The sequence below is a fragment of the Bos mutus genome, chromosome 23 (genome assembly GCF_027580195.1).
Source record: "Bos mutus isolate GX-2022 chromosome 23, NWIPB_WYAK_1.1, whole genome shotgun sequence".
NCBI lineage: Eukaryota > Metazoa > Chordata > Mammalia > Artiodactyla > Bovidae > Bos > Bos mutus.
Window position 1 is genome coordinate 9,536,865 of NC_091639.1, and position 144,179 is coordinate 9,681,043.

Consider the following 144,179-nt stretch of genomic DNA (forward strand, 5'->3'; position numbering starts at 1 on the left):
GATCTAGTTGAAAAAAGATTATTTTTCACTTTGAAAATGACACCACGAATGCCAAAGCATTTGATTTTCATACTTATCTGGAGCTCAGACTCTTTAAGTTACACAAATATTCTCAAACAAGGCAATGACTTACAAAGTTTAGAAATGGCATCCAAAGGACAGAGGACAACATTGTACCACTGTGGATGAAGAGTAATGATGGGTACTTTATTCTACCAGTGTGATCCAGAAGTCTCTATGTGGTTTTTCCACGGGACCAGGTATGCATAGATACGCACACGCACGTGTGAGAAAGACAGGAAGGAGACATCTGATGTCATCATTTCTTGAATGCTTATTCTCTTTACGGGCAGGTCATTCAAGTAAGACGGGAATGTGCATTTCCAAGCCCCTCCCAGTTGTATCTAGTAATCTGTTTTAAATGCAGAGGTAAGGTCACTATGAGAATGTCTTTAACAACCAAAGAAATCAACCCATATTAGGCTGATACCTGGCAGGACAGTTCTCTAATTTTCAAAGCCTATGACCTGAGCTTGTAATGGGCAAAGGCATCTTCATTAAAGATATTTCTGAGCAGTACCTACACTAGCTAACTATCTTAGTATTGCTACAGACATTGTGCCTTGTGCTTCCCTTGTATCGTGTACAAAGCTGAAGAAGGCCATTAGGGTGACGATCACACACGCTGAAGTTGACTTCCATGCTGAGAGTGAGCACGTTTTCTAGGGAGACAGTGTCATCCCTGGAGCATTATGATAGCTCTTAAATCAAGAGGGAGAGGAAGAGGGACCGAGTAAGGGGGAAGAAGGCAGAAGAAGTCTACACACCAGGAGGCTGGGACAGTCTCCATCCTAATCATAATACTTCATTAGGCAATAAGATTTTCCAGCTGGAAGGCGCATAAACAATAAGCAGAATAATAACGAAGATAATGGAAACCAAAAGGAAAAAAATCTCTCTCTGGTGTCAAGTACAGTGTAGCATGAGGCTACCAACTGACTGGACTTGAAACACAACCTCTAACACAGGGACCGGCTGATGTCAGGGTCTGGGTCAGCAGGTGAAGAAGATTCGATGCTCTTGGTTTGGTTACCGTGATTCTTCAGCACTTAGTAAAGCTCCTGGGCCTCTACATGGAGACCCAAATCCTTGATGAGACAGAAGATTTAAAATTGCAGAGTTATACACATATTTACTATTGCTATGTCCTGCAAGTTAGACTGAGTTCACTGGTCCAGGGGAGTGGAGTCCTCCTTGCTTTGTCCACCATTCAGAGTTATAAAGTTAACTAAATAGAAGAGATGAAAGAAACAGTTGTGAAATTTCTTACTTCTTTGCCTTGGTTATATGTCCATCATTTGCATAAAATAAATAATATGCATTAAATTAAAAAATCAGCATTATAATTAGAAATGAGAAAAAAAAAGTACAGCAAGATTCTGGTGTTCTTAAGGCAGAACAATAGAATGCTCTTTAAATAGACACTTTATTATATCCACAGGCGATAAAATCCCAGAGCTACTGTTAGGCACGTAAATACAGATCCTGGAAGAAAAAGAACAATTGTGCACAGTATTAGTTCTATTAAAAGTTACTTGCAGGAACATCATTTTACTAAACAAAAACAAAAACAAAAAACACAACAGTCATTTATCCTCCAAGAAAGTAAAACCAAACCCAAGAAACCTGGCTTGTTCACTGATGTGCCACACGCCATGAAACACCTTCCTATTAAAAAACCCCACATCTAATATCGTCATCTCCAAAGGACAAATGCGTTCAATATCCAAGGAAACGTCTCAATAAATGTATAGAAGCCCAAGAATTCTGTGGTCACAAAGTAAATGCACTGGAGAAGGAAATGGCAACCCACTCCAGCGTTCTTGCCTGGAGAGTCCCAGGGATGGGGGAGCCTGGTGGGCTGCCGTCTATGGGGTCACAGAGTCGGACACGACTGAAACGACTTAGCAGCAGCAAAGTAAATGCACATGTACCACAGAGGGACGCACCCTTTAACCCTGTGAGCAAAATTCTGCTTTTAAATACTATTCTACTTCAAAATATGGATCTAGAATGTTAAATTTGGTTAAAATAATGGTTAAGTAATTTTTTTTTTTGGTACGTGAATCTTTTCCCCTCTTTTGGCTCAAAAATTTCAACAGCAAAATAACTCCTTATAAGAAGTGTCACCCACTGAAAGATCACGACTCAACTATGTGTAAAACATTCCACCTTGAATGTCACTAAAAGTAATTACCAATAACTACAGTTTGATGATAGCATCTCATCAAATTTAAGATGCCATGAGTAGTAGTAAATAAAGTCAGGTACTTCACAAAGAAAGAAAAGAAATGACATTAATAGTATGATACTTTATCTATTGGAAACTGTAAGATGCCTTCTAATTTCAGAGATGTTAAAGCATGAAAAAAATGTTCTAGAATCAATGAAATGCAATATCTGTCTGTGACTCAATTTATACATTTATCTTGGGAGTTCCCTAGTGGTCCAGTGGTCAGGACTCTGCACTTCCATCACAGGGCACATGGGTTTAATCCCTGGTCGGGGAACTAAGATCGTGTGTGGCTCGGCCAAAAAACTTTAAAATTTTATTTATTTTCAGTTCATTTTAACTATCTAAATGTAAGATGGCTTACCTGCTAAATATTTAATATTATCAAGCTTGTGCGACTCAAGCATGGTTTTTAGGCCAGCAACCTCGGTGTCTATCTTTCTGTCTGTCTGTGTGACGGCCCGATCCTGCTGGGCGTGCTTTTAAAACAAAGAGATTCACAGCATTAAAGCACACTGGATTTGTCCCTGAGTCCCTTCCCGACAGGGTGCAGTCAAGGTACACCCACGGTCAGATTAAGGAGACCTGGGCTTTAGCCTTGAGTTCTAGCTTCATGCTATATTCTGCTAGTCAGGGCCTTAGCTATCTCTAGGCCTGTTTCCTTCAGTTTGAAACAAAGATAAAAAGTAACATTGGCCCTGTCTTCACAAAGGCTGTTTAGAGAATCAAGTGCAATTACTAATAGAAGAAAGCTTTTATAAATTATAGGCAGCTTTACAAGTAAGATTAAGATTAGGAAGCTCGTCTGTTCTCAATGGCAATGAATATACCTCCTCCTTCTGAATTCCTCTCAGTAAAAGGTATACAAAACATGCTTTAAGGAACCCTCTTACACTGTTGGTGGGAAAGCAAACTAGTACAGCCACTATGGAGAACAGTGTGGAGATTCCTTAAAAACTGGAAATGGAACTGCCATATGACCCAGCAATCCCACTCCTGGGCATACACACCGAGGAAACCAGAATTGAAAGAGACACGTGTACCCCAATGTTCATCATAGCACTGTTTATAATAGCCAGGACATGGAAGCAACCTAGATGTCCATCAGCAGATGAATGGATAAGAAAGCTGTGGTACATATACACAATGGAGTATTACTCAGCCATTAAAAAGAATACATTTGAATCAGTTCTAATGAGGTGGATGAAACTGGAGCCTATTATACAGAGTGAAGTAAGCCAGAAAGAAAAACACCAATATAGTATACTAATGCATATATATGGAATTTAGAAAAATGGTAACAATAACCCTGTATGTGAGACAGCAAAAGAGACACAGATGTATAGAACAGTCTTTTGGACTCTGTGGGAGAGGGCGAGGGTGGGATGATTTGGGAGAATGGCATGCAAACATGTATAGTATCATATGTGAAATGAATCGCCAGTCCAGGTTTGATGCACCATACAGGATGCTTGGGGCTGGTGCACTGGGATGACCCAGGGGGAGGGGATGGGGAGGGAGGGGGGAGGGGGTTCAGGATGGGGAACACGTGTACACCTGTGGCGGATTCATGTTGATGTATGGCAAATCCAATATAATACTGTAAAGTAATTAGCCTCCAATTAAAATAAATAAATTTATATTAAAAAAACAGGCTTTAAAAAATGAATGGAATCTTAGGTAATCTAAAAGCAACAGTGCTTGCTGACACTATTTCTATTCACATTTTTTAAAAGTTTTCTTTTTTTATAATTCAAATACCAAGTGTTTTATTATGAGGCTTGGCTATACTAAGGGCCTTTATGAGTTCTTTCCCAAATATAAATAGTTAAACCAGATACATAGTTAACACCCAAAGGGTAGTGAGTTTGGTTGATGTTATAAAGGGTTTGTAACAATTCATTAATGTGAATGCGTAAAAGCATGGGAAATACTTCATTAAAAATCCCAGGGCAAGTAAGTAGTCCTCTGTGGTGAACAGTTCAGGTAATGAATAAGGAAATAAATGCGTGGAGGAGTTAAATATTCCAGAGGATGAGTTTAGTATTCTCTCATGGAAGTCTCTTCCAGGTTTCAGAGGTCCCGGGTAATAAGGATGGAAAAGAAGTTACACATGCCATAAATTAAAAATATAGTAAAAAAAAAACAAAACTCCATTCCTTATTTATTCAATTAAAATAACTAAGTACTTTGTTAAGCACCAAAAAATTCCCATGATACTCCACTTCTGGGTATGTATACCCAAAAGAATTAAAAACAGGGACTCCAACAGATATCCACAAGTCCACAATCAGAGCACTATTCACAATGACTGTAATAATAATCAAAATGTAGTATGTCATAAGGGAGTATTATTTAGCTTTAAGAAGGAAGGGGAGTCTGACATATGCTACAACAGGGATGGACCCTGAGGACGGAAAGCCAAGGAAGATAAGCCAGTTACGAAAGGACAAATACTGTATGATCCCACTTACACAAGGGACCGAGAGTGGTCAAATTCAGAGGCAGAGAACAGAATGACGGTAGCCAGCGGGAGGAAGGAGGAGCTAGTGCGTTTAATGGGCAGAATTTCAGTTCTGCAAGGTGAGAACTGAGTCTTTTCTTACCAGTGACACCATTTCTGTTTTTATTTCCAGCAGCTTCCTTTCGTTTAACGAATACTGAAACAAACATGTAACACAGGTTAGATTCTGATTTAGTCCTTTATTTATTCCTCTCCTCCTTCCCTGGTACCTTAAATATTCTGCTCTCAGCACTTCCAAGATATGTACCATGAGCAGTCACCCCTAGGATGAAGCAGCCTACCTGCTTTCTCCTTTTGATCTTTTTTAAATCTTATTTATATTCACTCATTGCTTCAACATCTAGATTCCCCTTTGTCATCTTCTACCTCTCTCTCGGTTGGGTTTCTTTTCCTGTCTTTGCTGTGATGTCTCTAAGCCCCTCCCACTACTATGATAGCATCACCTGGGACCAATTTAGATGGATACTGAGTCACAGGCTTTTCAGCTTTGGGAGGGGTGAAAAAAGTAGGGTAACAATTCAATTTCGGAGCTATCCCATCTTAACTACAAACAAAATTGGCACTATTTGAAGCCTAGACAAAAGAGAAAAGACATAAAGTTGGGAAAAAAATAATTTCAAGGATTATTATTCTGTGACATAGATGCTGCCTTCTGAATATAAAACACTATGTAAATTCACAGATTCAAGAAATACACTAAACCATCACATGTTGGTTTTAATTGAAAAAAACAAAAAACAAAAAACAAACCCATGTGAGCATTGTCACAATCCAATGTTATTAAGGGAATTGACTAGTTCTACTCAGAATTAAAATGATATCTTGCCTTTTTTGCTATTAATGACTGTGTGATTCTGTCAATACTGAGAACAAAATCAGGCGTATTTCCTTAGTGGCAGGCATCAGGATTTGCTTAAGCAAAGAAAAATTTGTAACTTAAGTGAAGAATTTAAAAAATCCTCAATAAATTAACACTTGTTATGGGGGGAAATTAATGCTTTTTAAGTCTCTAGAAACTTTCTAGCTATAAATGTCCCCCTATGACTACCAGGGGGATAGAGTATAAAAACAGCATTGCTTAGGAGTTTAAAAAAACAACAACCCAAACCCCAAACCAAGAACTACTTGCAGGACCAAAGAATGCTCATCTCCAGGGTTTCAGAGAGAGCTATGCACCAGATTACCACCAGGGGGCAGGGTGGAATGGGATTTTCTGCATCCCTTAAAATTCCAGCCTTCACTAATACTGACTCAGCCACAAGAGAAAAGACTAAATCTCGACACTGCCATGATTATAAAAGTAGCATCTATCTGGACCCATCTCCCTCTACCCCAAAGCAGTCTATAGGCTACACTGCATTTGAAACTGGCTGTAAATATCACCACAGTCAATGCTGCTAGAACAGTATTCTAAGTGTATTAAACAAAAGAATGAGAAGGTTGGATAGCTCATCTTCCTCAGTGCATGTTAAACTCATGCTAGTTGCAGACTAGTATACTGCTGTCCCGCACTTCAGAGTAATCTGAATTTAGGATTTCCAAAAAGGACTTCTCACCTAGGTTAATAAGTCACACAAATTCACTGACTTTAATCCATGCTCACAGCCCCTATCTCCCAATCTCTGAGATCTAGTTCTTCCTGACTTTGTTGCTAGAGGCATCTTCCTACATCAAGTGGATTCGGAATTCCCGCTAAGCCTATATATAACCCTTAAGGGCAAAGGTAACCAAAGGACTTTAAGTCATATGCTAGTGATCATTATATATTTCAGCAATACTAAGTGATTTCCTCTTCATGGTTAAAAGTGTTTCAAAACTAGAAAGGCAGGTAACACTGGCATAATAATTATTTTGTATATCATATGGGGGCTTCCCTGGTAGCTCAGTGGTAAAGAACCTGCCAGCCAATGCAGGAGACACAGGTTTGATCCCTGTGTTGGGAAGATCCCCTAGAGAAGAAAATGGCAACCCACTTGCCTGGGAAATCCCATGGACAGAGGAGCCTGGTGGGCTACAGTCCATGGGGTTGCAAGATAGTCAAACATGACTTAGCAAGTAAACAACAAATATATGTCATATAATATATATATATATCCCTTCTGCTTATATACAACCCATATTTTGTGGTATCTTTTTGGTAATGAAAGTTTTACTTTTCAGTTATTTTTCCTAACTGAAAATTTCAGTTTAGCATAACTTAAAGAATCATTTAGAATTTGCATTTCAAAACAATGCAAAAAAACTCATTAAGATTTCTCTATTAAAAAAACTACATGAAAATAGTTTTCAAACCCTCAATTTTTAATGTAGAATTTAACATTATTTAATATTTATAATTTAATATGATTCAAGTCAGATAATCAACTTAACTTCTGCAAAATCAGGACCAGTAGAGATTTAAGTTAATATCAAAGAGATCAAGATAAAACAATTTATTCATGTCTAAGTGACAAATAGTTTAGTATCTCTGAAACAAACAAGATTCAAACTTGACTTGACGAAGATTTTAATTTTAATGTTACTTTTTAAAGTCCTAATCCAAAATATAGTTGAAATAAAGAAACACCATGTGTAACAATCATATGTAGGTAAATATTTAACAGTACTTATGAACTGTAAATAACCTTAGACTTGACCAAATGTTCCATCTTGCAAAGAAATTAATTCATGTTCTATTTTTAAATAAAGAAACATACCAGTTCTTTCACTCTGCTCTTTTCTAGATTGAAGTCCAATTTGGTATCTGTTCGGACTTTGATCACTTCATCCTAGTGGGAGGGCAAACATCAAAGACAGAAAGAAATCCAAAGTAAGAGATCCAAAGCCTGTGTGGACATGAGCCTGGGTCCACTGTCTCCACTGCTCCACCGGAGGGGTCAAGGGTAGGGGCCGGGGGTGTGTAGAGCGATGGAGCTAGAAACGAGGCAGGTCAAGAGACTGGTTAAGCCATGTCTGCGGGGACTTCCTGGTTATTTATACAGATAATCCCCTTTTATGTTGAAGTCAGATCACAGTGGGTTACTGTTGCTTTTAACATCAAGATTCCCAATAAAATCGCCTTGTGGAATTTATGAATCAAGCTGTTCTCTGGACAACTTTGGAAAGCAGAGATGGACTCAAGTCAAATATTAGATTCTGGTTCAAATAAAGCTTTCTGACACTCATCAAAACCTTTTTCTTATTTAACACCAATGTCCTTTCCACTCAAAAAAATCAAGTAGCTGGCATTAGTCAGCATTTTAAAATCACATGTAATTCTTTTAAAGACAGTCTCTCCTAAGAGAATGTAAGGATTCCATGTGGCTGTTTTAGAAAAATTTTATTTAAAAATGACTTCATTCCTTCTGGATCACAATTTTCTTAATGGATTTGGTTACAGACATCAGTTAACTTATTCTTTGGCTATGTTCTCAGTTAAATCTTCCAATATGTACTTTTGAGACATATCACACAAATATTTAACACAGAAGCAAGTTTTTAAGAACACATAAATATTTTGGATACTATATTTATTACTGAACTTATGTAATTATAAATGAGCAAGCAAACAGGAATGAGGATCTTACCATTACTTGTTGTTTTAACCGATGGAGTTCAAGTTTTATTTTCTAAAAAAACATTAAAAAAGAAGTCAGTCAAGGGTATGTTTGGAAGGTTAGAAGAAAAACCTAAAACTTGGTAATAAATATTACAACCTGCGTTTATGAGCAAGTTCTTCAAGTTCTTTCCTCAAGTCAACATGAATTTAGCCACGTTTAGCACACAACCATAACTGAACAGTTTCAGAGGCAGAAATGATCACTGGTCATGCCAGGAGGGCACTACAGTCATGGCGTGTCCTGAGGGCTTTCAATTCATGTTGAAGGCCACATACAATCAGTAACGCAACTGTCTTCAATAGTTTCATCTCCCTCCAGCGATGCTTTAGTACCTCTTTCAAGTTTCCTTTTAACTAATTCTGCCCTCAAATAAATGACTTCAAGACAGTTTCAAACTTTTATCTTTTTTTCTAGCAAAAGAAGGAATCGTTTGCTAGGTGGGTTCTTATAAGATCAAAACTAACAGGTGATCAATGAACTTCCTTCATGGGACTCTAAATACGACTAAAAACAAAAGGAAGATGTGGAGACAGTACCTATTTCAACACTGATCTCATACGCCCACACTTTAAGTAAGACATGAAGAGATATTTTACAGCACCACTTATTCATAATAACCCCAAACTGGAAACAACTCTAATATGCATCACAGTAGAATAATGTGGTGTGTTCCAATCATACTATGAACGATGAAAGAGAGTTATCTATTGCTGCAAGACACATTGGTGATTCCATTGATAAAGTCAAAACCAGTTAATGGCCATGTAAGCTGGGATGGTGATTTTTGCTGTGGGAGGAGTGACCAGAAGGGGATGACAGCAGGTCTTGGGGTGCCAGTCAAGGACCGCTTCTTCATCTGACTGACAGTCCATACTGAAAATTCACTGTGTACACTTCTTTGTACACTTTTGTGTATTCACATTATATCTCCATATCCTAATAGAAAAGCACTTGAGAAATATGAGTGGCTCTTTGGTTTTACCTCATTTTCTGATCTGAGGGCTGAAAATTCACTCTTCTCCAAAATAATCATATCTTTTTTCACATTGGCGATCTGAGACATTATTTGCTGAAGAGTGATCTCCTGGGAAAAGAAAAACTAAACATATAACCTTGTCTGGCCTAGGAAGTCCACCTCCTACCATCCCAACCTGGGATCATCTTAATGAGAAACCAGGACGTGGGCACATAGAAAGAGGTTCAGTAAGGTACTCCTCCGTCTCGAAACGAGAAAAGAGGAAGAACTCCAGGCCAGTATCAGCACCAGATGAATCACAGTTAACAGAGTGGCAGTCAGAGGACCGCCAGCTACAATTCGGGCCACATCTCCATTTATTAAAGCATTTTGTTGTTCAGTCGCTCAGTTGTGTCTGATTCTCTGTGACCCCATGGACTGCAGCGTGCCAGGCTTCCCATCTCCTGGAGTTTGCTCAAACTCATGTCCACTGCATAGATGACTAGAAGAGTTAGTTTTCAAACTTAATGGTTCTATAGAAGTTGAAAAAATAGCTCTGAATAAATATATTTTATGCCACTCTAGCCATTTGCCTCTCGTCTATACTAAAATTGCTACATGCTGGGACTTCCCTGGTGGCTCACTAGCTCAATCTGCTCCAGAGCCCAGCAAGCTACCTGCTGCATCTTGGTGACCATATCTTTGTAGATGATATCCATGTTGGCCTCCATGATCTTGATCAAGGCAGATACGACGACTTCTGCTTGTTGAGTAGTAAACCCTAGGCAAACACACAAAGACAATTACTCAGGAGACCGTAATTGTCAGAATTTAAAAAAAGAAAAACATCCTTCATTGAAAGGGAGAAAATGCAAAGTTACACCTGCAGGTGAATGTCTGAATTCAGAAGCAGCTGGAAAGTTTAGCATGGCAAGAGGGTGGAGTCTAGTCACAGGCTGTGGTGTGTCTGTCACTCAGGACAAGCTGGGACACATGAGCATTTACACGACTGTTTCCTTACGTACAATGAGGGGTGGGGCTGACTGAGCTCTGATGTCCCTTCTAGGGGTCAAAAACCATGTTTTCAGAGAATGTCTAATGACAGGAGATAACTGCTCTGCAAGGTCAAGTGAAAAGATGCAAGACTCAAAAATACAGATATTATACAAGTTATTGCTTTCGTAATTTATGAGAGAGTCTAGGTAGCTATTATTTTCTTCTGTGTTGTCTTATTTCTACAATGGATATGACTTCCTTAATTTTAAAGTGTATATATTAGTAAAAAATAATTACATTAAGTAGAGAAAGTTTGTTTATTTCCAGCACAAATCGGTCAAGTCAATGGCTATATAATAATAATTCAGCTGTTAATTTATTTAATGTTAAAAGACAAAATCAGTTCTTACATTTTTCCCTCCACAATCTTCCTCAATCACTAGTGAGGAAAGCCCAAATTGGAAAGAATATATTCTTTTATATTCAATAAATGACGCTGAACTGAATTACATAAAGACTCAACTTAGCAGTGCTACTATTTTTAATAACTATAGGTACTAACATATTTCACATTTAAAATTCTAATTAAAATGCTTAATTTTAAATACTTAAGATGAATAAGTACCTGGTATATAATTCTTTGTTAAATACTTTCATTTATAAGAACTTCAGAAGAATGTACTGATACTTATAATTAGTTCATGGCATATTTGTCTGGATAAAGTTATACCTGATTCAATCTGGATGAGATTAAGCATGGGACTATACTGAAAAAGAACAAAGAAACAAATTCAAAGAAGACAAAAAGACCTCCAAAAACCTATTCTTTTCACTTTATTCAAAATCCTTTTAGTTTCAATGTGTGGGTCATGAACAGCTAGCAAAAAACATCACTCAAATGTTAACAGTTTAGCTCTAGCACTGGGATTCACAGTAGTTTTTCTTGGTTCTTTTCTGTTTTCCTAATTTTAAAAAAGTCAACAAGTCTTTTGCAATTTTTAAAATTTATTAATAAGAGTTCATAATTAAACATAATTAGGCTTGGGAATTATAAAGAAAAGAAAAAGAGAAACCAAAGTGGACTTACACTGATAAGAAAAGAGATAAACTTTACAGCCTTATAATTTAGAACCACCTACAGGAGGAGAAAGGATAAGAATAGGGAGAAGTTAAGCCTGAAAACTTCTGGGATACCCAGATGCAAATGAATTCTTTGTTTTAATAGGAAAGAGAGGTGGGACAAAATCAGGGCCAGTGAGATTATGGACAGAGGACATTCTGTGAATCAGGAGACATAACTCCAGGGGAGGAAAAAAAGGATAAAGGACAGAGCATTCCCCAAGGGGTCCTTCCTGGTCTTACCCTAACCCAGCCACCATCCAGGTAAGCACTTTCACATCCTACACCCAGTGGGGTCCTTACATCACTGGTTTTGAAATAGGCAAATACTCACGGGCCAGGGTTTCAAATCAAGAAAAGTAGGAAGTACATATGTTGAAACATTCAACATCTATACATGGATTCTGAAAGGCAGGAGGAGAAACAAACCCCACCTTTCATGAGAGAAAGGCTTTGGGACCACTGCTGCTACCTGGCCACAGTCACGCTTAGCAAAATGAATGACGTTCTCTTAGCATCATCAGACATCCAGTCCATGTAGAGACACTCCTATTATCTCTGGAATGTCTTTTTTACAATTGGTTACTTCGAATACAAAAGGTCCATGAAAAAAGAAAAAAGGAAAGAAAAAGAAAAGTGGAAAGACTTCTGCTTATCAAGATAATTTTAGATGGCCCTCTTACTTCTACTTTTCTTTTTAAAATTCTGAGCAGAAAGACGTTGTGGTGGAAAAGGCTGACTGTTTCAAGTTTGAGAAGAAAAAGCTGTAAAAATTATCACAGAGCATGTGACAGTTTTCCCAACGTGCATTCAGGACATTACTTAACACTCACAAGGGCTCTCTGGAATTCTCTGGGAACTGAGAGGGGAGAAAGACTGTGAGGCCACGCAGCTGGAAGCTTGCAGAACCTGAACCCAGAGCTGCTAACTAACCCACGTATGCACACCACTGTGGGGTGGTGTCTGGGCAGACAAAGCACATCAACACAGGGCAGCTTTTCAGATATGAACACGCATAACCGGATGGATGACTGTACTATAGCACAGACTGGTTTATTTCAAAGGCATAAGCTATGGTATCTGAGATTCTGATTGTGAGAGGATATGTGTTCACGGTTTAAAGAATTATCAATATAATATGTATTAAACTTACACTGTGCATTTGTCTAGACAAGATTAAATATGAGACTGCTACCTACATACTAAGTGTACTTTGAATAGCTGCCATACATATCGGAGTAATCTTTTACATCAGTTGGTTCAACAGCAGTAAGAGAAAATGTCAGTCTGAATATTTTTTTAAAACCACAGTAAGCTGAAATGATCAATAACTGCTGCTCCGCAACATTTTAATTTCACGAAAAATTTTAGAGCACACGAGATGCACAGGAATAAAACTGTCCCTTCTGGCCTTAGACAGCTGTCCTAGGAGCCATTCCTGAGTTTTGCTGGCTTGTGTCTAATTTTTAACCTGTAACACTATACTTCCAGAGTGATGTTATACACACACACTTCACTTGGACAAAGGGAAAATGTAGGAGAAAAGTCTCAATTGTGCTGATGAAGCAAAAATGCCCTTAAACAGAGAAAAAACAAGGACTTAAAAAAATGGAGACTGATCAAAAGGCGACCTGTGGACTTCAAAGTCAAAGGGAAATACGGGAAATTAGGTAAGACCATCAGGAAGCCGTGAGGTACAGGGTTTCTCGATGGCACCGAGTGGCGACTGGCAGAGGATTACCATTCTCCTCGAGCACACACACTAAGGCATGGGTGTCAAAGTAGAGCTTCCTGTTCCCAGAAGAGGTGAACTCTCTTCTTTTGTTGTCCAGCTGCAGGTTCCCAGCACTGAAGCTAAGCTCTAGAAAGGAAAGGACACTATGGTTCATAACAGGACCTGATGGTAAAAAAAAAAGCAACTCAGCATCAGGAAAAAAAAAAAAAACAAGGCATACCTCAAAGGCCTTTAATTAACAACGGCTTTATTGAGACACACCTCACATGCATATGACTCACCCATTTGCAATGCATACTTCAGTTGTTTTCAGTATATTTACAGAGCTGTGCAGCTGACCCACAACTAACTCTAGAATACTTTCATCAATCCCAAAGAAATCCTAGACCCTCTAGCTACCCTCTCTCATTTCCCTACTCTGTGCCCCCCAACCTCGACAATCCCTTAATCTATTTTCCATCTCTATGAATTTGCCTACTCTGGACATTTCATTTGAATAGAATCATTAGCTATATGACGGAGAAGGCAATGGCACCCCCATCCAGTACTTTTGCCTGGAAAATCCCATGGATGGAGGAATCTGGAGGGCTGCAGTCCATGGGGTTTCTGGGAGTCGGACACGACTGAGCGACTTCCCTTTCACTTTTCACTTTCATGCATTGGAGAAGGAAATGGCAGCCCACTCCAGTGTTCTTGCCTGGAGAATCCCAGGGATGGCAGAGCCTGGTGGGCTGCCGTCTCTGGGGTCGCACAGAGTCGGACACGACTGAAGTGACTTCGCAGCATTAGGTATATGATATCTTGTGACTGGTTTCTTTCCCACAGAGTGGTATTTTCGAGGTTCACCCCACCGTGTTCTATGTCAGTATCTTATTTCCTTTTATTGCCGAATAATATTTCATTGTACAGATATACCAGTTGTTTTTTTTTTAATGTAGTCACCAGTTAAAGGACTAACTGTATGAAGGTTCTAATTTCTCCACATCCTCAACACTGTTATTATCTGTCTTTTTTTTTAATTATAATTATCCTACTGGGTGTCAAGTGGTATCTCTCTGTAGTTTTGATTTGCATTTCCCTGACAGTTAATGATGCTGAATATCTTTTCATGTGTTTACTGGCCATCTGTACATCTTTGGAGAAATATACTTTCAGACCCTTTGCCCACTTTTTAAAAATTGGGCTATCTTTTTATTACTGAGAGTTTTTTTCTTAAATATATCTTAAGTCCAATTTATCTTTTCCTTTTGGTCCTTTTGCTTTTGGTGTCACAACTAAGAAGCCACTGGCAGATGTGAGCACAGAGATTCACATCTGTTTTCTAAGGGGTTTGCAGTTTTAATGTTCACATGTAGGTCTTTAACCCATTTGAGAGTTTTTGTATATGGTGTGAGATGGGGGTTCAACTTCATCCTTTGACATGTGGTTATCCAGTTCTCTCAACACTATTTTCTCCCTTAAATTGTCTTGTGACTCTCGTCAAAGATTCAACCGATTTTAAGTGGGTGGGTTTATCTGTGGATTCTCCAGTCTATTCCATTGATCTATATGTCTGTCCATCTGCTAGTGCCCCATTTTCTTGATTACTTGCAGCTCTGTAATAAGTTTTGACACCAGGAAGTGAGTTCTTTTTGTTCTTTTACAGGATTGTCTCGGCTATTTTGAGTCCATTGCATTTCCATACAAATTTTAGGATTATATAGTATCAATTTCTGCAAAGAAGCTACTTAGAACTGTGATAGAGATTGCATTAAATCTGTAGGTCAATTTGGGGAAGCAGTGCCATCTTAAAAATATTAAAGTCTTCCAACCATGAACATGGAATGTCTATTTATTTAGGTCTTTAATTCCTTTAATAATGTTATATATAGATTTCAGAATATAACTTTAGTGCTTTTGTTGTTGTTGTTAAATTTAAGGATTTTGTTCTTTTTGATGCTATTGTTACTGGAATTGTTCTTTAGATTTTTCAGACTGTTTATTGCTAGTATATAAAAATACAACTGAGTTTTGTTTTTGTACAGTTTGTATGTTGATCTTGTATCCTGCAATCTTGCTAAATTTGTGTATTAGCTGTGAAAGTATTTTAATGAATTTCTTAGAGTTTTTCATGTACAAGGTCATGTCATCTGTGAATAGTGATAACTTACTTCTTCTTTCACAATCTGGATGCCTTTTCATTTTCTTGCCTAACTGTACTGGCTAGAACTTCTGGCACAGTGTTCAACTGAATAGCGAGAGCAGACATCCTTGTCCCTGACCTTGGGGGGAGAATAATCTTGTCTTTCACCATTAAGTACAAAGTTCACTATGGATGTTTCAGATGTCCTTAATCAGATGAGGCAGGTTCCTCCTGATTCAGATTTGTCATGAATGGATTACGGAATTTCATCAAGTTCTTCGTTTTTTCCCATGATCGTGTGGTTTCCCTCCTTTGCACGGTGAGTGTGGTGTGCTACACACATTGATTTTTTCATAAGTGAACCTGCTGTTCCTGAGGCGGAAGCCCACGTGGTCCTGGTGTTGACTCCCTCTCACATATCGCTGGATCTGGTTTGCTAGTATTTTCGTAACAGATATTTGTCTGTAGTTTTCTTTCCTTGACTTTGCAAAAGTCTACCTTTGGGGAGGGACTTCCCTGGTGGTTCAGACGGTAAAGCGTCTGTCTACAGTGTGGGAGACCCGGGTTCGATCCCTGGGTTGGGAAGATCCCCTGGAGAAGGAAATGGCAATCCACTCCAGTACTATTGCCTGGAAAATCCCATGGACAGAGGAGCCTGGTAGGCTACAGTCCATGTGGTTGCAAAGAGTCGGACACGACTGAGCGACTTCACTTTCACTTTCACCTTTGGGGAGACATGTTCTAACAATTCATATATTACCTGTTGTACAAATTTCTGTGTGTTTAACCACAGATCCAACCTGTTTTGCAAATTTGTTTCAAGATGCTCATTTGATTTTTAAAATTTTTTTGGCTGCTCCTCATGATATGTGGGATCCTAGTTCCTGACCAGGGATTGAACCTGCAGCCGCTCTACATGAAGGGTGGAGTCCTAAGCACTGAACAGCCCAGGAAGTCCCTCCCGGTGCTCATTTGAAAGAGGCAGCATAGTAATGGTTTCCTGGGTTTTGTATTCCACAAACCATAAAAGTAGTTTTAAAAAGACAGGGAACAACTGCAAAATGAACTTGTAATTTTTATCAAGAAAGGCCATTTAAACATTATAGTTTCTTATTCTTACAAGCATACTAAAATTGACAGCAAAAGAAAAAGAGAGATGGACAATATAAAATAAAAATCTTTCAATTAAATGTAATAAACATAGCTATATAAAAACCAGTCCATCCTAAAGTAAATCAGTCCTGAATATTCACGGGAAGGACTGATGCTGAAGCTGAAACTCCAATACTTTGGCCACCTGATGCGAAGAACTGACTCACTGGAAAAGACCCTGATGCTGGGAATGACTGAAGGCGGGAGAAGAAGGGGACGACAGAGGATGAGATGGTTGGATGGCATCACCGACTCGATGGACACGAGTTTGAGTAAGCTCCACCAGTTGGTGATGGACAGGGAGGCCTGGTGTGCTGCAGTCCATGAGGTCACAAAGAGTCAGACACGACTGAGCGACTGCACAGAACTGAATATAAAAACCTACTACATTTTTGTTCTTACTTGTCTAAGATGCCAGGTGTAGAAGAGTGAGAGAAGACAGAATAGTCATCTATTAATTCAGAGTTCAAAGGTTTTCTCAGGAGCTCTCCTAAACATCCTTCAGCTGATCAACTCTTATTCTCATCCCCTAAACATTCAAAGGAAATTCCAAGTAAGCAAAAATGTGACATGGACAGAACCCTACAGATCTGATGCTTTTCTGTAAGACGACAGCAGTGATTCCCAAGTTACTGGAAAGAGTGGGGTGGCTGCAGTCACAGTCTGTACCAAGATAAGGACTAGAAAACCAATAATCACTTTGTACCAAGCACCGTTTGCAGACCAACAAAACATCAAATGCAGCAACTACTGTATGTATGTGTGTGGCAAACAGTAAAAACAGAACAGAAAAACTTGAGAGTTGCTTAGATTCAAAGAAGCACTCGCCTACAGCATAAGGCCCTTGACAAGGCACACAAAGCTCATCCCAATTTAGCCCACTCACCCCTTTAGCTTTTGTTCTGGCCACCTAAGCTATTCTGTTTCCCGCACTGTCAGACTCTGTACTCCATCCTTAAGCTTGGCTTGCTCCCCTTTCTCAACTGGTAAATTTTAAGCATCTCTTTTACCCCTCTTCATCTGATCTAACAGTGTGCTAAGCACCCATTATGCTCTGGGCAGGGCATTATGCTACCCTGTAAGGTTCTCTCTGCTAACTCCTCCCAGGTAAGGGAGCAGCCTGTATTCCTTCCTTATCTGTGTTCTCAGCCCAGGACAGACAACCCCATCATAGCACTTACTACATTTATTTCCATGTCTGTGTATCATTCCAAACTCCCCAAGAGTGTTCAGTCAGTTATTTTTGTATCACTAGCATTTAGCAGAGGTCCTGGTACATTGCAGGCCAGAAATAACTTAACAAAATATCCAACTGTATGAATTCTTAGATCCAGATCTATAAACCGTCTACAAAGAAAGTTTGAGATGAACTAATTTCTCCTCTTCACCTACGGTTTTCCCTTTTCACATAAGTGAGGTCACTTAAATCTGGCACCTCTTTCTTCATCCTTTATCTCCAGCTCTGGGCAAAAACTGGCCTTTATGAGAAGAGACCCCGACACAGAACAGCCCTAGCTGGATGGCAGGTGAATGAATGAATGCACCTCTTACAGGGCTCTTTACAGGCCACCCCACCCATTTCAGAACCGTGCTGGACTGTTCCATGGGTTAGACAGCTTAAATATATTTGTATCCAGAACTGGCTTGATGCGATTATTCTAGTACAAAATTCCTTTCTTCTAATAACAACAATCATTCACGTAATTTAAAACAATACTGCAAGCTTATTTTAAATAAATATTATCGGCTGAAAAATGGAGACGGCCTAGTCATGTGTCGCTTGACCCTCCAACCCCGGCTGATGGAAGGTGAAGTCCATCTTGCCTCCATCACAGGGCAGGGCCTAGGGACACCAGAAGCAGCTCTGGTCCACTTTTCTTTCTTTATTGTGATAACAAATTGAGGTCCAAGAACTATGAATTCCCAGAATTAATCACCAGGAAACAAGGAAACTGAGCTATGGTATGTAATTCTCCTTTGGGGACCTTCTGAGTGACTTCACATGCATTGGAGAAGGAAATGGCAACCCACTCCAGTGTTCTTGCCTGGAGAATCCCAGGGACCGGGGAGCCTGATGGGCTGCTGTCTATGGGGTCGCACAGATTCGGACATGACTGAAGCGACTTAGCAGCAGCAGCAGCAGCACATCAAAAGCATACACAAAAGAAGCCCAAAGTTAGCCCTGGACAGACGAAGAAACTCAGCACAAAGTTCCTATTCATAAATCATCCTTAGGTCTGAGTAGCTCTACGGAGAATTCTGGACACCAAACAGACCACTAGGCTGAAGACCAAGAAACAAAATTCTCATTAGCTGATGGGATCATGAGAGGAAAAGAAATTACTAGTTACTAGCTTGTCAAAAAAAGAGGAACAAAAGGCAAAGGACAGAAATAAAGACTCACAATTACTGCAGCGCACTGCCAGCTGACCACTCACTTCCCAGTCTCCTACACAACTCTCCTCACGCTTTGCAAGAAACTAACCAGTTTCTTGCCCAGCCAAAGATATTCTTAAATTTCAGAAGCAACCAACATTTACCGAGCATTTCTGTTGAGGAAAACATTTTTTAAATAGCCATCAGTGTGGTTAGGGAGAGCCACTGATGTATATGTATAGATTCCCCAAAGTTAGACTTTTGCTAATAAGTAACGATTACCCCAAATGATTTTTTTTTTTAATCAACAGTTTTCAATCTAGTACACTGAGTCTGCTTAGACTTTCCTCATCTCATACAAGGGAGTGATTGATCTCACGTTCTCAAAGAATTTAATCAAATGCCAACTTCTCAATGAAGCTTATTACGAGGACTCCATTTAAATGAATAACTGGAGGACCACTCCACTTTCCAACATTTACCCCCTCTATTTTTTCCGACACCATTGATCAGATGTTATTATATACACATATATAGTTGTATATAATATATATGATATTTATATATTATAACATGTTATTATATTATATATATATAATCTCCTTTGCTAGAATTAAGCTCCAAGAAGGAAAAGAGTTTGCTGACCGATACACCCTGAGTACTTAGAAAAATGCCAGGCAGAGCAACGAACCAAAAGAGGGTCTGAAATTAAACTGTGAAACAATCCCTTCGTCTCCTATAGCTTCGCACCTCCCATCGCAAGCCTACTACACGCCGTGTGTGCACCCGACCCGGGGGATCTGCAGAAGTACGCACCCCCTTCCCGCAGCCATCAGTCACAACCTGCGCCGGACACCGGGCGCCCGCCTCCCGGAAGGGTCGGACCCTCCCGTGTGGGGAAGCCCAGGTTAGCGCGTGGCCCAGGCGTCTGACCGGACAGTCCCCCGCCCGGGAGGAGACCGGCGACCTCGGCCGGCCTGCCCAGCTCCCGCCGCCCCGGCCCGGCCCTCACCTCTCCTGGAGGACGCCAGGGCGGCCACCCGGCCGAGGCACCGGGGGAGCGCGCCCGCCGCACCCGCGAGGCCCGGGGCCAGGCCCGGCTGGCTTCTCCACACGCCGCCGCGCCCGGCCGGGGGGCCCGGAGGGGCCGGGGGGCCGGCGCGCGGGCGCTCCCAGTCCGCGGGCGGCCGGCGCGAGGCCGCGGCCGCCCGGCGCGGGCAGGGCACCAGCAGGAGGAGGAGCAACGGGGAGGCGCGTGCCGCGCCGCCGCGGGCCGCCTGGGCGCCGGGGCGCAGCGCCCCCGGACCGCCGGGTAGCGCGGGCAGGAGGCGGCGCGCGGGGTTGCCGCGGCCGCCCGGACCTCCAGCGCGGCCGGCGGCCAGGAGGGGCAGGAGCCGCCGGCGGCTGGGCGGGCACTTCGGCCTCTCGGCCGCGATAGAGCCGCAGTCCATCCCCGACGCAGTCACTGGCCCGGGAGCGCGCTCATGCCAGTTACGCGCGGCCCCCGCTCGACACCTACGGCAAAAGCGAGCACGGGCGGCGGCGCCGAGCCCGCCCTTTCCTGCCCGCCAGGCGAGGCTCGGGGCCCGCGCCGGGGGCGGGGCTGTGCGGGTAGGCGGGGCTCCAGGCCTGCGCCGGGGGCGGGGCAGGGCCGAGGGGCGGGGCTCCGGGCGCGCGCTGGGGGCGGGGCCGGGCTCGTCTACCGGAGCCAGCACCCTAAGAGAGGCGAGTCTTTAGTTTAGTTTAGTCGCTCAGTCATGTCCGACTCTTTGCGACCCTATGCACTGCAGCACGCCAGGCCACCCTGTCCATCACCAACTCCCGGAGTTTACTCAAACTCATGCCCATTGAATCGGTGATGCCATCCAACCATCTCATCCTCTGTCGTCCCCTTCTCCTCCTGCCTTCTGTCATTCCCAGCATCAGGGTCTTTACCAATGAGTCGGTTCTTCGCATCAGGTGGCCAGAGTATTGGAGTTTCAGCTTCAACACCAGTCCTTCCAATGAATATTCAGGACTGATTTCCTTTAAGATGGACTGGTTGGATCTCCTTGCTGTCCAACGGACTCTCAAGAGTTTTCTCCAACAACACAGTTCAGAGTCAGGTACACATCAAACCCTCATACTGCTTCGTGACGGCGACCAGGGAGACCAGGAGGTGGTCGTGGGACTTCACAGAGCTGGAATGAGCTTGGAACTGCCACGATTTGCGTATTTATTACACTAATGTCCTTATAAAGACATTAATTATCCTGGGCCCCTTTAGAATCCCGTGGAAAGTCCGCCGAACTGCCCTGGGTTTTCCTGATTTTCCTGGTCCGAAGTCCCTCAGAGTGTTGGCGCCGAAGTGCATTTTAATAATTATTAACAGGGTCGAGGGTGTAGCACTTAACGTAGTCAACGCATTTAAATCTAAACTTGAAGAGCTTTTGTTTCCGGATTAGTGGATCAAGTGAGAAATTCTCAATCTGGGAATTTAAAACGTGGGGGTTTGAGTGTTAAATGAAACCTTCTGGTCTAAAAGGATATCTGATACTAGCAGTGTTTAGTTCAGTGAGCTTTTTGAATGCCCGCTGCACCTGTCTCAGTTACTGGTCCATTGTGTGGACTCAGAGGTGTTCCTTGGACGAAGGAATGAAATGTCTAAGGCACCAGCCTAGGAAATACAAAAAAAAAAAGATTGAAAACAACATTTTTATTTACATAAATCAATAAACTGTTTTTGTTTAAACTTGATAGAGTAAGGTTTCTGTCTCTTACCCTAACACAGAAATCTTAATAAACAGACAGACTAGATACAGGGATTAAAAGGCCAAATGAAAAAGAAGTATCTACAAATTAAGGCTTCAGGCAGGGACCAAACAACCCACAGGCTCATAACTTTCTGACAAAGTTGGATTGGAGAATATGTTTGGACATGGGGCCCTCCTGCTGTCTCCCCACAACTGGACCTGGGGACTTCCATGAGCCAATTTGGGTTCGCAGAGCAAATGCTCTGAGACCCACCAGCTGTGAGATCTCTAGGCAGGCCTCACACACTCAGAGGTCACCAAGGAGAAGAGAGTGAAGGATGGCAGGGCTGTCCCTGGAGGCCCTGGGCCTGGCCAGGGTGTAGTTACCATGTGGTGACCTGAGGGTGACGTCTCTATAATGTAACTACAAAGTAAAGGGGCAGGGATAAAGAGATCTTTGTGGTGGTGAGTTTTCTACATTGCACTTGAAGTGCTAAAATACTGAGTCTAAATAGATTTAGAAAAGTTAAAAAAAATATGTACACCATAATCCCTAATCTATAAACATATTATCTGAAGAGATATAGTCCAAACACATAATAGGTAAAATGTAATAATAAAAAATATTCAAATAACCCCAAAAAGAGACAGCAAAGGGAAAATAGATAAAAAACCAGAGGAAACAAGCCAAAAGCAAATAGTAAAATGGTAGACCCGAATTCAAATGTAGTAATAATCATATGAAATGTAAATTGTCTATACCAGAGAAAATCAAGCTAATATACTGTTAAATAAAATATGGTTTATCCCTCTTCCCTCTGAAAGGTAGCAAAATATGCCACCCCAAAATACACACTTTGGCATGAAGGTTATATTGAACTGAAGGCTGTTGAAAAAAAGCTGATAGAAGAGAATCTCTCTACTCTCATTTTGGCCTAAAAGCAGGACATAAGTTTGTAAAGGGTGTCCCTCTCCCCTCTCTACTGTGAAGGGCAGAAGGTAGTCACCAAAGAGAACTCTTAGCAGCCCAGAGACAGCATGTGAGGAATCTATATGATCAACTCACTCAGACTAGCCCTTATCCATTACTTTCCATATATTGACCTTGCCACAATTTGCTGCCTTACATGCTCAAAGTCCTTTTCCTCTGTCTTGCCACTTCTCTGCAAAATTATGGTTCTTTGCTAAGACACTATGTAAGTCCAAGTTCTGACCACTCCTTTGTGTTACTCCTCTCTGAGTACTCCCATGTGTATGTTCTTCATACGTGTTAATAAGCTTGTCTGTTTTTCTCCTGTAAATCTATCTTTTTAATCAGCCTAATATACAGGGCCCTAGCCTATGATTCTAAGATGGAAAAACAATTTTTCTTCCTTACACTTGACAGATATACTTTCAGACTGGAAAAATAGAAAATGTGTAAAACTTGATTTTTCATGGTTTTGCAGAGTTTTTACATAATTGAAACTTGGCAAAATATTAAAGAGGATGAATGTAATTATCATTGGGCACATTGAGTTCCTGAACCAGTGATGTTTAGATGAGTACTGAAACACTTTCCTATCCTATGAATTTTTACCTACTCTATGAAATTAATTTTTCTTTCCTTCATTTTAACAAAATCAAATTATCTTGGTATAGTGGAGACTTTCACATAGTTCATTTTCTAGGATAGGAAAGATCTAAAGAATTGAAAAGCGAAATGTACTCAAATTGAACAAAAGTTGAATGATCTACATCAAAAACATAAGGTAAATGCAAAAACTATAAAAGTAGATTGCTTTGATAATTTATACATTTTCTTAAAAAATACTGGAGTTGCTCTTTTAAAAGAAAAATAATTATAATTAAAAATCAAAATTTTATTTCAAAATTAAAGTTGACAGCTTATTTAATTGTATACATTGGAATACAACCACATAAATCTTTTTGTATTGGAAAATGATTTGCAGTTTTAGTTTTTAATGTCCACATAGTTACCAGTGTAAAGAATTAGAATCATGCCTCACACATGCTGTATCTTGTATGTATGTGTGTATACACTTAACAATAATGTGTGACTTGTTTACTATTGCAAAATAGTAAATTCCTTAGACACCGTGTGCCAACAGTTGTGAGTATTGTCAATCAAAAATTTAAAAAAACCAGAAAGCCTGCATCTACATCTGACACCATGTAACGTCAACCAAAAAATCTGAGAAAGTCTGGAAATGAAAGTTTTTGTTGTTGTTGTTGTCTTCAAAATTGCAATTTGGGAGACACTTTGTAGGGTAAAACCAAATGAGTGTTCCAAGGAAGAGAGTCAGAGGCTTATAAAGGCAAGAGCCACAAGGCTGTACGCTAATATGAGAAAGAAAATATTTGCCTGAAGTTATTTTAAGGTTGGGCTTCCCTGGTGGTTCAGATGGTAAAGAATCCGCCTGTAGTGCAGGAGACCAGGATTCCACCTCTGGGCTGGAAAGATCCCCTGGAGAAGGAAATGGCAACCCCCTCCAGTATTCTTTTCTGAAGAATCCCATGGACAGAGGAGCCTGGTGGGCTACAGTCCATGGGGCCGCAAAGAGTTGGACATGACTGAAGCGACTTAGCATTCACACACACATACTTAATGTAGGCAGCCCTAACCAGACCTTCAGTTTGCTTGGATGGTCTCGTCTTACATCTTTATTGATTTTCCTGTGAGACCTTTTTGTCTCGAGGTCTGTACTTCAGCTTGAGAGTGTAGTTCTTGGGCTCTATATACTTGGCCATAGCCTGAAGCTATAACACTCATGGGAGAGAGCTCAGCTGCTATTGCCTCCAGCCTTTCTTAGAGAGATTGTACTCTCAAATCGTTCTTCGATCTTATTAAGTATCTTGCAATAGACTTTGCGTCACCATAATGGGCTAGATATGAGAAAGAGGTAACAGAGGAGTAATTCTATTTCCATTAGAAGGAAAAATTTCACTGAGTGTATGTTTCTGTTAGAATGAGTCAGTCACACCTGGCTATGCAAGCTCTCATTTTACCTGCCTTCCCTCAATAGCTGGAAAATAGCATTTTTGGAAGATTAGTTTTGCATCAGTAGTCAAGATGGATTGAAATGGAGAACACTGGACTCAGGGAGATTAAAGAGGCAACTCTTATGGTAATGTTGGGGAGAAACGAATTAGGTTGAAGTGCTGAGTGTATATAAAGAGTAATATATATATATGTTATTCTAGAAGCACATGTATTAAAATATTTAACAGTGATTATTTCTGAAAGGGGGTTAATAGATGCATTTATTTTTCTTTGTATTTTGTTTTTCAAATTTTCTACAAATGAACATGTATTGCTTTTATAATAGAGAAGAAGCTGCAAATAGGAATAGTATATAGTACTATCTTTTATGCAAATTTCCATGAAAAATTATTTAAAAGTTTCATTTTAAATCTTGACCAGAGAAACTTCAGTGATTTGTGCATTTCACATTTGGCTGGTCCAAACTTAGAAGAGCTGTAAGTGTAAAATATAAAATGAATTTCAAAGACTTACTGCAAAAAAAAGAAAAAAAAAAACAGAATACAAAATACCTCTTGTATTTTCAGACATTGGTTACTTGTTGAAATGATAATTTTGAATATATTAGGTTAAATGAAATATATTATTAAAGTTAACTTCATGTATTTCTATTTTTTTAAAACATGCCTACTAAAAAAAACCGTTTAAATTACATGTGTGGTTTTCATTTGTGACTATGTTTTATGGGACATAAAAGCTGGTCTGTATTTTATCCAATTTTTAATAAACCAGTGAAAACCAATTGACTTAAGGTGCTACTTTTCCAGTGTCACCCATTCAATAAATGGCCTTATCCTCTCTGAGCCATTTTTACTCACATTTCTGACATCACAGGGGTGGGGATATTTTTCGCAACAGCCACTTTCTCCAACTCTCCAGATACCAATTGGATGTCTTAGAATTCAGTTCAACAACTCTGGGAAGTTGGTGTCAGACAACATGCATTTCAGGCCTCAGTTTCTGAAGCCAATTTCACGTCTCAGGTTGTTACTTGTTTGTACTACTCCATTGTATACAAGGGACTCGAGCATCCATGGATCTGGGTATCCACAGAGGTTTCAGAACCAGTTCCCCGTGGATACCAAGGGACGATTGTACTTCTGACTAAATAAGTGGCTATGTTCACCAACCCAGATGCTGTCAGAATTCTGTCACTTAAGGGTATTTATGGAGTTTTTGGAGAAGGCAATGGCACCCCACTCCAGTACTCTTGCCTGGAAAATCCCATGGATGGAAGAGCCTAGTAGGCTGCAGTCCATGGGGTCTCGAAGAGTTGGACACGACTGAACGACTTCAGTTTCACTTTTCACTTTCATGCATTGGAGAAGGAAATGGCAACCCGCTCCAGTGTTCTTGCCTGGAGAATCCCAGGGATGGGAGAGCCTGGTGGGCTGCCATCTATGGGGTCTCAGAGTCGGACACGACTGAAGCGACTTAGCAGCAGCAGCATGGAGCTTTCATTACTTAGGCATGATTGATTAATTCATTGGCCACCAGTGATTTTTCTCAGCCTCTAGCCCTGCTCCCTTCTCTGGAGGTCAGGGGGTGGGGCTGCAAGTTCTATGCCTTGGTCTTTCTGGAAACCAGCCCCTGTCCTGAAGCTATCCAGGGGCCCCCAGCCTCCAGTCAGTTCAGTGCACAAAAGACACTCATCACTTTGGAGATTCCAAGGGCTTTAGGTGCCAAGAATTGGGGACAAAGAACAAATCTACTTATTTCTTATTATATCACACCCTCTGTTCTACCTGCTGATAGCATCTAGTTCTTCTCTCTGCCCCTTCCAAGGGTCTCCTGGATTTGGGACACACACAGAATTATTCCACAGCTCAGGTGGGTTTCCTGCTGAAACTTGTCATCTCATCATTGCTGGGAACAGTATTCATTTTGCTATTGGGTCACTTCTACCCACCCTTCCATTGCTTCTCCAAAACCGTGCTAATACAAGGCTGTTTTGATTAACAAATGTTTATGAAGTTTGAGGATAACTATAGCAGAATCAAGATTGCCGGGAGAAATATCAATAACCTCAGATATGCAGATGACACTACCCTTATGGCAGAAAGACCCAGAAGGATGGTATGGGGAGGGAGGAGTGAGGAGGGTTCAGGATGGGGAACACATGTATACCTGTGATGGATTCATTATGATATTTGGCAAAACTAATACAATTATGTAAAGTTTAAAAATAAAATAAAATTTAAAAAAAATAAATAAATAAAAATGGAAAAAAAAAAAAGCCTCTTGATGAAAGTGAAAGAGGAGAGTGAAAAAGTTGGCTTAAAGCTCAACATTCAGAAAACGAAGATCATGGCATGCGGTCCCATCACTTCATGGGAAATAGATGGGGAAACAGTGGAAACAGTGTCAGACTTTATTTTTCTGGGCTCCAAAATCACTGCAGATGGTGACTGCAGCCATGAAATTAAAAGACGCTTACTCCTTGGAAGGATAGTTATGACCAACCTAGATAGCATATTCAAAAGCAGAGACATTACTTTGCCAACAAAGGTCTGTCTAGTCAAGGCTATGGTTTTTCCTGTGGTCATGTATGGCTGTAAGAGTTGGACTGTGAAGAAGGCTGAGTGCCGAAGAATTGATGCTTTTGAACTGTGGTGTTGGAGAAGACTCTTGAGAGTCCCTTGGACTGCAAGGAGATCCAACCAGTCCATTCTGAAGGAGATCAGCCCTGGGATTTCTTTGGAAGGAATGATGCTAAAGCTGAAACTCCAGTGCTTTGGCCACCTCATGCGAAGAGTTGACTCATTTGAAAAGACTCTGATGCTGGGAGGGATTGGGGGCAGGAGGAGAAGGGGACGACAGAGGATGAGATGGCTGAATGGCATCACTGACTCGATGGACGTGAGACTGAGTGAACTCTGGGAGTTGGTGATGGACAGGGAGGCCTGGCATGCTGCAATTCATGGGGTCACAAAGAGTCGGACACGACTGAGCGACTGAACTGAACTGAACTGAACTGATAGCAAATGTTGAAAAGGACTTCAAATGATGTCCCTCTCTGTAAGTTTTCCCATCACTCTCAGCAGTGATGAGCAGGCTCTGTCCACATGTGCATACCCCCACTGGCCATCCCCCACTCTCTTTCTTCTGGAGTCCGTTTCCCTTTTGTAGCACTGGCTGACAACTCCAAACTTTCTTCATACTTTATTGTGTACAGTGAGCTTCTCAGGTGGAGCTAATGGTAAAGAATCCTCCTGCCAATGCAGGAGATGAGTGCTTGATCCCCAAATTGGGAAGATCCCCTAGAACCCACTCCAGTATCCTTGCCTGAGAAATCCAATGGGCAAGGGAGCCTGGTGGGCTACAGTCTGTGGGGTCACAAATAGTCAGACACAGCTGAGTGTCTGAGCACAATTGTGTATCTTGTCTAAAAGTTTTCCGCATAGACTCTGCTTGGCCAGTTTTGCATTTCAAAACCAGATGGGCCCCTTTGGGGTTTTCCCAAGGATTAAACTGTTCAAATTTTCATGAGCTCTTTACAGTAACCCCATTTTATTTTGTTATGTAGTTTTGTTTGTGGAGAGACAGGTGGTGTAACTCTCAGTATGAGCCAAGCTCTGTTATATTAACATTTCTCAGGTAACAGACAGACTTTTGTCCTGGAATGTTGTCTGCCTTCCAAAAATTGAGATCTAGTCACTTAAATTTTGTATTCCAAAAATTAAGAGCTATTTGCAAAATAGCACAGTGTTAAGATTGTGGGTGCCCACACTGACATTTACTAACTATATGACCTTAGGTGATTTCTTTCTTGTTCTCACACTGAATTATACCATTCTTAAAAAGAATTCTGTCATAATAATACCATCTACCTCTTAGGTAAGGATTAAAATGAAAGGTCAAAACATACAATCGTGCCTGGTCTGTAGTATGTGATTAATGAACAATACTTATTTTGTTTATTAATATTAAAGCAAGCTAGCATTGCGTTTAATTGCTCTGCAAGCACGCAGGAGGAATGGTACCACCAGGAGCCCCGGGGGGCAGCAGCTGTGGTACCACCTGCAGGGCTACAGAAAGTTTGCTGAAGTACTGCTTGTAGACCCACCCTGCAGGCACCAGAGGGAAGGGTCCTGGTGGTTAAGGAAAGGGGCACATTGATCGAAACCCCGGGAGACTCCTGGCTAGATGCCTGAGGACATCCTGTGAGCTCTGATCCAACCCTGCCAAGTGAGTCACTCAGGGAGGCAGCTGGGGTGTGAGTTCAGAGGTGAAAAGGAGGAGATATCCGGAAGATCAGAAAATAGGCTTTCCTTTCTTCTTTTTGTTTTCATTTTCCCTTGCATTATTCCCCTGAATGTAAAGCTCCTAGGAAATGGAAATCTCATGTGCAGACTTTGTGCAGACCAAAGCGGAAATGTCTTATCCCAGAAAAAGTTGACCTGGGCAAGACATACTTTTAAACGTGTGGGGATTTGTCCCAGGGACGTCAGGACTTGATATAGGCATCCTTGGCATGTATACTCACTCAAGATGACTGAGCCAGTAAGTGGTTCCTACTTGTGGAGAAGGAAATGACAACCCACTCCAGTATTCTTGCCTGGAGAATCCCATGGACAAAGGAGCCTGGTGGGCTACAGTCCATAGGGTCGCAAAGAGTCGGACACGACTGAGCAACTAACACACACACACACACACACAGACACTTGCAGGAAACAATTCTTGGAGCTGCATGGCAGAACTTTCTGGTATAGCAAGGGCCTGAAATGACAGGGCATTCAATATCCAGGGAGAATTGAATGGAGGCTTGTGATTGGTTTAAAATTGATAAGAACACTGGGGCTACTTCTGCCACTTTCCCTTATGCGTCTCAATCCTAGATGTGTCGGGTTGTTCAACCAAACTCGGGATTCACGGACTTAGAGCTAGGCTTAATCATGGTCCTTTGAAGGCGAGCAATGTTGTATGCGTTGGGGTATCTGACGCCTTTCACATACGGCCTTACATCCTCTCAGCCCCAACTCTGATCTCAGTAATGGCTAGAACAAATAGTTGCCTCTGGGCTGGGGCTCATTTCTTGCTGAGAGCATCTCACCTTGAACACGAATTGTGTGTCTTTTATTTTCTGCCTAGGGCTTTTCCCATGCAATGGTCCAGGGTGACCATGGGTCTTTGCTCTGCATGCCTGCTTGGGAAACCCACCAGACGGAAAGAGCAGGCTTCCTGAGTTACTATGTGGAGGGCTGCCTGCTTAAATGCATGGTTCATCTATGGTATGAGTAGGAAGCAACACCTCTAATATGATAAGCCTGTGGGATTCTGGGGATCCTGGGATATGTGTTAGCACACCCTGACTAATACACCCACTGTACAGCTCCTGGACTTTCCCCAGATCCATATTTCCAGCCAAAAAGGGGGTGGGGGACTGTGAGGTCCCAGGCGAAAATGAGCTCACAGACAACAAATTAAGCAAGCTGCCCTTGTCAAGGAGATAATTGGTGCTCACCAAAAGTCCATGTGCTCATTTGTCGTGTTCTGGCTTTCCTGGCAGTTGGCTTGGGGCCACGTGACTAGTTCTGGCTAATGGAGTGTGAGTTCTCCGTGGTACTTGGGCTACTGTTTTTATGACTTACAGTGAAGACCTCCAAGATGGTGGGGTTGCAGTGTGGAAGCAGCCTGGGTCACAGTCTGAGAAAATCAACTAAAGTTGCCTGTGAGTGAGAAATACAGCTTTGTGCGTATTAGTTGCTGAAATGTCCAGTATCACTCGTTACTGCAGCACATTCCACACTATCTTCTCTTTCTCTCTAGTCGCTAAGTCATGTCCGACTTTTGCGACTGCACGGACTGTAACCTGCCAGGTTCCTCTGTCCATGGGATTCTCCAGGCAAGAATACTGGAGTGGGTTGCCATTTCCTTCTCCAGGGGATCTTTCCGACTCAGGGATCGAACTCGGGTCTCCTGCACTGGAGGCAGATTCTTTACTGACTGAGCTACAAGGAAAGCCCATAGGAATTGAAAAAAATTGATCAAAAACTTAAAATAGAGAATATTTGGTAAATGACATAGGAATGAAAGATTATAAAGGAGAATCTACTGGATATAATGATTATATTTTGAAAATGGTTAAAGCATCCAATTTGAGGGCAGGATACACAATAGAAAATATATAGCCAAAGGACAAATTAGTGAACTGCCATAACAGATCCAGAAACAGCCCCAGAGGGCAAATTAAATTATAGTGAAGATAGGAAGTAAAAGGGAAAAATAAAATAAAACAAGGGGGGTAGGCAATACCGATAACTGATTATCAGATCAGATCAGAGCAGTTGCTCAGTCGTGTCCGACTCTTTGCGACCCCATGAATTGCAGCACGCCAGGCCTCCCTGTCCATCACTAACTGATTATACAACTATAAATGGAGGACTATAAGTAACTTGAATCTGCAACTGTTTTGTTTTTTTTTTTAAAGTAAAGTAAATGTAGGACAGGCATCAGGAAATTTGGATTCTGGCCCCAACTCTAACTTGCTATGTACCCTGGATAAATCATTCAGTCTTCTGAAGCCTCAGTTCCCTAATCTACAAAATCTTAAAGAGAAAGAGTCAGATGGCCTGGAACTGAATCTTAGCTTAGTTGCTACCTTGGTCGACTTTCTTACCTTCTTTATATATTCATTTCTTTACGCATCAAATAAAGGTAACGATATCTAATATTATCCTTGAATCCAAAAGGTACTTCCTATTCCTTCCATTTTAGAAAAAGGCTGCATTTAAAATTCAGATTCTAGTTCAACACAATTATTTCACAAGTGAAAAAGTTGAAACATGGAGCCATTAGAAAACAGACAGGGAGAATACTCACTAAGTGTCCGAACTGTAACTGGAGCTCAGTTGTCCTGACACGGGCCTGTCAATCTCTCTAGCAGTCACTGGTTGCTCATGCGTGACGCTAAGTTTAATCATTAGAAGAAATGACCTACTTTTGTGGGAATTTCATCTTTCATAAACTATTCAGTTTCTCATTGAGCCTGATGGCATGGTCTAATCTCACAGTTAAGGAGCAAAGAGGCTGGGAAGGGTTTGCACCAGAGCACAGGGGAAGCCAGGGCCAACCATAGGGTGAGAACTCATTTTTCCTTCGAATGAACCTGACAGTTGAGTAAAAGAAAAAATGTGAATTTCTCTACCAAGCCAGTAATAAGAATGCTGCTGTGTCTTTAATTTCCTATCAACAGCACTGATGGCATTATTTTCCATGATGCAGGCAGTAAGAGGTAATTGAAAAATTGGAAACTATGAAAATGTGCAAGGAAAAAAAATAAACTCGAGCACCGCCATCAAAACAACATTATTCTCAGCTCTGGTAAATTTCTTTCTAGTTCATTTTCCATTGAGACATCTGATTGCACACATTTGAATATATAATTTTATATCTTGCATTTACCCTTCATATTATAATGTAAGGATTTCATGGTATTTCATAGTCTTCTAACACTTCTTATTAAAAGGTTGCATAATATTTTGAGAATGGCATTTTATTTCACTGTTTTTTTCTGGTAACCGCTTGGGTTGTTTGCAGCTTTCTGCTAATACAACAGAACTGTAATAGACATCTGTATAGATGAAGGTTTTCTGTATTAAAGATTACTGGACCAAAGAGCATGAACAATGCTTGTGGCACATGGTAACTCTCTAGAAGGATCATGCTCTGCTGACGTATAAACTGTCGTTGAAAACTTCCAGTTTATTAATTTTAAATTTATTATACCTATTTATATTTAAAATGAGACAGAAGCATTAAAAAATTACATAAGCGATAGGTAATGCTTATAAAAGTTTATAAGATACAGAGATGAATAAGGTCGAAAGTGAAATTACCCCATAATGTCATTTCCTAGAGTCATTACTCTCTATAATTCGTTGCCTATTCTTCCAGATTTTGTGATATGCACATACTGACCTTTATTGCTGTTATCATTACTATTAGAGACATGCATAGTGTCTTGCATTTCACTTTTTTCATTTATCGGTAGATGTTAAATATTGTCACCTTGGCACATGTAGATCAACTTCATCCTTTTTAATAGCTTCATGGTTGGAACATAACACAATCTCTTTATCTCATTTCCTTTGATAGACTTGTGGGTTAGCTTCAAGTTTTCTCCTCTGGCAAACAAAGCTGCCATGAGAGTTCTTGTCTTTATGGTTTATTTTTAAAGAGCATTTACTGCTGTGCTAATGTGACTTTGAAAACAATGGTTGGCAAGATAATTCTCGCTGTGTGTGGAACATGCCATATGTAAACGTCATTTAAATTTTAAAACTAGAATTGAGTCATTTCTGTTAAAACCGGGTTAAAATCACAGTGATCTCTTTCTCTTGTGTACGAATGAATCCTCTTGCTCCAGATGGGACATGAAACTCCTTAAATTGAAATTCTGTGCACAGGGGCTCTGATGGCCCTTGACAGATGGAAGGACAATCTCATCTGGATGGTTATATAACTCAGTGACTCTCATGAAAGCCTTCGGAGAGCCTCAGACAGAAGGTGGACTGAGCTAGGCGTGGGGCAGAGGCAGGTAAAGAGGCTGGAGTCACTAGTTTCTTTGTGTGTATTTATTTGCTAGTGTCGATAAGACTGGGGTCTGAGATCTGAGCAGTATAACACAGTCTGGTCTAATGACTAATGTTGGGACCTCAGAAATCTCCCATTTGGATACGATTTGAGTTGGAACTCAAAGTTTCCTGTTAAATGACCTTGGGATGATCATTCCATCTCTCTGAAGCCCTCATTCTCACTAATATGCAGATAATGCTTCCAGTAGGAGAGTATCATATTAATATTAGTCATAGGTATTTATGAAGAATTGATGCTTTTGAACTGTGGTGTTGGAGAAGACTCTTCAGAGTCCCTTGGATTGCAAGGAGATCCAACCAGTCCATCCTAAAGGAAATCAGTCCTGAATATTCATTGGAAGGACTGATGCTGAAGCTGAAACTCCAATACTTTGGCCACCTGATGTGAAAAACTGACTCATTGGAAAAGACCCTGATGCTAGGAAAGATTGAAGGCGGGAGGAGAAGCAGATGACAGAGGATGAGATGGTTGGATGGCATCACCGACTCGATGGACATGAGTTTGAGTAAGTTCCGGGAGCTGGTGATGGACAGGGAAGCCTGGTGTCCTGCAGTCCATGGGGTCGCAAAGAGTCGGACATGACTGAGCGACTGAACTGAACTGACAGGTATTTATTCAGCTGTATCTCTTGTAAGAGCTAGAGATACAGTTGTAAACAAGAGATAATCTATTTTTTTTTTCCCCTAAAGGGGAGGTTGTTGCCTTCCTCACCCGGAAGTAATCAGCTAATCTGCTTGAATTTTGTCAATATACCGCACTGAAGTTTAGCCTTCATGTATCACCTCTTCTTGGTATTGTAGGCTGATGGGGAAAGTGTTAGTTGCTCAGTTGTGTGCAACTCTTTGCAATCCGATGGACTGTAACCCTCCAGGCTCCTCTGTCCGTCCATGGGATTCTCCAGGCAAGAATACTGGAGTGGGTAGCCATTCCCTTTTCCTGGGGATCTTCCTGACCCGGGGATCAAACCCAAGTCTCCTGCAGTGCAGGCAGATTCTTCACCATCTGAGCCAGTGGGGAAGCCACAGGGCAGGCTAAACTGTGCCAAACTTATTAGCCAAATCAATTGAACTTATCTGGACTTATCCGTTCAACAAGATACTATTCCTCCTGCCTTGTATCAGGCCTGCATTGCTGAAGTCAGGACTCTTCCTTTTTAAAAAAAGCAGGTTTATTTATTTATGGCTGCGACCGGTCTTTCTTGCTGCACACGGGCTTTCTCTAGGTGCAGTGAGTGAGGGTCGCTCTCTAGCCATGGTGCGTGGGCCTCTCTTGCTGTGGAACATGGGCTCTGGGCATGCGGGCTTCAGCAGTCATGGTGCACAGGCCTAGTTGTGCCCTCAGGCCTAGCTGTGCCCACAGTTCGAAAGCATCAATTCTTCGGCGCTCAGCCTTCTTATGGTCCAACTCTCACATCCATACATGACTACTGGAAAAACCATAGCTTTGACTATGCGGACCTTTATTGCAAAGTGATATCTCTGCTTTTAAATACACTGTCTAGGTTTGTCATAGCGTTTCTTCCAAGAGCAAGTCTCTTTTAGTTTCATGGCTGCAGTCACCATCCACAGTGATTTTGGAGCTCAAGAAAATAAAATCTGTCACTGTTTACGCTTTCCCCCCTTCTATTTGCCATGAAGTGATGGGACTGGATCCATGATCTTAGTTTTTTGAATGTTTAGTTTCAAGCCAGCCTTTATACTCTCCTCTTTCACCCTCATCAAGAAGCTCTTTAATTCTGCCATTAGAATGGTATCTGCCTATCTGAGGTTGTTGCTATTTCTCCTGGCAATCTTGATTCCAGCTTGTGATTCATCTGGACCAGCATTTTGCATGATGTACTTTTCATATGTACCCTGTTAAATAAGCAGGGTGACAATATACAGCCTTGATGTACTCCTTTCCCAGTTTTGAACCAGTCCCTTGTTCCATGTTTGGTTCTAAATGTTGTTTCTTGACCTACATACAGGTTTCTCAGGAGACAGATAAGGTAGTCTGGTATTCCTATCTCTTTGAGTATTTCCCACAATTTATTGTGACCCACACAGGCAAAGACTTTTGTGTAGTCAATGAAGCAGGTGTTTTCTGGAATTCCCTTGCTTTTTCTATGATCCAGCAGATGTTGGCAGTTTGATCTGTCCTTCCTCAGCCTTTTCTAAATCAAGCTTGTGTCTCTGGTACATAGTAGGTGGGAAATAAATTTTGGGAGGCTAGATATCTAAAAATATTTATTGTCTAAACTTTAGGCATTCAGAATACCTTTGGTGGATATAAGTATAAAATACTACTTCTGCTTTCAAATATCTTATATCTACTTAGGAGACAGGCATATTAACCAGAAATATGGATGCTTTAAGAATTGTGTGCACAGCATCTTCTTTCTCTATCACCCCAATTAAAGTCACCATTTCCCGATTTCTTGTTCTATTCATCTACCCTATACTTTTAAATTTGCCTAAAATTGCAGACCAGATAAGCCAAAACATATTTTTGTTTCTGTTTTTGGTGAATCAGAGGTTACATTTCCCATCTTTTTCAAGGATATCTTTGGAGGCAGAACTCTTAAATGTTTTATACTTATTTGAAAAGCTGGTATAAATATTTCAGGACACAGTTGAGCTTTTCTCATTATTGCCCATTCTTCCCTTTCTGTATGCAGAAGTTTCGAGCTGTGGAGTGGAAGTACTATTTTCAAATAATTGTGAAGAGCCTAATTCCATGGTAACCATGACAAACAGACTTTTGCTATAATAGGTTTTGATGAGCTTATTTTAAATCAGAACAATGACAATTTTTTAACCTAATTTGATGTGTGTTTTTCAACTTGCTCTCAGTTAAAGGCTGTGGTGGGCTAGACAAGTCAGAATCAATCTATTTTTCAAACCAATAGCATAATCTGTGAATCACTGTTCTCAGGAAGATTTGGTGATATTTGTTGTAGAGTTGGTAGCTATCTTTAATCTTTTTTCTTTTGTTTCTGCATAATATAAAAATCAACAAATAAGCGAAAAATCTTCCTTGGTACTTTCTGTAGAATTACATTTAAATGCACGTAAGGGATGAGAGAAATTTCCATTTCCCCTTGGGTCACTTTTAATGTCCTACCCATAGGTGGCAGCAAGTGACTACTCTGCTAGACACTGGGCCTTTGCTGTTCAGAAGCTAAACTGTGTCCGACTCTTTGCAACCCCATGGACTGCAGTACACTGAGCTCCTCTGTCCTTCGCTATCTCCCGTAGTTTGCTCAAACGCGTGTCAGTTGAGTTGGTGATGATGCTATCTAACTATCTCATCCTCTGCTGCCCCCTTTTCCTTTTGCCTTCAGTCTTTTCCAGCATCAGAGTCTTTTCTAATGAGGCAGCTCTTTGCATAGGGTGCCCAAGGTATTGAAGCTTCAGCTTCACCATTAGTCCTTTCAATGACTTTTCCGGGTTGATCTCCTTTAGGATGGACTGGTTGGCTCTCCTTGCAGTCCAAGGGACTCTCAAGAGTCTTCTCCAACACCACAGTTCAAAAGCATCAATTCTTTGGCTCTCAGCCTTCTTTGTGGTCCAACTCTCACATCCATACATGACTACTGGAAAAACCATAGCTTTGACTATGCGGACCTTTGTTGGCAAAGTAATGTCTGTGCTTTTAAATATGCTGCCTAGGTTTGTCATAGCTTTCCATCCAAGGAGAAAGCATCTTTTAATTTCATGGCTGCAGTCACCATCTGCAGGGCCTTCGAGTCTCTTTCTATCAGCCCCTTGTTGTAAAACCCTGGTAAAACAAAGAACATGGAAGATGACAGATTGCATCTCTGACGGATGCTTCATTTTGTTTTCTGAGATGTAGCCCTCGTCTTTAGAGCTGGAGAATTCCGTTCTGTTTTGATTCTTCTTCTGTGGCTTTGGAGAACCCCAGCAGCACTGAAGTAGCCATCAAGGTCAAATAGGGAGGGTCAGGCTGGATGGGAAGGCCAAGGTCATCCAGGGAGTGCATATGGCTGAGGCCTTCCTTGAATTGCCCAGGGCCTCTGCCTCCTGCCTTGACTCATTCAGGTCAAGCCTTAAGAATTGGAAGTGCCTCTGACAATTCAGCATTGTCCCTTGGCCCCTGTGGGTCTGGAGTCTCTCTCTCTTTTTTCTCAACCTCTCAGCAAATTGTATTCTTGGGCAGCCCCTGACTTGAGTCCTCATGTGTATCACTGGTCCCTGGAGACTAGAGAGCCAGCATGCACATGATTTTAGACAGAATAATTTAAAGTTGGCATAAATGGATTTGTAGGTATATTCCTTTTATTCTGTGCTTATTATTTGACTAGCACTGTGCCAAATACTATATATACAACTTCTTACTATCCACAAGAGCTCCATAAATTAGAAATTATGAATCTCATTTGACCAGTGTGGAAATGGAAGTGAATTAACTTGTTGAAGTTTGTAAATCTGGTTTAAACTGCTTTGGCTGGTTTAAGGAGGCCCTTTCTTGAGACGTGGGAAGACTTTGACCTTCTCGTTCAGTATGTTCAGACTGCTTCCATGTGCATTGTGAAAGATGTAAATGTTCCATATCTTTGAAGACTTTACAGTGGGACGGCTTACACACATCAAAAAGACATCAAGGCAGCAGAATTTGAGAAAACCCAAATTACGGTAAGTGTAATCTTGGGGAGATACTGGAATAAAAGAGTTTTCATAGAAACAGAAGAGGCCTGGGTAGAAATGTAAGCTAAATAGGAGACGTATTGAACATAAGATGAACTTGTTCTGTTCTTTCAGTTTCTTTTGATTGGTATGTTTAAAAACATGGCTAGTATTCCCACCTGGCAAGGGCTGAGTTGTAGGAGTAATCTGGATCATTTCAAAATCTCAAGAGAACGTAGGAGCTAGATCTGCTCTCAGAATCTCTCTTGTGATGTAAGTTTCCTGAAGCATCAACAAGAGGTATTTTGTAAGAGCTCATAGCTTACCAGTGGCCAATAAGCACATGCAAAAATGCTTTACATCCTTAGTTATTCAGTTCAGTTCAGTCACTCAGTCTTGTCCGACGCTTTGTGACCCCATGGAGTGCAGCACACAAGGCCTCCCTGTCCATCACCAACTCCCAGAGTTTACTCAAACTCATGCCCATTGAGTCGGTGATGCCATCCAACCATCTGGAAATGCAAATCAAAGAGATACTATTTCCCACCCATTAAGGATGGCTAGAAACCACAAGTCAGAAAACAGCAAATGTTGGTAGCGATGTGGAGAAACCGGAATGCTTATGCATTACAAATGGGAATGAAGAATTGTGCCGCCACTTTGGAGCACAGTCTGGCGGTTTGATTAAATTTAGAGCTACAAAATGAACTAACAATTCCACTCCTGGGTTTATACCCAAAGGGAATGAAAACGTACATCCACACAAAAACTCGCACATGCCTATTTATACCAGCATTTTTTCATAATAGTGAAAATGTGGAAACAACACAAATGTCCATTAATTGATAAATGAAGATATCCATAAAAAGGGATATTATTTAGCAATGACAAGGAACGAGGCACTGACATGTGTTACAACATAGATGAACCTTGAAAACACTACGCTGCAACTGAAAGAGGCCAGTCGTAAAAGACCACGTGGTGTGTGGTTCCATTTATACGAGATGTGCAGAGCAGGTAGAGCTACACAGGCAGATGCAGATTAGTGATTGCCCTGGGCTGGGGGTGGGATGTGAGGGGACAGGGTGATCGCTAGAGAGCATGGTGTTTCTGGGTGATAAAAATGTTCTAAAATTGAGTGTCATGATAGTTGCACAACTCCGTAAATACACTGATTCATACAATGGGTGAACTGGGTGAATGGTGAATATGTGAATTACACCTTAATAAAGCTGTTAAAGAGAGGAAAAAAACCAAAAAGAATCCATAGTCCCCTATGGCTACCTATGTAAAACTTTGAAGGCTTTTCATATGTTAATTTTTGTGATCTTCTCAAAAATCTCATGAGGTGGAAACTTTTAATCTTCCTTATTTTACAGGTGTGTGTTAGTCACTCAGTCATGTCCGACTCTTTTTGAATCCGTGGACTGTAGCCCCCCAGGCTCCTCTGTTCATGGGATTCTCCAGGCAAGAATACTGGAGTGGGTTGCCATGCCCTCCTCCAGGGGATCTCCCCCAACCCAGGGATTGAACCCAGGTCTCCCGCATTGCAGGGGGATTCTTTACCATCTGACCCACGAGGGAAGCCCATGAATACCGGAGTGGGTAGCCTATCCCTTCCCCAGGGGATCTTCCTGACCCAGGAATTGAACCCGGGTCTCCTGCATTACAGGTGGATTCTTTACCAGCTGAGCTAATATACAGGAAAAGAAGGCACACTTAGGGTGCAGCTGCCACATATGCCCGAGCTGGGGCTCTCCAATGAATCCCGTCACTCAGATACAGAAGGCCTAGCAAGGACAAAGTCTGAGCCATCTGCATACACAGAAAGACAGTCTTTTCTTAAACTCCATATTTATTACTTTTGAATCTAGGGGGAGAGGTAGGTCAGACTGCATAGATGGCGTTGCAGGAGTATTAAATAGAAGAAAATGATGGAGCAGGCAATAAAATTGGTTGGGGATTTGGGAATTTATGAGAGAGAAACTGAAATAATATGCAAGCATGTCCACGAAATAGTGCCTGTCTCATTCTTCATTATGTATTATCAGAGGATTTCAAGGCAACTAAATTTGCAGAGAGATCTTGCTTGAAGTTAGAGGGATTCTTTTTTATAGGAGAAACTCAGGTATTCCACATGCCATTTCTGCTTCACTGTTAAATCTAGTTAGGAAGAGTGTGGGTAGCAGCAGGCTATGGAGAAAGATGGGAGAGCAGGGATAAACCTTAATATCCTATTAAGTGACTTAAAGGCGTGTGTGCATGTTCAGTTGTTTCAGTTATGTTCGACTCTTTGCAACCCCGTGGACTGTAGCCCACCAGGCTCCTCTGTCCATGGGATTCTTCAGGCAAGAATACTGGAGTGGGTTGCCATGCCCTTCTCCAGGGGATCTTCCAGATCCAGGGGTCGAACCCACGTCTCTTACATCTCCTCCATTGGCAGATGGATTCTTTACCACTAGCACCACCTGGGAAGCCTGATTTAAAGACAGGGGACCAATAAAAGCCTTCAGAATTAGCGTATGATCAAATTCGCCATCACCATTCCCCTGCCGTTCTCTTATTCACTAAACCAGCCTCCTAGAACAGACCTCCGACAGCTCTGAGGTTCCCCTGTCTCTTTACAATAAGGGCAGTCATCTGGTCCAAGGTCTTCTGAGTTTCTGCTGAGCCTGAACTATCTTTCTGTTCCCTGGCATTTTCGTCCTCCTTGAATTGTTCAACTGCTCTGTCTGTTCCATCACTGTTTCTTGAAAGGTTCAAAGTGGAGCACAGCTTCAAAGAAGACTCTGATATTTGCAGTCTTACACTGGAATTGTAACCTTGACGGCTTCCCTTGGGGGAATGTCTGTGTCTGTGGGCAACGTCAGATTGCAATGTGTTCAGAAGAACGTGGCAGTGAATGCAGGACACAGAGGAAGAGCCACCCACGCAAAAATAAAGGAAATAAATTTGAGGTGAGACAGAACCACTGAGGAAGAAAGGCTAGCAGGAAGTGTCCTGGGAAGCAGTGGTAAAAGGTAAATGACAGCTGTGGCTGGACTAGCAGGAAGGGTCAAAGGTTGGGTGACTCAGTTTGAATGAAAACTCACAGTGACATACAGATGGAGAGGAATTTTCCCACAGGTTGGGATAAGCCTCCAGGCCCAGTAATTATACATAAGCCACTATTTAATTTAGCAATTGATGTGAAAAGAATAAATAGTGATAGTATTTCAGCTTAATTCAAGTAAACATAAGATAAATGTTTTCAGTAACCCTGTATAAAAATACCCAGGACAATAAAACAAACTATAGCTTAAAGCGGGAAGACAGTCTTGGTCTTTTAGATTCTGTTCTTTATCATCATCCTGTTTGATGATGCCGATAATAATAACAACAATAAAAATAACAGTGGGCTATTATTAATATTTGATTTGGAGTAATGAGAAATCCTTTCACTCTTATTAGTACTGATTGATTATCCACAAAAAATACGTTCTTGATTTTGAACAAGATGAAGAGCCGTGTACAGCACTTGGCAGGTAAAGTGGGCTGCCTACTCGATAACCATGCCCTGTTTTTCTTGCTCTCAGAACCCATTTCTTTTTTTATCTGACAAGCTGCCCAGCTCCTGCAAATGATGTCATTGGCCTACACCAATCAGGACTTCAGGATTTCCCTTTAACAGTGATTGGTCCAGGGATGAACATGTGACCCAGTTCAGTACACCAAGACAAGCTACTGAAGAATTCTGGGAAAAAGTTCCTCTCTGATGAAAAGGAGCAGCAGGATGAGAAAGGCCGTTTGTCACACCCCATTTCTTCCTGTTTGGATGTGGTTGTGTGAAGACGTGATACTTGCAGTCATGCCAGTCATTTGGGGACCCTGCTAATTACTGGGAGAGGAGAGCAAGGAGACAGCAAGAGTCCTATCCTTTGCTGATGTTAGAACTACCTTCCTATAGATGTACCTTCCTTTAGATGTCTTGTTTGATGAAATAAACACAATTATTTGGACTACTTTTATTAAAACTTTTTTTTTTTTTGACCATGCCCCCATGGCATGTGGGATCTTGGCTCCCCGACCAGGGATCTAACCTGTGCCCCTTGCACTGGAAGCGCAGGGTCTTAGCCGCTGGACCGCCAGAGTAGTCCTAGGACGACTTTTAATCATTATTTCCTTCCTGTTAGTTGAAGGTGTCTTACCTGCTCTAAGTTGCTGTGGTCTGAATGCTTGTGCACCAGCTCCCTCACCATCGCCCGCCAAATTCTTACATTGAAACCTTCTGCCCCCATCTGATGGTATTAGGAGGTGGAGCCTTTGGGAGATGCTGAGGTCATGAGGGTGAAACCTTCATGAATGGGATTGGTGCTCTTATAAAAGAGACCCCAGAGATAGCTCTTCTCCTTCTGCCATGTGAGGTTAGAGCAAACAGATGGTTATCTATAAACTGGGGAGTGGGCCCTTGCCAAGAGGAATCTGCTGGCACTTTGATCTTGAACTTTTCAGCTTCCAGAACTACAAGAAACAAATGTCTGTTGTTGAAGCCACTCAGTATATGGTATTTTTGTTATAGCAGCCTGAAAGGACGTAGATACAGGTACTGTAACCACTGCACGTTTTGCCGCTGCAAACGTGCAAACAGTCCAGATGAACATCTGGGGTGTATGCCGCTAGTTTGTCTCGGCGCCCCCTGAGACTGAGCTGTCTTTCTGCTCCCTGGCATTTCAAGCACTTTAATCATCCGATTTTGCACACACGCGTTTCAGTTCTTACAAATAAAGTCCCTGAAGAGAAAACAAAACCAAATTAAAAGTTTGCCTAAGCAAATTGATCCTATAAAATCCTTTCGGAGTAAAAGCTGACAAAACAAATGTGTTGCTAGCACTAGGGTGTTCTGGGCTGTTAAGCAGGGCAAAGGTCCAAGATGGAAAAAACCCCCAACAAAGGAGCCCACGTGAGTAATTAGGGACGCAGGAAAGGAAGCGCAGATTGCAGAGCCAAAGCTGGGCTTCTGTGCCAGAAAGAGCCCCTTCAGGGCAGGGGTTTAGTTGATTTCCAGGCCACGTTTTACAAATGGGCACCTCTTCAGTCTGCTTTTGCCCCAAACCCCCAACAGCCAACCACCTCCTCCCGCACAAAACAGAAAAATGAAACAAATCCTCGGTGGGCACTCTTGTCTGACAACTAAACACAATGCCACATGAAGTTACACCTGGGCTGGGAGTTCTATGTGGGAGCAAATACTTAACGTCATTAAATCAACAGACAGACTGCCAGCGAGGGCGAGACACTAGGCTAGGGAGAGACAGGCCATGCTAGGGGCTATGAGGGATTCAAAAGAAGACACGCACTTTGTGGTTTGGGAGTTTTTATTCTTGACATATGAAAATACCGGGCTTCCCTTGTGCCTTAGTGGTACAGAATCCTCCTGCCAATGCAGGAGATGTGGGTTCGATCCCTGGGTTGGGAAGATCCCCTGAAGAAGGAAACGGCAACCCACTCCAGTATTCTTGCCTGGGAAATCCCATGGACAGAGGAGCCTGGTGGGCTAGAGTCTATGGAGTTGCAAACGAGTAGGACATGACTTAGCGACTGAGCTTGCTCACCCACCATACACACAGGCGTGCATGCAAATACCACTCTGGCACAAAATGCCAGGGGATTAGCTCTATAAGAGAGATGTGAGGTCACGGGCTATGGGAGCTACTAGGCGAGTCCATCCCCACCAAAGGATGAGAGATTGCTTCAGTGAAGTGTGGGCATCTGAAGTCAGCATTGAAGGGTGGGGAAAGTTGGAGAAAAGGGCACTTTAAGCTGAATAAACCTGTCACTACAGAAGGACAGTATGTTTTAGTTCAGCTGCAATATGAAGACGAAGTAGTAGGCGTTACAGTGGGAGAGGTGAGTTAGCGCCAGAGCACAGAGAGTGAGAGTTGGGCAAGGATGTCTCTCTGTAGACAGCGGGGAGTTACAGAGAGCTCAGGGGCAGAGCATGGCATGTTCAAAGCACTGCTTTAGGAAGATGGAGCCAGAAACAATGAGTCCAATGATGAGTGATGCTAAGGGGAGACCGACAATCACGTGACCAGTTAAAACGCTATTATGATATTTCAGATAAAAATATACTAAAGTCCTTACTACAATTATGCGAATGAAAGTGAAGCAGGAGGGTGGGTTTGAAATTTAAATAAAAAGATGGAATTGACAGAAAGTGGCAAATTGCCAGAAAGCAGAGGAAAAAGTTTACCCCGGGTTTCCTCCCTAATGTTTCTGAGAGGACAGAGTACCTCCCAGGCAACAGGTTTTGTTTTCATGAAAATCAAACTGTTCTAATGAATGTCTTTCCTGTTAAATTCGTGAATTGAAGCCCCTTGTGATGCTGTGATCCCCGGCAGCCTACACAACAGGCAGCTTTTGGAGGATTCCTGGCTCGCCGCCTTCCTCTGGCAAGCTGTCATTGAGGAGGCTGACAATGGCGCTGGTCTTGGCGACACTGGATATCCATCCATGGGAACCTGGACTGGGACCAGCCGGCCTCTTAACTTCCAATGCACTTCATTAATAATCACACGCGGCTTTAATATTTGCTCAGCTCTTTTGAAGGCAGTCTCATGGAGAATGTCAAATAGCATTCAAGAAAGGATGTGTATGTGTGTATGTGTGTGTGGTCAGCTAGAAAATAAAGTCCCAGCTCTCCAGCTTGGAAGAACAAGGGTCCCCCTGAGGCTTGTTAGTATTGAGAGTTGCCAGGAGGTGGGAAAAATCCAGAAGGGAGCAGAGGCTCTGTGAGTTCCTGTTCACCAGGCAAGACTTTTTTTCCAGGACTAGATTTTATTGTCTTGGGTTTTATTTACTAAAGAAAATGATTTTTCCTTACAAAAGTCCATCCAGTCTGGTCTTTGCTACTGTCTCAGTATCATTTCTGTCACTGGCTCTTGAACACCCTGAATTCTGGCCACACTGAATCAAGGGCTCAGAACTTGATACCCTGGCTCAGCATCTTTAGCGCCTCACATCTGCTGCTTCCTCTACCTGCAATGACCTCCTTCCTTCATTATCTCAAGATAATGGGAAACGTACCTCCTTGGCGGAGAAGGCAATGGCACCCCACTCCAGTACTCTTGCCTGGAAAATCCCATGGACGGAGGAGCCTGATAGGCTGCAGTCCATGGGGTTGCTAGGAGTTGGACATTACTGAGCGACTTCACTTTCACTTTTCACTTTCATGCATTGGAGAAGGATATGGCAACCCACTCCAGTGATCTTGCCTGGAGAATCCCAGGGGCAGGAGAGCCTGGTGGACTGCCGTCTATGGGGTCTCACAGAGTCGGACACGACTGAAGTGACTTAGCAGCAGCAGTACCTCCTTGGTGGCTGTCAGTACCTGAAGCCTGATCTGCAGACTGCTACAGAAGGCTCACCACCTGAGCTACGGGTTTGCTCAGTCGTGTTTGACTCTTTGGGACCCCATGCACTGCAGCCTGCCAGACTCCTCTGTCCATGGGATTTTCCCAGGTAAGGAGACTGGAGTGGGCTGCTATGGTGGGTAGCTATTTCCTACTCCAGGGGATCTTCCCGACCCAGGGATGGAAACCAACCGAGTCTCTTGTGTCTCCTGCATTGGCAGGCAGGTTCTTTACCACTAGCGCCACCTGGGAATCTCCCATGCTACCATTACCGAGACTCTTATCTGCCCTGTGCACGCTGCCTTCCCTCACAGCTGGGCTGCCCCTTCTTCATCTCTGGATCCCTGGCCTTGCTCAGAGATTGCACATGGAAGGAATAAAACCTTTGAATTAGCTAATATTCGTCAGCAGTAAGACAGGCTAGTGTCTTAGTGGAGTATTCTTCCCTTGATGTATCTGTCCTAATTTTTTTTCAAAAAAAGCTGTGGCTTTTCTTTTTATTAGAGGTTGATCTTTTTGGCACCTTTCCTGGTCTTTGTCCAGCCCTCTACTGACTTAGATTTCTATGTGTATTCTGGTACAGCCCTTTTGTTGGTAAGGTCAAGAAGTCACTCAAATAAGATCAAGGAAAAGAAAAGATTCTTATGAGGATGTGGCGATTTTACAGCAGCCAAGGGTAGAAAGCAGTTTATGGCTGGATCTCTGTGAGCTAGAACCCGGCACTGGGAAGCCGGCCAGATCAGAACCGACTCACCAGGTGTTCGATGAGTGTCCGGCCATGCCGGTGTTGTTCTAGAGGTGGAAGGTGGTCAGTCTGAAAGGGCCACGCAAGTCCCTGTGGTCTGGAAGCTTGCATTCTAGAGGCAGAGGTGGTGGGAGACACACATACGAATGAACAACAGTTTTAGAAGGTGGCGTTTTGAAAATATTAAAAGAGGATGCTGATATGATGATGAGAAACTGGGTGTTCTTGCAGATTGGTCGGGAAAGCCATCTTTGAGTGGGTGACGCTTTAGTGGGTGGCCGAAAGACACGAGGGAAGGAGATCTGGGCAGGGGACTCAGACAGGAATAGACTTGATGTATTCAGACAGCAGAAAGCAAGCCCGTGAGGCTTTAGTCTCTTAGCAGGTCACACAATGATGTCTGTTTCTCTGTTTGCAGTAGCTTGTCCTTCTCTGGCCCTGGGATGAACATGGCGGTCTGCATTGGCTGTGCATCATATATCCCAGCTTTGTCCACTTCCACCCACTCGTCCCCCACTCTTCTTTCAAGAGAGAGAATCTAATTGGCTCAGGTGACCTCCCTCAGCACAGAACCTTTCATGGCCAGAAACCTAGAAGGCATTCTTGGCACAGTCCTCTCCTCCATGACCTGGAAGAAACCTTCTGAAGAGGTTTCTGTTCTTCTTCTAAAATGCCTCTTTAATCTTTTTACTTTTCGCCATTTCATCTGTCACCACCCACCCAGTCCAACTCAAAATCATCTGCCACTTGCTCTAGTAAACTGATACACATGTGAGTTTCCCTGTTTTCATCTTGCTCACCACAAATCCATTCTCCATCAACCAGAGGGATGTGCAAAAAGCTGCTAATTGGGGAGATAGCCTCGTTTACGATTAGAAGCTGAAGGGTGGCTTTTTTAAGCCTCTATCTCCTGTTGGGAAATTTGGTACACCTCCGGGTTCTCTGGACTGTCGGGTTCTGGGAATGGTATGGAGGCAGAAACATGGAGAAGCACACTTGCCACCCACTATTTTGGAACTCACAGTCAGCTCACTCTTGTTAGTGTAGCCTCGATCTTGTTCCCTGTTCTAATAACTGTTCTTCCTCCCCGTGAGCGCCCTCACATTGGCCCTCACTTCCTTCGAGGACGACTCGTGGGCACCGCCATTAGTAGCACTGACCATCGCGTCACTGAGAGATCTTGCTTTGCCACTAGAATAGATTCTTTCCCAGAGCTGCTCCTGTACCTGATGTTGCCTGATTTAGCAAATACAGATAGAGGACACCCAGTTAGATTTGAACTTAGGATAAACACATAAAAATGTTTTCGTATCGGTTCAGTTCAGTTCAGTCACTCAGTCGTGTCTAACTCTTTGCGACCCCATGGACTGCAGCACGCCAGGCCTCCCTGTCCATCACCAACTCTCAGAGTTCATACAAATGCAAGTCCATCAAGTCGGTGATGCCATCCAACCATCTCATCCTCTGTTGTCCCCTTTTCCTCTTGCCTTTAATCTTTCCCAGCATCAGGGTCTTTTCCAATGAGTCAGCTCTTCGCATCAGGTGGCCAAAGTATTGGAGCTTCAGCTTCAGCATCAGTCCTTCCAATGAATATTCAGGGTTGATTTCCTTTAGGATGGACTGGTTGGATCTCCTTGCTGTCCAAGGGACTCTCAAGAGTCTTCTCCAACAGCACTGTTCAAAGGCATCAGTTTTTGGCACTCAGCTTTCTTTACAGTCCAACTCTCATGTCCGTGACTCCTGGAAAAACCATAGCCTTGACTAGACGGACGTTTGTTGGCAAAGTAGTCTCTGCTTTTTAATATGCTCTCTAGGCTGGTCATAGCTTTCCTTCCAAGGAGTAAAGTACTGGCATGTCCCCCAGATTTCGTGTCCTGTATTTTACCTGGTCACTCTATCCTGCCCTTTGTCTGGAGTTCTGCCATCCTACTGAGCAGAGTTTGTCTCTCTCCCCTCTGCTTGAACTACCCTGTCTGGTCACAGTAAACAAGCCTACAAGTGGGTACTTCCGGTCATCTATGCCTGTCTAGCAGAGCAAGGTAAGCTCTCAGAGTGAGGGTGAGGTTTCAGTGGAAGGGTCCCGAGCCATCTTTCCTTCCCTGTGTTGTGTGCCTCATCCACGGAGAGCCTGTCTGGTCACAATATCCATGGCTTTGATGGCACAGAGTTCTTCGTTTATAATGTTCAAAAGAGCTAGTCACAAAGAAGGCCTTTCACATCATTTTACTATTCTAATGATGTGTACAGCACAGGGTTTCCTTTTGACACCAATTCTAGTCTTTCACTTCAAAAGTGTTACAGCATTAGAGTTGCACAGAACCTTTGATCAATGAGCTTTACTGAACGATCTAATTTAGACTTAGGAAATCCTTTGCCGCTAACAAGAGCAGCCTTCAGTACCCTCAATTTATAGGCGAGGAAACGAGAAACAAATCATTTCCAGTCTGCTGAGAGCTATGTCAGGGATCAATAAGTAAATGACCTATGAATTTAAAACATCATGTTGAACTGGTTAATATTCTGACACACTTTTTGCCACTGGAATGAGATAAGCTATGAGTGTGGGTAAAGTCTGACACCAGGGAACCCTGAAAAGAGGTGTGAGGCTCTATTAATGACTCAAAAAAAGGAAGCAACATCTTTAAACTGTGACATTTTTAAACACAGCTCCAAATTAATTGATTTAAAACAAAACTTATTTAAACCAGATTAAAGCACATCAAAAGTTAACTTTAATGGGATCTGGTCGATATCAAATTATACTTTTGGCTGAGACATCATGTGGAATCTCTCCATAGGGAGCTCTTGGCAAAGAACTATGATGTATTTGTTTAACTCTCTGTTTCCCTGCCATTTTTCCCACTGGCACAGAATATGTATATATTTTTAATTGGGCTGCACAATACACACCAGAGCTAAGAAATGATAAAATGGACAGTACTTCTCAATCCTATCTACTTTTGCCTGTATCCTCCAGGATTTTTACAGGATACATTTCTTTAATCAGCAGCCAGTTTCTCACACTGAGGTTGATATGTCAGATAGCTCAGTAAATACATTGCTACTTTCAAGTACTGAATTTCAAAATTCATTTTATCTTTGTGGAATGGATTGCAATGAAAAATTAGTCCTCCTGTAAGCAGTTATGGGTCTGTTTGACATTTGATGGGCTTCCCTGGTGGCTCAGATGATAAAGAATCCGCCTGCAGTGTGGGACACCCAAGTTCAATCCCTGGGTTAGGAAGATCCCCTGGAGAATGGAATGGCTACCCACTCCAGTATTCTTGCCTGGAGAATTCCATGGACAGAGGAGCCTGGCAAGCTACAGTTCACTGAGTCATAAAGAGTTGGATATGCCTAAGTGACTAACACTTTCACTTTGGCATTGGTAGGAAACCTGACTAGAGCCATTTGGGGATGCATAGCCTTTCGTCAACCAACACTTTACACAAAATGCTCCTTTCAAGCTGGGTGACATTCCTGTTGCTTGTTGGATTTTTTTTATGTCTCCAAGAAATTCCCAGTGATGAAGGAATTGATGCACAGAGCTCATTTCAAGTTAGGTGACATTCTTGTCATCTGGTTGGATCTTTCTTTCTCCAAGAGATTCACTCTGATAAAGGAATTGAGAATGTTAATTGAGCATCTTTTGGAGACTCTGAAACATACGACTGATGATGTAACTGAACATTTTTGTTTATTTTTAAATGGATTAAAATATCTCCTTGATTTTGATAGTAATTTTATAACCAGTTCAGGGGTGAGGAGGGTTAAATTTCATGTCTCAGTCACAGTGCCAATCAGCTTACTTAAAGGAAGATGAAAAGATTTGTTATGACTAACCAGACAAATTTAGACTAACCAGAATTGAAGATTAATAGAATAGTGACAGATCTGACAAAGTATAATAAAAAAAATAGTTAAAATTTATTCAGCATTGTATATGATCAGACATCATAATTAGAGTTTTCCACACATTCACTTATCTCGTTCTCAAAATAACTCAGTGAGGTAAGTACTATTATGGGACCCATTTAACAAATGTGGAAACTGAGGACCAGATGTATTAAACTGCTTGCCTGGGTCATATAGCTGATACGTAGGAGAGCTGGGATTCAGGCCCAGGTAATTGAACTTTAGTGCTTGTGGTAAAGTCTTTCTAAAATATAAACAAATGAGCTAGTTTTATCTCTAACATTTGTCTATGTTTAACATTTTCAATAAGTAAAAAATATTTAACATAAATTGCTATGACACATGTATGAAAACATTAATGTGAAAATTATATCTTGTTTTAACTAAAAGTTAACTTTGGATTTCCTGCTGATTTTTAGCATAAACACTAGCTCTAAAACAGAGCAGTCCAATATGCCACTTACATAATTTAAAATTTTTTAGTAAGCATGTTAAAGTGAAAAGAAACTGTACTAATTTTAATTAATATGTTTTATTTGACCCCATATATTAAAAATGTTATTTCACCATGTGATCAATATAAGGATTATTAATGAGATATTATACTTTTGGGCGGAGAAGGCAATGGCACCCCACTCCAGTACCCTTGCCTGGAAAATCCCATGGATGGAGGACCCTGGTAGGCTGCAGTCCATGGGGTCACTAAGAGTCAGATATGACTGAGCGATTTCACTTTAACTTTTCACTTTCATGCAGTGGAGAAGGAAGTGGCAACCCACTCCAGTCTTCTTGCCTGGAGAATCCCAGGGATGGGGGAGCCTGGTGGGCTGCCGTCTGTGGGGTGGCACAGAGTCAGACACGACTGAAGCGACTTAGCAGTAGCAATACTTTTGGGGGGTTATTGTTCCAAGTGTTTGGAATCTGGTGAGCATTTTGCACTTACTGAACAAGTCACTTTGGACTACATGGTATGAGTGTGCCAAACTTATTTACCTGATGGACAAACAAGTTGTTTCAATTTTTTGCTAATAAATAATTGCTGGAATGCACATCCTTGTAAATCTATCATTGTACACTTGTTTATTTCCGCATGACAAATTTCTGAGAATTGAGCTAGCCAGGAGAAAGGGATGTACATTTAAAATTTTGACAAATACTGTCAGACTGCTTAAGAGCCTGTGAGAAGTCCTTGTCTCTGGGCTTCGTCTGGAATCACCAATGTTCCCAGTACAGGAAAGAGGCCAGTTGTTCTGAGGAACAGGCTGTTTCTATTCACCCTAAAATGAATCTTCTATTTTCATTAATTAAAATGTGTGGCTTCCATTGGTAATAACCTTGTTTTCCTTTATGGCTTCTCAGATAGGGAGCAAATCCAGAAAACATCAGCTACCCTGGGGTTTTATTATGTTATTGACATTCCTTTGGTGATTCACAAGTGCCAGAAAATAAATGCCGCGTTCCCCGGGGTCTAAACGAAGACACTGTAGGTCCTAGGTTTAATCACTGATATTTCAGGAAAACATAGGATGGGGTGATGACTCACCCCGGTGGTAGCTGTCCTCCAGCTCTGTCCTTCAGAGGAAGTATTACTGTGACCGTGCTAGTACTTTTCCCTCCCTCTCCAAGAATTTCCATAGGAGAGGATGCCTACCAGGTGCCAAGGTTAGCCTCACCCTTTCATCTTCCCCGGAGCACCACGACCTGCAGTGCACGGCTCGGGGGCTTGGCACAGAGAGAGCGAGCGAGCCCGCGCTCAAGGTAGGCGCTTAAGCGGTCACGGCCAGTAGCCGAACAGTAGCAGCAGCAGAGATTCACAAGGACAGCCTCCAAGTTGTTTTAGGGTGAGGTTACAAGTGTATCCAGTGTTTAAATTAAAAAAAACAAAAACAAAAACACACACCAAAAAACACGAAGCCCCCTTCTCTCTTCTCTTACTGGAGCCCCCCACGAAACATACGGATTTGGGTGGAGCGAGCCCAGACCCGTCGAGGCGCAGCTCGGTCAGGGCGGGAGGCGGCGGGGCGCCGGAGCCTCTTGGCAGCGCCGGGCTTCTGCGGCAGCTCGCAACAGATGCACCGGGACCAGTTGCTCCACACTTAATCTGTTTGCACCGTTCTCTCCTCTCTTCAGTGAATTTCCATGTTGAGGGCACAGCGCCAGAGAGGAGAAAGGTGGGGTGGTGGTGGTGGTGTGGTTGGTGGTGGTGGGCTTTGGGAATGTCCAGTGTGTGAAGCCAAAGAGGGTGCCTACGGGGGATGCCAATAGGCATCGGGCCCGGGGTGGGCTCCTCTCGCCCCCTCTTCCCCTCTTGCTGGGGCCAGACGAACGCTTTGGGCCCTTGAGAGAGGGGCGTGTGCGGTGGTGGCGGCTACTTGTTGGGTGGTGGGGGGTTGGGGGTGGGGGTGGTCCTTGTCCCCTCGGAGCAGCCAGACTGGGAAGAGGAAGGGCGGGGGTCCCGGACCCGGGATGCCCAGGGGTCCTCGCAGGGCCCGGGATGGGGGCCCGCCCCCCCGGCGGTTGCCATGGTGACGCAGGGTCGGTGGCTCCGCGCCGTGGAAACAAAGCCGCCCGCCCGCTCCTCGCCCGAGCTCCTCCTCCGCCGGCGCCTCCCTCCCCTCCCGGGCGCCGCCGCCGCCGCCGCCGCCGCCGGAGCTGCCTCCCGGCCCGCGCCGCCCGCCGCCGCCGCCGCCGCCGCCGCTCACACACCCGCTGCCGCGGCCGCCCGCGGGTCAGGTGAGGCGAGCGCGCCGGCCGCCCGGGGGTTGGCGGGGGCGGAGGCTCGGGCCGGGCGCCGGGGGGTGGGGACGGGGGGCGTCCACCCGCCGCGGGGAGCGGGTCTCCGCGGAGGGGTGCGCCCCCGCCGGACAAGGTCTCTCCGCCGGGCCGCCCCGCAATCCCGGACGGCGCCCCGGGGCGCGGCGGCGGGCGGCAAACTTCGCGGCGGGCGCGCCCGACGGGCCCGGCCCGTCCCGGTTCCGCTCGACCGAGTGCGGGGCGCTGGGGTGCCCGGAGCCAGCGGGGTGCGCGGGGTGAGGCCGTGCGGAGAGGCGGGGGTGGTACCTGTCTACGTTATCCGTCCTTCTCTGTCTCTTTTGGAGTGTTAGCGAGGCTTTTTTGGCGGGGGGTGGGGGGGTGGGGTAGGGGGGGAGACAAAAAGATACGAAAATATTTCCCTCTGGGACTTTGATGTTGCCGAGTTGATCCTCTTTGAGGGCGGGATGATGCTATAGGTCGCCAAGGGAACAAATGAGACTTTATTATTATTATTATTTTAAAACAACCTCTGAAAAGTGAGCCCAGGTTTCGATGCCTGGGACGGGAGCATTTTGAGGCGCTTTTAAAGTTCCCTGGGCTTTTGAACATCAGCACCTTTATCTTTGGAATGGGTGCTGGCACCTGTAACTAAATGGGAGAGGTAGCCTGGGATTCCTTCTGGCAATACGAGAGTTAACAGGACCAGTACTTGTAGATTAGATGCTTGGCACCCGTGTCAGCGCTGTTGTTTCTGGAAGGCAATGTGTTCTTGCTTTAAGGAACTGGAAATGCCTTTTTTTTGGTTTCTCTATGTGAGGAAGCAAACCAAAGCACCTCTGAGGGCAGGTGTCTGGGCGGTGTTTGCGTCTGTTTATGAGTGTGGTGAGAGGGTTACGATCGGTTGTCAAGGGCATAGGGTTACTGGATGGAGACCTGCTCAAGTTATGGGTAGTCTCCTCCTTTCTCAACGGGCCCCAACCTTGCCATCATTTCGTGATATTTAGTTTGTAGCAGACCTAGAGTAGATTAAAAATAGAATTGTGAAGACTTAGATATCATCTTTAGGTGTACTTATGTGGAAGAAGACAGTTTTCATTTTTAAGAAGCTGATCAGTGCAGAAGGAAATAAGGTATTTGTTAATTTTTTTGAAATAGGGGATAATAGGAAGATATTGAATTGTATACCCAACTTAGCAAAATAATCTTTAAGTTGGAAGAGGTCAGAGAAAATTTTATGGAAAGCAAGAAATTGTATTTTTGCTTAAAGGTAGTCAATGAGAAGAAACCATTGGCACTGATCATTTTGAATTGCAGTTAAGTTGATTAGAATTATGGATATTAAAGCTACTTGAGGTGTCAGACATAAAGTGATTATCTGATACTTCTCTCTTTTGGGATTTCAACACCTGTTAGCTGGCTGATTACTAGGTTTCTGAGTCTGTTCATATTTGCTAGTAATTTTAAGTAATGTCACTTCATTAGAAGATTGTATTGGAAACTATTAAGAATTGAGTTGCAGCAACAATTTGCAGATTATTTCACAATTGGTTTTGTTATTAAACTGAGTCTTAACCTGTAGAGTGATTCACAGACACTCTGCAATGATGGTAGTGAAATGGTACATTGATTAAAATGAAGTTGATCTGTTTTCAGAAGATAACCAGGAGAGGAAAAATAAGCCTTTTTTCACTTGAGCATGAAAGACAACTAGGATGAATATTGAGGCCTTGTCCTGTTCTATAGACAGAATATCGTTTCATGTTTTGTGCTAAAAATAATTAGTTTTGTGTTCTTTCTGAGGCAGCAACAGTACAGCGTTATTCATATCTTTGTTAGCAAATCCAACATTCAAATGCAAGGATTCTGGACCTGCTTTTCAGCTACATGGGCCCCTCACTATGAGTTCTAGTCTGTGGTTCTTGGTTTGGATTCTGAAGATTGGTGATAGCCAGTGTTAATTCAGCACAGTGATAACTCGTGTTTTGCCTTTGCTACTAGCTCACCCAAGGCACAGGATTCAATATAGTTTGGCATCTTTAAAGCTGGATCACTTTCTGCCAAGAAAATAAAGTCAGTAAACATCAGAAATAAACAGGCATATATTGCAAGCACAACTTTGTCCTAGTGGTTTATTTACACAAGCTCTGAAGCAAGAAATGAAGCTTTTGTCAGTGAAGTGAAAAACAATAATTTGGCATATTTATATATGTTACTAGCATCACGAGGTATGTGCATGACCAAATCAGTTCAGTTGCTCAATCGTGTCCGACTCTTTGCGACCCCATGAATCGCAGCACGCCAGGCCTCCCTGTCCATCACCAACTCCCGGAGTTCACTCAGACTCACATCCATCAAGTCAGTGATGCCATCCAGCCATCTCATCCTCTGTCATCCCCTTCTCCTCCTGCCCCTAATCCCTCCCAGTATCAGAATCTTTTCCATTGAGTCAGCTCTTCGCATGAGGTGGCCAAAGTACTGGAGTTTTAGTTTTAACATCATTCCTTCCAAAGAAATCCCAGGGCTGATCTCCTTCAGAAAGGACTGGTTGGATCTCCTTGAATGAAAGCCAAAAAAAAAAAAAAAAAATGCTGTGATATCTATAGAAGCCCCTTAGGAAATGCAGATGGGAGTGTGCAGTAGGTCCCTGGTTGAGATCGGCCACCTGGTGGAAGTAGGGAACAGCACAGAGCATCCTTAGGTGTAATATGCCAGTTGTCACCGGCTCATTCATAGTAGTAGAAATCTTTTGCATTTCTAAGCTTCAGAGCCTTAAAATTAGAAAAGTCTCAATTTTGTAAAATTATTTTATAATTTTGTAACATCATAATTTTATAGTCTTAATTTAATAATTAAAATAAAACCCTGGTCCTAATTTTTGGTATACGTTGTAAAATTTGGTCTGATAATTATAAACACAGCCTGAAGAATTCTGTAACTTGACTTAGCGAGCATGTCCAAAGAGATAAAAGGAGTCAAGAAATGTTCTCATTTAAGTCAGATTAACATTGTTCTTGTGCCACTGAAAGTCATATTTTTAACCATATGAGCCTGCACGGGCAGCATTAGGCCGTTGGAGGCTTTGTTGGCTGTTTCTGGGTCAGTGTTCTCCAGCAATTTCTAGCTCTGTGATAACGTGATGACTGGTTGGTAATTTAGCGTCTCGTACAACGTGTTGTAGCATTTGTAAAAGTGTATTTGTGAAAAAGATGATAGTTTTTTAAAACATAATTTCTTCACTGCCAAAACACTTGGATTTGGATTTGTGGCTGGGGAGAATAATGTTAGCCCTGGGACTTCAAGGAAAAAATGCTGTAAATGTAAGGTATTGTCAGCTGACCTGCTGTGTGTGGTGAGTATTGATTGTAACCACAGTGCTGAGAAAAGGCATGGGAATCCATGCTTGTGGTGATAGGAAGGGGTGTTTGTGCTACGGACAGTTAGTAGAGATTGACGGAGGCTGAGAAACTTCTGTGGGCGTGTGTTTCATTTTTTTCCTGCTCTCAGTTAAAATGAGGGTAAGATCTCTTAAGCCATTTTGTAAACCACTTTACAAAATGGGAAATGCATATATTTATTCAGTCTGACACAGAATTGGAGTGTTATAAACATAGTTCGAGATCAACGCTTGATTTCCATATGTGCCAGTTCTTTGTAGCAATTATATAGAATAGTTTTGGACATCAGTCAGCAAATGTTTATCAGCTGATTCCTTTTCTTTATTCCATATTGCTTGATAAAGTCACCTGAGATTTTATAGTTGAGGAATTACTTGTTTTCCAACTATTACGATTATTCTTATTATATGTGTAACTCATTGTTTATGATACCTAATACCCAAATATTCTATGTTAGCCTTCCTTTTCTTATGGGGAAAAGTTACCAGTTAATTCTTTAATGCTTTGTAAGTAATTTTATATCCTCCAGGGCTTTTAGAAAATATAAGTTGGTTAATTTGTTTTTCAACCAGAATATTAGAAAACTTACTTTATAATGGTGTGTATTAAAAAACTCATAATTCATGTTATAATCTTTTTTTTTTCTTTTTAAGCTTTCTTTATTTTACATTGGAGTATAGCTGATTAACAGTGTTGTAAGAATTTCAGGTGGATAGCAAAGGGACTCAGCCATACATATACATGTATCCATTCTCTCCCAAACTCCCCTCCAATCCAGGCCATGTTATAATCCTTAATTTCACATTCTGGACATGTACAAAGGTCGTGTGGTGGATAGGAAAATCTGGAATCCTGTTAGGTGATGAAGTGCTGTTTTCCCTAACTGCCTAGATCTAGATCTCTGCTTCTTTACCTCATAACCAATTGAAGTGAAAGCCAAAGAATCTCAAGATGGAGAGTTCGGTGAGTTAAAAAGTATTGTTCAGTCACTAAGTCGTGTCTGACTCTCTGCAACCTCATGGACTGCTGCACACCAGGCTTCCCTGTCTGGCACTATCTCCTGGAGTTTGCTTAAACTCATGTGCAATCCAACCATCTCATCCTCTGTCACCCCCTTCTTCTCCTGCCCTCTATCTTTCCCAGCATCAGGGTCTTTCCCAATGAGTCACATCAGGTGGCCAAAGTATTGGAGCTTCAGCTTCAGCATCAATCCTTCCAATGAATATTTAGGACTGAATTCCTTTAGGATTGAGTTGTTTGATCTCCTTGTTGTCCAAGGGATTTGAGATTAATATATACTGAGACCTTTCAGGACCGGGTGAAGGGGAGGAAAAAGATGGATGACACAGATCATCTCTTCAGCACCTTGTGGTCCAGAATCCTAAAGCAACTCCCCAGCGAGTGTTTACATGGTTTCCAGAGACTGATCACTCCTACAGCAGAGAGGCTGTTCTGTTCACTTACCCCCACTTTTCCTTACAACCGAGTAAAAAGTGACTCCCCTGAACTGGGATGTGGGTGCACTTTTAATATTATAAACCACAAGTTAGGACATAAGAATAAAGATTTCCACATGATTATAGTGTATAATTGGTCAGGAAAAGTGAAGTCACTCAGTCATGTCCGATTCTTTGCGACCCCATGGACTGTAGCCTGCCAGGCTCTTCCGTCCATGGAATTTTCCAGGCAAGAGTACTGGAGTGGATTGCCATTTCCTTCTCCAGAGGATCTTCCTGACCCAGGGATCAAACCCGGGTCTCCCGCATTGCAGGCAGACGCTTTACCATCTGAGCCACTGGGGAAGCCCATAATTGGTCAGGGAGACCAGTTAAATAGCCAAGACAGTAATGGAGCTTGAAAAGAAAACTATGGGTTTGTCCCATGTATTTGGGGGTGTTTAAATGAGAAATTGTTTCTCTGAGTATCAGTCTATTGTGAACCATCTTCCCTCTGTTACAGTCGTAGCTGTTCAAGGAAGACATGGCATTTTACACAATTTTATTACTACGTGATGTGTCAGGCAGAGTTGAATTGAAGGACAGATGATTACTCAAACTCCTGAATTGTAAATCTCTAATGAAAGGTTTCTGTGTGGTCTCATCTGGCATTTTGTCTTGTTTCATATGGCTTCCTTAGACCCTGGTTAGCATGATTGCAGTTCCATCTCTTTTCTATCAGTCAAACCCTTGCAAGTGCTTCTTAATGGCCAGGCGCTTTTCTGAATACTTCACAAATATCAATCTATTTAATCTTCTTAAGAACTCTGTGAAGTAGGTACTACTGTGATCCTCATTTTAAGAAGGAGGAAACTGATGTGATCTTTCTGTTATATTATTCTAAAAGTACAGAGGCTTCCCAGGTGGCTCAGCGGTACAGAATCCACCTGCCAATGCAGGAGACACAGGAGACACAGGTTCGACTCCTGGGTTGGGAAGATCCCCTGGAGGAGGAAATGGCAACTTACTCCAGTATTCTTGCCTAGAGAATTCCATGGACAGAGGAGCCTGGTGGGCTACAGTCTATGGGGTCATAAGATTAGAACATGACTGAGCACACACAAGCACGCAGGCAAAATATGTAGCAGAATCCTGGCTTCTTTATGTCAAGGAATGCAGCAAACTTTGCTTTTTAATTAACTGATATCAAGTGTAGAAATAAAGGCGTCAATTGTAATGGTACTTCGTTTTTTTCCCCCTTATTTTAATAAAAAGGAACAAAACCTAAAGCCAGAATGATTTCTTCAAGAATAAAGCAAGAATTATTTCTTCATAGCATATTGTGACCTATGTCAGTATTTTCTTTACTTAAAAACTAGAACAGACTAATTTATGGAAAAGATACTTTTGAAGATAGTTGTTCTTTCACTTATTATTTGTATTCATATATTAAAAGAATGTATATTTTCGGTGGTGTTAGCTTTGCTATATACATGTGAAGGTATCTTTTACATTTGTCTATTTGGGATTGCCTTATGTGGTGTATCATCAGTCTAGGCACACCTTTTTAAAAAGAATGAAATGTAGTTGATTTGCAGTATTGTATTAGTTTTCAGGTGGACAGCACAGTGAGTCAGTATTTTTGCAGGTTATAATCATGGTATGGAGAAGGAAATGGCAATCCACTCCAGTATTCTTGCTTAGAGAATCCTGTAGACAGAGGAGCCTGGTGGGCTGCTGTCCATGGGATCGCACAGAGTCAGACATGACTGAAGTGACTTAGCATGCACGCATGCATTGGAGAAGGAAATGGCAACCCACTCCAGTATTCTTGCCTGGAGAATCCCAGGGACAGAGGAGCCAGGTAGGGTGTCATCTATGGGGTCCCCAGAGTGAAGCGACTTAGCAGCAGTAGGAGCAGCAGCATAATCGTTGTAAGCTACTACAAGATAATGGCTATCATTCCCTGAGCTGTAGGCTTGTCTGGTCTTTTCTCAGTAGCTCTCTCATGTCCTGAGGACCAGGTAATATTCCCTTCTCACTCATTCTCTTCCAAGAGAACTCTGTCTATACCTATTTAAAAAACAAACCAAAACCGAAAAACAACTTAGCATGTTGTTTGAAAACACATATATCTTTTTTGTGTGTGTGTGAAGTGAAAGTGAATGTTGCTCAGTCCTGTCCAACTTTTTGCAACCCCGTGGACTATATAGTCCATGGAATTCTCCAGGCCAGAATACTGGAGTGGGCTGCCTTTCCCTTCTCCAGGGGATCTTCCCAAACCAGGGATTGAACCCAGGTCTCCTGCATTGCAGGCAGATTCTTGATCAGCTGAGCCACAAGGGAAGTCAAGGAATACTGAAGTGGGTAGCCTATCCCTTCTCCAGCGGATCTTCCCAACCCAGGAATCGAACCAGGGTCTCCTGTATTGCAGGTGGATTCTTTACCAAATGTGTGCCAGACTGTAAACAAGAACTATGCCTTATTCATTTCCAAAGATAAGATAAATACAAATGTGCTTTCCTTAAATGAATGCCTAAAAGATTTTTTATGTGATATAAAAAGATTATTTTAAAGTCTAGTTCCAAAGTCAGTATTGAGGACCTTACAAGTGTCAATGTTAGGGTCTTAGGAAAGTGACTCAGGTTTCCTGCACGCGTGCATCCTAAGTCATGTTCGAGTCTGTGCGACCCTATGGACTGTAGCCCACTAGGCTCCTCTGTCCATGGGGATTCTCCAGGCAAGAATAGTGGAGTGGGTTGCGGTGACCTCCTCCAGGGATCTTCCCCACCCAGGGGTGGAACTCGCCTCTTTTGTCTCCTGCATTGGCAGAGAGACCACAGCACCATGGGGGAAACAGAGCAGCATTACTTCAGTTATCCAAGCTCCAGTGTGTCATCAGGGCGCTGCAAAATCACTGTAGCTTTTAGTTATTTGAAATACAACATAAGAAATCAAAGATCATCGTTTCATTTTCAATTTATTTGGATTCCTGATGGTCATATCTTAAAAGGTTATGTATGTGTGTGTGTGGCTCACCCTGGTGGCTCAGAGGTTAAAGCGTCTGCCTGGAATGCAGGAGACCCAGGTTTGATCCCTGGATCGGGAAGATCCCCTGGAGAAGGAAATGGCAACCCACTCCAGTCCTCTTGCCTAGAGAATCCCATGGAGGGAGGAGCCTGGTAGGGAACAGTCCATGGGGTCGCAAAGAGTCGGACGCGACTAAGCGACTTCACCTCACCTGTGTGTGTGTGTGTGTGTGTGTGTGTGTGTATACGCGACTGAGCGACTTCACCTCACCTATGTGTGTGTGTGTGTGTGTGTGTATGTGTGTGTGTGTATATATATATATATATCACAAAAAACTCTAGCTAGCTTAATTTTGAAGCACAAGCGGTAATCAAGATTGCCGGGAAAAATATCAATAATCTCAGATATGCAGATGACACCACCCTTATGGCCGAAAGTGAAGAAGAACTAAAGAGACTCTTGATGAAAGAGGAGAGTGAAAAAGCTGGCTTAAAACTCCACATTCAGAAAATGAAGATCATGGTATCCGGTCCCATCACTTCATGGCAAATAGATGGGGAAACAATGGAAACAGAGACTTTATTTTTTTGGGCTCCAAAGTCACTGCAGATGGTGACTGCAGCCATGAAATTAAAAGACTCTTGCTTCTTGGAAGAAAAGCTATGACCAACCCAGACAGCATATTGAAAAGCAGAGACATTACTTTGCTGACAAAGGTCCATCTATTCAAAGCTATGGTTTTTCCAGTAGTCATGTATGGATATGAGAGTTGGACTAGAAAGAAAGCTGAGCGCCGAAGAATTGATGCTTTTGAACTGTGGTGTTGGAAAAGACTCTTGAGAGAGTCCCTTGGACTGCAAGGACATCCAACCAGTCCATCCTAAAGGAAATCAATCCTGAATATTCATTGGAAGGACTGATGCTGAAGCTGAAACTCCAGTACTTTGGCCACCTGATGTAAAGAACTAACTCATTAGAAAAGACCCTGATGCTGGGAAAGATCGAAGGCGAGAGGAAAAGAGGACGACAGAGGATGAAATTGTTGGATGGCATCACCGATTGGATGGACATGAGTTTGAGCAAGTTCCAGGAATTGGTTATGGACAGGGAAGCCTTTCTGCAGTCCATGGGGTTGCAAAGAGTTGGACACGGCTGAGTGACTAAACTGAACTGAGCTGAAGTTTATACTCGAAGTTATGCATAAGCTTTTGATTATTCAAGTCAAAGAGAGCAAAAAATGGATCTTTAAAAATCATCTACATTTGTCTTTACATTGCTTTTACTATTTTATCTTCTATCTACCCCACCCCATTATAAACTCATGTTCTCACTGTCTCCATAGAAGAGTGATCAAGTGTTTTACTTTCAGGGGGCTTTTCTTATTTAAGCTATATGAAAAGCAAAATTAAATAAGAGACAGGTGTCCATAAAAGCAAGTAAGAAAACACAGTTCTGTAGGTTCTTTTAATAATAAATATTGTGATAGCTATAATTTATTGATCACTTACCTGGCACCCCAGTAGTCCATTTAGTATGTTATACAAACTATCTCTTGATCTTCACAATCACTCTTCTTTCCTCATCTATAAAATGCTAATAAATAGCTTATCCAAGATCACACAAGGTTGGTAAATTTAAAACCGTCATCTGTGTGATAAGTCACAATCTGAAATTGACTATGCTTGCTTTGTTAATCGGAGAAGGCAATGGCACCCCACTCCAGTACTCTTGCCTGGAAAATCCCATGGACGGAGGAGCCTGGTGGGCTGCAGTCCATGGGATTGCTGGGAGTCAGACACGACTGAGCAACTTCACTTTCACTTTTCACTTTCATGCATTGGAGAAGGAAATGGCAACCCACTCCAGTGTTCTTGCCTGGAGAATCCCAGGGACGGGGGAGCCTGATGGGCTGCCGTCTATGGGGTCGCACAGAGTTGGACACGACTGAAGCGACTTAGCAGCAGCAGCAGCAGCAGCTTTGTTAATTGCCAGTCAACAAAGAATGCTTTCCTGCTGCAGTGAACATGCATTTTAATTACCTTTGCTTTGGAAAGAGTGGCTGCCTGGTGGGGAAGATTCAGGATGGTAGGTATGGTCAGTGTTGAAGGGGGAGATGGTTCTCAGGAGGTAATCAAAACCATAGTCCTTGTTTATGCTCATTGCCTCAGACCCCCAGATAGGGTTTTGGTGTAGAAGGAGGGGGCAAAGTCTCCCCCTCCCCCAATCTATTTTTAGAATTAAAAACAAAATTAAAAGGAATTATCTTCTCTTTCCTGAGTTTATTTTGTTTTATTTTGTACTGTGCCCTGGATTCAGAATTAACGCCCCCCGCCCCCGGCAACACACACCCAAAAAGAGGCCAGATGAGATGTTGTAGGATGAAAAGAAATGCCATGAAAAGTAACTCAGTACGTGTCATTTCCCTCAGGCTGGACTTCTTTGAGGGTCAGAGCAACATGTTCTCTGTCGCTGCGGGAGAGTTCCTTGTCTTAGAACGCCAGCAGCCTGGAGTCGCAAGGTCAGGATGAAGTTAGAAGCCTTGGAAACTGCTCTCATTTGGGTCCCTCCCTTGTGCATCACGGGTTTTTCCTGGAATTCCTAGCGCAAACCTTTCTTGATAGTTACTGGGAAAAAAAGAGAAACGAGATTTTTCGTTAACATCTTAACAGCGTGTAAAAGCTCACCTTTTTGAGCAACTAGTTATTTTTGTCAGGATGAGCTCTTTCTTTCATGTTCAAGGGCAGTCTGAGAGTCAGCAAAGCACAGTGGTTGAGAGCGTGAATTTTGATGCCAGACAGCTTGTATTTGAACTCTGGCCGTGCTACCATCTATCTCTATGACCTTAGGGTGGTGGCTTAATAATGCTGTGCCTTCATTTCTTGACTTATAAAATGGGGAGAATATTACTTACTTGGTTGGGTTGTGAGGGTTAAGTGAATTAATATTTGTAAAGTCTTATTAGCTGTTAAGAATCAATTTTGTCTGCAGAAAGGACAATTTCGGTAATATTTTAAGTTTTTACACGTAAAAATAAATATCGAGTTGCCTTTAAGCGTTTAAGTTACATATCTTCTTATTCTGCTTATAAATCTGCTAAATGTGAGCAATCACAATCCCTTTTTCTTTGATGAAACTTTAGTTCAAATTGAACAGATTGAGTTCCTTAAACTATCAGTCCCGTTTGTAAACTTAGTTAAATTTAAACCCTAAAATATTTTCAATTGTATATATTTATTTAATATATTTGATTTTCTTTTTAAACAAATCAGATGCTCAGTGGGCAAATGTATGATTCAAATGAGTGAAGCCTTTCCAAGTACTTAGCTCAATTTCCTTTGACTATTCCATCACTTACAAAATTAATATTTTATAGACATAGCCAAATCCTCTTAAACACTTCAATCTAAATAAATCATATGTCTAAATATAGCTCACATTTTAAGGAGAATCACATGTCAGTTTATGTCAGATTCTTTTAAACATTAAAAACGTAATAATTATGCACAAACTGTTCCAGTTAATATAAAACATATTTCTAAAATATTCTAAAAAATATTAACGTGAGTCTCATTTTCCTTGTGGTCTCTATGCTACTGTGCACGCCCAGTCTCGTCTGACTCTTTTCAATCCCGTGGACCGGAGCCCACCACGCTCCTCTGTCCGTGGAATTTTCCAGGCAAGAATACTAGAGTGGGTTGCCATTTCCTACTTCAAGGGTTCTTCCTGACCCAGGATCCAACTTGAGTCTCTTGAATCTCCTGCATTGGCAGGGGGGTTCTTTACTCCTGTGCCATCTGAGAGTCTCTGTTTGATTCTAAACTTTCTCTAGATTGGAGAGGCACTTACCCGTTAGAAAGAAGTGTATTATTTCGGGTAAGCTGGAGGTACCATTTTAGGTGAACTTTTGTTATCATCCCATTCCACATTGATTTCAAATTACTGTTTGACTCTTTTTCATTAAAATACGGCTCCTTATGGATCACAGATTTAAGGCTTAGATACTGCACGTGGGCTGCGTACATCCTGAGTAATATTCCCGTGACCTTCGTTCACAGGCTTCACCCATTTTTTGTAGTCACCATGACAACCAGTGATTCCAAACTATGCTCTTTAGATATAGTATTGGCATTTTAATCTTTAGACCGATGCTGTCCAATATGTAATTTTACATTTCAGGTAGGCATATTTTTACTTTTGATGGTGTCAACCCTATATTTAGCCCATGAATTTTTTGGTTTTATAAGAGAATATATTCATTTACATAGGTAAAATAAATGATATATATACTGTTTAATAGTTTAGCATATTAAAATGTCAGACATACTAACTACAGCATCAATGATATTTCCGTGAATAGAATTGGAGTTTCTTATTAAACTGATTCTACAAATACATTTTCATCAATTGATGTGTTTTATAAGACATATTTCATGTAGCAGCTATTTTTTTTAGATGGAGCCATCTTTTGAAATCAGGATAGGAAAATAAAATTAAAATAACTGTGGTTAAATTGTGGGATTTAGGTTAAATATATTGTGGTAGTGCCTTTTTTAAAAGTTTTACTGAAGATTCCTTAAAAAAAAAGTAAGATAGAGCTACCATATGACCCAGCAGTCCTACTCCTGGGTGTGCATCTAGAGAAAACTCTCAAGATTGAAAAGATACATGCATCCCAATGTTCATAGAAGCACTGTTTACATAGCCAAGACATGGAAGCAACCTAAATATCCATTGACAGATGAATGGATAAAGATGTGGTGTATGTATATATGTACATATATATATGTGCATATAGACAATGGGAAACGTCAGTTAAGTTCAGTTCAGTCGCTCAGTCGTGTCTGACTCTTTGTGACCCCTTGAACCACAGCACGCCAGGCCTCCCTGTCCATCACCAACTCCCGGAGTCCACCCAAACCTATGTCCATTGAGTCAGTGATGCCATCCAACCATCTCATCCTCTGTCGTCCCCTTCTCCTCCTGCCCTCAATCTTTCCCAGCATCAGGGTCTTTTCAAATGAGTCAGCTCTTAGCATCAGGTGGCCAAAGTAGAGTTTCAGCTTCAACATCAGTCCTTCCAGTGAACACCCAGGACTACTCAGTCCTAAAAAAGATTGAAATAATGCCATTTGCAGCAACATGGACGGACTGAAGGTTTATACTAAGCGAAGTAAGTCAGGCAAAGGGAAATATCACATGATATCACACGTGGACTCTGAAATACGATACAAATACACTTTTTTACAAAACAGAAACAGACTCACAAACAGAAAACAAACTGGCCAGGTTGGTGAGAGTAGGCAAGAGGTAAAAGGAGGGAACTTTGCATATTGAAATCCTAGAATCTATTCTAGGGAGAATATGGCTTCTAGAACAGGTAGAGTTGGGGAGGGGATGGAGTGAAGTGGGGAGGGGATGAGGGAGTGGCTGGTGAGGAAGCAGAAGTCAGATTAGGAAGACATTAAAATGTTTTCAAGCTGGAATCAAGATTTCAGGGAGAAAGATCAACAACCTCAGATATGCAGATGATAGCACTCTAATGGCAGAAAGTGAAGAGGAACTAAAGAGCATCTTGATGAGGGTGAAAGAGGAGAGTGAAAAAAGCTGACTTGAAATTCAACATTCAAAAAAACGATGATCATGGCATCCAGTCCCATCTCTTCATGGCAAATAGAAGGGAAAAAGGGGAAGCAGTGACAGATTTTATTTTCTTGGGCTTCAAAAGTTCTGTAGATGGTTCCTGCAGCCGTGAAATTAAAAGACACTTGCTCCTGGGAAGGAAAGCTATGACAAGTTTAGACAGTGAATTAAAAAGCAGAGATGGCACTTCGCTGACAAAGGTCTATATGGTCAAAGCTATGGTTTTTCCAGTAGTCATGTATGGATGTGAGTGCATGTGTGTGTACTCAGCCATGTCCGAGTCTTTGTGACCCCGTGGACTGTAGCCCACAAGGCTCCTCTGTCCATGAAATTTTCCAAGCAAGAATACTGGAGTGAGTTGCCATTGCCTTCTCCAGAGGATCTTCCCAACCCAGGGATCAAACCCATATCTCCTGCACTGACAGGCAGATTCTTTACAGATGTGAAAGTTGGACCATAAACAAGGCTGAGCACCAAAGAATTGATGATTTCGAGTTGTAGTGCAGGAGAAAACTCTTGAGAGTCCCTTGGACTGCAAAGACATCAAACCAGCCAGTCCTAAAGGAAATCAACCCTGAACATTCACTGGAAGGACTGAAGCTGAAGCTTAATACTTTGGCCACCTGATTTGAAAAGCTGACCCTTTGGAAAAGACCCTCATGTTGCGAAAGAGTGAAGTCAACAGGAGAAGGAGGTGGCAGAAGATGAGATGGTTAGTCATGTCCACTGTCTCAGTGGACATGAATTTGAGCAAACTCTGGGAGACAGTGGAAGACAGAGGAGCCTAGTGTGCTACAGTCCCTGGAGTTGCAAAGAGTTGGACAAGACTTAGTGACTAAACAACAGCACGGTATTTTCAGCCGGGGCATAAGTGATTGCTTTTGAGTTCTAGAAAATCTCTCTGGTTGCTGAGTGTAGACTTTTCAGAATCACTTTCTTTTATCTGTTTTGTGTTTTGTGTATCACGTAGAGACTTAAGGAAGCATTGTTTTTCTTTTTAAGTAAACTTGTGTCATTAATAGTTAGCATGCAGCCAGAAAGGTATACAAGGCAGAACGTGACATACAGCTCTATGCATTTTCACTAAGTCACTAGTTATCACCTGTGTAATCATCTGTTTTACCTTTTGCATTTAGATCTATAATCCTCTTGGAATTGAGTTTTGTATATGGTGTGAGGTAGGGGTGAAGGTTATTTATATCTATGTAAATATCCTGTTGACTCAGCATTATCTGTTATAAAGATCATCCTTTCTCCCCTAAATTGCAGTGGCCCTTCTTTCATCAATCAAATAATCATGTAATGTTTGTGAATTGGTTTCTGGACTCTCTGTATTCTGTTCTACTGGGCTATTTCTTTAATAAAATGCCTTAAATTATTGTCGTTCTGATGTCAGGTTGAGTAAGTCTTTCATTTTTATTTTTCTCCTTTTTTTGCCTTTTTCTTAGTGTTTAGCATTTACATAAAAATCCTAGAATCATTCTATCAATTTCCACACACACAAAACCTGGCCGAGGCTTGGGTTGGGATTGCATTGAATTTGTAGATCAGTTTGGGAGAGTTTACTGTCTTTACGATATTGACTCTTCTAATCAATGAATGCTACAGGTTGTCTTTAATATTTTCAAGTTCTGTTGGTAGCATTCGTGTATATCTTTCATCAACTTATATTCTTTTTGTTGTTATTGCAAATGACATCTTTTACCATTTCATCTTCTAATTTTTGTTGCCTGTACAAATCTGTTGCAATGTGATAGATTTTCTTGTATTGACCTCGTTTCCAAGGATTTTGCTCCATTCACTTCTTAGTCTTAATAGTTTACCCATAGATTCATTTGGATTTTCTTTGTGCATGATCATTTTATGTAGGGAAGAGTTTTATTTTTTACTGTCCAGTTCTTATACTTTCCATTTATTTATTTTTTATTGCCTTGTTGCACTAGGGCCTCAGTTATAATTTTGAATAGTAGTGATGATAACATGTATTTCTGGTTCCCAAAATCAGGAAGGAGAGCTTTCAGTATTTAAAGTAGGGCGTTTACTTAGGAGTCTGGTTGAAAACTTTTTTGTTAAAGAAAACTCTCTAATTTCTAATTTGATAGGCAGTTAACTATGAACATGTGTTGACTTTTATCAAATGCTTTTTCTGCAGCTACTGGATTGTCATAGAATTTGTTTCTCCTTTATTTTGTCAACATGGTAATCATATTAAAAACCATTAAAACAGTCTCATGTTCGTCGTAAACCCAGCAGATGTGCTATCATTTTTGTGTTTGATTGGATTCAATTTGCTAATATTTTAAGAATTTTGCTTCTGTGTTTGGGAAGGGAGGTTAGCTTGTGGTTTTCCTTTTGTGTAATGAACTTGCCTTGTTTTGGCATCAAGGATATGCCGGTCTTATAAAATCAATGGGGAAGTGTTTCCCTCTTTTGTTCAGTTCTCTGGAAGAGATTGGTATTACTTCTGTCTTCAGTGTTTGATAGAAAATTTATTAGTGAAGGCATCTGAGACTGGAGTTTTCTTTGTAGCAAAGTTTTATATTATGGATGTAATTATATTAAGTACAGGCCTAGACATATTTCTATATACCATTTCTTGTGTCCAGTTTAACTTTTTTTGGACTAAAATTAGATGTTGTCTACCTTTTTTGAGAAAGATACTTAGATTATTGATTTTCAGTCTGCATTTCTAATGTATGCATTCACAACTCTACATTTTCCTTTAAACTGTGGTTTTAATAGCATCCTAGAAGTTTTGATGTTGTATTTTAATTTTTCTGCTCAAGATGTTTTAAAATGGTCATGGTACTTTTTTCCTTTGACCTTTAGGTAACTTAGACACTTGCTATGAAGTCTGTCTCCCCATGATGAGTCTACACACTGATGTCTCTGCTGAGTTTTTTTCCCTCGTCTTTTATTTTTAAAGCTTGGCTTCCTGGGGATCTTTTCTGTGTGTGCATAGCTGTACGTTCAGCCAGAGACAGAGGTTGTGCGCAATTTTCTCAAGCCAGGAAGACTTCCCCTCTCTATGGAGAGAGCTGCATGTGGCCTGGGAAGTCCATTCAAGTTCAGGGCATTTTCAAGTCTGCTCTCGTTTTTACTTCCACGGGCACTCATGTCTTCTCTATGCAGGTATTCAGACTCTGCTGTGAATGTGTTCATGTGTTACACATTAGTCTCTGAGATGTATGTGCTCAGCCTCTGGTTAACCCCAGGCTATGTGGAAAAGTTTTCAAGCCTGTCTTTGCCATCTTAACTTCCGGAACATCCTGCCTATGGCTTGTCTCAAATTGTTTTCTTAGGCTAGCAGAAATGCTGTCTCTATTAGCTTGTAACCGAGATCACCACCTTGAACAACACTGTTTCGTATCAAGTGAGCTTCCGTGACAGTGGCAATGGAGCTGCTGTTTCTCGCAATTGGTCGTGCCCTGGGTGAAGTAGCATGCTGCTGGGCGGGGGCGGGGGGTGATGGGAGGGCCCCAGGCAAGAGCTCTCAATACTTAGGTTAAGCTCTCCAGAGTTCTCCTTCTGTTTGTTGTTTGCTGGAATTTTCAGAATGCCGAAATGATTGTATTTGACAGTTCTGACTGGCTTTATAGTTGCTTTGTGGGGAGATGATTTATCAACCTCTTCATCATGCCAAAGTGAATCTGTTCTAGCTATTGTATTTTTGAGATTTACAATCTTTATTTGATTTTTACCTTTCCTTTTTCTCTTTAAAACAGGTCCCAGTTCTCTGGTGTAATTCTTCACTTGTCATTTTTTTTTTTTTGGACATATTAATCATATTTCTTTTAATGTCCATGTTGGATAACTTCCAGTATTTGGATCACCAGTGGGGTCACTTTATCTCATGTCTCCCCACCCCACACCTCTGCCCTGATTTTAGACATTTCATCTTATCCCCTCACACGATATTTTTGCTAGAGTGTCAGAGCGTGTATTTGTAAAAATTGTAAGAAGCTCTGAATGATGCAATCTTTCTTCAGAGTGCAGTAAGTTTTCTTCTGGAAGACAGTTAGGGGGCTGCTTGTTTTGATTCGGTCAAGAATCGAGACGATGTGATTCTGAGTTTCGTTTGTTTTTCTGGCTGCGCTGAGTCTTCACTGCTTTTGTGCGGGCTTTCTCTAGTTGTGACACATGGAGGCTCTCCTTCCTTGTGGTGCTCGGGCTCTCCTTGCGGTGGCTTTTCCTGTTGGGGAGCCCGGGCTCTAGTGTGCTGGCTTCAGTAGTTGTAGCGCTCGGGCTTATCTGCCCCGAGGCATGTGGAATCTTCCCCCACCAGGGATCGAACCCGTGTCCCCTGCATTGGTGGGTGGATTCTGGTCCACCGTGGCAGAGTTTTATTCTTCTTGAGGAATATCTTACTTTGATATTCTTTTATTCCTGGGGCACAAGCTTTTAGAGATCCCAATTGAAACCTAAGGTGTTTGCTGGGGGCTTCCTCCTTGGTGAGCCTGAGCCCCACTTTCTTTTCTTCAGTCCTACAAATCTACCAAAATCTCTGCTGAGTATTTTAACCTCACATGTGCCACTGTTTTCTGGCTTCTCAGAGTGTGCAGCTTAGGAATCTTGAAGGGAAATGTTTTGTGGAATGTTAGTCTTGCTCTCTGCACCTATCTTTTCTTTGGTGTCTTGGCTCATCCAGTCCTACTCACTTTGGTAAACCTGAACTCTAATTCTTGAGCACATACCGCTGAACCAAAATATTTGAACCACCACTTTCTTCATGGTCTACTGGCCCCCAAGTGTACACAGAAATTGTGTGCACTTGACCATCGACGTGGCAGATCATGGCAAGTTACCCACTTTAGTGCTTTTCCCTTCTCTCCAGCAACTTGTCTCTCAAGTCCTGGTTGCTTGGGTTGCTGTTTAAGGACTCAGCTTTTGCTTTTTTCAATCTTATCTCCTCTTTCTTCATGGGATTACTGGTCTGATAGCAACTACTTCACTCTTTATGGAAGTGGAGCTCCACAAAAGTATTCTTAGTGTCATTATACTTTATTTGATCTAAGTTGACAGATGTATGATCATGCAATTTTTTTCTCTAGATTAGAATCTTGGAATAATCAAGGAGTCTCTTGAAGATACAATAACTAGACTGGAAAGACTGAAAAATCATCTTGCAAAATTTGAACTAGGGAAATTTTACTCAAAATATATCAGTAGCTAAGAGACAAAATTGTTTTGCATAAATTGACCTGCAGTGTTATTATAATTTTGGTCTTATGAATGCTTTATTTTGAATTACTTCTTACAGTAAAATTAATCATGACTATATAAGGAAATTTTACAAAAATTTGATAATGACTTTTAGTGTGTGGATCACAGCAAACTATGGAAAATTCTGAAAGAGATGAGAATACCAGACCACCTTACCTACCTCTTAAGAAACCTGTTTGCAGGTCAAGAAGCAGCAGTTAGAATCGGACATGGAACAGCAGACATGGAACAACAGTTAGAATTGGACATGGTTCCAAATTGGGAAAGGAGAACGTCAAGACTGTGTATTTTCACCCTGATTATTTAACTTATATACAGAGTACATCATGCAAAATGCCGGGCTGGATGAATCTCAAGTTGGAATCAAGATTACCAGGAGAAATATCAATAACCTCAGATAAGCAGATGACACCACCTTAATGGCAGAAAGCATAGAAGAACTAAAGAGCCTCTTGATGAAGGTGAAAAAGGAGAATGAAAAAGCTGGCTTAAAACTCAACATTCAAAAAACGAAGATCATGGCATCCAGTCCCATCAGTTCAGTTCAGTTCAGTTCAATCGCTCAGTCATGTCAACTCTTTGCAACCCCATGAATGGCAGCACGCCAGGCCTCCCTGTCCATCACCAACTCCCGGAGTCCACCCAAACTCATGTCCATTGAGTCGGTGATGCCATCCAACCATCTCATCCTTTGTCGTCCCCTTCTCCTCCTGCCCCCAATCCCTCCCAGCATCAGGGTCTTTTCCAATGAGTCAGCTCTCCGCATCAGGTGGCCAAAGTATTGGCGTTTCATCTTCAACATCAGTCCTTCCAGTGAACATCCAGGACTTTAGGATGGACTGATTGGATCTCCTTGCAGTCCAAGGGACTCTCAAGAGTCTTCTCCAACAACATAGTTCAAAAGCATCAATTCTTTGGTGCTCAGCCTTCTTTATAGTCCAATTCTCACATCCATACATGACCACTGGAAAAACCATAGCCTTGACTAAGATGGACCTTTGTTGACAAAGTAATGTCTCTGCTTTTTAACATGCATCACTTCATGGCAAATAGATGGGGAGACAGTGGAAACAGTGACAGACTTTATTTTCTTGGGCTCCAAAATCACTGCATTTGGTGACCGCAGCCGTGAAATTAAAAGATGCTTGCTTCTTGAAAGAAAAGCTATGACCAACCTAGACAGTGTATTAAAAAGCAAAGAGATCACTTTGCTGACAAAGGTCTGTACAGTCAAAGCTATGGTTTTTCCAGTAGTTATGTATGCATGTGCAAGTTGGACCATAATGAAGGCTGAGCGCCAAAGAATTGCTGCTTTCCAACTGCAGTGCTGGAGAAGACTCTTGAGAGTCTTTTGGACAGCAAGGGGATAAAACCAGTCATTCCTAAAGGAAATCAACCCTGAATATTCATTGGGAAGACTATTGTTGAGGCTAAAGCTCTGATACTTTGGCTACCTGATGCGGAGAGCTGACTCATTGGAAAAGACCCTGATGCTGGGAGGGATTGGGGGCAGGAGGAGAAGGGGACGACAAAGGATGAGATGGTTGGATGGCATCACCGACTCAATGGACGTGAGTTTGAGCAAACTCCCGGACATAATGAAGGACAGGGAGGCCCGGCATGTCCAGCGGGTCACAAAGAGTTGGACACGACTGAGTGACTGAACAACAGCGAAGAATCATATTGTTTTTACGATTTGGAAAACACAAATATTTATAGTGTCAAATTATTGTTTAGGTTTTTTTATTTTAAGTGAAACAACACAGAATGCTTAATTTTTAGAGCTAGTTAATTTTGGATCTAATACTTTTTATTATAGAAAGTAAAAATCAATCTTGAAAATAGCTTTTAAAAATTATTAGGTAAGGTTCATCAGTTGTAACAAATACACTGCTCAGATGAATGACACGGATTATGTGGGGGGATGTGCAGGTGTGATGGGAAACGGTAAGTGGGAAATCTCTGTATCTTACTCTCAATTTTGTTGTGAGTCTTAAACTGCTCTAAAAAAAATTAAAGTCTTCAAAAAATTGTTAGATACACAGAAATTACATTCACCTACTACAGGAGACAGGGATCAAGACCATTCCCATGGAAAAGAAATGCAAAAAAAGCAAAATGGCTGTCTGGGGAGGCCTTACAAATAGCTGTGAAAAGAAGAGAAGCGAAAAGCAAAGGAGAAAAGGAAGGATATAAACATCTGAATGCAGAGTTCCAAAGAATAGCAAGAAGAGATAAGAAAGCCTTCTTCAGCGATCAATGCAAAGAAATAGAGGAAAACAACAGAATGGGAAAGACTGGGGATCTCTTCAAGAAAATCGGAGATACCAAAGGAACATTTCATGCAAAGATGAGCTTGATAAAGCACAGAAATGGTATGGACCTAACAGAAGCAGAAGATATTAAGAAAAGATGGCAAGAATACACAGAAGAACTGTACAAAAAAGATCTTCACGACCCAGATAATCACGATGGTGTGATCACTGACCTAGAGCCAGACATCCTGGAATGTGAAGTCAAGTGGGCCTAAGAAAGCATCACTACGAACAAAGCTAGTGGAGGTGATGGAATTCCAGTTGAGCTATTCCAAATCCTGAAAGATGATGCTGTGGAAGTGCTGCACTCAATATGCCAGCAAAATTTGGAAAACTCAGCAGTGGCCACAGGACTGGAAAAGGTCAGTTTTCATTCCTTAATGCCAAAGAATGCTCAAACTACGGCACAATTGCACTCATCTCACACACTAGTAAAGTAATGCTCAAAATTCTCCAAGCCAGGCTTCAGCAATACGTGAACCGTGAACTTCCTAATGTTCAAGCTGGTTTTAGAAAAGGCAGAGGAACCAGAGATCAAATTGCCAACATCTGCTGGATCATTGAAAAAGCAAGAGAGTTCCAAAAAAACATCTATTTCTGCTTTATTGACTATGCCAAAGCCTTTGACTGTGTGGATCACAATAGACTGTGGAAAATTCTTCAAGAGATGGGAATACCAGACCACCTGATCTGCCTCTTGAGAAATCTGTATGCAGGTCAGGAAGCAACAGTTAGAATTGTACATGGAACAACAGACTGGTTCCAAATAGGAAAAGGAGTTCGTCAAGGCTGTATATTGTCACCCTGTTTATTTAACTTATATGCAGAGTACATCATGAGAAACGCTGGACTGGAAGAAACACAAACTGGAATCAAGATTGCCAGGAGAAATATCAATAACCTCAGATATGCAGATGACACCACCCTTATGGCAGAAAGTGAAGAGGAACTCAAAAGCCTCTTGATGAAAGTGAAAGTGGAGAGTGAAAAAGTTGGCTTAAAGCTCAACATTCAGAAAACGAAGATCATGGCATCCGGTCCCACCACTTCATGGGAAATAGATGGGGAAACAGTGGAAACAGTGTCAGACTTTATTTTTCTGGGCTCCAAAATCACTGCAGATGGTGACTGCAGCCATGAAATTAAAAGACGCTTACTCCTTGAAAGGAAAGTTATGACCAACCTAGATAGCATATTCAAAAGCAGAGACATTACTTTGCCAACAAAGGTTCGTCTAGTCAAGGCTATGATTTTTCCTGTGGTCATGTATGGATGTGAGAGTTGGACTGTGAAGAAGGCTGAGCGCCAAAGAATTGATGCTTTTGAACTGTGGTGTTGGAGAAGACTCTTGAGAGTCCCTTGGACTGCAAGGAGATCCAACCAGTCCATTCTGAAGGAGATCAGCCCTGGGATTTCTTTGGAGGGAATGATGCTGAAGCTGAAACTCCAGTACTTTGGCCACCTGATGCGAAGAGTTGACTCATTGGAAAAGAGTCTGATGCTGGGAGGGATTGGGGGCAGGAGGAGAAGGGGACGACAGAGGATGAGATGGCTGGATGGCATCACTGACTCGATGGACATGAGTCTGGGTGAACTCCGGGAGTTGGTGACGGACAGGGAGGCCTGGCGTGCTGTGATTCATGGGGTCACAAAGAGTCGGACACGACTGAGCGACTGATCTGATCTGATCTGACTCTGATATACCAGTGTTATATTGTTATACAGCAATCTACTTTTCTTAGAAGTAATTTACATTAGTAGCAGTTAATATCGATAAGCTGCTTACTAGGTGTCAGATCCTAAGGGGAAAATTTAGTAAGATCTAATAAACTCTGAATAGCGAGAAAGTCAGACTGTTCCTAGTGCTTTGCTTTGTCCAGATGTAAATGCTCTCAGCTGTCATTTGAATGACTGCCGACACCCTTAATACCTATGGAAAGGCGGGCCCTAATCCTAGATCCTTGTGATGTTGGAACAGGGAGGTCTTTAGCCATCAAGTCCAGAATCTTAATTTCTTGGATGAAAACGTCATGACCCAGAAAGGGTAAGTGATTTCCCCAAGTGATTTACTCCAAGATCCCAGAGCCTGCTCATTAGACAGAGCTGGGATTGGAATAGACAAATTATTGTGGCCCGATTTGGAAATTTACCCTAAGATGTCCTTATCACAGAACATATTTATCAAATGTCAAACTGCCACAGCGTCTCCACTGCATTCCTTTAGAAAAATAACCTTAAAAGGTGAAGTTGTCGGTGGGTGGAGATGACAGTGACTCAGCAGTGTCCTTGAGCCCGTTAATGGCTTAGCAGAACTCTCTGTATAGATACTTCTGCCTCCATCTGCCAGATGGCTTTTAGTGGCCCTCCCCCTCCACCCTAGCCCCAATGCTATAGCTTCGGCAAAAATAAAAGAATAGCAACATGACAATAACAACAAAACAGCCAACCTGCGTGCGTGCTAAGTTGCTTCAGTCCTGTCCGGCTCTTTGTGACTCTATGGACTGTAGCCCGCCAGGCTCCTCTGTCCATGGGCTTCTCCAGGCGGGAATACTGGAGTGGGTTGCCAGGCCCTCCTCCAGGGCCTCTTCCCAACCCAGGGGATTGAGTCCGCATCTCTTATGTCTCCTGCATTGGCAGGTGAGTTCTTTACCACCAGCGCCACCTGGGAAGTCCAAAAAAACCCAACACACATCTAAAAAACAAAAACAAAAAACCCAAACCTTTCTTTTCTTTATTTATTTATTTTGCCTAAATGTGAGCATTAGAGCGTTTTAAAAATTTCAAAGATTAAAATGCACCATTTTTGTTACTTATGTCAAATCTTTTCATTTATGCTGTTTTAGGTGTTAATTGGGCTTCCCTGGTGGCTCAGTGGTTAAGAATCCATCTATAATGTAGGAGATGCAGGTTCAATTACTGGGTTGGGAATATCTCCTGGAGAAGGAAATGGCAACCCACTCCAGTCTTCTTGCCTGGAGAATCCCCGTGGACAGAGAAGCCTGGCGGGCCACTGTCCATGGGGTCGCAAAGTGTCAGACACGACTGAGTGACTAAGCCCACACCCAGCAGGACAAAGTAAGCATCCCTGAACACAAACATTGGCAAGTAGGGACAGAAAGTGTTGCTAGTGGTTTTTATTTTTGTCTTTTTATTATGGAAAAACTTTAAATGTATTCAAAAGTAGAGAAAATGGTAGAATGAATCCATATTTCACTAATCATGAAGCCTTAACAATGGTCAACATATGGCCAATCTAGCTTCTTTCATCTGCCCCTCCCCACTGGATTATTTTAAACAAAGCCCAGATGTCTTATTTCATCTGTGACTATGCCAGAGTGTATCTTTAAAACAATAAAGAGATTTGCCTTTGTAAAAAAAAAAATAACCACAGTGCTATTAGCACACCAGAAAACAGCATTCTTTGCTGTCATCAAAAATATCTGATGCGTATTCAGATTTCCCTGATTGTCTTGTAAATTTTTTCTCAGTTGGTGAGTTAGAATCAGATCCAAATAAGGGCCACACATGCGCTTAGTTGATAAATGTCTCAGGCCTCTTTTAATCTATAGGTTCACCCTTTTCTCCCTCCTCTTGCGATTTATTGCAGAAACCAAATTCTTCACCTGTAGAATTTCCTACAGTATGAATTTTTGCTAATTGTATAGCCCTGATGTAGCTTAATTTTCCTGTCCCCTGTATTTCCCATAAACTGGTAATTAGAACCAGAGCTTTGGCAGATTTTGGGGTAGGGGGCATATGCTTTCTAGTGACCTTCCCTGGTGGCTCAGTGATAAAGAATCTGCCTGCAGTACCGGAGACATGGGTTTGATCCCTGGATCAGGAACATTCTCTGGAGGAGTAAATGGCAACCCACTCCAGCATTCTTGCCTGGAGAATCCCATGGACAAAGGAGGCTGGTGGGCTACAGTCCATGGGGTTGCAAAGAGTTGGACACGACTGACTGAGCACACACACACGTATACTTTGTCCTGCAGGACATCAGGGGCCACATGCTACCTGGCCTTCCTGTTTGTAGGGTTAAGTTTGACCTGCGAACAAGTGTCGTCAGCCTGACACATCCATTATAAACTCCCCCATCTGCTTTGTGCCTGGTGGTTTTAGCAATCACTGGTAATTATTGTCTAGATCAGGGGCTGGCAGACTCTTTCTATAAAGGGCCAGATAGTGAATATTTCAGACTTTGAGAGCCATATGGTCTCCATCATTGCACATAGCAGCCTTAGGTAACATGTAAATAACTGGGCATGACTGTGTTCCTATAAAACTTTACTTACCAGATTAGGTCTGGCCTGTTGGCCAATTTTTTTGCTGACTCCTGACCTACATCAATTATTTCATAAGGGGTTGCAAGATGATATGATTCTATCATTCTTTCTTTGTTTATTCACTGAAAGCCTTCTGTAAAGAATTTGACCTCATCTGTTATTCGGCTCCTCTAAGCAACTGTTTGTAAAGGAAAAGCAGGGTAAATACTGGAGTCTTTCCCTTTGTTTATTATCCACCTTCAGAATATGGTGTTGGTTTCCTAGCATCTTCCAGAGGTGATCATTTTGTTTTTAAAGTACCATCATGGAATTCCAGATCTGTGACATGGTCGATGTTTCAGGCCTCCTAGACTTCGGCCCTCTACATGCTCAGAAGAGCCTCTCGGCTGTTGTCTTAATAGTTAAACTGCAGCCGTGTGGCACTTCCCAGACGTCTTTATTTTATTGTTATTATTATTTTTTTTGTCTTTGAGTGAATCTAAATCCCAAATCTCAAGGACAGATGTCCTCAAATATTTTCCTTTGGCAGGTGTTAAATGAGTGCCCATTCTATGTCAGACCCAGTCCTGGATCCTTTCCTCCCAGGCATCCTTATATCCCTGGCAGAAAGGCTCTGATGTACAGTTGTTATAGAATAAGTGGTCTCCTTCTGCAGCTGTAGAATCCACGATGCTCTGGTTTCCAGTTTTATCAGGTAAGAAAAACACGTTTTTCAAATTCAACAGTGAGATTCTTTCACATAGCTTTCCATAGTTTTTAATCTGTGTTAAAACATTTGTTTTTAATCATGGCTAAGTCACTGCTATTAAGCGAGATTGACATTTAAGTGTTCACAATGCAATATTATTTAGTTAGCCTGCAATCTGAAATTTGATTTAATACCCTCTGGTTTTTCATTAGTGCCAAGTGGGGGAAAAAACGGACACATTTAAAGAGCTCAAATTTAACATTGTCAGAAATGTTGAAATGCTCTCTCCTGGTGAATCAGCCAAAGTTCTCTTCAATCAGTGGACTGTTCCGATGCTCCTTCTCGCTTCCTCTCTCTCTTGTTTTAGCGCTGAGTTCGCTCTGCATTTTCTCTCTGTTGTGGCCGGACTTTCACCCTAAACCCACAGGCTCTGTCTTCCCCTCAGTTATTTGAGGTTCTGTGAGGTCTCCTTTAAGTGTTGGTGTCACTGCCCTGCTGCTGCTTTTGACACCTCCTTGTCACCCTCTCTTTCCTTGGATTTAGGGGCGACCTTTAGTTTTTCTTCTCATCCTCCTCTTGCTTGCTTCCCTCTCCTCTCTTTTCCCAACCCACCAGCAATGTGCCCGGATCTTGTTTGATCTCACCTCCGCGTTTCTCTCTGACTTGCTTGGGAAGCTCGTGGTTTGCCAGTCTTGGGTTCACGATTTTAATTATCCCCGCTCTGCACATGACTCTAGAGCCCTGTCTCCAACGCTGAGCTCCGATGTTTCTATTTCTATATTTATTGTCAAGGATGAGATGTTTAAACATTGACTAATTTTTTTTTTTAACAACTGAAGATAAGATCCAAGAGAAGAGAGTATACCGTGTTCCTGAGGTACCTTTCAATGTAGTCCTATCCCTCTTGAAGTCCCTGGTGGTTGGCTGATCAATGAAACGATCTTGAAGATGGGTTTAAAGCCTTCTGAAACTTGTCTACAGATCCCTCTCCGTTTCCATCTTCGGCTATACCCTGTCTCTGCTCTGGCCCTATATCTGCTGGCTGTCCTTGCTTTAGACTACTTTATAACATTTCTCTATTTAATATATCTTGCCACACCACCAGTTTCCCTTCTTTCTGGAAAGATTTTCCAGATGAATTCTGACCATCTTTAGATACCAGAAGCTGAACCCCTTTTCTCTGAACCATAAAACTGTGTGTGTGTGTGTGTGTGCTTTTGGCAACTCCATGGACTGTAGCCTGCCAGGCTCCTCTGTCCATGGGACTTTTCAGGCAAGAATACTCGAGTGGGTTGCCATTTCCTGCTCCAGGGGATCTTCCAAACCCAGGGATCAAACTCCAGTCTCTTGAGTTTTCTGCATTGGCAGGTGATTCTTTACCACTGAGCCACCTGGGGGGCTCGAGCAGGTGGCTCAGTGGTAAAGAACCTGCCTACCAATGCAGGAGATGAGGGTTCTATCCCTGAGTCAGGAAGATCCCCTGGAGAAGGAAATGGCAACCCACTCCAGTATTCTTGCCTGGAAAATCTCAAGGATGGAGTAGCCTGGCAGGCTACAGTCCATGGGGTTACAGAAGAGTCTGACATGCTTAAACAACTAAATAACAACACCACAAAATTAGGAGGGATTTTTTTTTCATGACTTGAAAACTTCCCCAAACCCATTATTTTCTGCACTGATAAGAAGGGAAGCAATGTTTTATTTTTTATCTTTTGAAGATGTGAGTATTTAGTATGGCTGACACACAACAAAATCATTTAACCCTAATGTGTAATAAATGTAAAACTTTATTTCCTAAAAGTATGCTCCTTTTCCTATACAAACATCATTTTTATCTCATTAAAAAAACATTGAAGCTCTTTGCTGTATCCTAATCTTCACAGTTGAGTATGTGTCGATCAATAAAGCCACTTTATGTAACTGTGTTGCAGAGTGACACGTTCATTAAGATTGAGGCTGAAAGGCCTTTTGAGAAAAGCCCTTCAGGGAAAATTCAATAACACTTAATCTAATATTTCTGTTTCTGCTTACCAAGCTTGTATTAAGGCAAATAGTAAATGTGGTAGAATTTAGAAAGTGATTTTTTTCCTTTAAAAATCTTTGCCCATTATTAATTGAAGTATTTTGTTCATCGGATTGATCACATTTTACTGAGTCAGACCACAGGTGGGCCTTGGTAAGTACAGATATTCAGGATATGTAGGCATTTCTATTGAAGATGGAGGAGAGAGGATACATTCCTTAGAATTATGGGAAGTGAGCAAAACACTTTTGGGAGAGATGAAAAGGAAAAATATTTTCATTTGTGACTTTGTTTTTACTTTAGAATAATAGTATAGCAAGAATACCTTTCTGGCTTTTACTATATTTATAATTTTGAGAAAGTTGTGAGTTTCGAGAATAGTAGTGGTCATTTTTACTTAGTGTATAAGGAAACATTTAGAGAAAATTTAAAACACTTTAAGGGCAAAGTATACCTCTTCATGGAGAAGGAAATGGTAACTCACTCCAGTGTTCTTGCCTGGAGAATCTAAGGGATGTAGGTGCCTGGTGGTGGGCTGCCGTCTATGGGGTCGCACAGAGTCAGACACAACTGAAGCGACTTAGCAGCAGCAGCAGCATACCTCTTCAGATTGATGTCCTGATATTTACAGACAAACAATCCTACAGAAGTTGTAATCTCTGATTTTTGTTGATGAGTATCTAGGAGCCTAAACCTGAAGCTGACTGTGGATAAATATTTATGAAAATGGGATTTTCAATGATGAAGATAAAAGAATTCATTCATTTGTTCAACATATATTGGAGGCTTTCTAGATGGTATGATTTAAGGGCACCCCACTCCAGTACTCTTGCCTGGAGAATCCCATGCATGGAGGAGCCTGGTGGGTTGCAGTCCGTGGGTTGCTAAGAGTCGGACACGACTGAGCGACTTCACTTTCACTTTTCACTTTCATGCATTGGAGAAGGAAATGGCAACCCACTCCAGTGTTCTTGCCTGGAGAATCCCAGGGACGGGGGAGCCTGGTAGGAGGCTGTCTATGGGGTTGCACAGAGTTGGACACAACTGAAGCGACTTAGCAGCAGCAGCAGCTGCAGCATATCAACCTAAAGCAGGAATGAGTTTGGACTATTCCTGGAACTAGCAAACGGGGATGTGACAGGAAGGTGACATGAGTGGTGAATCCAGACAAGACCGAAGGGAATGTAGAGGCCAGACTGTGCCATAGGGAGTCTGGACTCTAATCTCTATGTAATGGAAAACTAGTCAGTGATGGTGACTGTTTTGCTTAGTATTAATGTGTGAAGTCGCTCAGTCATGTCTGACTCTTTGTGACCCCGTGGACTGTAGCCCGCCAGGCTCCTCTGTCCATGGGATTCTCCAGGCAAGAATACTGGAGTGGGTTGCCATTTCCTTCTCCAGGGGATCATCTCAACCCAGGGATCAAACCTGGGTCTCCTGCACTGCAGGCAGACACTATCCTCTGAGCCACCAGGGAAACTTAGTATTAATATTCATATATAAACAATATTTAGAGAAAATATAGAAACCTTAATGACAAAGTATACCTCCTTAGGTTGATGTCTATAAAAATATAATCTAATTTACATTTCTAGAAGTTCATATTTGAGCTGCAAAGAAGATAGTTTGTAGTGGGGCAAAACAGAAGCAGGAAGATTGTTTAGGAGACCATATCCTAACAGATAGGCTTTCTAGGTGGTGTTGGTGGTAAAGAATCTGCCTATCAATGCAGGACATGCAGGAAATGTGGGTGCGATCCCTGGGTCCGAAAGATCCCCTGGAGGAGGGCATGGCACCCCACTCCAGTATTCTTGCTGGGAAAATTCCATGGACACAGAGAAGCCTGGCAGGCTACATGGGGTGACCACGTAGGCCACCCATGGGGTCCCACCATGGGGTCCCACCATGGGGTCGCAAAGAGTCAAACACAGCAATTGTAATGGACAAAGTCACACGTGGGTGCAGATGGAAGACTGGAGACACATGTTGTGGGCAGAGTTGACTCTTCTCCCCAGTGGGTCGGGTGTGAGGAGTGAGATGCGGGGTAGGATGAAGCAGGACTCTTGGGTTGTGGCCTGAAAAACAGAGAATGAGAAACTAGCACACATTGTAAAGCAGTTTTACCCCAATTTACAAAGTAACTAATCATTAATTTAAAAAGCAGAGGAGGGTGGTGCCATTCATTATGATGGAGAAACTGTACTGGGTGTGGTTAGAAGTGAAGATCAAAAACTGGTCTTGGATTGAATTCAGGTCTGAAATGTTAGTGAGAAGACAAGGGGTGGGGTCTAGTAGGCGGTCTGTGACTCAGGGGAAAGGTGTGAGTTGTAGATCCAGAGTCAGGGGGGCTGTCAGGTGGCACTTAAAACTTTGGGAGCAGATGCGATGATCAGTGGCTCCAGACCAAGTGCTCGGGTGCCCCAACCTTCAGAGACGTGGTAGAGGAGGAGCTGGCAGAGAACGAGTGGTCCCGAAGAGAACTGGGGAAATGTGGCATCCTGGCAGGGATGAGCAGAGAGGGTTTGGGGAGGAAGGCCGTGGGCAGTGGGTGGAAAACTCTAGAGAGGTGAAACGAGATGAAGGCAGAGAAGGATACATTTATTACCTTTATAGTCGACTTCTGCCTTCAGAAATCTCATCTTACTTGCTTTTGTATCCTCAACGTCTAGCACATAGCTTGACACATCATAGGCATTGGGTAAATACTTGTTGAATAATTAAATGAAAGAGGTGGTATGAAAAGAGGGCTACATCATGTGTCTATCGGAATTAAAATCCAACTACTGCTCTTTTAAGTATTTTCTGTAGGAATTGAAGATGGCTTTCCTATCAATTACTAATATATTGATTAAAATGTTTTGAAAGTCTTTGATTTTCAGCTATGATTTCAGGCGTATGATTGTGCAGTTTTTTTTGACCAGTAGGTATGTTTCCTCTGTTTTCCAAAATAAAGGCAGTTACATTGGTTTGGGAGAAGGAGCATTTGAGTATATGTGTATGTGTGGTATTAGTTTTATTTGAAATCAGCATTAAAATAATTAACTTATTTCTACCTAAGTTTGAAGTTGTAGAAATGTTGCAAAGCACCTATGTTAGTCTCTTTGATCATGTTATTCTTTCTTGATATAGTTAGAGACTTTTATTCAATTTGGCCAAGGGAAATTATGGGGGAAGGATTAACAGCAAAGAGGTTTGTCTAATGGGAAAGGATTCAGTCACTTTTAACAATGTAATTTGTAGCCTATATTCCTATTAACACTTGATCTTCTTATATTCTACTTTTGCTTCTTCCAAGTAAAGTAAGATACCAGACAAGCAATCTAAACTTATAAAAGAAAGAATGAAAGAAAGTGTAGTTGCTCAGTCATGTCTGACTCTTTGTGACCCTGTGGACTGTAGCCCACCAGGCTCATCTGTCCATGGAATTCTCCAGGCAAGAATACTGGAGTGATTGCCATTCCCTTCTCCAGGGGATCTTCCTGACTTAGGGATCAAGCCTGGGTCTCTCACATTGCAGGAAGATTCTTTACCATCTGAGCCACCAGGGAAGCCAAAACTTAATAAGACTTAATAAGACATCTGTTCATGTCCTATACAGACAGAATACTCATTGAAAAAAAATAAAATAAAATTTCCCTTTCAACTCATCAGGTCGTGGAGATTATTAGAATCCTGTAAGTTTGGTAGATAACGTTTTACTTGCTGTGAGTTCTGTCTATAGATAGAAAACCTGGGTTGCTTGGTTCAGTGCATATTCTTATAACTGCTACCGGTTTAGAATGCTGAAGTACTTAAAAATATCAGTGGATACATTATTTATAAATTTCTGACAGCATCCGTATAGTATTTACTTATGTAAAATATTTCTACCCATATGATTTCATTGAATCCTTACAACAACTGCTGAGACAGGTGTTCCTTCTTAGTCCAAGATCAGATAGCCTGTCAGTGTCAGAGCCGAGCCCCACATCTGGGTCTCCTGACTCATTTCAGACTGCCTTCAAGTGATGGCCATGCCTCTGACTCCCCACAAGTCCTGAGATTGCAGGTGTGGATATACGTAGGGTGAGGAGAACCTGACTTTTCTCCGTCATTGCTGGACATACACACTGGTTTAAGAGAGTTGGCAAATGATGAATCGTTAAATCCCTCCTCCATCTGTATAAACAGTGGCCTCTCATCCAGCAGTTAAAGCCTGGAGCGCTCGGTCATTAATTCTGCTGTATTCTAATAAATAGATTATGATTCCCCATCAAATTAAATTGCCTGGTTGTGGAGGAGGGGTAAAGTAAGAGTTTCTGTCTTTGACGGAAGTTTTCTGGAAGTGCTCAGAAGGCTGCCAAGCAACCACTAAGGGTTATTGGTGTTGGAGGTTAAATTCGTTTTAGAGTCGGCTGGTGATCCTTCAAGAATGAGCGTTCGGCATCTACTGAGCCTCTTCTTCCAGAGTTTTCTAAGTTAGAGCCGTTTTTTAATAGCAAGAAGGATTGTTCTTAATGAAAAGGCACAGCAACCGCCCCACCCCCACCAATCTGAGCTTATCATGCTATACAAAAGCTTAAATGTTGTTAATGTTCCCTAAGGGGCCACTATGATCACTGGGACTGAAATCAGCATATTATTGGCAATTTGTAATTATTACCAGTAATGTGAGTTTTTCAGACTCTAACTGGAAGCTAACTTAATGAATCTCTGGATGGAAAGACTGGACATTCTTGAAGGTAGATGCCACATATATGGTATAAGTTTACTTTGAGACTCAAGAGCCATAAATACTAAGATTTGGAGTGTAGGGATTTGTGAATGCGATTTAGCATTATACGGCCAGTATGTGTCATTTTTAGTAGCTGAGCTTAACATCAGTGTCCTGCCTTGGTTATTCACAAAGAAGGATGGTGCTGCAAGTGCTGGCATCTCTCATATTGTTTTTCACTCTTTGGGTGGGGGGTGGGTTAGAGCTATCAGTCAAGAATTTAAGATGTCATAAAAACTGATGATCAAAAACCGAAAATGTTTGAATAATGATGTTCCAGTTTTGCACAAAAAGAAATTAAAGATAGAAGCAAGTCTTTAGCACCATCTCTAAAAACAGGAACCATAGGTAATGTAAGTGACTGCTGCTCAATCTGTATCAGTTTTTTGGTTAGAGAACCCTTTAAAATATACTGTCTACCCATGTAGGAAGCAATGTTAATACTGTTTATTTTCCAGGATTGGAGGAGGATCCAGGAAATGAGAATTGAGACTTGGCAGTGTTGCTGTTTCATAAGGGGAAAAAATATAACCTGTCCTGTTAATGCCAAATTAAAATGGTTGATGGACTCCGTGAGCATGATTCAGGCTAAATGAAACCAGTATGAGAAATATTGGAAGAAACTAAATTCACCCTGAGACATATAAAGATAATTTATATGGACACTGGAGTGAGACAGAGGACAGAGCCCTGGACAGGCGACAAAATAGCATCACATTTGATGGCTTATTTTTTGAGCTCCCTTTGTTCTTATTTCTTATGTGATCTTGGAAAAAATGCTTATCTTTTGTGTCCATTTACATTCCTTTGGGGCTCCCCAGGTGGTGCTAGTAGTAAAGAACCCACCTGCCAAAACAGGAGACACAAGAGTCAAGGGTTTGATCCCTGGGTCGGGAAGATCCCCTGGAGAAAGGCATGGCAACCCACTTGAGTATTCTTGCCTGGAAAATCCCCATGGACAGAGGAGCCTGGGGGGCTACAGTCCGTGGGGTCGCAAAGAGTCTGACACGACAGAAGCAACTTAGCACAGCACAGCATATGTCTATTAAATAGGAATGATGGTGCCCTTCATTATTATGAAGGTTATGTATGTTTCTAAAATTTTTCAGTTTCTTAGAGAAAGTCTCTTAATTAACAGAAGTAATTATAGTAAAAATTATAAAAGTTTATATATAGAGGAAGGTACAGGGGACTTTCTTTTGACCAAGAACTTTCTAACACAAACAAAAATTGCAAGGATCTCTTAGGCAGCTTCAAAGTATTCAAGGAAGTCTTTTAGGTAGGATGATGATAAATGGTGGCTGCCTGCTGTCACTCTTCAAGGTCACAGAATAGAGACCTCTGTGTCCCCTCATGGAAGTGTAGTCACGTGGGTCCTCCCGTTCCCAGCCAGATCCCCAGGGATATAACAGAAATAATGGTTCCATGAACACATGGTTAATGCGGTAGAGTGGCAGCTGGAGACAGACGCCGACCTGACAAAATATAGTAAGAGCACATAAGGAGATTTAAATGCAGCCTAAGAAGACTTCCTAGAGAGGAAAAGCATGATTTTCCCATCAAACATTTCAGTAAATGAATTGAAGGAGATGACAGTCTTCCTGGAGACTTGAATGAAGAGCCAGGTCTCTCAAGTGGAAGAAGCTGAAAGCATAGAACAAAAATATAAAGAAAGGGATCCAAATCACAAGAGAAAATGGATCTAGGAAATATAACATGTGAGTAACAGGAGAGCCAGAGGGAGGAAAAGGACAGATGGAGGAAAGGCAATAATTAAATAAATATAAGAAATAAATTTTCTGAGCTTGAAAATCAAGACTTGTGTCTGTACATTCAAATGGCTCATCAAGTTCCAGGCAAGATTTCTCAATTCTCTGTAATACTGGAAAAGTTCTCGAACTCTTAAGAATACAAAGCAAAACCTTAAAAGCTTCCAGAAAGAGAGAATGAATTACCTACCATTTAAGGATTATCAGAGAAGGCAATAGCACCCCACTCCAGTATTCTTGCCTGGAAAATCCCACGGACGGAGGAGCCTGGTGGGCTACAGTCCATGGGGTCACAAAGAGTCGGACACGACTGATGCGACTTAGCAGCAGCAGCAGCAGCAGACTAGCAACACATTTCTCACTGATGACCCCAGAAGCTAGAGATAGTGGAGTCCCTTCCATAGACCATGGAGACAAAAGTGAAAATCGCATACACAGTCAAGCTACCATCTCTCTGTGAGGGTAAAAGAAATTTACTGTTACGTAAAAATTCAGAGATGTCACCACCCATTTTCTAACAAAAGTACTTAAGAAGAGTATCAAGTGAAAAGCATGTAAACAAAAGTTAATCAGAAATACTTCAAGGTGAGCAGAGACAATAGGAGAGGAATTTTTTTTTTTAATTTCTAAATTAACCATTTAATTGAAGTGGAAAGGAAAGAGTAAGTTCAAATAGTCTTTACATTAAATGTGAATGAACTGAATTTTCCCATTAAAAATTTGATACTATTAGACTAAATTCAAAAGCAAAACCCAGCTATAGGGTATTTTTAAGAAACATTTGAAACAAAGTAACGGAAGTTGAAAAAACAAAAAACAAAAAAACAAACAAAAAAAAAAAACGGTAGACAAAGATCCCAGGTCAATACAGAGAGTCAGAAGAACTAGTAATATTAGGTTTAGTATTTAAGTTATATTTAAGATAAAGGCATACTTAGGATAAGGAAAGAGATTATATAATGATTCTTAAAAAGCACAGTTTATGAAGAAGATACATAAGCCTGTATATATAAAGAACATAGCCATTAAATCTGTAAAGCAGAGGATTAGAAATGCAGTTACGATGAGACACTTTAGTAAGCCTTTCTCGTTTGTCTCAACCCATCTTAACTTCATGCAGACCTCTAAGATGGAGAAATTGAATAAGTAAAAAAGTTAGATTTAACAGATATGCAAGAACCTTACATCCTTTGAATACAGAATATTTCTTTTCTGGTTTACTTACAAACCTTGATTATATACTTGACCACAAAGAAGACCTTAACAAAGCCAAAGGAAAAGAGATTTTTACAGATCTCATTCTCTGATCATAATCCAGTAAGATTAGAAATGAACAAGAGAAGGTAATAAAAAAGAAACTTTACTTGGAAATTTAAAATCACTCTTTATGGCCTTTGTATCAAAAGAAGAGGCAAAAGTCAATTTACACGATATCTAGAAATCAATAAAGGGGGCATGATTTATTCTAAAAGCTGTGAGGTAGAATGAAAGCTATAGGCAGTGGAAGTTTACAGCCTTGGGATGTGTTCATTATTTAAGAATAGAGACAAAGTGTACCTCATCATGAAATGAGAAAGAAGAATGACAAAACAAACTAAAGTAATCAGAAGGAGACAATAGCAAAAGCTGAAGTTAGTGAAATAAAAAATAATAGAAAGGATAAATACATATGCTAAATTTACATGTGCTAAATTGCCTCAGTCGTGTCCTACGCTATGGGCTGTAGAGCCCATGAGGCTCCTCTGTCCCTGGGATCCAGCTGTAAACAGCTGGTTCTTTGAAACAGTAAGATAAGACATAAAGATTTGTGTCTGATTAGGAAATGAATAGAGAGTGAAAAATTTACAGACTAGAAATGAGAAAAAGGATATAATCAGAGCTACAGGAGCAATTCAAAGAAGATAACAAACATAACTGCATTTGAGACTTCCCTGATGGTCCAGTGGCTAGGACTCTGTGCTCCTAATGCCGGGGGCCCAGGATTCATCCCTGGTCAGGGAACGAGATCCCCCATGCTGCAAGCAAGGATCCCGCTGCATGCCACAACAGAAATAAAGGATCCGGCGTGCTGCACCTAAGACCCAGTGCAAACCAATACATAAATAAAAACAAAGATTAAAAAAGATAACTTCATTCAGCTCCAGGACAATAAAATTTCAGAAACCTGAAATGGATTATTTCCTTGCCAGATATAAATGTCTAAATTTGACTCAGGAAAAAGTAGAAAATTTGAGTAAGACAATAAATACCATAAAAGACATTGGAAAAGTGATTAAAGATCTTCCCTTTAAAAAGGCCGTGGTGGGACTTCCCTCATGGTATAATGAGTGAGAGACGGTCTGCTAATGCAGGGGACACGGATTCGGTCCCTGATTGGGGAAGATCCTACATGCCACGGGCAACCGAGCCCATGCGCCACAACTGCTGAAGCCTGTGCCCCCTAGGGCCCGCGAACCACAGCTAATGAGCCCCTGTGCAGCAGCTACTGAAGCCCGAGTGCCCCAGCGCCTTGCTCCACAACGAGAGAAGCCACCATAGTGAGAAGCCTGTGCTCTGCAACTCGAGAAAGCCTGCTTGCAGCAATGAATACCCAGTGTGATCAAAACCAAAAAATAAATAAAAATTATTTTTAAAAAGGCAATGGGATCATATGAAGTTATAGATGAGATTTATGTGTGTGAATGTTTAGTCGCTCAGTCATGTCCGACTCTTTGAGACGCCATGGATTATAGCCCACCAGGCTCGTCTGTCCATGGAATTCTCCAGGCAAGAATACTGGATCGGGTTGCCATGCCCTCCTCTAGGGGATCTTCCCAACCTAGGAACTGAACCCAGGTCCCCTGCATTGCAGGTGGATTCTTTACCATTTGAGTAGGGTTTATCCCAAGAACAGAAGAGTCGAAATCTTATCAGTGAAATCCTTCACCGGATCAAATTAGGGCTAGAAAACCATATGGTCATATCAGGAGATGCTGAAAAGTGTTTAATAAAATGTGTAGACACAGTAAAAAAATATAAATCAGAAACAGGAAGAATGGAAAGAAACTACGTGAGTATAGTAGTGCCTGGTTGCTCAGTCGAATCCGACTCTGCAGTCCCGTGACTGCAGCCTGCCAGGCTCCTCTGTCTATGGGGATTCTCCAGGCAAGAGTACTGGAGTGGGTTGCCATGCCCTCCTCCAGGGAACGTTCCCAACCCAGGGATCGAACCCAGGTCTCCCTCACTGCACGTGTATTCTTTACCCTTTGAGCCACCAGGGAAGCCCTGCTGTATAAGGCCTAGTACAGTGGACCATTTACCAAAATAAACAGTGTCATCCTAAACAGCAAAACACAAAATTTACAGTAGTGTTACTAATACTTAGTTATTAAGTAACTAAACCTTTCTATCACTTATTTATTTAACAAATGTTTTTTCCAGCATCTCCTTTGGGTCAGGATATTGGTCTGTGTTCTCAGGAATGAATAAAAAAGAGAAAAGGCTGTGATTCATGGAGCTTACATTCTAGTGGGAATTGTTAACTTTGTCTTAGAGTTTGTGGTAAGTTCATTAAAACAAGAAAAATGAAATAACTGGAATAAATACTAGAAAAGACAAGCTAAAACTATCTTTTCCCCCTAGTGATATCAATGTATACCTTGCAAATCCAAGACACCCCCAGTAAATCCTGTAAACATAAGAGAATTTGGTAAGTGGCTAAATTTAAAATAAATAAAATCAAAGCCTCCTTCTTGCCCCAAAATAGCAACAGTCCCTTATAAATGAAGAGTAAGGACAAATTAGAATAGAAGCAAAATCCTAAAAATACTAAAGAATAATTTTAAAAGGCATGAAACATGGAGAAAATGAAAATATATTGAAGAACACAGATCAAGATTGTGAACAAGTGAGAGACCATGTTCTTGGATTGGAAGTCTTAGTATATTTTTTATTGGAGGATAATTGCTTGGAAGTCTTAATATTTATACATTTGATGCGATTCCAATCCCAACAGGTTTTTTTTTCCAATTTGATAAAATGATCTGAAAATTTATAACAGAAGGTTAAGTGCCACTAATAGCCAAGAAAATAATTGCTCCATTGCCTCCCTCCAGACCACTGAAATGTAAGCTCAGGAGAGAAGGGATTTTGCTTGCGGTTGAATCGTCAGCACCTACAATTGTGTCTGGAACATACGAGACACTTAATAAATAGTTGAATGAATTAATAAAGGAGACTTCCTCAAGGAGACATAACTTACCAGGTATCAAAACATACTAAAAAGCCATGATACTCAAGTTACTATGGTCGAGACATATGGCTAAACAAATAGATCAATGCAATATAGTAGAACATCGGAAATAGATCTCGGAACGCATGAGATTTTAATACATGTCAAGCAGATGCAGAAGGCCAACAAATTAGACTTGGCTTAGCAGATAAGAATCTGCCTAGAATGCAGGAGACACTGGTTCCATCCCTGGGCCGGGAAGATCCCCTGGAGAAGGAAATGACAACCCATTCCAGTATTCTTACCTGGGAAATCCCCGTGGACAGAGGAGCCTGGTGGGTTACAGTCCCTGGGGCTGCAAAAGAGTCGGACCCAACTTGGCGACTAAACAACAGTAACGTGAAGACAGAATTCAGAGAACAAATCCTGGAGGCCAACAAATGAGAAGACAGTCTCTCTCAAATCATGACATATCACCCCTCAGGCTGGCAAAAATTACATCAATATCATCTATTGCTGTTAGGGGAGAAGAGCTCTCACATTACTGAGTTTTGAAGTCTGTGTGACAGTCTTTTTAGAAGACAATCCAGCAGCATGTGTGCGGAGTAACATCTGTTTGACCCAGGAATTCCACTCCTTGTTCTCTTAAAAAAATGAAACACTGTATGCATGGGTGTGTATCCCAAGATTGTGTTCTACAGTAATGTTAGTGTGGAGGATAAAATGGAGATACATGAATGCTTATCAGGGGAGGAATGGTGGGCTATATTACATTCATCCCAATGGTGAAATGTTATACAGCCGTTAAAAAGGAATTTGGGGCTGTATTGGTTGAATTGAGAGATTTTAAAATGAGTCTTTATTTAGTGGGAAAAACAAGATGCAGAAAACTGGATATAGTGTAATAGTTAGGAAAAATAATGGAAAAAACTGTGCTTATAGTGTCTTTCCAATTATATGTACGTGGATAGATAATATGCACATTGGAATATATATGGAAGAAAACATGCTGCTGCTAAGTTGCTTCAGTCATGTCCGACTCTGCGACCCCATAGATGGCAGCCCACCAGGCTCCACCATCCCTGGGATCCTCCAGACAAGAATACTAGAGTGGGTTGCCATTTCCTTCTCCAATGCATGAAAGTGAAAAGTGAAAGTGAATTCGCTCAGCAGTGTCAGACTCTTTGCGACCCCATGGACTGCAGCCCACCAGGCTCCTCCATCCATGGGATTTTCCAGGCAAGAGTACTGTAGTGGGGTGCCATCACCTTCTCCTGGAAGAAAACATAGCAGGTAGTTAATATGGGTTATTGGAGGGAAGGGAGTGCCTTTCAGGCTGATACCAGTGAAGGGAAATGAAGAGGAGAAATTAACCAAATAAAAAGGGAACACATAGAGAGACCACTAATAAATAAACAATATGTATGATGACTTTTCCAACAAAGGTCCATCTAGTCAAGGCTGTGGTTTTTCCAGTGGTCATGTATGGATGTGAGGGTTGGACTGTGAAGAAAGCTGAGCGCCGAAGAATTGATGCTTTTGAACTATGGTGTTGGAGAAGACTCTTGAGAGTCCCTTGGACTGCAAGGAGATCCAACCAGTCCATCCTAAAGGTGATCAGTCCTGGGTGTCCATTGCAAGGACTGATGTTGAAGCTGAAACTCCAATACTTTGGCCACCTGATGCGAAGGCTGACTCCTTGGAAAAGACCCTGATGCTGGGAAAGATTGAAGACAAGAGGAGAAGGGGACGACAGAGGATGAGATGGTTGGATGGCAGCACTGACTCAATGGGCATGGGTTTGTGTGGACTCCGGAAGTTGGTGATGGACAGGGAGGCCTGGTGTGCTGTGGTTCATGGGGTTGCAAAGAGTCGGACACGACTGAGCTGAAACTGAACTGAAAATGATGCCTTTGGGGGCTTCCCAAGTGGCTCAGTTGTAAAGAGCCTGCCTGCCAATGCAGGAGACACAGGAGACATGGGTTCAATCCCTGGGTGGGAAGATCCCCTGGAGGAAGAAATGGCAACCCACTCTAGTATTCTTGCCTGGAGAATCCCACGGACAGAGGGCCTGGCAGGCTACAACCCATAGGGTCTCAAGGAATCAGATGCTACTGAGCATACACACAGGCGATAATGTTTATATGCTTTTGTATATAAATTTGTGTGTGTGTGCATGCAGGTGTGCACATGGACACGCATGTGCAAATGAAACTTTTAAAGAATTCCTATTGGCTTTGGCTTGTTTTACTCAATTATTTATTTATAATTTCTGTAGTACTAAGCAGAAGCCTAGATATAAATACACAGTAAATTCTCTAAGTTAAATGCAGCATGGTAATTATATCCTGGCTCTTTGTGTTGTGAGTAGCAGAAATCCTACCAAAAAATCTAACATGAGCAAAAATGGGGATTTACTGACTCACGTGCGCCTCACACAAGATTAGGTTCAGAAGCTCAGTTCAGCTTTCATGAAAAGTCTTTTGCTTTTACCTGCATCTCTGCCTTCCTTTACTTCTCTCTCTCTCTCTCTTTTTGGCCCATCTTCTGCTTCTCTCCCTCTTGATGGCATGACAGTTGCCCGGTACATTTATTTTTGGTCTGTCCTCCCTTCCCTGGCCTTCAGTACATTTCTTCTTTCCTCCAAGCTTTACATTGAAAAAGGCTCAGGAGGTGCTGTGACAGGGCTGGTTTGAGTCGCATGCCCACCTAGACTGTGGTCCCTGTGAGCACGGGGTTTGTGGAGTCCTGGGGTGAGGCAGGCCGGGGTCACGGATCCCAGCTTGGGAGAGAAGGGAGGCAGTGTGGCATTGTCCACATCACAGAATCTGAGTGAGGGGAAGGCTTCCCCAAAGAAGCCGTGGCAGGTGGGAAGGAGCAGTGTGGTCTAAAGGAAAAAAAAAAGATCCTGGGTGGGTGAACAACAGATGTCCCCTGGAGGGACTTTGGTTCGAAATACAAGCCAAGTTTGCATCTTTAATAGCAAAGGACTTCAGTAGTGGAGACAGTGGGTTTGAGTCAAGCAGTAACCACCACACACTTTTTGTTCAGTCGCTCAGTTGTGTCTGATCTTTGTGACCCCACGGACTGCAGCATGCCAGGCTTCCCTCTCCTTCACTATGTCCCAGAGTTTGCTCAAACTCATGTCCATTAAATTGATGATGCCATCCAACCATCTTATCTTCTGTCATCCCTTTCTCTTTCTGCCTTCAATATTTCCCAGCATCAGGGTCTTTTCCAGTGAGTTGGCTTTTTGCATCAGGTGGCAAGAGCATTGGAGCTTCAGCTTCAGTATTAGTCCTTCCAGTGAATATTCAGAATTGATTTCCTTTAGGATTGACTGGTTTTATCTCCTTGCTGTGCAAGGGACTCTCAAGAGTCTTCTCCAGCACCACAGTTCGAAGGCATCAATTCTTTGGCTCTCAATCTTCTTTATGGTCTAAATTTCACATCCGTACATAACTACTGGAAAAACCGCAGCTTTAACTATATGGACCTTAACACATTTAGGGCAATGAAAATATTTAGTCCTTTGTCTAAAACTCAAGTTAATTTATAAGAATTATAGTAGGTGATTATCTCTTTGTATATACTTACACTAGATAATCTATAAAAGGATTAAAGACTTAAGTGGCTAATGAGGAATATCAGCTTCAGATATTTGAATAGATATTTTTCTAGGAAAAGAAAATCTACCTTTTGTATTTATTTTCCCTCCAGCTTTATTGAGATGTAATTGGTACACAATATTATGTGAGTTCAACGTTCACAGTGTGATGATTTGATACCCGGATGTACTGCAAAGTGATTAACACGATGGGGTACGACATCACTCACCTCACGTAACCACATGTATTTGTTTTTGAGGCAGTTTAGCATGCCAGATTCTTTGCCCTGTGTCTGGTGAGACATACGTTTAGTTTTTCTCATCAAGTAATGCTCCAGATTTGCTCACTTTAAAGACTCCATCCTTTTTAATATTGATTTATAGCGACGCTTGGATATTTACATGATAAATAAATGACTGGCATCTCAATTTTGTGGAAAAAAAAATGAATGAACTTACAGATCACAGAGGAAAAAAATAAGTTGATCCAAAGTATCCATGGACAGAAAAGTCTGGGCTATCAAAGTAGCAAATGTATTTAGCCATGGACTTACAAAACAAAACACTTTTTACTCTGAAAGTAACGCCAGTACAGAAAAACATGCTGCCCGATGGTGTAGGGCGACAGGGACGCTCACAGGCACCGCCCGTGTCAAGCCTCTCAGCCCACACCCAGGTGTATCTGCTGTCCTGACTTTCATGCTAATCGCTTCCTGGCTTGGCTTCTTAGTTTTACCACTTACACTTGCATCCCTACCACGGCTTACCTTTGCCTGTTTTTTGAGCTTTCTAAAGATGGAGTCATACACTGTGTGCTCTCCGGGGTCTAGTTTCTTTCATTCAGCATTTGAATTGAGGCCCACAGTTGTGGAGTGAATGCAGGGTGGGAATGAGCTGCAGTGTCCAACTTTTAGATGATCAGATTAACAACTCCCACTAATTGTAACCCTATAAAGTTACAGATTTTAGGCTATTACTTGAGTACTTAGGGGGACCTTAGAATTAAAAGGAGACACATGAAGTATTTAAGTATCCTAGAACTTGGTACCCCATCCTCCCAAGAGGAACAGACACTGCCCTGTTTATGCCATTCCAGAAAGAAAGCCCTTGTGCTGGCTGCATTTCCTGGGATGTGACCCGAGCTCAAGGCTGTCAGCCAGTCCTGCCCAGAAGTGCCACTTTCAGAGCCTGGAGTTGATGAAGTATTTCAAGCTAATAGAGTGGGTTTTCTAGAAAACTCCTTAGAGATAAAGTAGGTACTTTTTTGATTGGATATTTAAACATTCAGTATTTTTATTTTTGCACATTACCAAGAAGCCCCTGTATGAATTTTTAGAACGTTATGATCATAACACTCTAAACATGTTCATAGGAATGAAGAGTGGTTCTGTGAAAAAGGTAAGCTTTATTGAAAATAATAGCTCAGTATTGGCTCAGTGAGGCTTCCCTGATAGCTCACTTGGTAAAGAATCCGCCTGCAACTCAGGAGACCCCGGTTCGATTCCTGGGTCAGGAAGATCCGCTGGAGAAGCAAATGGCTACCCACTCTAGTATTCTGGCCTGCAGAATTCCATGGACTGTATAGTCCATGGGGTCACAAAGAGTTGGACCTGACTGAGTGACTTTCAGACACACATTGGCTCAGTGAATAACTTATGTTCCCAGAATTAGGAAATAAAAATTGTGCTGGCTCAACATATTAATAGAACTTTCCTGCTGCTCCTTTAATGGTAGGAAGCTTGGGTACAGAAAGTATTACAGTAACCAGCTGACTATCAGATGTTGACAATGTAATGTATTCTTATACACACACACAGCCTTTAAATTTTTTTCATTTCCCTCAGTTTTATTGAGATTCAATTTACATACAGCATTATAGGGGCTTCCCTGGTAGCTCAGCTGGTAAAGAATCTGCCTGCAATGTGGGAGACCTGGGTTTGATCCCTGGGTTGGGAAGATCCCCTGGAGGAGGGCATGGCAACCCACTCCAGTATTCTTGCCTGGAGAATCCCGTGGACAGAGGAGGCTGCCGGGATATAGTCCATGGGATCCCAACAGATGTCACTTACATATATATTGTGAAATGATCACAATAAGTTCTATATATTCTTTTTTGCATGTCAGTGTAGTTACAGAGAAATTAGCTTTAATAGCAGTTTTGAAATACACGCATTCATATACAGTGTAAAGTGAAGTGATGTGAAAGTCGCTCAGTCATGTCCAACTCTTTGTGACCCCATGGACTGTAGCCCACCAGGCTCCTCTGTCCATGGAGCTCTCCAGACAAGAATACTGGAGTGGGTTGCAATAGTAAACTCTATTAAAAAAAACTCTACCTATACTTTTTGGCTGATGCCAGAGGTAAGAGCCTAACTTATTGATTGTCTTCCTTTTCCCACCAAGAGTACATCTTACCATGCTAGCCATTACACTATACATTCTTGTACTATATTGAGTCAGTTTAAAATTAACTAAGGTCATAATTTAAAAGGAAGATAATACATATTCACAAACCAGTTAGTCATGATTTCAAAAACCATCCAAGTTTACCTGCACACTGGCTTTTCTCTGTTAAGGCAGTAGGGTCCATGGCAAATTTAAAATGCTGGCATAGTTGCATTCTACTTCTCAGAACTCTTATGACCACCCTCTGCTGTTATTTCCTTGGGGGTCTTCTCAGAAATTCAAATACATTCTGATATTTTTCCAAGCAAAATATAATTTAAGACAAATCTTTGCACGTGCCTGTGTGCTAAGTTGCTCAGTTGTGTCCGGCTCTTAGCGATCCTGTGGATCATAGCCCACCAGTCTCCTCTGTCCATGGGATTCTCCAGGCAAGAACACTGGAGTGGGTTGCCATGCCCTCCTCCGGGAGATCTTCCTGACCCAGGTATTGAACCCATGTCTCTCAAGTCTCCTGCATTGGCAGGCAGATTCTTTTCCCCTAGCGCCACCTGGGAAGCCCAGGACAAATCTACTAGCCCCGAATCACATATATTAAAGCTAAAAATTATTTGGAGATTTCTCACATTGCTGCTCCCTTCTTTTAGTCCTAATAATTGAGAATGGACTGTTTATGTGACATCAGTCTTCAGCCATTTGTCCAAAGTCAGCAGTAATAGCAACCATCATGCTTTCTGTTCACCATAGAGAGAGTTTACATGAGCTAAAGTAGGCAAGTGGCTGGAGTTTGAGTACTTTTTGATAGCCATGCATGCATGATTCTTCATGTTTTGAGACATAACTGCACGTGTGTTCTGTGTTTAAACACTCTTGGCTCAGATGCTGAAGTGCCTGCCTGCAATGCAGGAGACCTGGGTTCGATCCCTGGGTTGGGAAGATCCCCTGGAGAAGGAAATGGCAGCCCACTCCAGTATTCTTGCCTGGAAAATCCCACGGACAGAAGAGACTGGTAGGTGACTGTCCATGGGGTCGCAAAGAGTCAGACACGACTAACAACTCCATTTCTGTGTTTTCTTCTCTGTCTTGGCAATTAGACTTGACTTGGATATAATGCTTATTTTAGGTGTCATATGCTTCACTCTTCTTTGAGTGAATGTATGTGTACAGCCATGGTTTGCAAGACTAGTATTGAAACAGAAAGTTTGAAATTGAATAGTCAAATAAGGAAGACACTTGTAACAGATTTCTTTACACTGGAAAGGTAAGAATAGTCTGCTGTATTTAAATACACTCTCATCTGTATAAATTACTTTCTGAAAACATGTTTTCAACATCTATCCTTAAGTTTTCCCTCCTTTAGTGTGTTCTGAAGCACTATTGGGGTTATTTAGACAATCGGAGTTTATTACCAATGAGCCTCTAAAAGAGTTAATTTATACTGAATGGAGTTTAACTGCAAATGTATCTATTTCTGGTAAGTGTCCCATTCTGTCTTCAAAAAGGCCGAATTTGTACAATTTCAGAGAGAAAAATCTCTCTATTGAGCTGAACACACAGTGCTCTGCAGTGTACTTCACACCGCTAAGATTCTTAATGCCTTCTTTACTATCATATCTGTGGACTGAAAAAAGCTAAGCATGGAGATAATGCTTTCCTATATCCTGGAGGCAGAAACGCGTGAAAAGATGCTGGGGATTTAACCTTTCAAGTCTGCCACTTCTAATCGCTGGAAGCTCAGAAAATTCCGTAAAGCACTTTTCAGCGAACCGCTCACCATATTAGAATCTCTTTTCCTTTGCAGACCCCTCTCGTGGCTTATGTCAATATGCTGTTTGAGACAGAGAGCGATACGCAGAAACTGAAAATGCCCGGCCGATTTCTGTCCCTCCTTTTCCTGCCTGTGTGCATCTTTGCCTGATTTGGACGATGTGATAATTCAGAGAGAAGGCGCCGTCCAAGCCTTCCTTCTGCGGGACCCGTCCAGCCCGTCCGGCCCAGGACGGGAGGCACAGAGCCCGGGATGGCCAGTCAGCTGCCAGAGGAGGCAGCCGAGTCTCAGGTCTCAGACGAGCTGGAGTGTAAGATCTGCTACAACCGGTACAACCTGAAACAGAGGAAGCCCAAGGTGCTGGGGTGCTGCCACCGCGTGTGTGCCAAATGCCTGTGCAAGATCATCAACTTCGGGGACTCCCCGCATGGCGTCATCGTCTGCCCTTTCTGCAGGTTCGAGACGTGCCTACCGGATGACGAAGTCAGCAGCCTGCCCGACGACAACAACATCCTGCTGAACCTGACCTGCGGCGGCGGCAAAGGCAAGAAGTGCCTGCCCGAGAACCCCACCGAGCTCTTGCTGACCCCCAAGCGGCTGGCCTCGCTGGTCAGCCCTTCCCACGCGTCCTCCAACTGCCTGGTCATCACCATCATGGAGGTGCAGCGGGAGAGCTCGCCCTCGCTCAGCTCCACGCCCGTGGTCGAGTTCTACCGGCCCTCCAGCTTCGACTCGGTGACCACCGCCGTGTCGCACAACTGGACCATGTGGAACTGCACGTCCCTGGTCTTTCAGACGTCCATCCGGGTGCTGGTGTGGTTGCTGGGCTTGCTGTACTTCAGCTCCCTGCCCTTGGGCATCTACTTACTGGTCTCCAAGAAGGTCACACTGGGGGTCGTCTTCGTCAGCCTGGTCCCCTCCAGCCTCGTCATCCTGATGGTGTATGGCTTCTGCCAGTGTGTCTGCCACGAATTCCTAGACTGTCTGGCACCGTCCTCTTAAGCGAGACTGGCGCGCCGAGAAGTCAGACACCTCTTGCCACGTGTCAAGTTAGGTCACTTAGCCTTTGTTTTCTATCACAGTCTCTGTGATCGGCGCCCATGGTGTGAACAGAGCCACTGGGCATATGTCTGTGGTCTGTTTTCCATCCAGATATTGACTCGGTGGTTTTCCTGTATGCTGGAAGTAACATGTTCATTTCTACTTACGTGTTAGCAAAAAAGAGACAGGGATCAGCTCAGCCTTCTAGCGCTTTGCTACTGAGTCTTCCCAGAGACAGGGCAGCCGCCACTCAGGGCTGCTAGATGGACCCCGGGGCCCGACGTGTTGTGCTGTGGCGGCTGGAGTCTTTGTGGACGGTCAGGCATGAACTGGTGCCTCTTCTCATCATCTTAGCCTGGGATGGAGGGTAGACCCAGGAGGGGGGCAGCCCCAGGGCACACCCGTCTGCACAGTGCACACCCCTGCCCCTGGCCCACGGTTGGCACTTCCCTGGATCCTCTCCAGCTCAGGTGCTGGTCCCTCCGTGCATGGTACTTGCCAAGAGGAACCCAGCCTCTTGCGTGGTTTCAGCTATATGCCTGTTTTGTCACATTACTATAGAGAGCTTAAAACGCCGGGAAATTGGCATCAGTAAACCTCAAAGCAGAATGTGGCCACTCGTTTGGGACACACACCCTTTTTTTTTTTTCTCCATGTTTATTTTCTGCTCTCCAGCTTTCTCTGAAATTCTGTCAGAGCAGTTCATGGAGATCCAATTTGAGCTTTTCCTTAAAGCATTTTAGTTTAGTTTCTTCTTTTTTTTTAAACCACATTGTTCATTCAGCACCATCCTTTATCCTGGATGGGGTTCCATTTAAATTAGTTGCTATAACTATATGTGGATTTCGATTATTTTTTCCCCGTTTCATTTTAAATTCTACTATGGACTCACTTAACTTAATCCTGTAACAATTTGGCGTAAATTGTGGCAGTGGAAACCCAGGCCCAGTTCAGGAGCTGTTCCAGCTCATGGTTTGATGTGCCGAGAACCTAAGTATTTTGCTGTGTTCTGTTGAGCTGTACCAAAATATAATGGTTTAGGCTTATGTGCAGTAGCTCAGGCAAAAGGATGGGCAAGAGAGATGTCAAGCTGATGCCCTTCAAGGGAGTATATAACAAAATGGAAGGGCAGAGTGCAATCTCCCATATTGCCATCCCTGTTAAGTCCCTTTTAGAATGGATTCAAGTTCTCATGCAGTTTATTTCAAATAAAAGCATAAGCTTATATGACTTGAGTTAATGAACTTCTTTTCGTGAGGTAGGGGACATTGAATGTATATATTTACGAGAAGAAATTGGGTAACAGATTTTAGGTTTGAGGGAATAGAATGCCCACAGAAAGTAGGCAAAAAAAAAAAAAAAGGTTTTTTAGCCTAAAACTCATTACTGATGATAAATGTTTAAATACTTATAACTCTTAGAAAAGGGCATTACTAAGGCTACTTTACGTATTTGTGACGAAACATTTGTTGGGTGAAAGACAGTGGACCAGTTCCAATCTGTTTATTCAGGAAAAATCGATACTTTTCTAGAAGAGTAGTTTTTAATTCTGTAACTGTTAACTTGGAGACTATGTATGCCCAGGGTAAATATAACGGGAAAGTATGTGTGGGATGTGGCCCAGTGAATTTAAGCCCCAATATAGCTATATACTTAAAATTTCCCGAAATCTAGTTTAGATGGCATTGTGAATGCAATTTCCAAATATCCATTTGTACTTAGAGTAAATGTCATGTTTAGGAGGTGTTTTGTGGTTTGGATTTATATGTTTGTAAGGTTTTTAAAAAAGGCTTGCTTTGCCTGAAATGTAACGTCAGATGGCCTGGTGCGTTATCGGGGGCGCGCGCTCTAGGGAGCTCTGGTTGTGGGCGCCGTGCGTTTTGCTATTTGTGCCAGGCCCGCTGTGCTTGCTTTGTGTCTCTGTAATGTGGTAGTCTTCATTTCTTTTCTTTCTTTTTTTTTTTTCCCAGTTGCCAGTAAGTTAATTTGGTGTTAACCAGTTTTAAATGTATGACAACAAAAAACCTTTTCATGATGTTGGATGAAAAAAGGACAGTGCTTCAATCCTTTATTTATTGTGGTGATGTTTTATTTGTCCATTAAATTGTTATTGTTTCCAAGCTAGACGTTTGATTTTTTTCTGACTGATGGTTGAAATTCAATTATTTTGGACTTCTTTTAACATTAGATAATTGCAAACTTGAGCTTTCAAACACATTGATTAAGCTAATGCCTTTATTATACAAATAAAGATTCTAGAACTTTCTGACAAAGCTGATCTACTCTATTATAAAAGACCTTTGTGCTTTTTTTTTTTAAGGAAAAGGACAAAAGTAGGAAAGATGAAATAAAAACATTGTCTTTATAATAAAATGTTTTGGTTTTAATTTGCTTGATTTGTTTTCCAGACTGCCTAGCTGCTGAGCAAAACAGAATCCATTTTGGTTGGGAATTCACTAACCTTGTGTGATCAGTACAAATTTTAAAAATTTACCTGATATTTAAATATGACCAGTGTTAGGCAAGGTCATGGTAATTTGGGAATATGTCACAGTTTTATGCTTATGATACTTAGTAAATTGGCACCATATGTTAATCTAGAGTCATGGCTTCATTCATTTTCGAATCTCTACGTAAATGAGGAAAGAATCAGATTAAGGGAAACAGTTACCTGTGCTTGTCATAACTTAAGAATGTTAATTTATGCTTATCTGCTGAGAGACCCACTGAGAGTCATCAACAGTCAACCTTTTGTTATATTTGTTTTTGCTCTCTCTCCCCTAAGAATATAAAGTCCATGGAATTCTCCAGGCCAGAATACTGGGGTGGGTTAGCCTTTCCCTTCTCCAGGGGATCTTCCCAACCCAGAGATCGAACACAGGTCTCTTGCATTGTGGGCGGATTCTTTACCAGTTGAGCCACAGTGGAAGCCCAAGAATACTGGAGTGGATAGCCTATCCCTTCTCCAGCAGATCTTCCCAACCCAGGAATTGAACCGGGGTCTCCTGCATTGCAGCTGGATTCTTTACCAACTGAGCTATCAGGGAAGCCTCAAGAATAAGGGACATACTTTAATTTGACTAAAATATCATTATTGTATCTAAAACACTTAAAAATACTTTTCTAATATCATTTAATACGCAGCCTCCTCAAATTTTTCTATTTGTTCCCAAAATACCTTTCATCATTTGAAACACAAATTACAAACCAGAATCCCATCAAGCTCCACACGTCGCACTCGGTTGTTGTGTATCTTATTCTCTTTTATTCCGGAACAGTCCCCTACCTGTTTTCCTGTGACATTGACTCAAAAAAGCAGGCCAGTTACCTTGTCAATGCCCCCACCTTCTGGATTGGACTGACTGTCAGACAAATGGTGATTTTCTATTTTCTGTAAACTGAGAGTTAGGCTTGGAAGCGTGATTGGATTCAGATTTGGGGCAAGAGTTTGTCTTAGGATGATGGCATGTACCTGGAGTTGCATCCCATCAGGAGACATGAGTGGAAGGTTGCCCCATCGTTTGAAACACGGACTCATCACTCGGTTAAGAGGGGGTGACCTCCAGGTCTCACCATTTCCTGTGTGCAATTAACACAACATAATCTGTGTGGTGAATTTTGGTACTATGCAGATGGCATTTTCCCTAAAAATTTTACCTGATGGTCTTAGCATCCAGCGAGGATCCTTGCCTGAATCAATTATTTCACTTTTCTCACTAATCTAATCCAGTGAGAACTGACTTCTCTCTCACTGGAGGTTTTCAAGAGAAGCTGGTCCAGTGCTTCTCGACAGGTGTCTGGTGCGGGAGAGAGATTCATGGAAGCCTGTCTAAAGCTTTGGTCGACGTTAAGGTTGGAATGTGTCTTTACAGTCATCCGATTATTGAAGGGAGAAATGAAATGTATAATAATCTTTTATCTCCTGAGGTGTTTTCTATGAGCTCATAGAAGAAGAGACCCAAATCACCCATGAAATAACATTTTTTAAACCTGTAAATAATGCACTTGACTCTAACCTCAGACTTTCAATGTATGATACCACTTGGGTTTCTTAACCACCCATCTGAAACATGTCTTTACTCTCTACTTAAGTTGCTTAACCAGCTCTCTAGTTATCTTTCAAATCATGTTTAGTCTTTGTGTGATTTTTCTGTTTTTGGCTTTAAGCAACAAAAGTTTATTCTCTCACAGTGCTGAAGGCAAGAAATCCAAAATCAAGATGTCGTCACAGTTGTTCCCTTTCGGAAGTGCAAGGAGGATCGGCCCCCTGCCTCTCTCCTGGCTTCTGGCAGCTGCTGGTAATGTTGGGATTCCTTAGCTGGTAGCCGTATCATCCCAGTCGCAGTCTCTGCCTTCATATGGCGTTTGCTCCTTGTGCCTCTCTGTCTCTTCTTGAGGACTTGTGGGTGGCAATTCTTTTCTATTCATCTCCGTATTCCCAGTGCTGGACTCATAGTAGCTTCTCAACACTGTGTAAGTGGGAGGAAGAAAAAGCGTGGGACATTTCATGCGCAGACTCGCCTAAGGTTCTAAGAAGTGGGAACTAACGGGGCTGCAGGCTTTGGGAATCCTTTCCCAAACATCCTTTGATCTCACCTGATGTTCTCAGAGCAGTGAGGAGTAACTGGCTACCATGAACGTAATCTAGAACCAGGATGTGAGAAAGAACAGGATTGCAGTTCCCTGATCAGCCCCATGTGACCTTGGGCAAATCTCTGGCTTTTAGCCTACTTTCCGCTCTCAAAACGCCAGTGCAGTGCACGGCGGTTGGGTTACTAGAGAAAACTTCTCCCAGAATCCTTCTTGCTGGAATCCATCTTGGCTGAGTGATGCCTGTGATTTTTCTTGAGTCCCTTTCCTCAGTCTTTACCAGGTCTTCTTCTTGAACTCTTCATTTCAGACAGCTCATTTTCTGGTTATTCTAGTAATCCGTTTCACTCCTCAATTTATTCCTCAAAATGATCTTGTTCGGTTAGATACAAAAACCTCTTGTTTTTTTTTCCTGGCCATTCCCCTCCTTCCTAAAACCCCTCTAGGTGGTGAGTTCATTCATAAAAACCCCTCTAGGTGGTGGGTTCATTCATAAAAACCCCTCTAGGTGGTGGGTTCATTCATAAAGTTCACTCTGTGTGCCCAGCCTTGATACCATTCTGGCACTTTGTCTCTGTCACTCCTGGCTTCAGATTTTTCAGCCCCTTGAGTGGTAGATGAAACACTTGCAGAGCTTTTATTGGTTCACATAAAAGATTCTATACTCTACAGGTAATGTTTTTAAATGTCTAGTAAGTATTATTTGTGGGTAAAATGCATGCTATATAATCCTAAACTTGGTATCTTTCCCTGATTCTTGCCAATACAGTTCTAATTTGGTTGAGCCAAGCATGAATTATCTCTTGGGTAATAAACTTGTGCTGGACTAGGGTCAGGTCATTCCGAGCGCTGGCTTAATGTTTCAAATTCCTTCTGAGTAGTTTAGAATAAATTAAGCCCTTTGGTGTTTCATATCTATAGATAAGAAAGCTTAGTGTCTAATGTGGAAAATGAATTAAAGCAACACTTCTGCTATGAAATGCTGTTTTTTAATACTAAATAACATTATTAGTCAATAAATGGACATCTGTTTTTGTAACATGCTGAGCCAAAACCTCCTGCACTTTTCCTTTTTTCCCATTACCTCTGATTTCTGTAGTGCCATTCATGGGAGAACATACTGTTCCTCACAGCCACACTGCCCCCCCCAGCCCCCGCCATTTCTCCTGCACATTCATGTGTGCACACACACACACACACACATGCATGCATACCAAGCCTTTACATTTTATGAAATTTGAAAAAGATTTGACAGAGTACCACATTAGTCTCTCACCAGTTGGTGATTGTCCATTTAAGTACCATTTAAAAATATTTTTGTGACCTCTGGCTATATTTATGACTTCTCAAAGAATAATGGATTCAGCTGTCTCGGGTGATTATTTCCTCTTGGACAGTATTTGCCATTACTAAGCAATGGAGATTATCCTGAGCTGTATGATGGACTGGTTGGTGACACTGCTTCCATCTGATGTGATTTTTTTTCAAGGTACTCTGGCTAGGACTGTGTATTTCCATGGCTAAATACATTGTCATCACACATATTACTTTCCGTTAGGGTTTTAAAATTATGAAACGATTCACAGCTCGTAATTTGACGAGCTGTAATCCCTGGTTGAAAGGGAGCAACAGCACATCACAGTTTTGTGGGGTTTTTCTGTTCCTGCAGTGGAGGGTGGAGTGACACAGAGCCAGGACACCAGCTCTTGAGGAGCTGGCTACTTAATCCTCTTCCACGTGTGCAAGTGTGAAAGCCTTAGGTGCTCAGTTGTGTCCACCTCTCTGTGACCCTATGGACTGTGGCCCGCCAGGCTCCTCTGTCCCTGGAATTCTCCAGGCAAGAATACTGGAGCGGGTAGCCATTCCCTTCTCCAGGGGATCTTCCCAACCCAGGGATCGAAGCCGAGTCTCCTGCACTGCAGGCAGATTCTTTACTGTCTGAGCCACCAGGGAAGCCCAATCTTCTTCCACACTGTAGCTTTATATCCCAAGTGGGAACCTTGTCAGAATTTCTTGATAAAACGAGCTAAAGATTCATTAGTGAAAGTAAAAGTCACTCAATTGTGTCTGACTCTTTGCGACCCCATAGACTGTAGTCCATGGAATTCTCCAGGCCAGAATACTGGAGTGGGTAGCTGTTCCCTTCTCCAGAGGATCTTCCCAACCCAGGGATTGAACCCAGGTCTTCCGCACTACAAGTGGATTCTTTACCAGCTGAGCCACAACGGAAGCCAAAAGATTCATTATTTAACTCATACTATTAACTCTCTATTCTGCATGATGTACAAATATTCCTTGATTCTTTGATGTGCCATCCATGCATGTCACACTTTATGGGGAAAAAAATTACAACAATCATGGTTTTTAAAAAGAGTATCTTATGAAAACAGTTGTTCCAAAATATGTGCCATGGATCATATCCAGGTAGGTGGTCCGGGAAGAGAGGACTTCCTGGTTGTGCACATTGGAGTAGCTGAGCACCCTGTATCTTCCTCTCAGAGATGCTCACTGAGCATCAGCCCAGTAAAGCGTCTTAGACACTCAGATAAAGAAACCTGCTCAATGATTACATCCAATGTTTTCTCAAACTTATGAAACCATCAAAGTTTTTTCCTCCAAACATCTACTGATATTGTGTGGAATGGGTGCTCGTTTTGCGAACTTTTCACTAGGAAATTGATAAAACAGTTATAATATGGAATCTGACTACAGGTGTAAATCATGGAGCCAGTACATGAATTATGAAAACAGTCAAGGAGAGAGTCATAATTAAGCTGTAGGTCCAAGTTGAACCGTGAAATGCATCAGAGGACAAGAATAGGCTGGTTGTAGCCGGGGCAGTAAAATGTCCACAATTTCAACTTGTTTCCAAATTAGACAATTTACATTCTTACCAAAGTTTTATGAAATGACACATTCAAACTGTGCCTGTAACCCAGCATCAGTCTGCCCAGTACATGTAGAGAAGCAGCTAAATAACGTGCAGAAGGAGGGCACAAGCAGAACAGTTAACTACTGGTTATTTTTTTGAGCCTATGAAACTTCCCCAGTTAATTCTCAAAGAGTGGAAACTAAGGTTCCAAATTTTGAAAAACATGCACCAGATTTAAAGTTCTGATCATTGAATGTTAGAGCTGGAAAGATTTCCAAGATTACAGTCCAACTGCTTCATTTCACAGATTGTAAAACTCTTGAGAAAAGGTCGAAAGAGTCACATGACAAGCATTAGAGCCAAGTTCTAACCAAGGCCTTTGAAGTTCGTCTGCTTTTTACCCTACATGTCCCTGTTGTGGAGTCAGAATCAGCCAACTTCTGTTTTCCGCACGGATTATCAAATTATGGGCAACAAATGTGCAGCTGGACAGACATTATCTTTTCCCTAGAAGCCATATCTAGTTGTAAAAAATATGTAATGAAGACAAGAAATAGTCATCAGAATTATTCAACTTCCTTCTTTGTCCTGGAGGAGTAAGATCAAAGCATTCTAAGTATCAAAACCTCATCCATAAAGTAGATATGGAGAGCTTTATCACACACGAGCAAGCAGATAGTTGTCGTCATTAGGAGAAAGGAAGGGGTATTGAGGTGAAAGGTTAGTACACATGTGACAAATTAGCAGGATCTGGAGACCCTCATTGGGCTTCCCAGCTGGCACTAGAGGTAAAGAATCCTCCTGCCAATGCAGGAGATAAAGGGGATGTGGGTTCCATCCCTGGGTCAGGAAGATCCCCTGGAGGAGGGCATGGCAACCCACTCCAGTATTCTTGCCTGGAGAATCCCATGGACAGAGGAGCCTGGTGGGCTACAGTCCATGGGGTTGCACAGAGTCAGACACGAAGCGACGACTTATCATGCAGCATGCACGCATGGAGACCCTCACGTCCATCTCTTCTTTCCATCCTGGCAAAGAAAAATATTATGTGAAACTGTCAGGAAGCATTTAACAGGAGGCTTCCTGTGTGCTGTTTTGGATCTGTTAGGAATCCTCTGTTCTTTATTAATTCCTGAATAAAGAACAGAGGATTCCTGACAGAATTAAAAGGAGAGGCAAGCCTCTCCCGGGGCTGAGGAATCCAGGCATTTCCTTCATTAGTTTTTCTATACGGTGGTAAGTACCCTCTTCCTGCGTATGAACCATATGGTAAAAGTGATTGTTTACAACTCTCTCTCTTTAATATGGATCGCCTATGTTTTGTAAGTCTGGAATTTTAATCTTTATCTTTGCTGAGAATACTACCTTGTAAAACAGTATATATGCCCACACCATGTTGATTAAAACACCTTTGTTCCATCAGAGCTTTGGTCCCCGTGTCTTGCTTTCTTTCTCTCTCTCTCTCTCAGGCTAATTCTTTGGAGCGCAGAGGCCTTCTGGTTTCACTTTCTTGCCCGGGCTTCTAAGACCCTCTCGAGAAGGCACTCTGGGCCTTCACCCCATTGAGAGGGTGCCTGAGGCCTTCATGAACAGAGCAAGCCCTGTGTCAGGGACTTTATTGGTTTTCTGCGTAAACCAAGAAATATCAGGCTCTCTTTCTCTCTCCTTTACTTTCTTATCGTCGACTCCAGACCACCAGGTTCCAGTCCGTTAAAGGACCTCAACATGAAACCATTACCACGTTCAAGGTAATAAACATATCCATCACTTCAGAGAAGGAAATGGCAACCCAATCCAGTATTCTTGCCTGGAAAAATCAAAATCTCACAGACAGAGTAGCCTGGCAGGCTAAAGTCCATGAGGTTGCAAAAGAGTTGGACACCACTTAAAGACTAAATAACATCACTTCCAAAAGTTCCCTCTTGTCCCCACCTCTTTTGTGTGTGTGTGTGATAGAAACACTTAACACGAGCTCTACTCTTAATTATACCGACTTGTTAACCACAATGCTGTGTGCTAGGGCAGGTCTCTAGCTCTTACTCATCTTGGACATAGACCAATAGCTCCCTGTTTTCCCAAACCCTCAGTCCCTAGCAACCGCCACCAATTCCTCTCTTATTCAATTTTTAGTTTTCCCTGGAATTAACTGCCTCATTAAAAAATTTACATCGCTTTCTCTGTACTTGTACTTTCTCTGAGTCATCCCCAGAGTCTCTGAAGACTGAAAAATCTTTCCTTCCTGTCAAACAGTATTGGAGAAGGAAATGGCAACCCACTCTAGTACTCTTGCCTGGAAAATCCCATGGGTGGAGGAGCCTGGTAGGCCACAGTCCATGGGGTCGCAAAGAGTTGGACACAACTGAGAGACTTCACTTTCTTTTCCTTCTTGTCAAACAGGATAGATGATCTGCCTGCTGACTCTCCTGGAGCCTTTTCGCATCTTGATCCCATCTAGATGAGTTGCTTTCTGCACAGCTGTCATCCAGGGACTTCCTTTCATCCTGAGAATCCTCTTTTCTTGAATTGCCTGAGATCTTTTTCTTGGTTTATTCCTTTTCCATTAATTTTTACTGGAGTGTTGTTGCTTTACAATGTTATGTTAATTTCTGCTGTGCAGTGAAGTGAATCAGCTGTTTGTATATGTAAATCCCCTCTTTTTTTGGGTTTTCTTCCCATTTAGGTCATCACAGGTTTATTCATTTTTTTGATGAAGCACCTTCTCCAGCAGCTTGCAGGGGGAAAAAAGGCAGAAGGTATAACTTTTAAAGTCCTCATAGTCTGAAAATATCCTTATTCTAGGCTTAGGCCTGATCGATGCTTTGTTTTGAAATCATTCTCTCTGGCTGCTTCTTTGCCTTGCAACCCCAGTTTGCTGTGGAGAAGTTCTACGAATTCTAATCTTGGAGGCTTTGTATATGATATTTCTGTTTCCATTGTGGCAACCGTTAGCATCTTTTGTGTGTGTGTGTGTGTGTGTGTGTGTGTGTGTGTCTGTGTTGTTCTGAAATTTCACAGTGAGAAATCAGTTCTACATGCTTTTTCTCCCCCATATATTGTGCTAGGTATTAAGTAGACCTCTTCAGGGTGAAAGTTTATTCCCTTAGTTCTAGAAATGCTTTTGTATTTGTCTTTACAAAATCTCTTTTCTTCTATTTTTTTCCCTTCTAGTTTCTGGAACTCGTGTTTGTTAACTTTCGAAACTTCCTGATCAATCTTCTGGTTTGCTTATCTTGCCTCTCCTACTTCTCATCTCTTCCTTTTTTTAAAATCTAATTACTTAGACTTTTGCTCAGTTTTATTTATCAACCTTTCTCTTTAATTTCTGTTTGCCATTATTTAAAATTTATTAGAATGCTTTCTTGGTCTCTGAATGTTTCTTTTCTTCTTTCAAATGGCATTCATTCTCTTCTCATTTCAAGAACACAGCATCTTTTTCCCTTAGAGAGAATATTCCATCCTAGAGTTTTTAATACGTTCTTTTGTTCCCCACATTGTCTGTTTCTTCCAAGTTAATTTTGTCTGTTTCCTTTGGTCTCAGATTTGCATGGAGAACCATCCCTCATCTGTCTGATCCTCGGCTGTCTTTTCAGTTTAGCAAGGAGCTAAATACACAGGTTGGAAATGGTAGGCACGGCTGGGGCTTGTCAACTGATGGGCCTCTGGGGATGGTCCTCTATTTCATTGGCGGATGCTCAGTTATCACTCCATCTAGGTCTTTCTTTTAAGTTGATGAGTTTCTCCACAGAGGAAATGCTGGCTGCCAGTGTTTGGGAAGCTGAGCAAGGGGAGGAGGGCGTCAGACACCGATTTTAATACGTAGCCTATCATTTAATACTTCTGTTCTCTGTAGGACTCCTTACCTCAACCCTCAGGCGCTCCTGGTGCCTCTAGAGACAGAGTTAACTCTGATGCAGCTCCTCTAGAAAGAAAGTCTCGGTCTTTGGTCTTCAGCAGACCAGGGAGGAGCCAATAGGAGGAGGAGACAAGAAGACCTGGAAGGCCAGTTTCCACTGTGCTGCTGCTGCTGCTAAGTCATGTCTGTCGTGGCCAACTCTGTGTAACCCCATAGACAACAGCCCACCAGGCTCCTGTCCGTGGGATTCTCCAGGCAACAACACTGGAGTGGGTTACCATTTCCTTCTCCAATGCATGAAAAGTGAAAATGAAGTCGCTCAGTCGTGTCCGACTCTTCACGACCCCATGGACTGCAGCCTACCAGGCTCATCTGCCCATGGGATTTTCCAGGCAAGAGTACTGGAGTGGGGTGCCATTGTCTTCTCCACTGTGCTAACTCTCGACAACTCTGTGACTCCATCCTCAGAGACGGTGCCTCTGTTCTTGAGCTCTTCCAAGGTTCTGTTTCCGGCATGAACTGGCTTCTTTTCTTTGGCATCCTTCTCCTTGATGCCTCTGCTGTTCGCTCCAACTGCAGGCTTTGGGGAAGCTTCCAATAAAGTGCTCACTGTGCTTATTAGCTGTGGTGATTCCAAATGAACTTCCATGGGTTCTGGAAATCTTAGAACTTTTTCCTTATAAGGTGGTTGAAGTAGGTACACAACATGATAAAGGTTAAGCATTTCCAAAAAGCACATGCAGTGTCATGTACTGATTCCTCCTGAAAGACGGATGAGTCCTCTTGGAGTTCAAAACTGCATGAGACACCCACCCTTGTAGCAGTCTCACCAAAGGAAAGGATTTTTTTAAAAAAAATCAATAGGTGTTATTATCATCTCACTACATTAGGGGGTGAAAACTTATACAGGGCAGCCTGGTAGATTTTTAAAAAGCTTACTCTTTCCTATGTTTAACAGAGAGATAGGGGAAATGGTTGCTGGTTTAGAAATTATTTTTAATAGAATTTGAATAGCCATGAGCGGAAACCATTTTCTTATTTAAGTCTAATAAACATTCTATGGCCCTAAGGGTAGAAAATAACTCTCTAGCAGAAATGAGACATAACACTTCCCATGATTAATGACCTCATAAACTGAAAATCTCAGATCATCAAAGTCAGTATTTTTGTTTTAAAAGGTTTACTGCAGCTAGGCTATTCATCAAACTCTATTTTGCAAGATGCTGACATTGTTCTCATATGAAATTCAGGAATAATTAAGCATTTGCCAGGCATCATTTGTTTTCAATTATGCAGGTAAATGTGAGGCTGGAGTCTGTTGCCTATAAAAGCATTTGACACATTGGTACGTCAGCCAATTACTGCTTAACATTGGGTTGCAAAATCATAACGTGCTATATATTAAGCAGTACTAAAGCAGAGGTGAGATCTGTTGAGCAATTAAGTAATTTCCTGCACTTTTAAAGTTACATTGTGCTTTTACATATATATATATATAAATATATATAAGTGTGTAATTTTATTTTCTTGTGACTTGTTTTTAAAATTCATTCATTACATTTGTTTTTGGCTGTGCTGCAACCTTGTCACTGCTCGGATTTTCTCTAGTTGAGGTGAGGGGGTCTACTCTCCAGTTGCGGGGCCTGGGCTTCTCGCTACAGTGGCTTCTCTTGTTGCTGAGCACAACAGAAGGTTCGCAGGCTTCACTGGGTTCGCAGGCTTCAGTAGCTGTAGCTCCTGGGCCCTGGAGCACAGGCTTAGTAGTTGTGGCGCACAGGCTTAGTTGCTCCACAGCATGTAGGATCTTCCCAGACCAGGGATTGAACCCATATCCCTTCATTGCAAGGTGAATTCTTAACCACTGGACCACCAGGGAAGTCCCCACAGCAATTATCTTAATATCTTTATCTAGCAGCTAAATTCAGGATGCTACCAGGTAAAATATAAAAGTTTTATTCTCCCCAGTCCACCTGCACTTCCTAGAGGTATTCCCTTTTAACTATTAAAAAAATTTTTTTAAAATCTCTTTTACACAGTACTTCTTGATTCCCATAAAAGGGGAATTATTTAGCTTATATTACCTTTACCTGCTACTTGAGCTTCCCAGGTGGCTCAGTGGTAAAGAATCCACCTGCAATCCAGGAGACTTGGGAGATGATCCCAAGAAGATCATCCCAAGATCATCCCAAGATGATCAAGAAGATCCCCTGGAGAAGGAAATGGCAACTCACTTAAGTATTCTTGCTTGAGAAATCCCATTGACAGAGGAGCCTGGCGAGCTACAGTCCACGCGGTTGCAAAGAGTTGGATACGGCTTAGGGACTAAACAACAGCAACCCCCTACTTGCTCTTCTCTCCACTCTTTTAGTTATGCCATTTGTAATCTTTCTACTGATGATGTTTGTACCTTGATATATTTTAACACCCAGGCCTATTTCTCCATGACTAGCTGCTTTTCCTTTTTCCCTACACTCTTAGATCTCAGCTTTTTGTTGATTTGGGATGGAGACTCTGAGAAAGGTTTCATGCCAAGCTTCCGAGTGGCATTAATTATTTCTTATATAAACTTTTCTTTTAGAAACACTTAGACAACTATAGACAGAGCTCCCATATACCCTGTGCTCAATTTGGTACAAGTTAAGAAGAAATGTTGAGGAATCAACAGACCAAGTCATTGGCTGAAGGGCTGTGTTTGGGGCCTAAACGTGCAGTTGTGGCTTTTAAAAATCCCAAGCACTCATTTAAATGAAAAAAGCTCAGAAAGCAATAGGACGTTAGGCTTTTTCATGGCATAGGCCCAGGTTTGAAGAAGAGGGAAGACTGGAGCTGGGGGCAGAGGGTGGTGCTGCCATGCTCCATCCTCTCCAGGATCTGAATGATCTGCTTAATGTTCACTTCTTATAAGATCATCTGGGATGGTAATAACTTCTACTTCCATAAAATAGATTAGAATTTCATTTCTCAATCCTCAGGAGAAAACTCACTTATTACTGCTATTACTCTGATACTGTATTGGGTAATTTATACACGTCATTCTTATTTAGTTCTTCGTGTGTGTGTGTGTATGTGTGTGTGTGTGTGTGAGAATGTATGTGTGTGTGTGTGTGAGTGTGTGTTTGTTCATGTGTGCCCAGTGTTGTCTGACTCTTTGCAACCTCACGGACTGTAGCCCGCCAGGCTCCTCTGTCCATGGAATTTTCCAGGCAAGAATACTGGAGTGGGTTGCCCTTTCTTCCTCCAGGGGGTCTTTCCAACCCAGGAATGAACCCACATCTCTTGTGTCTCCTGCACTGGCAGGTAGATTCTCTACCACTTGTACCACCCGGGAAGCCCTTCTAGCAACGCCCCCCAAAATAGATGATATTATCCCCTTCATACTGTTGGAGAAATGGATAGTGCAGTTGCCCAGGGCTATAAAAGAGTCATAGATCTGAGGTTCTCCCCTCAGATTCTTTTTTTTTTTTTTTAACTTTTTATTTTGTATTGGGCTATAGCTGATTAACAATGTTGTAATAGTTTCAGGGGTATCCATTCTCCCCCACAGATTCTAAACTCGGAGTTTTCTTCTCCAATTTTTTTTTTTTTCTGAAAGCAGTTATTCTCCACTTTGACTGCACATTAAAATCACCTGCAAGCCTTAAAATCTCTTATTGCCCAGGCCACATCCTTGACAGGTTTAATCAGACTTTCTGGGGTTGGAACCCAGGGGCGTCACTGATGCCAATGTGGAGACAAATTTGAGAACCAGGGTCTTCCAGAGCTGGCGTATGTGAGAGAGGTACGGAAATGTCAGAATTAGGGATAACTGATTTTACATTTGTTAACATAAGTGTGGGGAGGTGAACAAAACATGGACCTGTGGTTCATCCTACCATTTGCTCATTATGAAGCCTTAAGAAGTCATAAATGAAAAAAATTTCATTAGTGGAAAAGTACAGAGAATAACATAATGAACACGTGTTAATCACCTCCCGGCTCCGATTTCAGTTCAGTCTAAAGTTGGGCTGTACTTTTTTCATTTTTTCTTAATAATTAAAATGATACATATGCATTAGAAACCCCCTATGTTTCTGACCCCAATACCTCTCTAACTGGGTTTATTTCCATGCCCCCTTTAGAACTCTTACTGTACACATACAATATATGTATTTGATTATTAAAGTGTGTGTATTTTCAAACTGTGTATAAATGGCACATATACCACATGACTTTGTCCAACTTCATTTTTTCGTTGTTGTTTAATATTGTGTTTTTGAGATTTATCCACACTGACACAGCAAATGTGTAGTATTTCTTTGCATGTAGAGCAAATTACTTCTCTACTCTGCTGATGATGGATATTTGAATTGTTTCTGATTATTTTCCATTAAATATAAGCCTGCCCCATGTGGCTTGTGGGATCTTAGTTTCCCAACCAGGGATTGAACCCAGCCCCTCGACAGTGAGAGCAGGGAGTCCTAACCACTGGACCCCCAGGAAATTCCCTGAATGTTTCTGATTAAACATCTCCTGTGCAAATGTGCAAGAGTTCCTGGGAAATACAGTAAGCAGGAGAATTATTATTGGATTGAAAGGTATGCATGTTTTTAGCCTCTCTAGACTTGGCTCTGTTGCTTCTCCATGCAGTTTTTCTTTATACTCTTGGCAATCATAGATATTACCATATTTTAAAATTTTACCAAAACTACCAGTGTGAAGTGGTTTAAATCACTTTAATGGACATTTTCCCAGTTACTACATATGTTGATTATCTTTTCACATATTTTGCCTATTTCACTTTTTGCCTGTTTGTCTTTTTGTGTTGACCTCTGGAGTATTTTTATGGATGTTCTACAACTGATCTTTTGCTGGTTACAAGACTGCAAGGATCTTTAACAGTTTGCAGTTATCTCTTCAATTTATGGTGTGTATTGGCAAACAGACGAGTTTAAATTGGATTCAGTCAAATACATTGATCTTTTCCTTTATGGTTTATAATTTTTAAAAACCTTTAAAAGGAGTCTTTCTGTACTCTGAGGTCAGAGAAATATTTGCCTGTATCTTTTTCTAAAAATTGTATAGTTTTCACATCTAGGTCATTTATTTGGGGGCTTATTTTTGTGTTGGTTGGGAGGAGCCTAGATTATACTGAAGAAACAAATGCCCCAATCTCAGAGGTTTAACCCTCAGTTTAAGTCTCATGATGCTGTTGTCCACCTTGAGTGTGCAGGGACCCAGGCTGATGGAGGCTTGTCTAGACAGGGACATCCAGAACCCCGGAAGCAGGGAGGGGAACATGGCAGGTCACACACTGGCCGCCAAGAGCTGTACTTGAAGGTAACGCTTGTCTGCTGGTCACATTTCAGTGGCTGTAGAGTCTTGTGACTGTGTATCTAACTTAAGAAGGGATGGGAAGTGCAACCCCATCCTGGATCCAGAAGGGGGACAGAATCAGATCATTTGATCAATAAAATTATTACTATAATTATTATTTGTCATGCCATGTGGCGTGTGGGATCTTAGTTCCCCAACCAGATATGGAACCTGGGCCCCCTGCCATAGAAGCAGAGTCTTAACCACTGGACTGCCAGGGAAGTCCCAATGAAATTAACTTTTTATTGAAATAATCAATTCTCTCAACACCATTTGGGAAGAGTCCATGCTTTCTTGATTGATTTGTAAGAACAAATATCTCTTTCTTGATTGATTTTGTCAGTACAAAATTTATAAGAATAAATCTCTGTCCTACATCACTTTTTCACATTGGTGTGTTTATTTCTGGCTTTCTCTTGGACTCTGTTGTTCCATGATACCACATTGTTTTAATCACAACAAATCCAAACAGCTCTTGATCTCATTTCTTGCAGTGAAGGACCCCTAACCTTAGCTCTCACCTTTAAAATGGTTTCCGCAGTTCATAAGGTCAAAAAGAGTCCGACATGGCTTAGCGACTGAACAACAACAACAAATACATTTCTCAATCAGTTTGTCAGATTTTATGAAATTCCTCCAGAATTTTTTGCCTAGTGTTCCCCAGCAAGCAAATATCTCGTGCTGAGCATGGACTTCGATCTCTCCAATCCCCACGTGAAAAGCACATTGAAATGTCAGCTTAGGCGCTGATGCCAGCAGGTGAAGACAGCGTGTTTGGCTTGCTTTCTCCCCAGGCTCCTTCAGGGCATCGAGTCGCAGCACCAAGCACGGGCTGGTCTGGAACGAGCACCACTCAAGTGAGTGTTTATGTGAATGTGTGAGTCCCCTTGGCGCTGCCAGGGGAAAAGGGATCAGAACATTGTTCATAGGCCTAGAGGGTTAAAATACAGAATCCGCTCCTACAGGAGATGGCTAGATCTCATCACCGGATGTTGGAGGAAGGCCACCATACGGAGTAGGGACAGAATTTCTCATCAGCATCCAGAACCAGGCTTTCTGGAAATGAAATCTGTTTGCCATCTATTCCCAAGGCATTGATCTCTGATCATGAGTCACTCAGTCCCCAGGCGCCGCCTTGCAGTTGACTCACAAGGATTAATCTGCTCCCATCACTTGGTTGTTTCTCCCTGGGGCAAATGGTCAGCGTATCTACAACACATGCTTATTGAATCAGACTGAAGGGAGACGGCAGCAACTGAGGCCTCAATCCATCCTGATGTATGGCTGGTTGGGAAACAAAATGCAATGAAACAGATCAAAGATGTTTCTTGCATGCCCTTGACTACTCCGGAGGGATTTTTCCCTTTGCCAGTGGTCCTCTGTGATGCGCTACTCTTTTCCCTTCCCTGCCCTTTGGTAGCAGGAAAGCAAAACTCTTTTTTCTGGCTCATGAACTGTGCTGCTTATGACTCAGTCGGTCAACTGGTTAGCATTGATTTGCTCTTTGTCGGGGGTGGTGGGGGAGGCTCTACAAGTCCCAGAGGAGGGTGTGAGTGTGCTCTTGCCTTTTAGTCTGCATTGGCGGGGCCAGAACTCTGAAGCTGTTTATTTCTTTTTATTTTTTCCCTGCACTTTGAACTTTTTATTTTGTATTGGGGTATAGCCAATTAACAATGATGTGATAGTTTCAGATGAACAGCAAAGGGGACTCAGCCATACACATACATGTACCCATTATCTCCCAAGCCCCCTTCCCATCCAGGCTGCCACATAACATTGAGCAGAGTTCCCTGTGCTATGCAGTAGGTCCTTGTTGGTTATCCATTTTAAAGATAGCAGGGTTTATATGACCTTCCCAAACTCCCTAACTATCCCTTCCCTGCTGCAACCATAAGCTCATTTTCTAAGTCTGTGAGTCTCTTTTTGTTTTGTAAGTAAGTTCATTTGTATCATTTCTTTTTAGATTCCACATATAAAGGATGTCATACGACATAGCTCCTTCTCTGTCTGACTCCCAAGCTGTTTATTTCCATCCAAATACTTTCCTTCCAAATAATTTCACTGCCCCTGAATGAATGCTGGTGCCTTCGTTACAGGCTAATCTGTAGATGCTCACATATTTTCTATGCAGCACGCTTTCATTGAACATCAAATAGACCTTCATGTAAAATAAATAGCAAGGCTTAACAGTAGCTGCTGCTGCTGCTGCTAAGTCGCTTCAGTCGTGTCTGACTCTGTGCGACCCCATAGACGGCAGCCTACAACGCTCCACTGTCCCTGGGATTCTCCAGGCAAGAACACTGGAGTGGGTTGTCATTTCCTTCTCCAATGCATGAAAGGGAAAAGTGAAAGTGAAGTTGCTCAGTCGTGTACGACTCTTAGCGACCCCATGGACTGCAGCCCACCAGGCTCCTCTGTCCATGGGATTTTCCAGGCAAGAGTACTGGAGTGGGGTGCCTTTCGCCTTCTCCGTAACAGTAGCTAGCATTACTAACAATTACATTGCAAAAGTATGATACCCATACAATGAAATAATACGACTTATTCAATAATTGGATGCATTGACCCATGGACATTGCTCCCATCCCTGGAAGTGTTCTATGGAGGCTGAAGTGAATATTGATCCATGTCAGGAAGGAGATCTGCATGAAACAGAAAGTTGGAGGAAATTGCTTGTAGGGTTCCTTCTATATGCATTCTCTGGGGCTGTTGGAGCAAAGTACCACAGACTGACTGGCTTAAACAACAGGAAGTTGTCTCACAGTCTTGGAAGCTGGAAGGCCAAGGTCAAGGTGTCAGCGGGGGCGCCCTTCTCCTGAAGCCAGCAGGGGAGGAGCAGTTGCTGATAGTAGTTCCTTGGCTGTGGCAGCCTGACTGCAGCTTGCACATGGTGTTCGCCCCGGATTTCAGTCTCTGGGTCCAAATTTCCCCTTTTCATAAGATCACTGATCATTTTGGGTAGGGTAGGTATTAATGTAACAGTATAACCTCCCTTTGCCGACAGAGGTCCATATAGTCAAAGCTATGGTTTTTCCAGGAGTCGTGTACGGATGTGAGAGTTGGACAATAAAGAAGGCTGAGTGCCAAAGAATTGATGCTTTCAAATAAATTGGTGCTGGTGAGGCCTCTTGAGAGTCCCTTGGACTGCAAGGAGATCCAACCAGTCCATCCTAAAGGAAATCAGTCTGAATATTCATTGAAAGGGCTGATGCCGAAGCTGAAACTCCAATACTTTGGCTACCCGATGCAGAGAGTCGACTTTTCCGAATCATCAGGAAAAGACCCTGATGCTGGGAAGGATTGAGGGCAGGAGGAGAAGGGAGCAGCAGAGGATGAGATGATTAGACAGTGTCACTGACTCAATGGACATGAGTCTGAGTAAACTCCGGGGGATAGAGAAGGACAGGGAAGCCTGGAGTGCTGCAGTTCAGAGGGTCACAGAGTTGGACATGATTAGCGACTGAACAATAAGAACATAACCTCAGCTTAATAATTACATCTATAGCAACACTATTTCCAGGTACAGTCCCATTCTAGTGTGGGGATAGGACATCAATATATGAATTTGAAGGGGGACATAATGCAAATCTTCTACTGACTTTGATTCGAGAAATATAAAAATCTGATTAAAACTGTTAATAATAGCCATTGACACTTTAAAAAATTGGCTGCACTGGGCATTTGGCATCTTCACTGCAGCATGCAGGATCTTTAGTCGCAGCATGGGGCTCTTAGTTGCAGCATGAGGGATCTAGTTCCCTGACTAGGGACCGAACCTGGGTCCCCTGCATTGGGAGCATGGAGTCTTAACCACTGAACCACCAGATGAGTCCCCGCTGACGCTGTTTCTAAACCTTCTTTGGTTATTGCTCATCTAATCCTGGTGTTGCCCATGTCTGGGCTTAAAGAAAACATGACTTTCTTTAAACCCTGAAATTCTTTTACTACTTCCCCATGTTTCTTTAGCTCCATGGAGGACCAATCGCCTACTGCCTTTGCCGACCTCTGACAAGAGATTCTTGGACCTGATTGTACTTAATAGATGTATAATCTGGGCTTTGGATCAGCAGTTAATTTGACTCTTCCAATAATCCCTTTGCTCTCTGTCTCTGCATTTGTCAGCCTGAAATCCTGGCACTGGCTTTTGTGATCGGACTGCTCCCATCAACGCTAACTCTCTGCGCTTTGAACCTGGGTGTATTTGTGTGGATGGACAGTCCAGTAGCACCTTCTCATACCCAAGATTTAGAGCAAACACCCACAAAACTCGGCCACATTGGAACATCACTTTGCAGTCCCTGCTTAATGAGAGCCTAATGAAACCTTGAAGCAAAAGCATTTAAAATGTGATGAATGATTGTATCACAGGAGGGCAAGCGCAAAACAGCTAATTAGGAAAAAATCTTGTCTGTGGGGTTTCTCTGGTAGTGTGGGAATAGTCTTCTTATAGCGTCGAAAGAAAAATAATCAGGAAATAAATTTCTATTTTCAGTACAATTTCAACTATGGGGAGAGGGAAACTTTAGAAAAAGAGCTGAAGTAAATTGAGGCAACATGTTAATTGTCATTACTGGCAGTTCATAAGAGTGCAGGTGATAACATTTTTTTCTTTATAGTTGCCAGTATTTTCCATATGTCTTTAAAACACTCCCTGTTTTATCCTTTATCTTTTTCTTCTTCCCACCTTCAGCTTTCTGTAGACACAAGGATCAGTGCACATGTCATATAACCTATTGGACTTAGTTCTTGGCCAGCTGAAGAAGTTCACTAGTGTTGGTTGAGAAAGATGGTTTGGGTTGTGGAGCTTTGTATGAGAAAAAGTGCTGAGTGACCACTTCTCAATTTTTTCTTCTCCTATTACACTTCCAGTGCACATCAGATGCTACAGACATGATGAAGTCATGCTCAGGAGACCAAGTTTAGATGAAAATGAGAGTTTAGGTTGAAGGTCAGAAAGGATCCCATAAGCTGCTAGTGATGGAGACCTGTTCTGCAGACTTCTGTCTTTAATTTATATTAATAAAAGAAGTGTGTTATTGTGTTGCTGGAAATCGATGAGCTGGGGGAGCATGAATGGAGAGAGGTTTAAGATTCAGATGTCTACCTGAGTAGATCTCTTCATTGATCTAGAGATGTGTGATAGCTGAGGCTTAGATCAGCATACATGTTCTTATTCAAGTTGTGGGGTGAAAGGAAAGGTCCATGTACTCCCTCAACCCGCTGTAAATCTCCATAGCAACAGAACTAGATGGGCCTCCCAGATATGAACGAGGAGGAGCTGTTGATAGCTGTAGGAAAGCTGCCATGACCTCAGCATAATCTGTTCTTCTTGCCCCTCCATGACTAACTCCATGGAAAACCCTTCTGAATGGGTAAAATGGAGGAAAATGGAAAATCGCCTCCCCCATTTTTTTTTAGTGTTTGTAGTATCTTTTTTTTTGGTCATGACCCACAGCTCGTGGGAGTTTGGGTCCCTGAACAGGGATCCAACCCACAGTCTGTGCAGTGGAAGTACACAGTCCTAACCACTGGATCACCAGGGAAGTCTAGGAAAATCCTTCTATTAAATTCTTACTTTATGACCTAAACAGAGGACTCCAGGCTACTTAAATATGCATAGGTGAACAGTTCAGAGTCTGCTAGTGGTAAATTCTCAGGGCAGCGCTAAGACTATCGCTCAGGTATCTCCATTCACGGTTGTGGGCGCATAGCCGTGTGCCCTTCTCTGCCTTCTCTATGCTTCCTTTTATGCGGCATAAAAGCCAGGAACACAAACATCTACTTCGCTACATTTGAGGGAGGCATTTCCAGTAGAAAGCTGGGTTCTTCTTTTCCACTGCTCCAAGAAGGACTCATCATGGCATCTCAGGGCTCCTTTAACACCGTGTCTCAGGAGGGCCTCTGTGTCCCAAATAAGAGGTGAATCCCACTGTGACTGCATGGGTGACAAATGACAGCCCAGAGCAGAGGAGGGGATTTGTGTCTTGGAGTTGGGACTCTTTGTACCTGACTTGCTATGCTTAGGTTTTCGATTTTGCTCACACACACAAAAAAAAACCATTTTCTTTTTCAGAAAGAAAAATATCTCCTTTTATCTTCAAACTGACCTGAATTTCAAGACCAGCGCTGCACGTGGTTTTAGAAGAACCTCCCCCCACCCTGCGCCTGCCTGCTCCTTTGCTGGTGTGCCCCCATTTGTCACTTACCCGACTTGTCCTGCTGGCAACTTGCCATCAGCAGTTCCACATCCAGAGCTGCCTTTTCTGGTTTTTACAAAGTGAGAATGTCACGCTCCCTAGAGAAACAGAGCTTGAGACTCACTCCCCGATGACAGTTTGTCAGACTTTGTTCTGCTCATCTATGGTTTTTCTTATTATAGGAAAAGATTTCTTGATTTGCTCTTTGGGATTTTTGCTTTGGGATTCTTACATTTTCTCTGTGTTTAACCCATGCCTGACAGGCGAAATAGGTGAAGTAGGGGCCTTGGAATGTTCTAGAAGCTCAGAGTTGAGGGAGTTTACAGTCTGCTAAGTCGCTTCAGTTGTGTCCGACTCTGTGTGACCCCGTGGACGGCAGCCCACCAGGCTTCTCCGTCCAAGGGATTCTCCAGGCAAGAACACTGGAGTGGGTTGCCATTTCCTTCTCCAATGCATGAAAGTGGAAAGTGAAAGTGAAGTCACTCAGTCGTGTCTGACTCTTAGCGACCCCATGGACTTCAGCCTCTTTCTGGATGTAAATGATGAGGATTTCTATACCTTCTTCCCCCACTCCCTCCCTAATATACTCTCTATGTTTTTCCCAAGGAAAACATGCTTCTTAGATTCATGGCTCCCTTAGGGTGAAGGGAATGAGTCTCTTTTACTTTTTTGAGATGTGGACCATATTTTAAAGTCTTTATTGAATTTGTTACAATATTGGTTCTGTTTTATGTTTTGGTTTTTGGCTCCAGGGCATATGGGATCTTAGCTCTCTGACCAGGGATTCAATCAGAACCCCCTGTGTTGGAAGGTGATGTCTTAACCACTGGACCTCCACGGAAGTCCTTGGAATGAATTTCTATTAAGTACAATTATTCTTGGGCTTCTCTGGTGGCTCAGATGGTGAAGAATCTGCCTGCCATGCAGGAGACCCGTGTTCAATCCCTGGGTTGGGAAAATCCCCTGGAGGAGGGCATGGCAACCCACTCTAGTATTCTTGCTGGGATGATCCCATGGACAGAGGAGACTGGCGGGCTACAGTCTATGGGGTCACAAAGAGTTGGACACAACTGAGCAACTAACACTTTCACTCACTTCACAATTATTCTTATTTTATCCTACATCCTTATTTCACTCTTCCCAATATATGGATTTCATCTCAAGGACTCTCCCCGTCTCAGCATCCTCTACCAACACTTTCCGGTCCTGTCATGGCTGAATTTCTCCACCGAATGTTTTGGAGGGAGCAGGAAAGAAAGCGGAGTCCTCTACAGGGTGGCTGTCTTAATCTCGTCACTGAAGCCAGTGTACTGTCCACTGTGATGCCTGCTGTCTGCGAGAGAGACTAAGTGGGTTCTTTCTCTTTCTCTCTCTTCTTTTTTCAAGCCTGACAATTTTCTCCAACTCACCTGAGATTTAATTTTAACTTCACGATCCTTTACATGTTTTGACATTTTAGAAATCGAAATGTCAGTGAGATGAACTCTCAGCAGAGTTTGATTAGATGTAACACAGGGCTTTACCAAAACCATGATTAGTCTCGCCTGGCTATTTGCTGTTGAAGGGGGACTTAAAAGAGGGGTTCCGCCTCCAGTCTCTCCACCTGCGGGGAGAAGGGATCGGGAAGTCTGAGTTCTTGCCCAGCTCTGCACTTACTCCCTGCCATTTGCCTTCTCGGCCTCAGTCTCTCCGTCTGTAAAACAATCAGACAGATCCCTTTCTAATTAGATGTTTGCTCTGTGCCCAGCTTTTACTGAACAGCAAGTCCCTTCTTGCACTTTCAAGCATTTTTCTGAGATAAAGTCTAGGGAGTCAGGAAAGAAAGTTAGGACATCGACAGGTTTCTGGTCCTTGGGTCAGGGGCCTTAATGTCCTAGGGTCACCAGGAAACATCTCTTGGGGGCTTATCTGCAGTGGGTCATGGGTGACCTGTCACCCCATTTTACGATGCAATGTGCCATAGAGCTTTGGGAAAGTAATTTCTGGGTTTCTTTGTATCCATTTATTAAATGGACACGCTGATTTCCACCTCATCTGTCTCATAAAGCTGCTCTTACCTGGGAATACGTTAAAATGCTCTGAGTTCATTAGAAAAGAAGACTTTTTTTTTTTCTGTTTTCCTGTTGTACGAGCTTTTGCGGGCTTGGTGAAAACCAAATGCATCCCCTTAGACATTTGTATTCGATAGTAATCCTGTAAACATTGGCATTATCAAGATCTTTGAAGTAGCTGTCGGCCTCAATAGCAGAATATACTCCTGGATGAGTAGAATTTACCACGTTTCATGCTAGAGAGAAAAATTCGGAAATGAAAAGCTTTTTTTAAAAAAAAAAATTGTGGGTTTTTTTTGGCGGGGGAGGAATCTGTCAGTAGCATGCTGGAAATGGACATGTCCATATCATCACAAGTAAGTTCCTTCAGTGAAATTGCTGCGAAGACCATTACTTTTGTCTAAAATGCACCTGAATTCAGGTAATACAGAAGATAGGCTAATTTTGAGTCTAACAGCCTCAGATCTTTTTCTGCATCTGCTACCAGAGCTATTTTCATTCCTACTGGCCGCCTCCGGAAGACACAGCCCCAGGCCAGCAGCATGGCCATCCTCCTCAGCCCCCAAAGGCCACACCCCCAAGGTGGCTGCATGCCTGCTGTCCTTGGTATCGTCCCCAGCCCCGCCCCCCAGCCCAGTGCAGATGTCATCAGCTGTACTTCAAAGCCCTCCCCGTGCCTGTCTCCATTGAGCTCATGATATGTTTGAAACATGCAGGGAGTCCCCTATTCAAATATCAGCATTGTTGTTGCTCCCTGACAAATGACGTCTGTCTGTCTGTCTGTCTATGAATGTCCTCAGAAAAATGGGGCTGTCTGGGCTGAGGGATAAAGCCTCCTTCTAATTTAGGACAGAAGAAATATCCTGTAGAGTGGGTCCTGTCCACTGTACTCTTCTTCCCCTTTAATCCTGAAGCCTTTTTATTTTCCTGATACGATTCATTTCCGACGGTTAAAATCTCTCCACCTGCTCTTTCATGGCATTTTACTATTGGCATTTACAGCTACGGTTGTTGTCAGGAATTAGCACATCCTGTATTACAGAGCAATCTGACTCTCAACAAGGTGACAGGCTTCCCAGTAAGATCACACTTGGCTACAGCAGTAACCTGTGTGCAGATACAAGATCATGTTCTTAGGACTGATTGTCAGCGTGCAAAACTCTTAGAGGAGTGGACATAAATGTCGGTAGAGATGGTAATAAATAGGCAGACAGTGCTAAGGGTGTTTGTGTTGTGTTTATTTTCTTCAGTCTTCCCAAGGAAGAATGGGTTTACTAATAAACCTATTACACAATGGACTGAAAATTAATATGTATTTGTTTTTGACAAAGTGAAAGCCACTCAGCCATGTATGACTCTTTGCGACCCCATGGACTATACAGTCCATGGAATTCTCCAGGCCAGAATACAGGGGATCTTCCCAACCCAGGGATCGAACCCAGGTCTCCCACAATGCAGGTGGATTCTTCACCAGCTGACCCACAAGGGAAGCCCTTGTTTTTGAAAATCAACAGTCACATTTTTTTTTAACCTGTGTAGAGTTTTACAGGCTTTCCCAAGCTTACTGGCTCAGCAGTAAAGAATCCACCTGCCAATGCAGGAGATTCGGGTTTGATGCCTGGGTTGGGAAGATCCCTGAGGAGGAAATGGCAACTCACTCCAGTGTTCTTGCCTGGGAAATCCCATGGACAGAGGAGCCTGGCGGGCTATAGTCCATGGGGTCCTGAAGAGTGGGCAGGAGCAGCTAAGCAACAGCATAGGGTTTTGCAGTTTACAAAGCACCCCAGCGTTCCTGTAAACCAAGGGACAAGAGCCAATTATGCACTGATTTTTTAAACAATGACCTGCTGTGACTCATAAGCCTTAGATATTAAAAAGATGCTGTATGTCTTTATTTATGTTGACTGACTAACAACCCTTCCAAAAGCAAACTGGGCTGACTTTCAAAGTTTCCAGTGGTCTTATGTTTGTAGAGCCTGAATTTCTGACCATACTGGGGTCAGTTTAGAATTAACTCCCAGTGGAGTTGTTAAGCCTGTACCCCTATCTCTCTCTTCTGATACAGGAGGTAGAGCAGGACCTATCCAACCATCAGATATTCCACTGGCTCGTTTGGTCCAGCCCTGAGTATGCAACATGCTTTCCACTTGGGGATGAGATACTCACCCGGAGGAGCTCAAGGACAGGTGCCCCACACTCGTGTAGGTGCTTAAGGGGAGGTTTGAAAGATTGTTCTAGGGAACTATGGTAGGGCTGGGCGAGTTGCTCACTAACCTTTTCTCTCCCCCCGAAGACTACACTCTCCAGCTTTCTTTGCTGTTTTCAACTTTTATTTTAAGTCACCGAGATTTCTGGGTTTATTTGTTTTAGCAGCTAGCAGTCACCTTACCTAATACATCAAGCTTTAAATTTCCATCCAATCCTGAGAGTCTAGGATTCTAAATCATGAGAGACAAGGTGCAGTGCTGGTGACTTGTTCACCGCTTACAGTTGATTTTCCTTGTTTTTCTCTCTTTCTGGTTTTCCACATAATTTCCAGTATGCAATTTTTGATTTTTTTTTTAATAGGACTGCCAGTTTACTCAGAGACCAGGAAGTGGCTCATCTGAGTTTAGCCTATCCAGCTTAATAGCACGCTTCTTGGGCATGTGCTCAGCTTCCTGTGGTTGAACCCGGGTCAGGGGGGTAGTCTGAGTGCATGGTTCAGCGAGGGTGACACGGCCCTGAGATGTGGTGATGAGGGGAGGCATCTGACAGAGACTGAAGATGAAGACAGGACAGGGCAGTGGGACTGTGGTGGCTCCCAAGAATTACCTGCAGTGGATGGCCAGGCTCGGATTCCCTCACAAGACCGTTCAAGTTCTATTTCCCTGCACATTGACTCATGCAGAAGCCAAGTAAGCAAGTGCTAAGCGACTCTAACATTCCTTCTGGTGTTTCCAAATAGGTCCCTAACACACTGCACAATCGTTAGGTAATTAACAGAAGCAGAGAGTTCAGAACTTTGGAGAGGGACTTAATGAAATTTGTTTTTAATGGTAACTACTTATTGATAAACCAAGGGAGCTGGCTCTAATTAACATAAACCTCTTTCATGAGAGACTGTGTGTTAGTGGTAGGGTAAGTTTGATTGGGGTTGTCCTTCAAAGGGGGAAAAAAAAACACACTTTAAAATGTGTCATTCTGAAAAAATCCTGCTTTTTGTTTTGGAATCTTTTTAAAAAATCATCATCATCAGATTTAGAATTTCAATAAAGGTTAGAATTCTGGCTCAAGAGATTGAAACTCTTGACTAATATCCTGATTCTTTCTTTTAATTTTATGCTAGAGGGTGATGAATGAGTCTGCTCAGTCTCTTGTCTGGAATGTGTGTGTGCGTGTGTGTGCGTGTGTGTGTGTGTGCATGCGTGTGTGTGCGTGTGTGTGCGCATGTGCGTGCGTGCATGTGTGTGCGTGCGTGCCTGCGTGCGTGTGTGCACGTGTGTGCATGTGTGTGCGCGGGTGCGCGTATGTGCGTGTGAGTGTGCGTGCGTGCGCGCGCGTGTGTGTGTGCGTGCGTGTGTGTGTGCGCGTATGTGTGTGTGCATGCGTGTGAGTGCGTGCGTGTGGGTGTGTGCATGTGCGTGTGTGTGTGTGCATGTGTGTGTGTGTGAGTGAGTGTGTGTGTGTGTGTGTTGAGGGGGGTTACCAAACAATTTAACATATAATCATTTTTGTCATGTTGTATTTGTCAATGACTCGACACCGTCGATGTGCGATCATAGTCTCATAAACACATGTGAAGATTGGAGTGCTTTATTTAATTTAAAAGTGTGCCCTGTTTGAATATGTTTATTTACCTGAAGCCTTTTAATAAAGTGCTTCCTGTGTACAATTAGATGATTTTAATAAGTGCTGAAGGCGAGGCAGTGATTCAGCTGTGGTGTGCGGTGTTTGCGGTCTTTTCCCTCTCCTTTCCCTCAACCCTTTGATGTTGCTAAGATCTGCACTAACATCAGTTGCTGTTGACATCCCAACCAACAAATATATTGAGCACAACACACCAGAGGCTGCAATGGAAAGGTTTTAATTAACCTGCAGGGAATTTTCTAAGATCACAGATTAAATAAAAAAAAAAAAACAGAGGCAGGAAGTTCTCTGACAAAGGTAACACAGGCATTTTCTCCTGACTTCTGGGCATGACCCCAGAACAGGGGTGACCTCTGACCCAGGAGTGTAAGGTAGTAGGTTACCATTAAAAAAGGTCACTCTGAATGACCCAATACAATGACCCTGTCCTGCCGAAAAGGGCAAGGGACAAACAATAAATGTATTGCTATGATTAGTCTGAAATTTCAAAAGCCCCCCAGCCCCAGGTGAAGTCGTGAGAGGGTGGTACCACGCCCTCCTTGCTGATGTCCGCTCATCACTAGGGCCCTCCTCCCTGCCCAGGGCCTGTGCCCTCCTGATGCTCCCTCTTTTTTCTGGGTGGCAGGAGCCCTGTCCTTGCAGCCAGCCCCATCCACCTCTCCCATCCCACTGAGGCCCAAGCCCACCCATGGGGTGCCCATCTCTGCACTCTACTTTCCCACATGGCGAGCATTTCCGAATTCCATATACCACTTAAGTGTGTTGCGTTGACTCCTTAAGCCCACACTCTGCAGTGGGTGTTAGTATGTCTACACTATAAGTAAGGAAGCTGAGGGGAGAGAGGCCAATTCTTCCCTTCCCTCATGTCTTCTTTTTTCTTCCAACTTTATTTAATTTTTTTTTTATATTGGAGTATAATTGATCAAGCTTCCCAGTGGCACTGCCTGCCAATGCAGGAGACATAAGAGATGCAGGTTTGATCCCTGGGTCAGAAAGATCCCCTGGAGAAGAGCGTGGCAACCCACTCCAGTATTCTTGCCTGGAGAATCCCAAGGACAGAGGAGCCTGGTGGGCTACAGTCTGTGGAGTCACAAAGAGTCAGACACAACTGAGCATTGTTTAACATTGTTAATAAATGTTGTGGTATATATATATAATTTCTATATATTCTTGATATCAATCATTAAACAGCATACACCAGAATATCTCCTGGTGAGTGGCTTGTATTTTCTGTTTTGTCTATGCCACACGTCATGTGGGATCCTAGTTATCCAAGCAGGGATTGAAACACGTCCCCTTCGTTGGAGGCGTGGAGTCTTAACCTCTGGACCACCAGGGAAGTCCCTCGTGTCCTCTTTCTTGAGGAGGTTTCCTGGAAATAATTACTGCTTTCCTCCCCACTCCTTCCCCAGAATGCTCTCTTGTTTGGATCCAGTCCACCACCAGATCCTGTCCATTCTTCATTGGACTCTCCAGTCCCACAGCCAGTCGATGCAAGTTTGCATTTATCATCTTCCCCAGCTGATCACCGTGAGTGCACAAAGGGGCCAGATGATGGGGGTGATGAGGCTGGTGCACACCAGTGACCAGCTCCTGGGTGCCACGCAACCCAAGGAGGGGAGAAAACAGCATCAGCCCAGAGCCGGGAAAAGAAGCCGCTTCCCCTCGCACGCCTCTTGCAGAGCTCTTTGCTGAGAAAGCTTAATATTGCATTTGCTGCACAGGAGAAGTGCTTAAAGCTCTCTTATCACAGAGCAGGTGAAGAAGTGTGGATTTGAGGCTGATGAACAGTAGGTATAGAGCTGGACCCTGGCCTGAGGCGGCTCCCCATCTGGTTCACAATGCTCCTCTGATTCTGCTCTAGCCTCTGATCCTCTGGCCTTAAGGAAGTGTTCTTCCTTCTCTCTTCTTGGTCAAATTCTATCCTTCACTCAAGACCCTGGCAGGCATCTCTGGACTGCCTCCTGACTGTTCTCTCACTGTGGTTCAGCCAGTTCTGAGACGTAAGCTCCTGTCGCCTCCTGATGGTGTCTCTAATGACTGTAAGTCTTTTGAGAACAAGGACAGGCTCTCTCTCCCTGTGCTTTCCTCTGGTGCCTGAAACGATGCTTTGCTCTCGTAGTCCCCCCGATCAATAAGATCATGTGATTGATGGATGGCCTGGAAAGTTCTGGGTTGGGGTGTTACTTGGGGGAATGTTTAGCAGTCTCTGGAAAAAAATCCAGCTGCTACTTCTTTCTTCACTTATACCCAGGACTCAGCCTGGGTATTCACAAGAGATTGAGAGCGTCCTTAACATGGAGCACTCCATACTTCCCTTCCTAGGAAGCAGGGCTATTGCAGTGCACCAATTAATAGCATGTAACTTCCTCCCATAATTCTTCACATCAGGCAAAGGAGATGCAAAAACGTCAGGAATGATAAAAATGATTTTGCTCACTCTGACCTGTGTCTGGTTAGGAAAGAATATCTTATTCTTTTTTTTTTTTTAAATCACTTTTTTAAAACAGAGTGGCTTTAATAATAGAGGCTTATTTCTCAAGATGAAATACTAGAAATCATGAAGAAATGGAGAAGGGGAGTGACCTGGGTGCCTTTAGAAGAGACAGTTTATCGGATCAGGGCCGCTTTGTCTTATTACTCTGTGTTTTCCCAAATGACCCATAAGTGATTCTCGAATCATTCTGATCTCAGCCTCCACAACCAGGACCAGGATAGATTAAAAGCTTTGGCCTGTGCAATGAGTCACTTGATTATCAAGCAAGGCTCCTCTGCCTTCTCGCTGGCATTTCCAGACAGTCTTTTAGAAGTTATCAATTTCCTTTTATACCTGCCCGAGTTCTTTCCAGACTCCCTCCTCCTGGACTGAGCTGATGTTCCTCTTTTTTGTTTCCTCAGCATTAAAAAGAAGTGTGTGTGTGTGTGTGTGTGTGTGTGTGTATAAATACCTCATATCACTCTGCATTGTAATTAGTAATTACATTTCCTTCTGAAATGTGCCACCTTTAACTATAGATTTTCTGGGATCTAAATCTGTGGCTTGCACACAGCAAAGGCTCAATCATTATTATTGGAATGAATGGATAGTTGAATGAGGAAGCAGCCATGATTCTCTTGGTTTTATTTTTTGTTTTTAGTCGCTAAGTGGTGTCCGACTCTTGTGACCACATGGACTGTATCCTGCCAGGCTTCTCGGTCCATGGGATTTTCTAGGCAAGCATACTGGAGTGGCTTACCATTTCCTACTCCAGGGGATCTTCCCCACCCAAGGATAGAACCTGTGTCTCCTGTGTTGGCAGGCGGATTCTTTGCTACTTAGTTCTTTTGGGCTCCATGTCAGTCCTTATAAGGAAACCTGCTGGCTCTGCTTTAGATTGTGTTTCCACCCCTGGGCCGAGGACGGTGTTCGATGTGTTCAGGAGTTTGGCAGAGTCTGATTGGCTTGTTTGCTCTCTGTTTCTGCATCACAAATTGCTCCCATATTTAGCAGCTTAAAACCTTCATTATCTCAAATGTTTTCTCTGGGGCAGGAATCTGCCAACAGCTTTGCTGGGTGGTTCTAACTCAGAGTCTCTCACAAGGGGGCAGTCAGGTTGTCAAGGCTCACCCGGGGCTGGACCAGCCACTTCCAAGCTCGCTCATCCATGAGGCTGTTTGTGGGCTTTCCCGAATGGCCTCTCCCTAGCTCGTCTGAGTGTCCTTTCCATGTGGCAGCTGGCTCCCCCAGAGTGACCGATCCAGGAGGGAAAGGGGAGAGGAGAGTTGGAGAGGATAAACCCAATAGAGAAGCCACAGTCTTTTACAACCTAGTCTTGGAAGTGACATCCCATCATTTCCGCTGTTTTCCGTTGGTCACACGGCCCAGCTCTGGTCCCCAGATGGTGGGGCTACACGAAGGTGTGGCGCTGCCCAAAGAGGCAAGATCACAGGGGTGGGTCATCTTGGCAGCCGCCCCCCCTCAGACACAGGCACAGGTCATGCTCACTCCTGTACACAGAAGGCATTAAGGCCGGACAGATAAGGACTGGCAGCTCTGGGAAGTCACAGAGGGTGAGGATGAACATTTCCCAAAAGGATGTCATACAGTGGAAACAAAAAGGAGAACGTCTGCCACAAATGAATATTTAAATTCACCTGTTTCCCCCTCGCTCAAAGCAGGGCAGGGGAAGGTCTAGTGGAAAGCAGTGCCATGAATCATTCCTCCCCAAGTGCAGATCATCATTCATCCCTTCAGGATCTTTTTCTACTGCGGACTGATGTTCCCGGTCAGCATTTATTTGTGCAAAGGTGCTCCCAAGCAATTCAACTGCTGATTTATAAATAGGCTTCTGTAGATCTTGGGAGTAGACCAATATTTGAGTGTGTGTCTCTTGTATAAATTGCTCTGACAGCTGCTTACTTTCTCTCTAGAGCTCTCCTTTCTTTGGTGCTCTTGTGATTTTCTTTTTTTTTTTTTTAGAGCAGAGAGAAAGCATCAGCTATGTCCTGGTGTGTTTCCATTAGACAGAGGTAGGGTACAGGGCTGGAGCAGCCCCAGGAATGGGGTGCAGCTGAATGTACTACAGGATTAGAGGGGGCTTCGCAGGTGGCTCAGTGGTAAAGAAACCCACCTGCCAATGCAGGAGACACAAGAGACGAAGGTTCAATCTCTGGGTCGGGAAGATCCCCTGGAGGAGGATCTTCTGCAACCCTCTCCAGTATTCTTGTCTGGAGAATCCCCATGGACAGAGGAGCCTGGTGGGCTACAGCCCATGGGGTTGCAAAGAGTCAGACACAACTGAAGTGGCTTAGCATGCACACTCACCTTCCAAAGTACATCTTTTGATCCTGTGCATCGGGATAGATTTTCTGTACTTGTGTTCCCTGGAGACTGTGTGGGATAAGTAAGTGCTGTTTTCTCATTAGGGATTAATGACATACAGACGCAAGGGGATTTTTGAGACTTTGGTTGAAGTACTGCCAGGCCCCTGAGCTATCCTGACACCCCACTGCTCCCAGAAATAAGAAACCATCGTTTGTCTTCCCACTGCCTGCCAGTGAGAAGGCTGCCAGGTATCGCATAGCCAGCACCCCAGAGAGCTGATTGAAGATTTGGCGTCCTTGGAGACTTCCTCCAAAGCTTTTGGAAAATAATCATAACAACATCGAAAATGAGTTACTCAGGACTAAAAAGAAGTCTTGATAGGCTTCATCACACAAATGGAGACCCTGAATCCCCTCACTCTCTCAACTCATGAAGGCAGAGAAGTTACGTGGGGGAAGCTACGCAGAGATGCTATGCTTGTGTTACTTAAGCTGGATCTTACATAAATCCTGTGTTGTCATGTTGGGCACCCATGAACACTGACTCTTTTGTGCAGCATGGGAGAAGATGCTTCTGACTTTGGGCAGCTCAGTGCATTGCCAAGCTGAGATCAGTATTTGTCAGGTCTCTGGGAGGGTTCGGGCTTCCCAGGTAAAGAATCTGCCCGCCAATGCAGGAATCTGTCTGCCAATGCAGGAGATGTGGGCTTGATCCCTGAGTTGGGAAGATCCCCTGGAGAGGGAAAGGGCAATCCACTCTAGTACTCTTGCCTGGGAAATACCATGAACAAAGGAGCCTGGCAGGCTACAGTCCATGGAGTTGCAAAGAGTCGGACACGACTTAGCGACTTAACAACTGTTAGAGTTTCCAAGAACACAGTGGCCTTGCAGTATCGCAATGCACTGGCTTTCATAGTGAATCATCAAAAATTGTTAAACATTTTCAACACTCCCCTATTTGTTTTGTCCCTGGAAATTCCCCTTTCACTTTCAAGATAACTGGACAGAGGTGAGTCAAGAGGGTGAGAAAAGCAACGTCATTTGCAAATATACTCCCTGTTCCCTGGCATGTCCCAGGACAGACTAAAGGGAGAGGAAGGAGGAGGTCACATATGTTGAATTTGTCATCTTATGCTGCATCTCACGAGGCTTGATGTTTCTGTTTTACGTTTGTAAGACCCAGACTATCTGGACAAAAAATTATCTATGGCTAGCTGGAGTCATAGAATGGCAGCCACCCCCATGGGTTAGGTGTGGGTTAGGCGTGGCATCTTTGCTGGAGGAATGACTGGGGTATGGTTTGCCCATGTCTGTGTCCCTGTTATTTTGCCCTGTTCTTAGACTCTGGCTGTTCTGCCCAACCATGTTCCTCTCCCCGTTCCCTGATCCTAAGCGGCAGGGCTTGGATAAGAAGGAGCTGATGGCAACACTCAGGCCAGCGCACGAGGCAGCTAATTTAAAAAATGTTGGAAGTCTTAGACTCTGGGCTCAGACAGTCCTCAGTTCGAATTCTGCTAGCTGTGTGAGCTTGGGCTAGTTACTTAACTGCTCTGGGCTTCTGTTTTCTATGTCGACAATGGAGATAATCATAGTACCTCCTTAACCCGTGGGGCCAGAGTGAGGACTAAGTCAGATAGAGCAGTGGATGGGTCTACTTTTTTCTATTTTGGATGTGTTTAATATCAGGCTTTATTATGGGTAGATTGGTGGGGAGCAACCTTACAAATCCTTTGTTCCTTTAATCTGCACTTAAGCTAGACGGGATATGTTTCTGCTCCTAAGAGCCAGATTATTATCCACATTAAACTTTTCTTCCAGTCTGTCCATCTCAGCGAGTGGATCCACCTGGAGCACCTACTCTTCTTGTTTCAGGGGCCAGTGTAGGATCCTCCCCATAAATGTCACCCTTCACAGCCTGGGGGCAATGGGGTACAGGCTGGCTGAACCAGAGGACCTTTCTGCCTACGCAGGACTTTGCCAGAGGGAAGGGTGCCCTTCCCTCCCTGGCTCTTAGGGGTCAGAATCCAATGTTGTTGTTGAATGGGACTTTTTTTCTTTCCAGGAGGAGGAGTTTTAAAATGTTCTCCAGGCTTTGTCTTAGGAAATCAGGGGACCCCCGACACCGTCCTTGGAATTACCTGCCTCCTGCTGTCTGACTGGAAGAATCAGAGCTCCGAAGACTGCCACCCGGTCTTTCTGGAGAAGGTTTGCTCAGGAAAGCTTTATGAGGCTGCGGGCTGACAATTTATCCTATCGTTTGACTGGGTTATTTGTTAAAGAAAGAAAGGTAATAATTATGAAATGCAGCCTGCAGGGAGTAAACAAAATACTTCTGTGCTTAATAAGCCTTCAATTCATTTTCTTAATCTCCTGCTAGAATTTTTTTCTTTACTTTTTTTTTAGTGGAAAAATAATTTTGTCCATATTTTTCCTCACTGAAAGATCCCAGTAGAAGAAATATTCCAGGATGTTGGGTCCTCTGCCCTTCTTTCTCCTTCCTAAAGCTCTGCTTTAATTGTCCCAAAGCGCTGCAGCCAAAACCCAGTTAGAAATAAAAGAGGGCTGGAGTGGAGCACCCCGCCTGCCCAGGGAGCATCTCTTCTCACTGCCTGGGGTTGCACACAGTGGGGCAGGCTGTGCCCTGCACCCCCAGAACACTGGCATTGAGTGTTTCACGCCTGGAACTTTCTGCCAACTCTCAACACACTTGTGTGCATGTCCACCATTACTCAGGAGACTGGAGCCCTGAACATGGGGTGCCAGGGGTGCACCTGCCGGCCTGGCTCGTCAGATGTGGGGGGAACCAAGAGAATAGGCGTGAGCCTCTTTCAGTCCCACAGGGGAGGTGATACCTGGGGCCCAGGCAAGGCATTCCAACAGCTGTGATGCATCCGAGGGTCATGCTGGGGACTGGCTCTTCTCTGGGTGCTGAGGCTCTAGGGAAAGCGTTTAGAAAGTATGTTCTGGCAAAGTCCTTCTTCACAAGCATGTTTAAGACTGAACTCAGTGGAAAACAACACAGGAGGGTGGAAGTGGGGGACCTGGTACTACCAAGCAGCCTCCCCCCCCATCTGCACCTGCCTGGCCTCCCTGCATGGATCTCCAGGGAATGAGCCGGGCTCTGCTTCTCCCTGTATCGAGGCCAGCAGCCTGGGGCCATCAGACGGACCATGGGCATCCTGAGGATACAGAGGAGAGGCCATGAAACCCAGCCCATCCAGGCCTTGCTGTGGACGCCAGCCCCCAGCTCCTGACCCCCACCTTTCCACCCACGTTAGAGACTCTCTCAATGACTATGCCAAAGCCTTTGACCATTGTGGATCACAATAAACCTATGTGGAAAATTCTGAAGGAGATGGGAATACCAGACCACCTGACCTGCCTCTTGAGAAACCTATATGCAGGTCAGGAAGCAACAGTTAGAACTGGACATGGAACAACAGACTGGTTCCAAATAGGAAAAGGAGTATGTCAAGGCTGTATATTGTCACCCTGCTTATTTAATTTATATGCAGAGTACATCATGAGAAATGCTGGGCTGGAGGAAGCACAAGCTGGAATCAAGATTGCCGGGAGAAATATCAATAACCTCAGATATGCAGATGACACCACCCTTAGGGCAGAAAGTGAAGAAGAACTAAAGAGCCTCTTGATGAAAGTGAAAGAGAAGAGTGAAAAAGTTGGCTTAAAGTTCAACATTCAGAAAACTAAGATCATGGCATCTGGTCCCATGACTTCATGGGAAATAGATGGGGAAACAGTGGAAACAGTGTCAGACTTAATTTTGGGGTGCTCCAAAATCACTGCAGATGGTGACTGCAGCCATGAAATTAAAAGACGCTTACTCCTGGAAGGAAAGTTATGACCAACCTAGACAGCATGTTAAAAAGCAGAGACATTACTTTGTCAACAAAGGTCCGTCTAGTCAAGGCTATGGTTTTTCCAGTGGTCATGGATGGATGAGAGAGTTGGACTATAAGGAAACCTGAGCGCCGAAGAATTGATGCTTTTGAACTGTGGTGTTGGAGAAGACTCTTGTGAGCCCCTTGGACTGCAAGGAGATCCAACCAGTCCATCCTAAAGGAGATCAATCCTGGGTGTTCTTTGGAAGGACTGATGATGAAGCTGAAACTCCAATAATTTGGCCACCTGATGTGAAGAGCTGACTCATTTGAAAAGACCCTGATGCTGGGAAAGATTGGGGGCAGGAGGAGAAGGGGGACGACAGAGGATGAGATGGCTGGATGGCATCACTGACTCGATGGACTTGAGTTTGAGTGAACTCCAGGAGTTGGTGATGGACAAGGAGGCCTGGTGTGCTGTGATTCATGGGGTTGCAAAGAGTCAGACATGACTGAGTGACTGAACTGACTGAACAATGACATCACTGCACACATCCTTTTGTTTGCTTGCATTTGCAGCCAGGACTAAAGCCCAGCCATTGTTTTGGTCATTCAGCATTTGGAACTTGTTCCTTTCCTGCATTCTGACAGTGTCTAAATGACACCGCTAAATGTAAAGGAAGCAGTCAGATCTCTGGTCCTGCCTACAGTTTGCAAATGAATGACAGTGAAGGTGGTGTCCCTCGCCCACCCTTGGCATTCAATCCACTCAGGCATCAGTGAGCTCACCTCCCAGGACTGGCACCTCAGCGACCTCGCTCGAATAACTTTCCAGGCATAGACAGAAGTGACAGCCCGTCCTGAACCATCATGTCACTCCCCATCCCCTGCCCGGTGTAGACAGCCTCCGATCTGAATACCACTGCATCTGAATACATCCAGCGTGCAGAGCCTGGCATTGCAGCCTGCAAGCATCTGGCCCCTGCCGCCTTTCCAGCCTCCTTCCCGGCCTGCGTGTAACTCTCTCCATTCTTTCCTGAACATTCTCTGCATCGTCCCACCTCAGGGCTTTTATTGAAGGCCTTACCTCTGCTGAAATGCCCTTCCTCCATTCTTACCTGTTGAAATCCCACCATTCTGCGGAGCACAATTGAAATGCTAACTCCTTGATGAAATCTTTTGGGATTTTCAAAGCCAGAAGTGATTCTGGGCTTCACCGTGACTTTCTGAATTTCCACCTCCTTGTCCATCTCAGTCCCTAGTTATCCCAGCAGCCCTCATCTTTGGTGTGGGTCTTCAGCTTTCTGGACCAATTTTTGCTCCACAGACATCCATTGAAAGTCTTCAAGTTCCAACTACTATGTTAGATGCTGGCAACATGATGAGTAAGAGACGGAATCTCTTTTAGTCTTTGGGGATGTATCTTTGAGGATGTCCGAGTCCACGGATGAGCAGACAGGCAGATGAACACTAATTGTGATGAAAAATACTGAGACACAGGAACACGGCTCTGGGATATGCAGGGATGGACAAGGGCCCAGAGCTTTGAAAGTTCCCTGTCTGGCCAGGGAACCATCACTAGTCTCTGAGTGGCTGGGAGACGAGCCCATATAGAAGCATGATGGGAAGAGAAGCTGGGATGCAATGTTTGTGATGATTAATTTTAGGTGTCCGCTCGCTGAGCCAAAGTACCCAGATATTTGATCAAATATTATTTAGACATCTCTGTGAAGGCTTGTTTTAGATGAGACTAATATATAAATTGGATCTTCCCTGGTGGCTCAGATGGTAAAGCATCTGCCTACAATGCGGGAGATTTGGGTTCAATCCCTAGGTCGGGAAGATCTCCTGGAGAAGAAAATGGCAACCCACTCCAGTATTCTTGCCTGGAAAATCCCATGGACGGAGGAACCTAGTTGGGCTACAGCCCATGGGGTTGCAAAAAGTCGGACACAGTGGACTTTGAGTAAAGCAGATTACCTTCCATAAGGTGGGTGGTGGTGGTGGTTGTTCAGTCACTAGGTCGTGTCTGACTCTTTGTGACCCCATGGATTGCAGCATGCCAGGCTTCCCTGTCCTTCGCTATCTCCCAGAGATGGTGAGCCCCATCTAATTAGTTGAGCGTGTTAATAGAAAAGAGAATGACCTTCCCGGGAAAAAAGGGAGTCCTGCTGGCAGATTGCCTTTGGAAGTTGAGCTTCAACATCAGTTCTTCTCTGGGTCTCCAGTCTGCTGGCCTACTCTGCAGATCTTGAACTCGCCAGCCTTCACAATCAATGAGCCAGTTCCTTGGAATAAATCTTTCTTTCTCTCTCTGCCCCTCCCTGGCAGCAGTGGGCTTCTGTCACATAACCAACAGTAAGGAGTTTTTGTCCGTTTACCTGCAATCCTTGGAAAGCCGTTCCTTTCTTTCAATTGCCACAGACTCAGATTGGACTTGGAGAAGGCAATGGCAGCCCACTCCAGTACTCTTGCCTGGAAAATCCCATGGATGGAGGAGCCTGGTGGGCTTCAGTCCATGGGGTCGCTAAGCATTGGACATGACTGAGCAACTTCACTTTCACTTTTCACTTTCATGCATTGGAGAAGGAAATGGCAACCCACTCCAGTGTTCTTGCCTGGAGAATCCCAGGGACGGGGGAGCCTGGTGGGCTGCCGTCTATGGGGTTTCACAGAGTCGGATGCGACTGAAGCGACTTAGCAGCAGCAGCAGATTGGACTTTGTCCTCAGGAACTGCTGAGAGTGTGTCTTGCCTCATCCCTTCTGCTCCTTCCCATCCAGCAGAAGGCTCTGTTCTGCTCTGCCTGCCCCGGAAACTGGCTCCTGCGTCCTGGGATCTAAGTGAAGGAAGTGTGGGTGTGGACTAGGCGAGCCCCCAGGTGGAGATTCTGGCCTGGGCAGGTTCAATCACAGGTGGGGCTACCTAGGGAGAGCTGGTTGAATCTTGTCTACTTGCTGATAAGCATTTGGAAATGAGCAGCCTTTGCAGGGTGCGATGGCGAGACCCAGAATTTGGCTTATGAACTGGACTTTGGGACTTCCCTGCCCAGGGTGAGTGAGGCACCGGTGCACTAGGGAATAGCCCAGCTCCACGGATTGGACCCAAACTGTGAGGGCGGAGACGTTCAGACATGAGGCAGTGGGATCTTGGAGGAGCCCTGAAGTTCAGAGTCTGGGGTCCCCCCCTCTAGGGGTGTCACTTAATCCCACGTCACTGGCGAAGGAGGCTGATTCTTCCCTGTGGCCGTCAGGTCAGGCTCGGGGCTGGAGGGACCAGCCGTGGCCGTGGGGGGCTGGAGGCGGCCAGGGCAGGGGAGACGAGGCAGGGCTGACAGTTGTCCTGGTATCACGTAGACTTTCTTAAATTAGCTGTGGGGAGAGGAAATAGGAAAGGAGAGCCAGAAAGTCAGCAGTCAGACTTTTCCATACCATCTGTGATGGGAAGCAGAAGGCTGCCAAGAGAAACCATGTGCTGGGGCTAATTGGTGGAACTTGAAAGCAGAAGTAACATGCCATCCTGCTAAACCAGGAGGCTTTCTTTTCTTTTTCCTTCCTTCCTTCCTTCTCCCCTCCCCCCTCCCTTTCCTCTTTTCTTTCTCTTTTAAACACACAGCTCTATAGAGCCTCAAAGTAATAGTACTACTAAGAAAATATAGATCTAGCATTTGGGGAACTAGGAAAGGAAGCGAGTAAGCTAAAGAGCCAAGATTAAACTGAGCCACAGTGGATGGTTCTGTGCAAGGCAATGCTAGCTTTGAGTGTAGGAGTTCGACTTTTTAAAATCTTGCCACAAGTTGGATTTCGAATTTGCAGCACCATTTTAAGGGATGTTGTTCTTCAGAGAAGAGAATCACTAGTGGGTCATTTTTTGTTGTTGTTTAGTTGCTAAGTTGTGTTTGACTTTTGTGACCCCATGGACAGCAGCCCGCCAGGCTCCTCTGTCCATGGGATGTCCCAGGCATGAATACTGGAGTGGGAGCCATTTCCTCCTCCAGGGGAGCTTCCGAACCCTGGGACTGACCCCACGTCTCCTACACTGGCAGGTGTGTTCTTTTTTTTTTTTTTAATTTTATTTTATTTTTAAACTTTACATAATTGTATTAGTTTTGCCAAATATCAAAATGAATCCGCCACAGGTATACATGTGTTCCCCATCCTGAACCCTCCGCCCTTCTCCCTCCCCATACCATCCCTCTGGGTCGTCCCAGTGCACTAGCCCCAAGCATCCAGTATCGTGCATTGAACCTGGACTGGCATCTCGTCTCATACATGATATTTTACATGTTTCAATGCCATTCTCCCAAATCTTCCCACCCTCTCCCTCTCCCATAGAGTCCATAAGACTGTTCTATACATCAGTGTCTCTTTTGCTGTCTCGTACACAGGGTTATTGTTACCATCTTTCTAAATTCCATATATATGTGTTAGTATACTGTATTGGTGTTTTTCTTTCTGGCTTACTTCACTCTGTATAATAGGTTCCAGTTTCATCTATCTCATTAGAACTGATTCAAATGTATTCTTTTTAATGGCTGAGTAATACTCCATTGTGTATATGTACCACAGCTTTCTTATCCATTCATCTGCTGATGGACATCTAGGTTGCTTCCATGTCCTGGCTATTATAAACAGTGCTGCGATGAACATTGGGGTACACGTGTCTCTTTCCCTTCTGGTTTCCTCAGTGTGTATGCCCAGCAGTGGGATTGCTGGATCATAAGGTGGTTCTATTTCCAGTTTTTAAGGAATCTCCACACTGTTCTCCATAGTGGCTGTACTAGTTTGCATTCCCACCAACAGTGTAAGAGGGTTCCCTTTTCTCCACACCCTCTCCAGCATTTATTATTTGTAGACTTTTGGATCGCAGCCATTCTGACTGGTGTGAAATGGTACCTCATAGTGGTTTTGATTTGCATTTCTCTGATAATGAGTGATGTTGAGCATCTTTTCATGTGTTTGTTAGCCATCTGTATGTCTTCTTTGGAGAAATGTCTATTTAGTTCTTTGGCCCATTTTTTGATTGGGTCATTTATTTTTCTGGAGTTGAGCTGTAGGAGTTGCTTGTATATTTTTGAGATTAGTTGTTTGTCAGTTGCTTCATTTGCTATTATTTTCTTCCATTCTGAAGGCTGTCTTTTCACCTTGCTAATAGTTTCCTTTGATGTGCAGAAGCTTTTAAGGTTAATTAGGTCCCATTTGTTTATTTTTGCTTTTATTTCCAATATTCTGGGAGGTGGGTCATAGGGGATCCTGCTGTGATGTATGTCAGAAAGTGTTTTGCCTATGTTCTCCTCTAGGAGTTTTATAGTTTCTGGTCTTACATTTAGATCTTTAATCCATTTTGAGTTTATTTTTGTGTATGGTGTTAGAAAGTGTTCTAGTTTCATTCTTTTACAAGTGGTTGACCAGATTTCCCAGCACCACTTGTTAAAGAGATTGTTTTTAATCCATTGTATATTCTTGCATCCTTTGTCAAAGATAAGGTGTCCATATGTGCGTGGATTTATCTCTGGGCTTTCGGCAGGTGTGTTCTTTACCGCTGAGCCACCAGGGAAGCCTTATGGCCTCATTACATGCCTTAATTTCTTACTTTATTTTTATTTATTTTTAGTTTAAAAATGTTTTAAATGAATTTTTACTGGAGTATAGGTGCTTTACAACGTTGTGTTGTTTTCTACCGTACAGCAAAGTGAATCATCTATACGCATACCTGTATCCCCTCGGGTTTGAATTTCCTTCCCATTTAGGTCACCACAGGGGCACTGAATAGGGTTCCCTGTGCCAGACAGTAGGTTCTCACTAGTTATCTATTTTATACATAGTATCAATAGTGTATACATGTCAATCCCCGTCTCCCAGTTCATCCCCGCTCGTTTCCCCTCTTGGCATCCACATATTTGTTCTCCATGTCTGTGTCTCTGTTTCTGTTTTGTAAGTAAGGTCATCTATACCATGTAACTCAACTCCATTTTACGTGCTGATGTACGATCTTTGTTTTTCTCTGTCTGGCTTACTTCACTCTGTATGACAGTCTCTAGGTCCATTTCTTACTTTTTTTATTACTCATGATGAGGAAGAGTTAAACTGTGGAGCCTGTGCTGCCATGTCCTGGTGTAGTGAGCCCCCATGTCTTGGAGGAATTAAGGAGCTGCTAGATGAGTGCTTGACACTTTTAACCTTATGCAGGTACCTCCAGGGCCTCAGAAAACCTTGCCCTTCTCAGGGGGAGGAGCAGTTCTGTCTTTCCCCCAGCAGATGGGGGACCCGAGGCTCTGAGAAGCTGTAGGGCCTGAACTCAGTTGTCATTCAGTAGTTTGCAGAGCCAGCATCTTATTTGGCTTGTGTGACTCAGAAACCTGTTCTCCTACTGCCACATCAACTGCTTCCTGCTTCCTTCTCACAAATACTCAGGGGGATTGGCCTGGAGGTGGAGAATATGGACCCCGATACACTTTTAGTTGTGCCCAACTCTTGTGACCCCACAGACTGTATGTAGCCCACCGGGCTC

The 144,179-nt window shown here is 42.8% G+C and overlaps 2 protein-coding genes across 3 annotated transcripts in view; one reads left to right on the forward strand and one right to left on the reverse strand.

The window, feature by feature from the left end:
- The window catches only part of MCUR1 (mitochondrial calcium uniporter regulator 1), a 22,335-nt gene extending 1,884 nt beyond the window's left edge, over positions 1 to 20,451 (reverse strand). Inside the window, exons 1-9 of one of the 2 annotated variants that reach the window (XM_070360668.1) lie at positions 19,884 to 20,447; positions 13,228 to 13,347; positions 10,049 to 10,152; positions 9,399 to 9,500; positions 8,384 to 8,425; positions 7,514 to 7,585; positions 4,900 to 4,953; positions 2,658 to 2,772; positions 1,438 to 1,545 (exon numbers count right to left, since the gene is read on the reverse strand). In XM_070360668.1, coding sequence (XP_070216769.1) covers positions 1,490 to 1,545; positions 2,658 to 2,772; positions 4,900 to 4,953; positions 7,514 to 7,585; positions 8,384 to 8,425; positions 9,399 to 9,500; positions 10,049 to 10,152; positions 13,228 to 13,347; positions 19,884 to 20,322 — 1,104 coding nt within the window. In that variant the 5' untranslated portion in view covers positions 20,323 to 20,447 and the 3' untranslated portion in view covers positions 1,438 to 1,489. Of the gene's footprint in view, positions 1,289 to 1,437; positions 1,546 to 2,657; positions 2,773 to 4,899; positions 4,954 to 7,513; positions 7,586 to 8,383; positions 8,426 to 9,398; positions 9,501 to 10,048; positions 10,153 to 13,227; positions 13,348 to 19,883 lie in introns of those variants that run through there. The other variant, XM_070360669.1, reaches the window with a different exon arrangement.
- A 32,075-nt stretch (positions 20,452 to 52,526) lies between these two features.
- RNF182 (ring finger protein 182) lies at positions 52,527 to 102,587 on the forward strand. Its single transcript, XM_070361442.1, has 2 exons — positions 52,527 to 52,653; positions 99,254 to 102,587. Exon 2 carries the CDS (start codon positions 99,473 to 99,475, stop codon positions 100,220 to 100,222), a length of 750 nt encoding a protein of 249 aa, XP_070217543.1. The 5' UTR covers positions 52,527 to 52,653; positions 99,254 to 99,472; the 3' UTR covers positions 100,223 to 102,587.
- Positions 102,588 to 144,179: the final 41,592 nt, after the last annotated feature.

Coding starts and splice junctions, on each gene's coding strand:
- RNF182 (XM_070361442.1), top strand. CDS start 99,473: ATGGCCAGTCAGCTGCCAGAGGAGGCAGCCGAGTCTCAGGTCTCAGAC.